This window comes from Salvelinus fontinalis, chromosome 9 (genome assembly GCF_029448725.1).
Source record: "Salvelinus fontinalis isolate EN_2023a chromosome 9, ASM2944872v1, whole genome shotgun sequence".
NCBI classification, from domain to species: Eukaryota; Metazoa; Chordata; class Actinopteri; order Salmoniformes; family Salmonidae; genus Salvelinus; species Salvelinus fontinalis.
In genome coordinates this window covers 34,202,396-34,325,152 of record NC_074673.1, presented here as the reverse complement: position 1 = coordinate 34,325,152, position 122,757 = coordinate 34,202,396, and the positions used below count along the sequence as shown (strand labels likewise).

Sequence of the window (122,757 nt, the reverse complement as noted above, 5' to 3'; positions counted from 1 at the left end):
GGCCTATAAAATCATGATGGTACCTGATTACAAGTGCTTGTTCACACATGCTTTAGAAATAAATAATTGCTCGTCAATATGCCTATTTACGTAGATTTTGATTATTTTAACTGCTATTAGACTGAAAGACTAGGCCCCAGTTCCCTGTCAGTTGTTCTTGCTGAAGCCCTCATTAACTGGTTTGAATACCAGGTGTCCAGGAAACAGTAACCAGATTTATTAGTTTTCGGCCTTGGTGTCCGACTTAGAATTAATTCCAAACGGACAGCAGATCTGATAAAAACAAATATGCAGACATTTTATTTTGATAAAACCAATAGTGTCAAACAAAGCTGCATTATATTTCTGTAAAATTCAGAAATAGATCTAAAAGCAGCATTTGACAGTCCCATAGTCATCACCATTCCACAATTCAAAGTCAACAGTAAGCCTACAGGCAAGTTGTAATGTAACTGGGCACCTAGAAAACATTGGTACATCAATATTTTGCCAGCGTTAAATTATATTTTACAAAAACAACCTGGTAATCACCTTTATAGGTTGGGGTAACTTTATGGTCTGATATTTAAGGGTTATTGTACAAGTCACAATGCAGGACAGTATTCTTATAAACTTACTTAGAGCTTCAGCACATCCCAGAGTGAAATTCCACCCCTTGAACAGTTGGGAAGCAAAGGGCTATGCGCCTCCCAGTGTCATGGTGAATAAATGCCGCCATCTAGTGTCTATTAGAGCGCAATTGGTTATATATTTTCTTATTTAATATGTTTGTTCAATAACCTTCAACTTTTTGTGGAACCTTACAAAATGTATCAGCTTGTAAACAATATATACTCTTCTTTGTGTTGCAAATGAATGCGTAACATCTAGTGTTTTCTTCATTCCGGCCTGCTATGACCTGCTGGTTAATGTTTGCAGGATCCAGCTAGAGGCAATGTAAGTGGGATTAAACTGCAGCGCTCGTTCAGTACTGACAACAAATATAAAAGCATTGGATTGGTGTAGGCATGGGCTAGAGCTAGAGGGAGTTTCCATATACCAGTAATTTCCTTTCAAATATATATTCTTTTACTCCTGAATTAATTTAGGCTTGCCATAAAAGGGGTTAAATACTTATTGACTCAAGACATTTCAGCTTTTCATTTTTAATGAATTTATAAAAATGTCTAAAAACACAATTCCACTTCGACATTATGGGGTATTGTGTGTAGGCAATTGGTAAAAGAAAATCTCAATTTAATCCATTTTAAATTCAGGCTGTAACACAACAAATCGTGGAAAAAGTCAAGAGGTGTGAATACTTTCTGAAGGCACTGTAACTGTGTGCTAACACTGCATTACCCCTTGCTTATGTAGCACATGGGGATGCGTGAAACTTAGTCCTCAGCCTGAAGTGTCCCCACTTGTGCCGGCGAATAGCTAGCTGTTCGGGTGGTGCCGACTGGTAAATAAATTCAGGAGGACGGTCACGTGTGCTAGCAAGGCAGAGGTCCTAAGTTCGCGCCAGGTATGGGCCGAATCGGAAAGAAGCTGTACTCGCTAAGCAAGCAGCGCAACATCCTTCACAGTGGTGCCGTGTCCCGATCTACATTTGCGCTCAACGCTGGGATCACTGTTAAGTATGTTTGAGGGGTGAATGTGTGAAACTTACTCCTCAGCCTGAAGTGTCCCCACTGATGTCCTTTACACTTACACCTGTCAAAACATCTCAGATCTCCACAAGTGCATAGGGTGTAGAGTTTAGTTCTAGGGGTCGATTTGGGATTGGGATGAGCAATCAAAATTGTAAGAGGCGAAATGAGAGGGTCCATGCCTATCAAAATCTGTCGACTTGGTAATACAGCGATAAGCAGACCGCGTTCCTTCCTGCCTTTGTTAGGGAGGAGACAAGACAATCTTGTCAATATATACAGTATCTCTGGCCATGCTCTGGGCAAACAGGAAACAACCATACCTCTGGACTGTGTCACTTCCTGTCTGTGGTGGCACCTCAAACAAAAAGAAAAGAGTTCATAAATCAACTAGAGCCCAATTCCATTTCTCCCCTTCCCCAAAGTGTTAACTTCTGCACAGTGTACTCCACTTCAATCATTTCTAATTATTTAAAGCATTTGATTGTTCGAAGTATAGGCTAGCTAGGGACTTTCCACCATAAAACCAATACTTTATTTTTTTATGCACTAGGGGGGGCGTGAGAGTGTACTCGGAGAGAAGGGGGAGAAACAGAATTGGGCTCCCCCTTCTAGACAAGCCAATGAGATCTCTTGGTTATTTACAATTGGTTCCACCTGTGACAATAATCTGGCATTGCGCATGGTGATCAAAGGCTTGTGTGCGGCTGCTCGGCCATGGAATCCCATTTCTTGTACTGACGTTGCTTCCAGAGGCAGATTGGAACTCGGTAGTGAGTGTTGCAACCAAGGACAGACGAGCTTGTGTGGCCTACCACTTCGAGGCTGCGTCATTGTTGTTTCTAGATGTTTCCACTTCAAAATAACAGCACTTACAGTTGACCGGGGCAGCTCTAGCAGTGCAGACATTTGATGAACTGTCTTGTTGGAAAGGTGGCATACTATGACAGTGGCACATTGAAAGTCACTGAGAGCTTCAAAACTTGCACTCCTATAGATATTAAATAATTGGATGAAACTTGCCAGCCAACCAGAAAAGCAAGGAGAAGCAATTCAGGCATTCTTGAAAGTCAGTACAATCCTTGTCCTGGAAACTAACATTATTTTTTATAGTTTAAAAAAATGTACTTTGCAGTCGGCGTTTAGAATTCTTCTATGAAATAATGACGATCCGCAAACCATCATTAAAGGTGCATGTCGCCATCTACTGTGCTGGAGTGTGTGGTCAATCACAGTTTACAACATTTCTAAATCCTCCTACCTAACTCAGTACTTCTGAGAAAATAAAAAAGAGCCCTACTAACTTCTAATAGACCCTCCCCAATCCCCGAAATCCCTTCCAAACTACCCCAACCCCGTCCAACCTCAATGACCCTACACTTCAATTCCCTCTCTTCAACATACTTACAACAATATAACGACACATGCTCCATCGTTTCATCGACCATACAATCCAGACAAACCAATCACATGCTTGCCAACCAGATGTAATGACGAGTTCAATGTACAATGTCCTAAGCACAATCGAGAAAACACCACCTCTTCCTTCCTAATCTGACCTTTGAATCTTAGTCCACACACCTTTCTTTGCAGGGCATATAAATGTTGACCCTTGTGCTCAGAGTCCCATCTCTTCTGCCACACATCTATAAAAACATTTGGCCTCACCTCTACACAGTGGAACATTCATATCAATATGTAGTTTCAAAGCGCTTTTGGGTAACTGGTCTATAATTTCATTCCCTTCCACACCCAATCTCACTACTACACCCATTCTCTCAATTCTCCATAAAATAGTAGGTCAGTCCTATTAGATTTACCAGAAGATAAACTATTCAATAAAGACAGAGAATCTGATCATAATTTAATTCTAACAGGTTGTACGTCCAACCAGACACTGGAAGGCAACTATTATCGCCAATAGTTAAACTGAGTATACTGACAGTTAATCTGTTAGTCTTCTACATATCTGCACATCAAATTTAGGAATGCAAACACCTGCTCCTATGCACCCACAATCTGGGTCCTTGGATTCATCTGTGAAAAGCGTTTTTTAAAAAGCATGTAATTGTCAACCAGTTTCCCTATATCACTGACTTCTGACCAATCTTTCATTTTCTCTACCAAGGTTAGATCAACAACAGAATATGGGAGTACCATGGAAGAACATCCCTCCATCACCACAGAAGGGCAAACCTCTAACTCCCTCAAACCACTCTCATCAGCAAGCTTTCCAACTATCCAACCAAAACCACTGCCTTGTCTACTAGTATATTCCCTACTGTCATCTAGAACAGTAGCAGTAGGATGCTCAACCTCACAGCTTTTCAACCGAATGACTTTTTTTGTTGCCGTTTATCCAAAGGCATCTCACCTGCCTCCACTAGTAAGGCACATACATATCCTTAAAGCTATATACTGGATTCTGTCCAGCTTCTGAAGCCAAGTCTTCGCCGTAGTTCCATAAACTATACACCTGTAATCAATTGTTGTCCTGATCAGAGCTCTATAAATATCCATCAACGATTGTCTGTCAGCACCACATTCATAAGATTCACAACCTTCTGACACTTTGTTTCAACATTTATGACATGATCTTTCCATGTATATTGCTCATTGAACCATAGACCCAAATATTTGAACTTAGAAACCCTCCCCACAGCCTGTCCATACAGAAACAACAATATATTATCAGTAACTTTCTTCTTCGAGAAGAGCATACAAGACTTCGCCACTGACAATTTAAAATCCCAGTCAATCGACCATCTTTCAACATCCACTATAGCTTGTTGAAAAGATTTGATCACGAGAAACATTCCTTCCCCTCTTCCAAATAGCTCCATTATCAGCATACAGGGAAGCCCCAATACACTTAACTACATTCAAAAACACATAGTTAATTATAATGTTGAACAAATTGGACTGATAGCACTGCCTTGTGGAATACCATTATCAACTCCATAGGCATCATAAAATGGATCCTATTTGAACTCGAAAAGAGTGATTAAATAAGGACAAAACCCAGTTATATAATCTCCCACCAAAACCAAGTCTTTCCATTTTAATCAGTAGGCCTTCTCTCCACATAGTGTCATAAGCCTTTTCAATGTCAAAAAGTCAGAAGCCATAACTTCTTTCATGACCAGAGTTTTTTCAACTTCATTGCTCACCTTTACTAATGCATCCAAAGTAGATCTGCCTTTATGGAATCCACTTTGACATCGACTCAATAAACCTCTAAGTTCAAGGAAATATGACAACCTATTGAATATCATATTTTCCATCAGTTTACACAAGTTAGTGGTCAGTGCTATTGGTCTATAACTATCAGCACATGAAGGGTCTTTACCAGGCTTTACAAAAGGTAATATTACTGCACATTTCCTACCAGAAGGTATAACCCCCTCACTCCAAATCTTATTAAATAATACCAGGAGAACATGTATGACCTCATCAGGTAGATGCTTAAACATTACATAGCACAACTGATCATGACCTGGGGCTGTATATCCACAGCCTATTACGGCTGAACGCATTTCATGTATGGTAAAATCAGCATCCAAAGAAGAGTCAACAGTATCCCTTTTCTTACACACATTAACATGAGCATTTAAAATCTCACACCTGCGTTGCTAATATACAGTAGCAGTCAAAAGTTTGGACACACTCATTCAAGGGTTTTTCTTTATTTTTTACTATTTTCTACATTGTAGAATAATAGTGAAGGCATCAACACTATGAAATAACACGTATGGAATCATGTAGTAACCAACAAAGTGTTAAGCAAATGAAAATATATTTTATTTTTGAGATTCTTCAAAGTAGCCACCCTTTGCCTTGATGACAACTTTGCACACTCTTGGCATTCTCTCAAGCAGCTTCATGAAGTAGTCACCTGGAATAGATTTCAATTAACAGGTGTGCCTTGTTAATTTGTGGAATTTCTTTTTCTTAATGCGTTTGAGCCACTTATTTGTGTTGTGGCAAGGTAGAGAAGATAGCCCTATTTGGTAAAAGACCAAGTCCATATTATGTCAAGAACAGCTCAAATAAGCAAAGAGAAATGAAAGTCCATCATTACTTTAAGACATGAAGGTCAGTCAATCCGGAAAATGTCAAGAACTTTGAAGGTTTCTTCAAGTGCAGTCGCAAAAACCATCAAGCGCTATGATGAAACTGGCTCTCATGAGGACCGCCACAGGAAAGGAAGACCCAGAGTTACCTCTGCTGCAGAGGATAAGTTCATTAGAGTTACCAGCCTCATAAATTGCAGCCCAATTAAATGCTTCACAAAGTTCAAGTAACAGACACATCAACATCAACTGTTCAGAGGACACTGCGTGAATCAGGCCTTCATGGTCAAACTTCTGCAAAGAAACCACTACTAAATGACACCAATAAGAAAAAGAGACTTGCTTGGGCCAAGAAACATGAACAATGGACATTAAACCAGTGGAAATCTGTCCTTAGGTCTGATGAGTCCAAATGTTAGATTTTTTGTTCCAACCACTGGGTCTTTGTAAGACGCAGAGTAGGTGAATGGATGATCTCCGCATGTGTGGTTCCCACCGTGAAGCATGGAGGAGGAGGTGTGATGGTGTGGGGGTGCTTTGCTGGTGACACTGTCAGTGATTTATTTAGAATTCAAGGCACACTTAAACAGCATGGCTACCACAGCATTCTGCAGCAATACGCCATCCCATCCGGTTTGTGCTTAGTGGGACTATCATTTGTTTTCAACAGGACAATGACCCAACACACCTCCAGGCTGTGTAAGTGATATTTGACCAAGAAGCAGAGTGATGGAGTGCTGCATCAGATGACCTTGCCTCCACAATCACAGACCTCAACCCAATAGAGATGGTTTGGGATGAGTTGGAGCGCAGAGTGAAGGAAAAGCAGCCAACAAGTGCTGAGCATATGTGGGAACTCCTTCAAGACTGATGGAAAAGCATTCCAGGTGAAGCTGCTTGAGAGAATGCCAAGAGTGTGCAAAGCTGTCATCAAGGTAAAGGGTGAATACTTTGAAGAATCTCAAATATAAAATATATTATTCTACAATGTAGAAAATAGTAAAAATAAAGAAAAACCCTTGAATAAGCAGGTATGTCGAAACTTTTGACTGGTACTGTACTTCATCCAAAGTAACCCCATGATGTACCCTAGCAAATGTCTTCCCCAACAAGTCAGCTTTTTCTTATATCAGTTACAACCATTTTTCGACCCACAACCAAAACTGGAATTCGAGCGGACTTGCTTCTTCAACATAGACCATACATCCCCCAGCTCAGTACCCCTGCCTATTGTAGAGCCGAACTGTCTCCATGCATTTCTCTTGACAGACTTAATGACTCTACGTACTAAAGCTCTCTTTCTTTGGAAATCAACCAGATCCTCATGAGTCATATTCCTACGCAACACTCTGTAAGCCCTATTACTTTCTCAAATAGCCGCAGCGCACTCTTCAGTCCACCCACTTTACTCACTGGTACATATAAATTCGCAGCACTCAAAATCAGAGGTCACAGAGGCAGCACATACATCACCCAGCCTCTCAAAAGACAACTGTCCAACAGACTTTAAGCAATGATCACCAAACTTTTCCCAGTCTGCTTTATGAAAGCCCCAACTTCTGAATGGTACTCTACCTGGAATAGTAACATCACAGTTCACGAAATCGGGAAATGATCAACTCCAACAGTTGAATCATTGATTACATTCCATTCACACATACAGTGTAAGTAGGAAGTTTACATACACCTTAGCCAAATACATTTAAACTCAGTTTCACAATTCCTGACATTTAATCCTAGTAAAAATTCCCTGTCTTAGGTCAGTTAGGATCACCATGTTATTTTAAGAATGTGAAATGTCAGAATAATAGTAGAGAGAATTATTTATTTCAGCTTTTATTTCTTTCATCACATTCCCAGTGGGTCAGAAGTTTACATACACTCAATTAGTATTTGGTAGTATTGCCTTTAAATTGTTTAACTTGGGTCTGTCACACCCTGGCCTTAGTTATCTTTGTTTTCATTATTATTTTAGTTAGGTCAGGGTGTGACATGGGGAAGTTTGTGTGTTTTTTGTATTGTCTAGGGTGTTGTATGTTTTAGGGGGTTTAGTAGAGGAGATGGTTTAGTGTTCAGTGTAGGTGTCTAGGAAAGTCTATGGTTGCCTGAATTGGGTCTCAATTAGAGACAGCTGGTTATTGTTGTCTCTGATTGGGAGCCATATTTAAGGCAACCATAGGCTTTAGCTTTTTGTGTCTGTGTTTATGTGTAGTGGTTGTGTCAGCACTATCTAGATTTATAGCTTCACGGTCGTTTGTTGTTTCATTTTTCTTCTAAAAAATAAATAAAAGAGAAGATGTATTTTCAACACGCTGCGCCTTGGTCCTCTCTCAGTCCCGTTGACGATCGTGACAGGGTCAAACATTTCAGGTAGCCTTCCATAAGCTTCCCACAATAAGTTGGGTGAATGTTGGCCCATTCCTTCTGACAGAGCTGGTGTAACTGAGTCAGGTTTGTAGGCCTCCTTGCTCACATACACTTTTCAGTTCTGCCCACAAATTTTCTATAGGATTGAGGTCAGGGCTCATGATGCCATCTATTTTTTGAAGTGCACCAGTCCCTCCTGCAGCAAAGCACCCCCACAACATGATGCTGCCACGCCCGTGCTTCACGGTTGGAATGGTGTTCTTTGGCTTACAAGCCTCCCCCTTTATCCTCCAAACATAACGACGGTCATTATGGCCAAACAGTTCTATTTTTGTTTCATCAGACCAGAGGATTTTTCTCCAAAAAGTACAATCTTTGTCCCCGTGTGCAGTTGCAAACAGTAGTCTGGCTTTTTAATGGCGGTTTTGGAGCAGTTGCTTCTTCCTTGCTGAGCGGCCTTTCAGGTTATGTCAATATAGGACTCGTTTTACTGTGGATATCGATACTTTTGTACCTGTTTCCTCCAGCAACTTCACAAGCTCCTTTGCTGTTGTTCTGGGATTGATTTGCACTTTTCGCACCAAAGTACGTTCATCTCTAGGAGACAGAACACGTCTCCTTCCTGAGCGGTATGACGGCTGTGTGGTCCCATGGTGTTTATACTTAAGTACTATTTTTTGTACAGATGAACGTGGTACCTTCAGGCGTTTGGAAATTGCTCCCAAGGATGAACCAGACTTGTGGAGGTCTACAAATTTTTTCTGAGGTCTTGGCTTATTTCTTTTGATTTCCCATGATGTCAAGCAAAGAGGCAATGAGTTTGAAGGTAGGCCTTGAAATACATCCACAGGTACACCTCCAATTGACTCAAATGATGTCAATTAGCCTATCAGAAGCTTCTAAAGCCATGACATCATTTTCTGGAATTTTCCAAGCTGTTTAAGGCACAGTCAACTTAGTGTATGTAAACTTCTGACCCACTGGAATTGTGATACAGTGAATTATAAGTGAAATAATCTGTCTGTAAACAATTGTTGGAAAAATGACTTGTGTCATGCACAAAGTAGATGTCCTAAACAACTTGCCAAATCTATAGTTTGTTTACAAGAAATTTGTGGAGTGGTTTAAAAACGAGTTTTAATGACTCCAACCTAAGTGCATGTAAACTTCTGACTTCAACTGTAGACGCAGAGTTAGAAGCCATTGCGAGGTCCAGTCAGGATGTAACCCCTCTAACATCTTTTGTACCACATCCGCCGTGAAGACATACTAACGCTTGTTTCCATCTTATCTCCCACAATATTAACATTAGTATCTGCATGTGTGCTTCCCCATAAACTATTATGTGCATTAAAGTCACCACACCATATCTCTCTAGAGCCCAATTCTCCTGATATTTCATCCAACATCGCTACAGATAGTTGAAGACAAGGGTTGTACAAATTGTGCAACTTAATATCTCTACCTGCACTGTAGATTTCCACCATCACACATTCAGTTATATTATAATATACAACACCTTCTCTTATGAACGTAGCACAACCACCACCTTGTCCGAATTGATCTATCACATCTGACTGAACAATAACCAGAAATAATAAAATCAAGATGTAGTCTAAGCCATGTTTCTAAAACACATGTTAGCAATAAGGCTTCTGGCATTCCAATGAAGGATAAGAAAAACCATAACTCTACTTATCATACTGAGACATTCCATCAGTAGTATTATTAGGAGTCAACATATCAACAATCATGGCGACAGTAACATCTGTTACTCCTAAAAACTGTTGCCGCTTCCACAATAATCTTCAACTTGACAGTTATTCTGTCCACAAACGCTGTCAGGTTGATGTTCCCCTCCACACTTGGCACATTTTTCTTTCCTTTACACAGAGTCGCTACATGTCCCATTCTTTGGCATTTAAAACACCTTAATGGAGCTGGGGTAAACTTTCTAACAGTGAAAGCCAGGAAGCCCATGTGTACTTTCTTAGGTACAATCTTCTCAAACATGATTAATACAGACAGGCTTTCACTTCTCTGACCCTCTTTCTTACTGAACAGCATTTTGGCTTCAACCATTATGCCCACCTCTACATTTTATTTTATATAATCTATGGACATAGAAAGTGAAACCCCAGAAATGGACCCCCCCCAGCATAGCCAATGCTCCAGGGACATGACTTGTGATTTTTTCCCCTATGAGTTTTCATTTTCAGAATCTTCCCTTGCTGAACATGGTCAGCACAAAATTATAAACAGTCTACCATTACCAATAAATCGGGCTAATGTGACTTCCCCTATCTCTTTCTTAACGGCATTGGTTGATCGAATAGGGTGTAAATGAGACCCCGTGGTCGCATCAAACATGATTGCAACTTTCCATTAAGAGACAAAATTTATTTTGTTTTTCACTACCATTACAACCTCTTCACGGTCTCAACACTAGAACTGTCACGTGCTATTCTTTTTTATTTTACTTTTCACAGCAATCCATCCTGGTCCATGACTTTCATCATCCCCAACCATACCATCAGAACTATCATCCATGTCGACCACAGTCCAGCACAGATGTCTCTAAAACCGCCTACCATATAGAACGATGGATTCTATTCCGCTTCCTTGTATGAAGTCGAACCTCACGCGTCCAAGTTTACAGGGGCTTTAAAATTACCCATGACATCACGTGCCCTGCGTATCTTCAAAATGATTCAGTACAATGATTCAGTTTCCATTATTTGTCGCAATAAAGTTAGACAAAATAAAAATCAACCCGTTGAACGAACAAAAATGTTGTCGATATTTAGAAAGTTTCTCCTATATCTGCCGTTTTCATTACACATCGCAAATGTTTTTTTATTGCGACATTGCTTTTGTCGAATAAACCCGGGGTCAATGGACACCTGCCTACTGAGTAGGCTGATACCCCATTTTATGGGTGCACAATCCATAGGTCAGGCTGTACAGTGCATATAAGTAGCCAATGCCCCCAATGCTATTCTGATTTAAAACACATCCACAGTACGATTTTAACTGATGTTTACATTTTGTTTTTCAAATTAACATATAATAGTCTTCTGTTTGATTTCTATAACACTATTCCAACCTTGTTTAGCATTATCTAGTACAATTGTGGCATGATTCCACAATTTTTATCCGTTTGCATCAGTTTCAATGAGGAACTTTTATTTTGAAGGCGAGCCGCCGATTCCACAATTGTTCCTCACGCTAATGTTGTTCACCACACACGTATGAACAGTGGCCTACACACACAGGGCTCTTCCGGCTGTAGATAATCCTCCTCCCTTTTCCCTGCACGCATTCCAAATGAAATCATGAAGGGATTGTAGGCTACTAGGAGCAACGGGCTTTGACAGCAGCTAGGAAAAACTGCGAGCAGCGACCATTCAGGAGATATTAATTCAGGAGATAATTGTTAGGTTATACAGATGGATAGGCTATTTACACCGTTTTAAGGAACCGGTTCGTTTGACGAGTGGATGCGCAATTTTAAACACTTCCTTGAAATGTCACAGAATGTCATCATCGCCAATTTTGAATCGCATATCTTCCTTGGCTTCGTGAAAGAAATTTAGAGAGAAAGAAACGACGATTATTTTCACAAGCAGTTTACTCTTATTCTTTCAAGCAGGATGGTTTCATACAGTTTAATATTCACTTTGGTTATTGCTTCGGCATGGAAAGTTATAGGTGAACCACAAACTGTGCCTTCATCCGCAACGCAGTTAAATTCAACACCAACCCCCCATGGAGGGGATTTGTCAAATAATAGCACAGATCATGCACAGACCGAATCAAGAATTTCTTCAATATTACAATATCTTCCTACTCTTAAAAATATTGTAATTATTATCTGCGTGTTAACAGCTGTTCTCATCACCTGCTTGGTCATCAAAGTGATCAGGTAAGCTGATTTATGATTACACCATACCAATAACTATAGCCAACTGAATTATCCTAATTAAATAATCATTGTGTAATATGCTATACTAATCTTATAAAACAACTAATTTGAGCATTCATAAAGATCCTCCTTATTGATTATGTCATGCAGCATGTAATAGTAAAGTTGGCAAGTGGGGGATGTGTTCTCTCTATTGCAGCAACTATCATATTGTGTCAGTAATTGCTGTTGGGAATATCTAAACGTTAAAATATCTAATATTAAAAACCACTACATTACGCTACATCAGCAATGCCATAATCACTTCCCACACCAGGTGGCCAGTAGGCCTTAACCACAATACACTGCTTTAATCCTGTCCATATGGCAAAGCAGCCATGTCAGGTTCTGCTTGGTTCAAGATGAGAAACTACTGCACACCTCTTGTCTCATTATCACAACCCTTCCCTGGTTTGTCATAGATCTGGAAGGAGAATAAGGAAAACACGAAAGTATGACATAATCACTACACCAGCAGAGCGAGTAGAGATGGCTCCTTTGAATGAGGAGAATGAGGAAGAAGAGGACTCCACCCTCTTTGATGTCAAGTACAGGTAGGTAGGTCTGTTATGGGTCTACTCGTATCAGTTCCAGGCATCCTAGTCCCAACATGACCATGCTATCCAATCCCTGGACAGCAGGGCCTCTGATTTTTGAATAGATTAAAACCTAAACGTCCCTTATCTATCTTCAATGGTTAATACAATTATATTTGAACTTACTCAACCAATTGTCCATGGGGTTGGTTCTTATATAGGCCGGAATTTGAGACAAAATATCCAAAGGAACGTAACAGAGAGGAAGTAGGTCTACAACAGAAAGTCTGTTTAATAATACGTTCCTTTTGATATTTTGTCTCCAATTCTGCCCAGTATAAGAACCCACGCCACGTACATTTATTTCAGGGTAATTGATTAACTCATTAGATTAAAGTTATAGATATGTTTTTGTCCCATCCATGAATGTGAAACTTTCTCAGAGGTAGGTTCTGTTTGTAATGCAAAAAGGATGTGCACATAGGCTCTTCTTCATACCATCTCAGTTTAAAAACATAAGGCCAAAATTAGAGCATACAGAAATGTGTTATATTGGCTTTCTTGTGGAATCTCCAGTACTTTCATTGCCAGTGCTTAAGCGTAATTAAACATTTTACAAGGTTACAATAATTGTTTTCCCTTATATGTTTCATCATTAAAGGTTTTCTGTGCGGAACAGCCACACACATTGCTTTTGCCGTAATTGCACATTTAGAAAATGTTTGAACCTGGGATATTTAGATTTTAGACTGCCTGCTTAATAAATACTAAATTACGATGAACATGAATGTGGGGAACTGTTTGAGCTCAAATGTATCCGTTCAATATCATCCATTTGACATGGTTTGGGAAGTTCTTAATGTTGACTGAACCTATGGTATTACTTCAGGGTAAAGTAATTACTAGCTATAAGCTAAGAAATAACACGCAACAATTGTAATTACATAGTAATAACAAAAATGACATTTCTGTTTCATTGTGATTCAATAAAACAAGAACCACTATGTAATATTTAGTACCAGCTAGCCTAGAACCATGTTACCAAATTCTTTGAAGTACTACAAAGTATCCATTGTTACTAAAATACCAGGGGAAATGGAAACAGTACTGTACAATAAAGTCACATGCTTTCATGTGTTGCAACATTTCAATTGTTAACATTAGGGTTCTCCCTTCCGTCCTTTCAATTGTTCTTTGACACGGTCCCAACTTCCTGTGATGAAGATATGGGCTCCTGTTTACCTGACATTCTATGCTTATAAGTCAAACTCTCCCATACCCAGTTTACAGTAGACTTACAAAAGCAAACAGAGGAGTGGTAAATCAATAGCTAGTATTTATAAACATTGTTGTTCTCCTGTAAGAAGGTTTATTTGAAACCTGGTAGCTTGTGTTGATTGAATAGGAAGCCAGGTCTGTCTGATTCTACACTATTTACAACTTAGAACCATTTCACACCAAACTATAAATGCACATTTCTATGTAGGCTACTGTAATTATGTGTTGTCATTTGTTTTTTAGGTGAATGCCAGCATTAAACAGAGGATGTTGGATTTTAATCCCACCATTTTCTCCAGTGGGAACACAACCCAAGGATATGTGGCCTAATGCAGTCTCCTGATGTTTGGTAACTTCTGTCAAGTTTCCGATCTCACCGATATTTGCAGAAAAGGTTACCTCTGTGGTCTGGTATTCTGATTGTAAACATGCTGTATTTACAATCCTTTTGTACACATCAGACACTTCCAACGCAGAAGGTTACTCTTCAGAGGGATGTTGCCAATAGATTGTGAATTGGGACTAGCTCAGTAAATTTGAATCTTCTTTAAGCTAAAACAAAATACATAGAGAACGTTTGATGGCGTTTGCTGTCTGCAAGGCAATCCTTTTGCCGTCCTGTAATGGTATATTATTCACTGTAAAAATATAAGATACAATCCTCAGAATAATATTTTATATAAATACTTATTTACTCGTCTGGTGCAAATATTATTTTAATTGTCTTATTATTCTGTTATTCCAAATATTACACTAACCACTCAAATGTGCATACACTGTATAGGGTGCACTGGTTTGGGTGCATATTTTTTACTGTATGTGTTTGAGAGTCTCCCATTTTGCTGCTATCTCTAACCTGGGGTTGGATAAGGTTGCTAAGGCATATGTTTGGTCACAATGACAAACAAGTATATTGAAGAACAGGTCATAGAATATACTTTGTAGGATTTTGGAAATACATGTATGTTTCTCAAAGTTGGATTGTAAAATATATCAATGTATATTTGAATATACAAACAGTATCTCATCTTTTTTTTACCATTATTACCTTGCCAGACATGTTCCGAGACCGGGTCATTGGTGTGTTCTAGTGAATGTAATTACACATAACAGGCAAATCCTGGTATTGCTTACACAGGATTATTAAAAATGGTAACCGTAACCCAGGACTTTCGTGGCATGTTCCACATTTACTCAGAACTTGTGGAATTAATTATTTGATTTGTTCTATGCCACAATGATTGGCTTTGCGACGAGACTGATTTGTGATAGATATTTATTTTAAGTGAAGCAATAATCATGGATAACTAACTACTCTTACAAAATGAATGCTTTTAAGCTGTTGATAGAAGAAATAGTGTGAGAAGAGGGGGTTATGACTGTTGTAATATAAATGTATCCAGATTACTTTCAAATGAAATTGGCACCTACCTCTTTCCTGTAATAATTAAGAAAGTTGAAACCCCAAACAACGTCACACCATTTAGATAGTGGCAGTATAATAAACTGACCAATGGACTGGCAAACTTTGTATAAAGTGCATGGTTTTTCTATTTCAAAATAGAAGCAATTGAACAGCCAATGTGTATGTACAGTGCCTTTTAATTGGACCATACATCAGTAAATGGAGTGCTTGCTTTCACATTCAAAAGCTTTACATTAGCCTACCCCTACAATTGAAACACATTGTTGGACAAAAGTTAGCCATCAACTCAGGTATTTCAAGGCACCTGTGACTTGTCTCTCTAAATAGTCTAAAACATGAGGAATATTTTTGATTGAAACAAAAGTACATGTTTAAAGAATCAGTTAATATAAAGAAATAACTCAAACAATCATTCCATCCTTAGATAATGTGGTCTTTAGGTCCTCTGGAAATGTTGTGTAGTAATATAAAAAACGTGTTGAATCCCTAAAGTCACCTTGTCTGTTTAACCAGTTTTGTTATCTGAGAGTACACAGTCAACTAGAGTACATACGGGGGTTCCCAGGAAACTCTAATTCATTCCATTTGAGCTATCTGATAAGTAACACCATTAGGGGAACTTAAAAGGTTCTGTTCAATCTTCCTATGCCACATTGTCAGAGAGCACATTATGATTTGAAGCTGTTAACTTGTATTCCATTTAGATTTGTATTTTTCAGCCTGCAGTTAAAATAAATTACTGTTAAAGATTGACAGTAAGATTCAAGTTTTCCATTGTATACAAATATGAAAAACTTGAGTCCAGTTTGGATTATTATTTTATGTTTCAGTCATCAGAGGATTTTTATTTTGGATATTTTGAGTGTGATTTAGTTAATGCTGTGGTTTTCAATAATGTACAGGTAGTCTTGTTTCTTTGATTGTATTCTTGATATATTTCTTTTAGATGTATTGTTGCTAGAACATTTCCACCTTCCTCATTTCTCTCCTCTGCAATTGATCTCTTCTACAATATCCTCTCTAAAAGGATAATAGTGTGAATGTTTCTGATCTTCAGTGCAGTGTTTGAATGTACAAGTAATTTATTTTGGGGTTTATGTCTCGTAACAATGTTAATTTGAACTTTATTGAGAACTTTTATTTGAAATGAATATTCTGGTTAAGGCAGCTTTTCCTCTTGTAAATGCAATCAAAGCTGTCATACTATATCTAGATCATTGTTAATTACCCTCATCCCAACTAAGCCAAAAAAGCCTAAGTGAGAGAACCATTGTTTAATGTTTCTTTTGAAGAATATAGAAAGCATGTCTAGCTTGGTTTTTCTGTCACAGAAAATGTCATTGTAGAGTTAACTACCCACTGGCTGGCTCCATGTTTTTTCCCCAAATAAAAGTACTCTCCCTCACCATCAACCATCTCCTGTCTTGGTCTTGTTGAATAATTTTACTGAAGTGTGACATTTGCACTTGGTCAGTATTAATTTTTGCTAAGCCCTTGGCTTTTGTAGTTCCATATGAAGTCATGGTTGTATATCAGCAGTACTCTCCAGCCTTCTATTGGGAGCATATCACAATGTTATACACCTTTCTGCAAACTTTCCTCCTTCCTGTAACATACACACAGTTCCTTTGATACTACAGATGTACTTTCTATGCGCTTCCTGTTTCAATCACTGTAAAAGGTAAATGAAATTAGCCTATTTCAATAAAGATTTCATCGTTTTAGTATGGTGTCCTTCCAAAACAAAAAGCACTTTCAGATCCAACACAAGAATTTGCATAAAATACATCTTAACAATATGCTGAGGATATATAGCTCAGACAGGAAAAACCTCAATATAGAATACCAAAGAATAATCATGAACACATTTTGACAGCAGGATATGTAAACATCTCTTCAGAATGTCCCATAAGCTGTGACCCCAAGGCCGTTTCAGGGGTAATTAGTTTAGTGGTATTGGTCACATACTGTTTCTATTTTTGCAAAACACAGACTTTCTTTTATGAAAAGATACGTTCATTACTCCGGAAGGCCCACCGACATCTAAAGTAAGACTACGTCTATTTTTAACTGGAAGTGTAATAAGAGCAACATGTAGTTCTACAGAAGCATCATGTCAAAACAACATTTTTCTACAGACAGATCACGTGTGAGAGCACGAGGCTGCTTATTGGACTTGAGTAAGCCACACTGAATATTTCTAATAGTTCTTGCTCATATATATATTTTATATATTCTCATCCCATTCCTTTACTAGATTGTGTGTATTAGGTTGTGGAATTCTTAGATATTATTTGTTAGATAGTGCTGCACTGTCGGATCTAGAAGCATAAGCATTTTGCTACACTCGCAATAACATAACATCTGCTAACCATGTGTATGTGACCAGTAACATTTGATTTCTAGTAACTTCTACAGTGTCTTCAGAAAGTATTCACACCCCTTGACCTTTTCCACCTTTTTTTGTGTTACAGCCTGAATTTAAAATGTATTACATTTAGATTTGTGTCACTGATCTACATACAAGACCCCATAATGTCAAAGTGAAATTGTTTGAATATTTTTTTTTTTATAAAGCTGAAATGTTGTGTCAATAAGTGTTCAACCCCTTTCTTATGGCAAACCTAAATAACTTCAGGAGTAGAAATGTGCTTAACAAGTCAGATAATAAGTTGCATGGACTTACTCTGTATGCAATAATGGAGTTTAACATCATCTCTGTACCATACACATACAGATAATTGTAAGGTCCCTCAATCGAGTAGTGAATTTCAAGCACAGATTCAATGACAAAGACCAAGGGAGGTTTTCCAATGCCTCACAAAGAAGAGCACGTATTGGTTGATAAAAACAAACATACATTAAATATCCCTTTGACCATGGTGAAGTTATTCATTACACTTTGGATGGTGTATCAATACACCCAGTCACTAAAAAGATACAGGCATCCTTCCTAATTCAGTTGAGGGAGAGGAAGGAAACCACTCAGGGATTTTATCATGAGGCCAATGGTGATTTTAAACCAGGATTGATCAAAAGCATTGTACTCTACAATACTAACCTAAATGACTGAATGAAAAGGAAGCCTGTAGAGAATAAAAATATTCCAAAACATGCATCCTGTTTGTAATAAGACACTAAAGTGAAGAAAAAAATTGCAAGGAAATTAACTTTTGTCCTGAATACAAGGCATTAGGTTTATGGCAAATCCACACTTCATATTTTCAAGCATGGTGGTGGCTGCATCATGTTATGGGTATGCTTGTTATCGGCAAGGACTATGGAGTTTTTAAAAATACAAATAAAATAAATAGAGAAACAGGCAATGTCCTAGAGGAAAACCCAGTTCAGTCTGATTTCCAACAGACACTGGGAGACAAATCCACCTTTCAGCAGGACAGTAACCTAAAACGCAAGGCCAATTATACACTGGAGTTACTTACCAAGACAGCATTACATTTTCCTAAGTGGCCTAGTTATAGTTTTGACTTAAATTGACTTGAAAATCTATGGCAAGACTTGAAAATGGCCATCCAGCAATGATCAACAACCATCTACACAGAGCTTGAAGAAAAATGTATAATGGGCAAATATTGTACAATCCAGGTTTGCAAAGTGCTTAAAAACTTACAGAGAAAAACTTTGCTGCCAAAGGTGATTCTAACATGTATTGACTCAGGAGGTTGAATACTTATCTAATCGAAAGTGTTTTTTTTCCCCATAATATTTTTTTGGTGGGAATTTTGTGTAGATCGTTAACAATTAAACAATTCAATTAATTTTAATCCCCCTTGTCACGATCGTCGTAACTTTGAGGAAGAGTGGACCAAGGCGCAGCGTGAGAGAAATACATCTTCTTTAATGAAGACCAAAAAACACTTAAACGAACAAAAACAACAAACTGACGATCGTGAAGCTATTCAAACAAAGTGCTGACACTAAACACTACACATAGACAATTACCCACAATAGCCTAATGCCTATGGCTGCCTGAAATATGGCTCCCAATCAGAGACAATGAATGACAGCTGTCTCTGATTGAGAACCATTCAGGCAACCATAGACATACCTAGACACCTACACTCAAACACAAACCCATATACTCTACCAAAACCCCCTATACCATACAACCACCCAAGACGAGACAAATACAGACAAACATCCCCCCTGTCACACCCTGACCTAACCAAAATATTACAGAAAACAAAGATAACTAAGGCCAGGGCGTGACACCCCTTTGTAACACAACAAAATGTGGAAAAAGTCAAGGAGTGTGAATACTTTCTGAAGGCACTGTATTAACAGAGGAATGTTCCTGCCATGGAGGCAAAAAAAATCTGTTTCTGGGAGATCACCAGAGTATTGAGCATCTTGCCAAACCTTTGAAACAACTTTTAGAATTAAATAACTTTCTTTAACACAGCTGCCTTGAGCTAGGGGTGCAGATAAGCACATCGACATTCTGCAGACTCCTAAATATTTACACACATTCCATCTCAAACAATTCTATGTCTTGCCTGCGTAACCAAGATGTTCACATTATTTGTTGATAACAAGTCGTCTGCCGACGATATTCCATTGATGGAGATCAGATGAGGCTGGTGGGAGGAGTTATAGGAGGACATGCTTATTGTAATGGCTGGAATGGAATAAATGGAAATTAAAAACACATTAAACATATGGAAACCACATGTTTGACTCTGTTCCATTGATTCCATTCCAGCCATTACAATGAGCATGTCCTCCTCTAGCTCCTCCCACCCTCCTCTAATGGAAATACACTGCCTTCAGAAAGTATTCAGACGCCTTGACTTTTTCCACATTTTGTTAGGTTAAAGTCTTATTCTAAAATTTATGAAATTGTTTTTTTATTATAAATCTACACATGATACCCCATAATGACAAAGCAAAAACAGTTTTTTAGAAATGTTTGCTAATTTATATATATATAAAAAAGGGAAATGTCACATTTACATAAGTATTCAGTCCCTTTTTTTCAGTACTTTGTTGAAGCATCTTTGGAAGCAATTACAGCTTCGAGTCTTCTTGGGTTTGACGCTACAAGCTTGGCACACCTGTATTTGGGGAGTTTCTCCCATTCTTCTCTGCAGATCCACTCAAGCTCTGTCAGGTTGGATGGGGAGCGTTGCTGTACAGCTATTTTCAGGTCTCTTCAGAGATGTTTGATCGGGTTCAAGTCCAGGCTCAGGCTGGGCCACTCAAGGACATTCAGAGACTTGTCCCGAAGCCACTCCTGCATTGTCTTGGCTGTACGCTTAGGGTCATTGTCCTGTTGGAAGGTTGAACCTTCGCCCCAGTCTGAGGTCCTGAGCAGGATTTCATCAAGGATTTTTGATACCACCATGCTTCACTGTAGGGATGGTGCCAGGTTTCCTCCAGATGTGACGCTAGGCATTCAGGCCAAACAATTCAATCTTGGTTTCATCATACCAGAGAATGTTGTTTCTCATGGTCTGAGAGTCTTTAGGTGACTTTTGGCAAACTCCAAGCGGGATGTCATGTGCCTTTTACTGAGGAGTGGCTTCCGTCTGGCCACTCTACCATAAAGGCCTAATTGGTGGAGTGCTGCAGAGATGGTTGTCCTTCTGGAAGTTTATCCCATCTCCACAGAGGAACTCTAGAGCTCTGTCAGAGTGACCATCAGGTTCTTGGTCACCTCCCTGACCAAGGACCTTCTCCCCTGATTGCTCAGTTTGGCCAGGTCGCCAACTCTAGGAAGAGTCTTGGTGGTTAAAAACTTCTTCCATTTAAGAATGATGGAGGCCACTGTGTTCTTGGGGACCTTCCATGCAGCAGAAATGTATTGGTACCCTTACCCAAATCTGTTCCTCTACACAATCCTGTCTCGGAGCTCTATGGACAATTCTTTTGACCTCGTGGCTTGGTTTTTGCTCTGACATGCACTGTCAACAGACAGGTGTGCGCCTTTCCAAATCATGTCCAATCAATGGAATTTACCAAAGGTATACTCCAATCAAGTTGTAGAAACATTTCAAGGATGATCAATGGAAACAGGATGCATCTAAGCTCAATTTCGAGTCTCATAGCCAACGGTCTGAATACTTATGTAAATAAGGTATTTCTGTTTTGTTTTTTATATATTTGCAAAAAATTCTAAATACCTGTTTTTGCTTTGTCATTATGGGGTATTGTGTGTAGATTGCTGAGGATTTTTTTTTCTTAAGACAAATAGTAAAACAACAACAAAACAAGCACAACTTTCTGAATATCTGCACAGCATTAGCCAACATCAACACAAGGTCTTTTAACACACCTATACTTGGAAATGGTCTTAAGAGGCAAATTCCTAAGAAGAAATTGTCAAACCCCCAGGGAACCGTTCAGGAGTTTGCTGTTCAAGAGTTTGCTGTTGGCTGTTCCTGTGTAAACAGTAGTGTGTGACCAGCTGGGTGTGTTCCCTGTCTGACTGTTATCGCTTAAACATTTTGCATTCCAGTTGAGTGCCTCTATTCAATATTACTACAGTGCACCGCCTCAGACTAAGCAGTAGGTAAACTAATAATAGCCAATGTCTGCCCTGGATGACTTGAGTCCCGTGGCTTTAAGAGCTCTGTAGATCATCTGTAGGACCATTTAATAAGCTGTGAAGCTGCTTAAACATCTGTTATTTATTTTGGTTATTATTTTCTATCTTTTCCAACATTGGTGATTTAATCTCAGTGATTGCTGCATGCAGCTATTTCTTAAACACTACATTCAACCTAGGCCTACACACTACATTCAACCTAGGCCTACACTATTAGGCTACTCTTTAAATAATACAATTCCCAATTTAAGGTGAGAGCTAACAAAACATCACATGTAGTTGAACCCATGTTCACTAATAAACTAAATGTGTAAAACTAAATGCACTACTATTCATAGTTTCCTTATGAAGAAGTGCTTCCATCTTGTGGCTCAATCAGTGCTCTGCAGGCTGGTGCTCCTTCCTTGGATCTGTCTGATATGATGTCTCCAACAGTAGTGATGAAGTAGATTTATCATATAATTCAAAGGAATAATTACAAAAATATCAAGACAAACATTATTGATAACTTAGTAGTTAAATTTACAATCACAAAGCCCTTGGAAGTTTTTTATAAATGTTGTAATTATATACATTTTACAAAACACATTCCATGTAAAAATAAAAAGTATTCTTGTTGAAAAAAGCAAATACCAACATAAATGTGTTATTTTTTAACAAATTAAAAAGTGTGTGTTTTAGGTAAAATGTTCACAGGTTACTGTAGAAATGTTAAAAACTCTTCAGTGCTCTCTTGTAGGACAACAATGTGAGCCCAAATAAGATATGCAGTATCCTGCATACTGTCGTTCAACTAAATTCACAGCTACATAAAAATGTCCTAGAGTTTAATACAGATAGTATTTCCTCTGAGATGTCCGTGTCTGACAGACATCAACTGAGCAGGAGGTATTTTCCCAAAAGCGTAAGGGTCATTTTGATGGAGACATACAGTACATTCCTTGCTGTGTTTTTAGATTATGTTCCTACACCACAAGAGCCAGTGTGGAGACGCAGCGCCCCCTGTCTGTGGAGTGAACTCAGGGTCCTGAACTCCAGTGGCATGGTGTGCGGACTAGCATGGGACGTGTACTCGTAGGTCAGAGTGTCATAGTAATGGTACTTCACTGGTTTCCCCTGTGAATCCTGAGGGAAAGGCCAGAAACCGTACAGGTGGATCTCCTCACAGAAGCGAGTGGCCATGGTGTACATCAGTAGACCAGTAGTGGGTCTCTTTATCTGGATGTTGTTGGTCAGCCAATACCTGAAGAATGGAGCAAGATAGTTATATAACCAAGCTAAAGGTATTTTAAGGCACTCAAGAGGTACCTGACATCTGAAAAAAATACCTAAGAGGAAATCTTTGGAATCTTTATTTTAGGATAGAGCTATTTCTCAGTGTTCAATATTTTCCTTTGTATCTGGAAAATAAATCTACAGAACCTATAAAACTAGTGGACACTTGCACACGCCAAGGTCCTATGACAGATAACACATAGCAAGAATACAATTGTGTTGAAGATTATCTGAAGCCCTGATAAAGAGGATGTGTGCATTGAAGCCAATATCCATTAGAAAGCACTGAACCCTCTGCATTCTTAGCACTACAATGGCAGTCCACTCACCCTTGAATAAGCCCGTACAATAAGCACCCTTTCTCTCCCTATGTGGTGTCTTTCACTCAGCTCTCTGGGTGGATGTATGCTGAGGCGCCAGTGGGCTCAAGAAGAGGAACAAAATTGTAATAAGAGAGACAGGTCTTGGGCCTGCAGTCACAATGCAAGCCCCATCTGGTCCTCTCACTCACAGGCCCCCAGCCCAGCATGGCCTACCTGGACTTCAAGATACTCTAAGAGGAGCCCAGTGACCTAGCAGTGGCCTATGACTTGCAGGAGGTCAATGGTGGAACTATCTAGTACTCAGAGAAGCAGAAACCCAGGGGAAAGTATTCAGTTTGGCATTTATCAAGCACCACTGTAGCTAAAAGGTCATAGACATGTACTGCATTTCTAACAGCGTTTTCCCTGCATTTCAAAACATTTATTGCCCTTTCAGAAAAGATTCAAGGCTTTTTGTCAAAATACACTACAAAAAAATAACACTTCTGCTGGCTAGCTGTCCTCCTGCAAATTCAACAGCAGGCAGAGAGGCCAGCAGCAGTAAGTTGGTCACCAATGGCCTGTTGAGTAGTTCTAATACTCTGTTTAGAAATAGCAGGGGACCTGTGAACTGCTGCTTAATTAGTGGCTGCCAGGCCCTGGATTGTGGAGCTTACAGGTGTACAGACTACGAACTTCAGTGTCACAAGAGCACACGCGTTCCCTCCTTGTCTTACCCTCTGACAGCATGGAGAAGGCGCAGTGAGGGGAAGGCGGTGTGCACATCCACCGTGTGCAGCAGGATGAGACGGATGGCCCACTCCACCCTCTCCTCTCCTCCCTTGGCCATGAAGGCTGGGATCCACAGCACGCTGCCGCTGAGGCCCCGGAGCCGCTGCAGGAAGCGCTCCCTCCACTCCTCACTGGCCAGGTCCTGGAAGGCCCGCTGCACCACCGACGGGTTCATGGTCACCAGGTTGGTGCGCCGCCCCACATCCCCAGCATACTCCTCCACTGGCGCCAGATTACATCTGCAAAGATACATTTATCTAAATTATTCTGCTATCACTTAGTCCATTTGATTAGTCTTTCACAAATATTAAGGTCAAACCACAGAACTCATGAATTGGCCCAATCCTACTGTCCTCCATAAACTCCATGAAGATTTGTAAACTCCACATACACTAATTTAGGTAGCTCTGACATTGTTCAACATACACTTGAAGTGACTAAGGCTGACTAAGCACATAATTAGTCACATAATTAGTCAGCCAAGAACAACCCTACACCAAACACAGCTAGCTCAGGGGTGAACTGCAACTGAAAACCCTAATGAATGTATTCCATGTGTCATCCTGCTGTGTGTTGGTATCGTGTCCAAAGAAGGTTACTTGACTGACCTCAGGAAAAGTAATTACTACACTATACCAATGCACCGAGAGATAATGACCCAAGGGGAAATAAAATGTCCTGTATCTATAAAAATAAATAATGTGAGGCTGTGTGAGAGCCAGAGTCGGGTTTAACTGAGCACTGCTGTGAGCAGAGGCATTATCTCCCTACCTGAATACCTCAGCAAATCCCTCATCACTCCCTTCCAGCTAACGGCCCCTACTAAGCTGTCTTTCTCTGCAAACCCATCCTGACCTGTCTTTCCGTTTCCCTGTTGATCTGACACTCCAGCAGCAGGGAGGTTGGGGATTTACTCTTCCACCATAGAGGCATACAGTATGGCTCTGCATATCCAGACGGTAGATCAAGTTACACAAGGAGGATGGGGAAAAACACCTTCCCAAAGTAATGAGGGACTTCAAATATCCCAATCTCATTACAGCAGTACAAATATATCAGCAGAAATCCACTGCCTTGCTACAGTTTTGCAATTGTTGTACAGGAATCAAAAGATACAAGATATACTATGATTCCCATCCCAAAAAATCTGTGAAATATTGATATGGTTTCGCACATTTCCCAATTCCCATTCGTTCAGATGCCTCTCTTCATCAATAATTTATGTCATATGTCAAACTCATTCCACAACTGGGCCGAGTGGCTGTGGGTTTTCGCTCCTCCCTTGTTCTTGATTGATTAATTAAGGTCACTAATTAGTAAGGAACTCCCCTCACCTGGTAGTCTAGGTCTTAATTGAAATGAACAACCAAAAACCAGCAGACACTAGGCCCTCCATGGAATGAGTTTGAAACCCCTGATTTATGTGCTCTACTTTCTAATTACCCATACTCACGATGCAGTGAAGGCATTTTTGCCTGGTCACAGAAAGCTGCTGTGTTGTGCACTGAAGTCCACAAGCGAAGGGAAAAGATGACAGGAGGAGAGGGCGTAGATAGTTGCGAGAAGGAATTATATATACAACGAGCAGTGATCATGCTGTTTTTATGTGGCTGTTATGAAAGTGAACTGTGTTTGCGTGTGATCAGTGGTGTATTCATTCTGCCGATTCTGTTGAAAAGCGCTTCTTAAATGGAAGCAAACTGTATCGGGATAAACATGCCTGAATTTGTCCAATAAAAACTCTAATTTGTAACTGTTGGACTAATGATTACACCCTAGATCAGCTAGATGCAGGCAAGAGTGTGCAAGGCGGTATTGAATGTGTCAAAGTCTGTCACCTTGATTAGTCAAAAATCTCTCGACCTGTGCACCTACATTGTAAACTTGTAAACATTGTAAACTTTTATTCATAGGTTAGGTTGTAGCAACCTCATGATGGGTATAGGGAAAATTGGTCTATCATGTAGTAGACTAAACCTATCGATGTTACATTGAGCTGGGTGAATGGAATTTGAATGACAATCATCCAATATGCTGTAATAGAAATAAAGCCATGCTCATTAAAAAAAAATCATCCTCCCTCATCTCAAACGGCACCGACCGCCACTGTCACAGTGCCTTGCTGTAGTGTGGACACAGTTAGGCAACCTTGGATTTCTTCCCCCTATAACATCTGTAGTTGTATAATTGCTATGCATAGCTGTACTTTCTCTGTTGCTATACTGAAAGACAAAGCAGTTATATAGCAATAAATAACCCACTCACAGAAAGCCGTTTGCTGACACACTAGCACAGAGCAGCATTGACGGATGGTTTCAGACAGACATTCTCCCTTGGTAAATGAGTGTAGCAGTCCTAGGAACAAACGGCAGTGCTTCTCTAAAGCACCTCATTACATTTCGGGTGGATAGCAGTAGCTTTTGAAAATGTCACATTTACCCAGCAGGTATTTCATTGCTGTAAGTACTGCTGCTCATTTCTAAAAGTAGCAGGCATTTCAAAGGTGTGGAGAATATGTTATAGAGCAGTGGCATTGAATCCTCAATGTAAAGTATTTGTGAAATCTAAGGGACTGTGCTTACATAAAAGTTATGAGTATAAAGATGTATAGTGCTTAAATAGAGAGAGCCTCATTACTATCCTGAATATTCCACTGCAAATTCAATGATAAATTAACTCATTCACTTCTATACACAGCAAATTGGCCCGTATTACCTAGTCTTGATTTCTCAGTGTAACATTGCTAGTGTTGATTCAGCTGTAAAATTATGTTAACACTCATTCATGTAAAAGAATCCCAGTGTTGATGTTAATAACCAATCTTCAACCAAAATCACGCCCCAAAATTATCATATTTACCAGAATGCTCTATTGCAGGTAGATTTTAACAATTGTTTGTTTCAAATGTTTCCATGTTTTTGCATGTACATTGATTGATGAATTAATATTATGCGTCTCGAATATAAATAACATACATTTTTCTAAACAAATCCAATCAGTTACTGGGACTTGTTGCACCCGTTACTGAAATGGTTGTTCCAGTTTAGATGCTTTACGTAGTCTCATATTTTAGCCTTCCCAACCCGGCAGTCATTCTAAATGCAGGTTGCGAGTGAATACAAATGAAAAATGTTGGATATCCCCACTCTGGCTGAATTCCAATAGGAATTACACATCACTTTGCAAGCCAACATAATGTTACTTGCAGGCCTGGTGTTGCCTGTGAACCATGATTTTCAGCCCACTGTATTAGGATAAAACTAAGCCCTCAAAATAAGGCCTTATGAAATATGTGTTGTATTGCGTTAAATATTTTAATTTAATGATACCATATTCACTTAGTAGGCCACAGGACCAAAAATGTAAGAATGCAACAACCATGTCTCTGTCACCAGGGGTGCAACTTTCACTGGGGATGGGGGGGACATATCCCGCCCAAATTCTGAAATTTGATTTTTGTCCCCCCCAGTTTTATAATTGGAATGTGATACAAAACGATGCAATGGTGTGCTTTAGGATCATGTGAACACCTCCGTAAAATCGGGTAGGTTGTTTGGAGTGTTTATCCGACTGGATAAAAAAATATATATTTATGTCCCCACCACTTCTAAAACCAAATTTGCACCCCTGTCTGTCACTAACAAATACAGTCATGGGTGGTAACTCTACAATTCACTTGGAAGGCAAAGCTCTGTGGGAAATATGCAAATAAGGCTTTACACTAAGCAGTGTGTTAATTTAACACTGAAAAGTGAGGACCGGTATAGACACTGGACTAGTGTTGAATTTAACACTGGAGAATTTACTGTGTACAAGAAGATAATTTGATTAAATGGAAATAACAACACTATATTGAAACTCACCTGCATCAATTAATTTCATGCAATAGCTGTTATAAAAACCAGGGGTGCAACTTTCACTGGGGATGTAGGTGTCCCCATCACATTTTTAAATGGCATTTTTGTCCCCCACAGTTTTATTATTGGAATGTGATACAACACGAGGCAATGGTGTGCTTTGGGACCATGCGGACGCCTCCGAGCGGTCGGGTAGGCTGTTTGGAGTGTTTATCTGACTGGAAAAAATAAATAATAATATGCGCCCCTGATAAGAACCAAAGAAAATAAAAGTTTATTGGTCGTGTACACAGATTTGCAGATGTTATCGCAGGTCCAGCGAAATGCTTGTGTTTCTAGTTCCAACAGTGCAGTAAAAAAACAATACACACATAATCCAGAAAAAAAAAAACATTATATAGGTTGAGCCATTAGTAGAATACGGTACTGAGAGTGTACAAAACATTAGGAACACCTGCTCTTTCCATGACATAGACTGACCAGGTGAATCCAGGTGAAAACTATGATCCCTTATTGATGTCAACTGTTAAATCCACTTCAATCAGTGTAGATGAAGTGGAAGAGAACGGTTAAATAAGGATTTTTAAGCCTTAAAACAATTAATACATGGATTGTGTTTGTGTGCCATTCAGAGGGTGAATGGGCAAGACAAAAGATGTAAGTGCCTTTAAACGGGGTATGGTAGTAGGTGCCAGGCGTACCAGTCTGAGTGTGTCAAGAACTGCAATTCTGCTGGTGGTTTCATGCTCAACAGTTTCCTGTGTGTATCAAGAATGGTCCACCACCCAAAGGACATCCAGCCAACTTGACACAACTGTGGGAAACATTGGAGTCAACATGGGCCAGCATCCCTGTGGAACGCTTTCAACACCTTGTGTAGTCCATGCCCCGATTAATCAAGGCTGTTCTGAGGGCAAAAGGTTTTGTTTTGTACACTCAGTGTAGATAATGTAGGTATTCCTCTTGTCCAGATGGGATAGGGCAGTGTGCAGTGCAATGGTGATCTGTATGGGCCAATATGGGAATTGTAGTGGGTCTAGGGTGTCTGATAAGGTGGAGGTGATATGGTTCTTAACTAGCCTCTCAAAGCACTTCATCAGATCAGTTCCTTTCCCTGTCTTGTGTACAGGAACAATTGTGAACATCTTGAATCAAGTGGGGACTACAGATTGGGATATGGAGAGTAAACACTCCAGCCAGCTGGTCTGTATATGCTCTGAGGACGCGGCTAGGGATACTGTCTGGGCCGGCAGCCCTGCGAGAGTTAACCTGCTTAAATGACTTACTCACGTCGACTACAGAGAACGAGAGCACATTTTACCTGATAACAAAGTCATAGGAGTCTATCTCTGGCCCACAGCTGCTGTTGAGTAGGATCCCAGAGTTCCCTATGATGGCACAGCGCCTGTGGTGCTGGTTCTTCATGGGGGATGCAGTGGGCAGCAACTGGTATAGGTTTTCTGAGATATTGGTAGTGCTCTGACGATCAAAGATGTAGTGGATGATATCGCCAGGTTTCAATGTGCCCTTCAGAATAGAGATGTCCCTCTCTGGGTCAAAGAACCTCAGGATGTTCTTCCTATAGAAAGAAAAGAAGTTATCCATGAGGGAATACCTAGCATAGAGGAGTGTGAGATCTGATGGAGACCAATGCAGAGGTTGGCCTACCTGATGAGATTGGAGAGGGTCCTGTTGAACGTCCAGTTATCTGTAGAGAGCTTGGTGGTATTATTCAAGTATGAAGGAGAAGCAGGTCTCTTGTCCTCCCCTTCACTGACTAAAGGTTTAGGATTGACCTTCATTGCTACATTTCTACAACAGGACAGAGAGGCATTAATCCTAAATTAAGGGCAACATGACTTTGATACATGTGATATAAGAATTAATGTCATCACTTAAAAAAGCAGTGTGAATGAACAACCATGTCCTGTGTGTAAAGCCATCAAACGTGTAATGAAAGCCTTATAGTCCATTTAATGACATCATTAATGAGACTTATTTTCAAACCCCAGGGAGTGCCCCATGGTGGCGGTGGGGTTATGGTATGGGCAGGCGTAAACTACGGACAATGAACACAATTGGATTTTATCAATGGCAATTTGAATGCACAGAGATACTGTGATAAGATCCTGAGGCCCATTGTCGTGCCACCATCACCTAATAATGCACGGCCCCATGTCGAAAGGATCTGTACACAAGCTGAAAATGTTTCAGTTCTTCCATGGCCTGCATACTCACCAGACATGTCACCCATTGAGCATGTTTGGGATGATCTGGATCGACGTGTACAACAGCGTGTCCCAGTTCCTGCCAATATCGGCAACTTCGCACAGCCATTGAAGAGGAGTGGGACAACATTCCACAGGCCACAATCAACAGCCTGATCAACTCTATGCAAAGGAGATGTGCCATGCTGCATGAGGTAAATGGTGGTAACTCATACCATATACTGCCTGGTTTTCTTATCCACGCCACTACCTTCTTTGAAGGTACACTATATATACAAAAGTATGTGGACACCGCTTTAAATTTGTGGATTTGGCTATTTCAGCCACACCAGTTGCTGACAGGTGTATAAAATCGTGCACACAGTCATGCAATCTTCATAGACAAAGATTGGCAGTAGAATGGGCTTACTGAAGAGCTTAGTGACTTTCAACGTAGCACCGTCATAAGGATACCACCTTTCCAACAAGTCAGTTTGTCAAATTTCTGCTCTTCTAGAGCTGCTCCGGTTAACTGTAAGTGCTGTTATTGTGAAATGGAAACATCTAGGAGCAACAACGGCTCAGCAACGAAGTGGTAGTTCACACAAGCTCACAGAACGGGACAGCCTAGTAATGAAGAGCATAGCGTATGCAACACTCACTACCGAGTTCCAAACAGCCTCTGGAAGCAACGGCATCACAAGTACTGTTTGTCGGGAGCTTCATGAAATGGGTTTCCGCACACAAGCCTGAGATCACTATGCCCAATGCCCAGCGTCGGCGGGAGGAATAATGGTCTGGGGCTGTTTTTCATAGTTCGAGCTAGGCCCCTTAGTTCCAGTGAAGGGAAATCTTAACGCTACAGCATACAATGACATTATAGACAATTCTGTGCTTCCAATTGTGTGGCAACAGTTTGGGGAAGGCCCTTTCCTGTTTCAGCATGTCAATGCCCACGTGCACAAAGCGAGGTCCATGCAGAAATGGTTTGTTGAGATCGGTGTGAAAGAACTTGACTAGCCTGCACAGAGCCCTGACCTCAACCCCATCAAACACCTTTGGGATGAATTGGAACTCCGACTGCGAGCCAGGCCTAATCGCCCAACATCAGTGCTCAACCTCACTAACGCTCTTGTGGCTGAATGGAAGCAAGTCCCCACAGCAATGTTCCAACATCTAGTGGAAAGCCTTCCCAGCAGCAGCAAAGGGGGGACCAACTCCATATTAATGCCCATGAATTTGGAATGAGATGTTCGACGAGCAGGTGTCCACTTACTTTTGTTCGTGTAGTGTATCTATGACCAACAGATGCATATCTGTATTCCCAGTCATGTGAAATACATAGATTAGGGCCTAATGAATTTATTTTAATTGACTAATTGTCACGATCGTGTGGCGGATTGACGGACCAAAATGCAGCAGTTGGAAAATAAGCCATCTTCTTTTATTAACACCACGAAGATGAACACGACACAAAACTCTATACAAACTAACAAAACGACCGTGAAGCTACAAACGTTGTGCACATACATACAGGCTACAAACGTTCTACATAGACAATTACTCACAACCAATGAGAGCCTATGGCTACCCTAAATAAGGCTCCCAATCAGAGACAACCGAAATCAGCTGTCTCTAATTGGGAACTCATTCAGGTAACCATAGACTCTCCTAGATAACTAACCATACATAGACAACGCTAGACATCTACACTCAACACAAACCCATATACTACACCCCATAACCCCTTTACCATATAAACACCCAACACCAACAAAACATAAACATTCCCCATGTCACACCCTGACCTAACTAAAATAATAAAGAAAACAAAGAATACTAAGGCCAGGGCGTGACACTAATTTCCTTATATGAACTGTAACTCAGTAAAATCTTTGAAATTGTTGCATGTTGCATTCATATTTTTGTTCAGTACACATCAGAGATTGTACATCAATTATGTGATTTATTAATTATTTTAATTAGATACACACAATTCTGTAATCCATGCAGCTTTCCCAAATCTCATAGGTCTTACATGTTTCTATGGAAACAAGCAATTTAATGTTTTTTATTCAGGTTCATTCTCTTGCCTTAGGGCAAAACCCAATCATAGGGTAATGAGATTGCTGATATGTTCATGTGTATTAAGTCTGTTAATTATTTTACATGTCTGCAAGCATATGAGCTCTGAAGGGTAGCAAATAAAAAGCTAGAATAACAGAATTGATGAGTATTACAAAATCAGGAGGCAATGGAGGAAGGGTCAGACCAGCCTGACAAACCTGTTTGGCTTGGGAATGAGGCTGTGCAAGTACAATTCTCTGGAACCTCCAAGATTTCTAGACCAAGAAAAAAGTAATTATAGCCACCATCAGAATAATGCACAATATTGTTTGTATGTGTATGTAGTGTATTGTTAAAAGAATTATAATAACTGTACAAAAAATATTATTAGTTAGATGAATGGAATCGTGCAGAACATGAAGTGTGAGGGGCAAGAGCTGGTTTAATCAAATTCCAGGCATATAACTCAAGCTGTCAGAATAAGGTATATGGCTATGCTCTTAATGTGTATTTAGATGAGCAGTAGGCTCATCACGCTGACGTGAACATGAAGGACAAGAGCATGCATCAAAATGCAGTCAGATGGTGACACAGAACAGCCATTACATTGATATAATACTAGAAAATGTGCGCTGAAGGCCATGCTTGTCATTAAAGAGGTATGTAGGCAATGTGTCACATGATCCCTGGTAGGGCGAGATATCTCAATGTCTCAGGTATCTTATGTACCTGAGGGAAAAAAACAGGACATGCCAACTGATCTACCAATCTGACTGTTGCCCAGTCTGGATAAAAACGTGTAGTCGGTCAACATCCCCTACACATCCTGTAAAGATCAACCTGAATGCTATATTAACTGTACTCTATGAGTAGCATGGACTACTGTTCAAGATATACAACATTAGATACATCATCATTGCCTTTTATGACCACAATCTCAACATAATAAAGAAAAGACGATAAAATCTCATCACATATCTGCTTCAAAAACCCAACTCTCACGGGGTGTGTAAAACTATAAAGCTCCAGAAAATCAATTAGAGCAAGCACTCAGTACCATAATACTATTGCTCCACTAATTGGAAGGTGCAAATGGACAGTGAAAATACCAATTAGGTATGTGCAATTGCATCTTGTGTCAGTTATTACAGAGACAAGGAAAATCACTAATATACCAGGCGGCAGACCAGGAGCTAGGAGCATTCAATCTGCTGAAATGAATGTGACAGGCCTAGCTGTGCTATCTGGGGAGCAACACAGCTATTCTATTGTTCTTGGAATGGAGATATGCACTAATATAGGCAAGCTCCTTCATGAAACATTTGTAATTCATTGGTTCTGACCATGTAATTACCATATAAACATAATTATTACTGTGTAATTACCACCATAAGTTTGTTAATAAATACCTGGTCATTTCTGAACCGTAAGACAAAGTACTGCATACCAACTGTTCCAGCTGCTTAACATTTACAGCCTTGAGACTTGTGCTATCATTCTCTCCAGCCCCAGAAGTGTCCAAGGCAGAACTGTTTGCAGCACATGTATCTTCCAAGCTTCAAGAGTTGTATTTGTGTAATAGAGGATTTCTGCTGCAGGGCTCAATTATGTCTGGAGAAAGGCAAACTGTTTCTTCTGTCACCAGTCTGTTGCTCTCTCAGTAACAAATCAAACAGTAATCTCCTATCTGCACAGCCACCCACCAAACAGCCCTCTACCATGACATGACTGGAGCTGGAGTGCAAACAGGATACGCTGAAGTGTGGAACAAAACCACCAAGCGCATGCCATTTGTCACGAAGCCCTGGGGTGTCTCAGCTCAGCCTGATGATGCTATTGATTCAAGGTTTGATGTGGAAAGAAAAATGGGCTTCCAATTATTGGACTGGTTCCTTTTGATACAGTGGTCTGTTCTATTGTGTTAGTATCTCTTCTAAAACAGTGACTATACAGACTGTTTTTATTATGAAAATGCAATAGAATTAGAGCAAAATCCAGTTGACACAGCTGTTAGAGAGTACAGTATTCTTCACTGAAGAGAGCTAACAGTGTAAAGTTACACCTAAAACTATCTGATTACCAGCACATTGTTTCTCCCCCCCAAAAACTCCCCTGGTTTTGTGGAAATTAGTTAATCCATGCACCCCATAAGTTAAGTGGCAAGAGTACACGTATACAAACATGCGCACGCACGCACGCACACACACACACACACACACACACACACACACCTAGGATCTGAAGGTAGTCCTTAAAGATACTATAGCCTACTGTATAATGCATGGAGGATACACTTCACACAAATTGCTCTTTGGAGATACAGGTATTGAGCGTCTGTTGAACAGCTGTCATCAATTGCATTATTACACTGGGATATCACAAACAAAGGAACAGCTAAAGTGAATGGTTCGATTAAAAACCAAAGACTACACTCTTTGAAAAAAGGGTTCCAAAAGGGTTCTTCGGCTGTCCACATAGGAGAACCCTTTTCGATTCCAGGTAGAACCATCTGTAGAAAGGGTTCTACATAGAACACAAGAGTTCTACCTGGAACCAAAAGGTTCTACCTGGAACCAAAAAGATGTAAAGGAATAGGAGTAGAACGTATCAATACATGCACAGGGGCTTGTAACCTTGAAATGCACAAAAATCTACATGCATCCTACTGAAGAAATGTAAGAGGAGCGCTCAACATCTTCTAAAGTTCTAAACTGAATGAGTGAAGATAACGCTGAATCTAGCAATTTTATATGAACATAAGATAATTATATTTATCTGAATAATGCATTTTAACATCTAGATAACACGTGCAACAAAATGCATGAACAACTCGAATCAGAATCCACCGCTATACTTACGCAATTTCTTTCTCGACTTCAGCAATATCAGCAATGATCAAAAATAATACCAGCACTGTTACAATTCCAAACATCAATGTTCGTAATTCTAACTGCATGACTGAGAAGGTTGAAGAACTAATCGAAGCTACACTCAAAAAATCCAAATCGATTGCATATATTATCCTTTTAATCGCTGACATTGATAGATTGTACGCAATTAAACTCAATTATGTCCACCAAAATTCTTCAATGTTCATTTTAAACGAAGACCATTTGTCTACGAACAAATCCCAGGTTCAAGTCCTTTTATAACGTTTTTTCTTTCTCCCTTTTTTCCCAACAGCAGCGGCACTGTTTTCATTCTCACCCCAATTCCCCCAGTCAAACTTTCAAAGCTTGTGCTTGAAACTACAAGGGATTGAGATACGAGCAATATGGAAAAGATTTAAACCTTAAAGGTACAGCACGCCCTATGGCTTTCTACAGTAGGGTAGCCTATATTTGCTCTTGGAGGCTTAGGCTATAGGTTGCTATAATTGGCTGCTATCTATTACCATTGTCTGGGCATCATTGAATTGTGATTGACTATTGTTGTAGAACTAACTGATAACCAGGTTCAAGGGACCACCTGACATTATTAGGCTACCATATGTCATCAAATTAATATTCAGTGTCTATGTTTAACCATTCATCATATAAAGATAATTGTAATAGACACAAAATAATAAAATATGTCATTGCTGTCTTTGTGAGGTTAGGTTTGTTGAGATAACATTTTAAAAAATCTAATTTTGTATCATAAAGATGTTTATTGGGTTCCATTCTGGTGTCATCCTAACATAAATTATCCTTTGTATAGCTGGTTGTCCTGTCTGAGTCTGATTACTGTCCTCGCTCCAATGCAAAACCTTTCCGCTTTCAACTTAATGGTAGTCATGTTGAGTCAGTGAAAATTGTGTTTGTCAGGCGGATGGATGGGTGAGTGATTGAAGACCTAAGGGAGGAATTAAATAGCGCCAGTACTCAGTTAAAAAGCATGTGCATTTACTGTACATTTTATCACTTTACTGGCTCATCGTACTGGTACACTGGGGCTCTTTCAGCACAGCATTCCAATAAATCTGTCTAGTGACATTGGAAATGGATTTCTCAATAAAACCTTTTAAGGATTTTTTTGTTTGGAGTGACATGGGTTGTGTGTGGCAGTGGTACTAAGGTAAATGTATATGATTTTCCTACAACTGTGAATCAAATCAAATCAAAGTCAAATCACATTTTATTTGTCACATGCACTGAATACAACAGGTGTAGAGCTTACTGTGAAATGCTTACTTACAAGCTCTTAACCAACAATGAAGTTCAAGAAAAAGTTAAGAAAAGATTTATTAAATAAACAGAGGTAAAAAAAAAATAAGAATCAAAAGGTAACAATAAAATTACATAACAATAACGAGGCAATGTGCGGGAGTACAGGTTAGTCGAGGTCATTTGTAAAGTGACTATGCATAGATAGTAAACAGACAGTGAGTAGCAGCAGTGTAAAAACAAAGTGGGGGAGTCAATGTAAATACTCCTGGTGGCCATTTGATTAGTCTTATGGCTTGGGGGTAGAAGCTGTTAAGGAGCCTTTTGGTCCTAGACTTGGCGCTCCGGTACCGCTTGCCGTGCTGTAGCAGAGAGAACAGTCTATGACTTGGGTGACTGGAGTTTTTGACAATTATTTGGGCCTTCCCCTGACACCGCCTAGTATATAGCAGTTGCCATACCAGGCGGTGATGCAACCGGTCAGGATGCTCTCCATGGTGGAGATGTAGAACTTTTTTATGATCTGAGGACCCATGCTAAATCTTTTCAGTCTCCTGAGGGGGAATAGGTTTTGTCGTGCCCTCTTCACAACTGTCTTGGTGTGCTTGGACCATGTTAGTTTGTTGGTGATGTGGACACCAAGGAACTTGAAGCTCTCTACCTGCTCCACTTCAGCCCCATCGATGTGAATGGAGGCCTGTTCTGCCCTCCTTTTCCTGTAGTCCACGATCAGCTCCTTTGTCTTACTCAAATTGATGGAGAGGTTGTTGTCCTGGCACCAAACTGCCAGGTCTCTGACCTCCTCCCTATAGGCTGTCTCATTGTTGTCGGTGATCAGGCCTACTACTGTTGTGTCGTCAGCAAACTTAATGAGGGTGTTGGAGTCGTGTTTGGCCACGCAGTAGTGAATGAACAGGGAGTACAGGAGGGGACTAAGCATGCACCCCTGATGGGTCCCAGTGTTGAGGATCAGAGTGGCAGATGTGTTGTTGCCTACCCTACCACCTGGGGGTGGCCCGTCAGGAAGTCCAGGATCCAGTTACAGAGGGAGGTGTTTAGTCCCAGGGTCCTTAGCTTACTGAATCAGATCACATGTGCACATCCCACAAAGTATTTCTAAAAGACAGAAAAAACTTTTCCAAACTATTCTCCCTTTTCAGCATTCTGATATCGGCAGACAGACTGTCAACACTGTACCACCTTGGTTTCTATGTCAGGTTTTGCTTCAAGTCCACCACTTTGAACACAAACTTTTTAAGATAGTCAAACCGGGGGCATCCAAAAATGTTATCTGTTGTCTGTTATGTAGTGGAAATAACAACACTGACCGTGATTTAACGTCAGTCATAAAATAAATTACCCATCTCCATATATTTATATTTCATACTGTCATAAGATTAAGGACAAACAAAATCTATCGACATGTGTAAAATGCACAATCACTCAAGTAGAGCCAAGTAAATGTTTCAATAGCAGTCATTTTGGCAGACTCCCAAACAACACTTTTACTTTTAGAGTGATCGGTTTGTATGTATCAAAAGTGAAGATCAGATATTGGGTAGCAGCTAATGTTTGTAATCAGGGGGGGGGGGGGGGGGGGGGGGGTGAAATACAGGGGAGCCAGGGGGCCTCAGCTCCTTTGAATGAGACATTTGCTCCCCTAAATGCAACAAAAGTCAAACTTTGTGGGGTCTCCAAATAATGCTAATTTAACCATTCGCCTATTTGTTTAATATGCAGTGGAAAATATGTTTTACAGTGGTAAATATGAAAATAACAGCTTCCAAATGAAACGAACACCCCTACCTCTCTGTCAGGGTTTAAACCATTTATTTCTACATGGCTGCACAAACCGTCTCCCTGTCCGCTGCATTTCGGCCTGAGCTCCTTTAAACGCATCTTTTTCCCTTTGTACTTGCCATGTGTCCTTGATAAAAATAGCCTTTATTCCAATGCATTAGATTTATCTGTTGATTTATCATTGTTTGCTTTTGTCAGTCAGCTGTTTAGAGCGCTCATTGCTTTGTTTTTCAAGTGCACATGGGTACTGGTGTTCTTTGCGCCTTCAGTGGTCAGAAAAAGTAGACCATTTATTTAGCTTTATTATTTTTCCATCAATATTTGCTTTCTTTACTGGATCAGCTGATGATGGTCACCAATATCATTAGACAGCTAGCCTAATGTACAGCTAGACACCAATGTGCATCCAATCCATCCAACGTTAATGACAGTAGGCCTATATTTGGCTCTTTCGGATAGAAGCATTCGATTTTGCAATGGCATAGGCTTACAATATTTTGGATTTATGTGCCCTTGAGAACTGTTTTCTTGGCGAAATGTAATTAAATGTTACAGTGCATTTTCTGAGATCTCCAAGATCCAGGAATCATACAGGGTTTAAGTTCAATGTTCTAATTGAATTGTTAAAAGATTAATAATTACAAATAACAATGTCATAAATGTTATTCATGTAAGGAAAGAAAGTTCATGTTTTAAGTCACATGATCTGTGAAGACTCCAAGCATTCAACTCATGAATTATGGAAAAATCATGAACTAAGGTGCAAACGTGTTTTGATTCAAATCGTGTATTATATTGAATGTAAGCTACCTGTTCTGCGTTTGTTCATGTGTGTAAAATTGCCTCTGCTACCGGCAGTGGTGTAGAGCTAGTGGAGGGTAAATGCAACTAAACACAGTTTACCCACCTTTTTCTGAAAAATGCATTGAAAGTATAGCTAGCGTTACTTTTGTTTTACCACAACCGGCAATCAGAGTTTTCCCAGCACCTATTTTTTTACCACTACATCACTGCTTACCGACCAATTTGAAGTTCATGTCATTAGGAAGACTATGGTGTTTTGTAACAGATGTCTATTTCCATTTATCAAATGGTGCAAGTGTACATACATCGCACTGTTTGCATTATTTTGGAGTGGCTGAACATGCAGAGATAGCCTACTTTTTGAAGTGATTTGTTTGACAATCAGATGAAAGCATCATGAGTGGTTGTGTTCATGCCACATTAAAAAGTCATTCACTTTTACCATTAAATTATGTCTTTATTGTTAGACTTGCTGTCTCTTTTAATGTGTTCAAACATGAAAAGATTATTGGAATCACATGGTTCGGGATTTAAAACATAGCAAAAAAGGCTGTCCAGATTAGATATATTTTATGTGTGTTTTTGAACTTGGTGACAAAATATTGCAGGCATTCTCCTTATTCTTCTCATTCTCTATGCTTATTGTGGTAATGTGAATTAGCCAAATAGATAACTTAAGGCATTGTAGCTAAGGACGGTTCATTTCTTTGCCTCCATTGTATTTCACGCATGTCCATCCAATTGTACTCCGGGGAGCAATAGGCATTCATTTCTGTTGCCTTCAGAGCACATCTGATTTCATGAGGTACTTAGTCCCATGGCTGTAAAGCAGACTTGGATTCAAGAATCACTAATAATAAATGGAAGACATTGCCTTAACCACATACTGTAGCCAAAAAACAGAATGAGGAGTTCTTCGCTGCATCTCAACACAGTCAGATATTATTCACAGCAGTGTGGTGTAGTCATGGATGCCAAGGAAAGCCAGGCTTCCCCCAAAAATCTACAATTTATTTTTTTCAAAACATAAAATAATTTATCTTTCTCTCTGTGTTTCATAATTGTTCTTCAATTCACAAGAGGCTGAATGTATCTCACAGGAGAAAGCATCTGAGCGAGTGAAACAGCGCCCCTCTGTCTCACTACGTGTAGGCCATCTATCTGATGGTGTCTGGTCCAAACGAGATTGACATTGTTGCCGCCCGTAGCATTGAAGGCAAGGAAAGCCAGCGAGCATATATCCTCCCTTGACAAAAAAAGTATAAAACTGCCAATCAGCGTTGAGCTAAACTGAGTGAGCTCATCTGTGAATGGTCCTGGCGCACCCAAAAAGTGTCAAGGGAAGCCAGCTTGAATTTGTCGTCACTCCTTATCAAATCCCATCGAGAGCATATGTCATTGACAGAAAAACTTGAATTGTTGCATATCGTTGTATTGTTGTCCTCCGGTGGTTAGCTTAAAGCCAGCTAGCTAAAATTGCCCCTTTCCTAAATTACCACTGGATGGAAATAGGGATTTACTTATTTTTCTGTACTGGCCAATTATTATAACCAGTGGCGATTTTAGCATGTAGATCTTGGTGGGGCCCCCCAAAAATGTGGGTTGCATTCCAGCAAAGCTACAACACAACACTAAACAATGCATTAATTGCACTGAAACGGTGACAAACGGTGCCCACAAACTGTTAGGGACTACATAAAGCTGTCCCAAAAGCAGTCCCAACAGCAGTCCCAACACTGCTACGTCTGGCAGCGAAACATTTAATTCAGCCTCATTTACTACTCTTTAAAAAAAATAGCTGATATGGCTGACTTGCTTAAACAAATGCGGTTTCTACTGACAGTTGAGATGTACATTTTATGGCATAAGGGGATGGCAAGTGGATAAGAGGCGATCCAAAATTTAGATTAAGACATTAATGAGCAAGCTAGGACGGACGATGTCAATATAACTATTTGTTCAACAGCACTTTTGAAATGTACAGCAACAGAATTCAGGACATGGGCTGTTCTTACAGTATTCTATCTGTATACCAAGTAAGAACCATAGGATAATTAAAGGGGGCATATAAGCAGACAATGAAAGTTCTTACAATATTCAATGATTACATTTCTCAAAAACAGGTTATAGGCTACATGTGAACCACCAAGTCAGAACAGTAGGAACAATTAAGAGGTGAAAAATTGACAAAATTATTAGGGTGAGGCACATGGGCTACTAACAGCTTACTACACAACACACACTTAGTATTACTTTCTTAGCTACAGTATACATATCTCCCTGGCATATTATATCCAGCATACAAGACAGTTGTCTTGAACTCACTAAAGTCAGATTTTGCAGTTCCGAGTTAACAGTTGTTTTGAGCGCGACACAAATCATGCTTCATTGACAGCATAGCCAATGTTGAAGGCTTATAATTTTAAACTAGGAAAAGAGACCTTTAAACTTAGACTTGGCACCACACAGCCACCCCACTGATTAGCAGGCTAATGATTGCTTTGCAATGCTTGAGGTTAGCAACTGATTCCTTGAATTTACGATTTCCAAGTTGTTGTGTAATGTTTATGTCCAATGGCCGATGAGCACCGATACGTTTTATCTATAATTTCTCTTCATTATTTCTCTTCATATGACAAGGATTAACATGGATTTGCCAGTAGATTGTCGACTTGATTCATGATGATGATTTTTTTATTTTTTTATTTCACCTTTATTTAACCAGGTAGGCAAATTGAGAACACGTTCTCATTTACAATTGCGACCTGGCCAAGATAAAGCAAAGCAGTTCGACACATACAACAACACATAGTTACACATGGAGTAAAACAAACATACAGTCAATAATACAGTGAAAAATAAGTCTATATACAATATGAGCAAGTGAGGTGAGATAAGGGAGGTGAAGGCAAACAAAATATATATATAAATAAAAAAATATACAAAAAGGCCATGGTGGCGAAGTAAATACAATATAGCAAGTAAAAAATAACACTGGAATGGTTGGTTTGCAGTGGAAGAAGGTGCAAAGTAGAGATAGAAATAATGGGGTGCAAAGGAGCAAAATAAATAAATACAGTAGGTAAATGAATGCTGATGAATGCTAGCTAAGATTTTGAAAGTAAGATGTTGCCATGATCAGTCCAATTGTAACGATCTGAGTGTCGGGAGGTGCGAAGTCAGACGCAGGAACAGCAGAGCTTCAATATGTTGAGTCCTTTAATACTCAACTTGAAAACACAATGTCCAACACGGACATACTGGGTGTCACATACAACGGTCCAACGACACGAATAAACGAACCCAGTCCACAATAATAATATCCACTCCCGAAATCCAAAAGCCACAATGAAACAATCCCGCACAAAGAAGCGTATGGGCTGGCTGACTAATAAAGCCACACTAATTAACAATTAACTGAACACAGGTGATACAAATAAACACATAAGGAGGGGGAGGAAAAAAGAGTCAGTGGCAGCTAGTAGGCCGGTGACGACGACCGCCGAGCGCCACCCGAACGAGAAGGAGAGCCTGCCTCGGTTGAAGTCGTGACACCAATCAAAGCTACTATAGATATATTGTGATTTGATGTCATTTAATCTGTGGCCAATGACCTTGAGCCTTCTCGGATGGGCACTTCTAATGTAACTCTATGGCAGCACCCAAGGGACTAGAATTTTCTAGCTCACCCTTAGACTTGGCGTTGACGTAATGTCCTCATGAGTGACAGAAAACTGAGCCAATCACGGCGCAACGCTCCGTATTTTCTGCTGGCTTGCTCCACCACCACAGAAAGCACTGAGCTAGGTTGAAACACCTGCATTTTGGAGCTGCCTTACTCAAGAAAACAAAAAAGAGACCATGTTTGTATGCAGCATTATTAACTCAATGATATATTTGTTTTTACATTGTTTGCAACCTGATATGTGACACGTATTAATGGCAAAATAACATGGACAACATGTGGGGCTGTGCCCCACCTGCCCTGAATGACGGGTCACCACTGATTATAACAAGATTCTGATCCAGCCATTAATTCATACATTGCTGTGCCCCTGGCCTGAGAGGATGGAAGTTCAATATGTAGCTAGATGTAGAAGGCTAATGTTAACTAGCTAACGTCGCCCATGAATGGAAGTTAGGCTAGCGAGCAAGCATTTTAGCCAAGTAGCATAGAACAACAAAAACTAAAAGCGTGTACTGTATGACATGTTTTGTCAACATGAAAGAGAAGAGGATGGCATTGGCATTTCTCTACAAGTAGGGTGAGTCAACATGTTTTTGTACTTGCACGAACGCGCATGCATACACACACACACACACACACACACACACACACACACACACACACACACACACACACACACACACACACACACACACACACACACACACACACACACACACACACACACACACACACACACACATCAGAACCATGGACAGCCACATCATATTTAGCTTACGTTGACTGGACTAAATTGTTTTTAGTATCTTTTAGTTGTCACTCTATTAGACTAAGCATAGGTGATGATGATGAAATGGTGCTGGAATAGTGGAGGCAGCTCCTGTTTTCTTCGCAACTTGTGGTAACTCGCTGTGGTTCTAAATCAATAGTTGTTAAGTGGTCCGAATATGTCGGAAACATTAACTTGGTTGATCATGCTGTAGGTCATGTACAGTTGAAGTCGGAAGTTTACATACACCTTAGCCAAATACATTTAAACTCAGTTTTTCACAATTCCTGACATTTAATCCTAGTAAAAATTCCCTATCTTAGGTCAGTTAGGATCACCACTTCATTTTAAGAATGGGAAATGTCAGAATAATAGTAGAGAGAATTATTTATTTCAGCTTTTATTTCTTTCATCACATTCCCAGTGGGTCAGAAGTTTACATACACTTAATTAGTATTTGGTAGCATTGCCTTTAAATTGTTTCATTTGGGTCAAACGTTTCGGATAGCCTTCCACAAGCTTCCCACAATAAGGGGTGAATTTTGCCCCATTCCTCCTGACAGAGCTGGTGTAACTGAGTCAGGTTTGTAGGCCTCCTTGCTCGCACATGCTTTTTCAGTTCTGCCCACAAATATTTCATAGGATTGAGGTCAGGGCATTGTGATGGCCACTCCAATACCTTGACTTTGTTGTCCTTAAGTCATTTTGCCACAACTTTGGAAGTATGCTTGGGGTCATTGTCCATTTGGAAGACCCATTTGAGACCAAGCTTTAACTTCCTGACTGATGTCTTGAGATGTTGCTTCAATATGTCCACATTATTTTCCTCCTCATGATGCAATCTATTTTGTGAAGTGCACCAGTCCTTCTTGCAGCAAAGCAGCCCCCCATGCTTCACCCCCATGCTTCACGGTTGGCATGGTGTTCTTCGGCTTGCAAGCAACCCCTTTTTCCTCCAAACATGACGATGGTCATTATGGCCAAACAGTTCTATTTTTGTTTCATCAGACCAGAGGACATTTCTACAAAAAGTACGATCTTTGTCCCCATGTGTATTTGCAAACCGTAGTCTGGCTTTTTTATGTCAGTTTTGGAGCAGTGGCTTCTTCCTTGCTGAGCGGCCTTTCAGGTTATGTCGTTATAGGACTCGTTTTACTGTGGATATAAAAAATGTTGTTACCTGTTTCCTCCAGCATCTTCACAAGGTTTTTTGCTGTTGTTCTGCGATTAATTTGCACTTTTCAGACCAAAAGTAAGTTCATCTCTAGGAGACAGAACGCGTCTCCTTCCTGAGCGGTTTGACGGCTGCGTGGTCCCATGGTGTTTCTACTTGTGTACTATTGTTTGTACAGATTAACGTGGCATTTGGAAAATGCTTCCAAGGATGAACCAGACTTGTGGAGGTCTACAGTTTTTTTTCTGAGGTCTTGGCTGATTTATTTTGATATTCCCATGATGTCAAGCAAAGAGGCAATGAGTTTGAAGGTAGGCCTTGAAATACATCCATAGGTACACCTCCAATTGATGCAAATTATGTTAATTCGTCTTTCAGAAGCTTCTAAAGCCATGACATCATTTTCTGGAATTTCCCAAGCTGTTTAAAGGCACACACTAGTGTATGTAAACTTCAGACCCACTGGAATTGTGATACAGTGAATTATAAGTGAAATAATCTGTCTGTAAACAATTGTTGGAAAAATTATTGTATCATGCACAAAGTAGATGTCCTAACCGACTTGCCAAATCTATCGTTTGTTTACAAGAAATTTGTGGAGTTGTTTAAAAACTAGTTTTAATGACTCCAACCTAAGTGTATGTAAACTTCCGACTTCAACTGTAACTGTCTGTTACTGTTCATGCAATATGCTTTGTGGACTTCACTGGACAGAGGTTGCTATCTGGTTTTGTGATAAAACAAAGGTTTATTCTGCCACTGTGTCTTCTTATTGTCTCGGCCTTTAGGCCTATATATCACAGTCACAAGGCATATGAACTAACAGGTTATAGAGCAAACAATGCAATTACCACAACACATATGTAGTAATATGGCTTTTCTTTATGGGGCTTCCCCAGTGAATTTACCCACACACCGATACAGGTTCAGAGTATATTTTCTGGGCCATATCTCAACTATGCAAACCTCTCTGAATCAATCTGTGACCTCTACAGTAAGACAATGAACATCAACCTGTCGTATATTAATATTCCTTTAAATATGAATGTATGGATTTAAGTGTGTCGCTAACAATGGTAGTTCCATCTTACTTACAGTTTCAAACTGTCATGTTTTGTGATGCTGTGTTTGATTCACAAGGTGATGCATTCATTAGTTTGACAGCACCGGATGGAACGAACAAGCCTTGAGACAGGAGACTTGTCATGCATGGATGTTACTTGCAAAATATATATTTTTTAAACAATGATAATTGCGTTTGTGGGGTTTTGGTGTCCTTAGCATTCTCAGTGTGATACATTTCGAGGAGTGTGTTTGTAACTGAGGTGCCTCTGATGCTGCAACCAATGTCATTGGCATGCATGAGCATCTCTCCTTTGTTGAAGCGTCTCACTGTGGTGTCTGACATGATGATGGCTAAAACCCACAATGGAAGACAATGTTGGGAGAAATGGCACAATGGCTTTAAAAGACTCCCAGGAAACATTTTACATCAACAATGGGTTGGAATTAGCAAAAATACTCAATTTTTTAGAGCTGCAATCAGTTGCTTTTAGCAGTGAACTCCAAGTTGAGAATATGATGATATTGTTCTTCAAGGTTATGCACTGTGAGTGCACTCCCATACTGTAGCTCTTGACATTTGTCCTGTATGTTCACAAATATTTTGAAGCTCTTACAAATGGTAATTACAGAGTGATGTTTGATTACAAGAACACTTGTCATAGTTACCAACATCATTAATTATTGTCATTATAAGATCAAAATAAATGTTTTAAGATGAATTTATGTGTAGAAAATTTGTGGAAACCAACACTTTGTAATTCTGTAGTCAATGTTAGTATTTGAATAATATCCTAAAGATGAAATGGAATTGGTATTTATTTCTATTTTTTTTTTCATGTGGGTTATGTTGGTGGTTTGCAATCATAAAGACCTGGCACTGCTTTAATAGGCTACACCTGAGGGATAGACTGTTGGATGTATATTATGTACATCTGCTACATTACGAAGTTGTTAGTTTGATTTATAAAATAAATGCTATGTACTTTAACAAACTAAAGGTGCAGGTCTCTGGAGAAATCAGTTTGCGCGACGAATCCCCAAATGAATTATGTGCAGTGTGATACAATAGCCAGCCGGCTGATGGATCACCACATGAAACAAAGCATAACAGATGCAGTGTAAACACGCACACACACACACACGCACACGCACACACACACACATACTGTACAGATAAACAAAGCACAATTATTTGCCTTGTTTGATTTTGCAGCATCTTGAGACTGGCATTCAATAATTGCATACTCAAATGGTTGGTGATTTATCACAGATTTCTTATGCTTTCCCTCTCTGTTTCCTTTCTTTCTCCTCTTAGAATAAAATGTTTATTGCAGTGCTAGTGCTGTCAACTATGTATGCATTTTTATATGTATCTTTATATCGCAACTCTCTGTTGCACAAACTGTCACTCTCAAACTGTCACACTCGCACAAACTGTCACTCTCAAACTGTCACACTCGCACAAACTGTCACACTCATCCCTATCAACGACAAACAAGACCAGACCCAGAAAAAAATTGGGTTGCGGTCAGACTGCAATACACAGATAAGTATTGAACACAACACTGTTACTGCTAAATCTGTGCCAGCATTGGTTTCAGACATTTGTCACTGGTTTTAAACACATGCAAATGTGCTTTGGGATAAGATAGCGCGTCGCCTTGTAAGAATCGACAGCAGGGAATGTGTCTTTTGTCCTGCTGACAGATATCTTGCTTTTTCCCTTGGATGTAAACCATTGGCTTTGTACCACAGTAAACAACTGCATGCAATCAAGGATGTAATCAAGGATTACAATGGACATCCAACGCTGTGAACATCCAACACTCTGGAATAATATGGTCTCTGAGAAATTGACTATAAACAGAAAGCAACATCAAACACATCCCGTAATGTTGCAATCTTTAAAATGTTCTATAACTTCCTTGGTTGTTCTTTTTATGATCAAGGGCTGTAAAAGCATAACTATCAACATGCACACCGTGAAATTGTGAGCCCATTTTGTAGCACAATGTTTTTTTACTTGAATTAAGAGATAGAGGTAGAACACTGCACACGCAGGAAGGATGGAAAGCCTTAGAGGGATGTAAAGACTGTTTCTCTTGTTTCCTCCAGCCAGTGGCGGATAGGACAGGTGAGTGGGCTGATAGTTCCTGTCTGTGTCTGTGCTACTGTATTGCCAAGCACTCGGAAGGCTGGAGTAGTGATGATTAGCTCTAGGCCTCCTCTTAAAACGCTGCCTTGCACTTTTTTCCCCTCCACCAGTGTTAACTCAATTCATCTGGTATGGCTTAAAAGAAAATTTAAGCCATATCAATATGGCTGTGTTAAGACAGGCAGCCCAATTCAGATTTTTTTTCACTAATTGGTCTTCTGACCAATCAAACCATCTCTGAAAGAGATCTGATGTGAAGATATCTGATGTGATTGGTCAAAAGACCAATTAGTGGGAAAAATATCTGAATTGGACTGCCTGTCTAAATGCAGCCTAACCCTAATCTACCAAGCAGACCAGATAAATGCACTGCACGGTTGTCCGTTCACATTTTCAAAAGATACTCAGCAAGTACAAAGCACCAACATATGCTCTGGGAAAGCTATTTTAAACACTAAAACATTTAGGGTAATAATGGTGCTGTTGAGCATTATGAATCATGTGTGTCTATACGATGAGCTCTTTTACAGCATCTGGATAAATCAGCACAGGTAGCTAATAGTGATATCAAATTCTGACTGAAACCGATATCAAGTATTGCTCAATAATTTTAGGACCTGGACATCAGTATACGTATAGAGGACTGATTGAGTGCTTTAGACACATTAAATACAGGTAATGTATTTACCTGCCTACACGTACATTTCTTGTCAGTACATCACTGGGGCCACGCTTCCTGCCATCTAGGACCTCTATACCAGACAGTGTGAGAGGAAGGCCCTAAAAATTGTCAAAGACTCCAGCCACCTTAGTTATAGACTGTTCTCTCTATCGCACGGCAAGCGGTACCAGAGAGCCAAGTATATGTCCAAGAGGCTTCTAAACAGCTTCTATCCCCAAGGCATAAGACTCCTGAACACCTAATCAAATGGCTACCCAGTGTCACGCTCGTTTAGAGATGGATTGGACCAAGGTGCAGCGTGGTAGGAGTACATTTTAATTTATTAAATGAACACCGAAAAACAACAAAATACAAAACGAACGTAAAGTTCTGCAGGCTACACACCAACTATGCAAAATCAAGATCCCACAAACTAAAGGTGGAAAAAAGGCTGCCTCTGATTGGGAACCATACCCGGCCAACAAAGAAATAGAAAAACTAGAATGCCCACCCAAATCACACCCTGACCTAACCAAATAGAGAAATAAAAAGGCTCTCCTAAGGTCAGGGCGTGACAACCAGACTATTTGCATTGTCCCCCCCTCTCTTTTATACCACTGCTACTCTCCGTTGTTATCATCTATGCATAGTCACTTTAATAACTCTACCTACATGTACATATTACCTCAACTAACCGGTGCCCCAACACATGGACTCTGTACCGGTACCCCCCCTGTATATAGTCTCGCTATTGTTATTTTACTGCTGCTCTTAATTACTTGTTACTTTTATTTCTTAATCTTATCCATATTTTTTTTTAAAGTGCATTGTTGGTTAGAGGCTCGTAAGTAAGCGTTTCACTGTTGTAGTCGGCACATGTGACTAATAACATTTGATTTGATATTTTCCCTGTAAAGAAATACAGTGAAAATGACACCATGTCTGGATTATTTTCAAAAAAATAATTTTATTTCCAGAGTAAAATAAATTATATTTTGCCATACAAAAAAGTGTAAGAAAAGGGACAATGCTAAAACCTTTGCTGTAGAGAAACTGTAAAATAAGTTAGGTGTGCCATCAGGCCTTGAGGGTCTTCAAAAAAATATGTCAAGGGATAACAAAATAAGAATGCCTATTACCTTGTTGTAGGATTATCAGCCATTGCATATAAATTACTCCCAGTACCTTTTGTGTGACTTCACATGCAGATTCTGCATGCTCTGAGGTAACAAGCAGTTCTGCTCTGCCCTACGCAAAGCACTGGTGTAGTTGGCTTTGAACTTTGTTTCTTATTCCTCTCTTGTTATGACATTGGCTCCCATTTTATGTGTGATGCATATCACAACTAAACATTTTTTAAATAATTAAATCTCAAATTTCTATATTATCATCTCAGTTTAGTTAATTCTAATACAACATTCTGAACCTCACATATACAGTACAAATATATAAACTTGAATCTCCATTGTTTAGCTTGAAGAGATGTCTTTCTGTGTGTGTTATAATGACATGTTGATTTTCCAATCTTTGCTTTTCTACTATGGCGCAAAAGCCCCCCTCAAAACATAAATAATACTTCTTATCTGGATAATCCCTCATATTAAGACATATTAGGGTTAAATAAACTAAGCAAATAAAACATGTAAATAGAAAAGAAAAGAAACGTTTACAACATTCAGAAAGGACTCTGCAAAAAGACAGATTTATCTCTTTCACAATGATAGAAATGTATATGAATAATATAACATTTGAACCCATAGAAAGACAAACTCAATTCTATGTTTATAGTCGTAAACAGTGTCTGTGTTCCAGTAAGAGTACTGTTTTTGTACAGTGTATGCTGACATTAACACCATTTCAGCTACTACCACTGAACTTCATTCTGATACTGAATGCATACAGCAACGTTAGACCATCGTCCTATAGAAGCGCTCTACTTTCTCCACTATATAGTACATGAGAAAGCTCTCTGTTTGTTTCATCAAAATAAAACGTATATTACGCAACACAGAATGACACATCTCTTTATTTATATATTCTTGGCAACGTGGAGAAACGTCCTATCATTTATACTTATGTCTTGGTTCCATGGTGGAAGGGAACGAAATGTAACACATAGTGAAACTGACCAAACATGTCCTGTCATTTTCTGTGACTGGATCCATGTTATACTCGAGCGGGTAGAAGTATGGCGCCTATAACAGTAGCATAATATTGACCATCTAATCACCTAGGAGCAGGACAGAGCCAGACAGTAGTTGTCTTCTACTAACAATCACAACAGAGTTCACTGGTACTGAACTATACCCTTGCTGATAACACCTCTACAAACAAAATGGCCTCTATCAAAAGTTACCAAGGAGAAGAGAGCAGCAACAGTCTTCCAGGGCCTGTATAGGACTTCAGATAGAAAACATTCTAATGTTTAATTAAAAAAAATATAAAGGAGGATGATCGTCATTTATGATCTTATTTAATAATGAATGTAGCAGATAGTCCTTTGGATGGTTCAGAAACTATAAAACCGACTCCATGTTTTCGCACAACTCATGGTCCTCTAGGTTGTATATAAACGTTGTCCTGTTTGGGTTCTGACTCCCATCCTTCATGTTGTCCATTGTGAGACTGGAGGGGAACAGTTCGGTTGGTGTCGTATAGCCCTCATGATTTTTGATGTATTTCTTATAGTTTCTGCGTAAACAGTACCAGGTAGTGGTGTACAGAATGAAGGCGGTGATCTTAAGACCAATGGCCAGGCTCACATACAGATGTCTGTAGGCGATATTGTCGTACAGCAGGCAGGCTCCCTTATCCCCACACTCTGTACTCCAGAAAAGGCAAGTTGAGTCAATCCCAGCACCAAAGATCAGAGGAGGGGGGATGAATCCTACAAAACAGGTGAGGAGAGGAATACATCAGCAGCACAAGCTTTTCATCTCTACAACTGGAGAAATCAATACTTGAGCCTTAACATTACACCAGTACTGGTCAACAAACTGTAGCATCTGAAACCCCAGTATGTTTGATTTATAAACAAGGTAATGTAACAGTGCAACCTGACTTGTTCAGATGTAAGTGTAATGGTACTATAACTTACCAAGTAGTCGCAGCAAGAGAAACAAAACTCCAAGAGCATATGATTTCAGCTCAGGGCTCACAGTCCTAGGGAAGAGAAGGAGAAACAGTATTTGTTACACACAGGAAAGAGAAAGATATCTAAGTAAAGTAAACCCTCTCTACATTTTGACTGGGTTCTATTGGGCTTGTTATGGCATGGTGTTAAGGTGAATTCCAGTGGTGTTACCTAATGAGGATGATGACGGAGGGTGTCTGAGCCATGGAGCCGATCATACAGCAGGCACAGATGACACAGAGGAAGGTGAGGAAGGCCTCCTGGCAGCCTGGACTGGGACACTTCCCTGGGACAGCTGTGGCCATCTCACTGTCACTGGATATACACGTACACCCTGTCAAATTCTGAAGACAAGAGAATAGGTATTTCAGCATTAGTATTACTTTGTGACAAGCCAAATGAACACAGATACAACGCGGCATTCTCACATCTCTTCCATCTCTCTATATGTAGGTTGTTGGGGAAATGTAAAATTACGAATGGTGGCGACTCTGCTTGTGCAGTGATAATAACAATCCAGAGATTTCATATGTAGAAAGGTCACTGCTCTGACTACACACAGTAACACAGAGAAAATACCTATGATTCATAAAAGTGAGAGGAGTGTGATAAAGAACATTCATCCACAGCTTGCTTCGGTTCACAGCATGTGGCGAAGCATCTAAATACAGAGTAACTTGTAACGATGAATACCATCTAGATGTAGGATCTCTAGATGCAACATTGCCATTGAAAAGCTATGGATTTGTCACAGTTTGATGTGCATGAAGGCCATGATGGAAGTCACTTTGGTTTAATTAAGGGTAACATAACATCAAATCAAATCAAATGTTATTTGTCACATACACATGGTTAGCAGATGTTAATGCGAGTGTAGCGAAATGCTTGTGCTTCTAGTTCCGACAATGCAGTAATAACCAACAAGTAATCTAACCTAACAATTCCACAACTACTACCTTATACACACAAGTGTAAAGGGATAAAGAATATGTACATAAAGATATATGAATGAGTGATGGTACAGAACGGCATAGGCAAGATGCAGTAGATGGTATAGTGTACAGTCTATACATATGAGATGAGTAATGTAGGGTATGTAAACATAAAGTGGCATAGTTTAAAGTGGCTAGTGATACATGTATTACATAAAGATGGCAAGATGCAGTAGATGATATAGAGTACAGTATATACATATACATATGAGATGAGTAATGTAGGGTATGTAAACATTATATTAAGTGGCATTGTTTAAAGTGGCTAGTGATACATTTTTACATAATTTCCATCAATTCCCATTATTAAAGTGGCTGGAGTTGAGTCAGTATGTTGGCAGCGGCCACTAAATGTTAGTGGTGGCTGTTTAACAGTCTGATGGCCTTGAGATAGAAGCTGTTTTTCAGTCTCTTGGTCCCTCCTTTGATGCACCTGTACTGACCTCGCCTTCTGGATGATAGCGGGGTGAACAGGCAGTGGCTCGGGTGGTTGTTGTCCTTGATGATCTTTATGGCCTTCCTGTGACATCGGGTGGTGTAGGTGTCCTGGAGGGCAGGTAGTTTGCCCCCGGTGATGCGTTGTGCAGACCTCACTACCCTCTGGAGAGCCTTACGGTTGTGGGCGGAGCAGTTGCCGTACCAGGCGGTGATACAGCCCGACAGGATGCTCTCGATTGTGCATCTGTAGAAGTTTGTGAGTGCTTTTGGTGACAAGCTGAATTTCTTCAGCCTCCTGAGGTTGAAGAGGCGCTGTTGCGCCTTCTTCACAACGCTGTCTGTGTGGGTGGACCAATTCAGTTTGTCCGTGATGTGTACACCGAGGAACTTAAAACTTTCCACCTTCTCCACTACTGTCCCGTCGATGTGGATAGGGGGGTGCTCCCTCTGCTGTTTCCTGAAGTCCACAATCATCTCCTTTGTTTTGTTGACGTTGAGTGTGAGGTTATTTTCCTGACACCACCCTCCGAGGGCCCTCACCTCCTCCCTGTAGGCCGTCTCGTCGTTGTTGGTAATCCAGCCTACCACTGTAGTGTCGTCCGCAAACTTGATGATTGAGTTGGAGGCGTGCATGGCCACGCAGTCGTGGGTGAACATGGAGTACAGGAGAGGGCTGAGAACACACCCTTGTGGGGCCCCAGTGTTGAGGATCAGCGGGGTGGAGATGTTGTTACCTACCCTCACCACCTGGGGTCGGCCCGTCAGGAAGTCCAGGACCCAGCTGCACAGGGCGGGGTCGAGACCCAGGGTCTCGAGCTTGATGACGAGTTTGGAGGGTACTATGGTGTTAAATGCTGAGCTGTGGTCGATGAACAGCATTCTCACATATCACATCCTCTTGTCCAGATGTGCAGTGTGGTTGCGATTGCGTCGTCTGTGGACCTATTGGGTCGGTAAGCAAATTGGAGTGGGTCTAGGGTGTCAGGTAGGGTGGAGGTGATATGGTCCTTGACTAGTCTCTCAAAGCACTTCATGATGACGGAAGTGAGTGCTACGGGGCGGTAGTCGTTTAGCTCAGTTACCTTAGCTTTCTTGGGAACAGGAACAATGGTGGCCCTCTTGAAGCATTTGGGAACAGCAGACTGGGATAAGGATTGATTGAATATGTCCTTAAACACACCAGCCAGCTGGTCTGCGCATGCTCTGAGGACGCGGCTGGGAATGCCGTCTGGGCCTGCAGCCTTGCGAGGGTTAACACGTTTAAATGTTTTACTCACCTCGGCTGCAGTGAAGGAGAGCCCGCTAGTTTTGGTAGCGGGCCGTGTCAGTGGCACTGTATTGTCCTCAAAGCGAGCAAAAAAGTTACTTAGTCTGTCTGGGAGCAAGACATCCTGGTCCGCGACGGGGCTGGTTTTCTTTTTGTAATCCGTGATTGACTGTAGACCCTGCCACATACCTCTTGTGTCTGAGCTGTTGAATTGCGACTCTACTTTGTCTCTATACTGGGACTTAGCTTGTTTGATTGCCTTGCGGAGGGAATAGCTACACTGTTTGTATTCGGTCATGTTTCAAGTCACCTTGCCCTGGTTAAAAGAGGTGGTTTGCGCTTTCAGTTTCACGCGAATGCTGCCATCAATCCACGGTTTCTGGTTTGGGAATGTTTTAATCGTTGCTGTGGGTACGACATCGTCAATGCACTTTCTAATGAACTCGCTCACCAAATCAGCATATTTGTCAATGTTGTTGTTGGACGCAATGCGGAACATATCCCAATCCACGTGATCGAAGCAGTCTTGAAGCCTGAAATCAGATTGGTCGGACCAGCGTTGAACAGACCTGAGCGCAGGAGCTTGCTGTTTTAGTTTCTGTTTGTAGGCTGGAAGCAACAAAATGGAGTCGTGGTCAGCTTTTCCGAAAGGAGGGCGGGGGAGGGCCTTATATGCGTCGCGGAAGTTAGTATAACAATAAGCCAAGGTTTTACCAGCCCTGGTAGCACAATCGATATGCTGATAGAATTTAGGGAGTTTTGTTTTCAGATTAGCCTTGTTAAAATCCCCAGCTACGATGAATGCAGCCTCAGGGTGTGTGGTTTCCAGTTTACAAAGAGTCAGATAAAGTTCGTTCAGGGCCATCGATGTGTCTGCTTGGGGGGGAATATATATATATAAGAGAATTCCCTTGGTAGATAATGCGGTCGACATTTGATTGTGAGGAATTCTAAATCTGGTGAACAGAATGACTTGAGTTCCTGTATGTTGTTATGATCACACCACGTCTCGTTGATCATAAGGCATACACCCCCGCCCCTCTTCTTACCAGAAAGATGTTTGTTTCTGTCGGCGCGATGCGTGAAGAAACCAGCTGGCTGCACCGACTCCGTTAGCGTCTCTCGAGTGAGCCATGTTTCCGTGAAGCAGAGAACGTTACAATCCCTGATGTCTCTCTGGAATGTTACCCGTGCTCGGATTTCATCAACCTTATTGTCAAGAGACTGGACATTGGCGAGTAGTATGCTAGGGAGTGGAGCGCGATGTGCCCGTCTCCGAAGCCTGACCAGGAGACCGCCTCGTTTGCCCCTTTTACGGCGATGTTGTTTAGGGTCACCGGCTGGGATCAGATCCATTGTATTGGGTGGAAGGTAAAACCCAGGATCCGCTTCGGGAGAGTCATATTCCTGGTTGTAACGATGGTGAGTTGACGTTGCTCTTATATTCAATAGTTCCTCCCGACTGTATGTAATGAAACCTAAGATTACCTGGGGTACCAATGTAAGGAATAACACATAAAAGAACAAAATACTGCATAGTTTCCTAGGAACGCGAAGCGAGGCGGCCATCTCGGTCAGCGCCGGAAGACATCAGGGTATCTGTATGGTACATGGGAGCATTGGAGACAACATATTGTACTGGTCCACCATTGCTCATAAGACAGAACATTGTGTCCTTTCCAGGGATTCTATTTCTATGATGGCTGCTCTGTTCTTTAACGATCTAGCATTTGGGCTGTGGTGAATGCCTCTATCTATCACAGGACATAATGGGAGATGCCTGTGCTTACTGTTGTAGTGCAGCCTGCAAAGCAGGAGGACAGGTAGGTGACTCCGTTGGAGCCGCACACTGGGCTGACTGAGGAGGTGTAGCAGTTACAGTTACTCATGCAGGGGACCTCTGGTTTCTCGCCCACCCGCAGTGTCCTGGAGAGAGAGGGAGAGAAAGAAAGAGAAGGGAGAGAGATACAAACAGCTGTTCAGACTATACTGTGTACATATAGGAATGCTATTATGTCCCTAAATAAACAAGTTAAACAGTGCAAAGCACATTTCCAGTTGGTGAGTGTAGGGTAAGTTGAGCCAAATGGGAAGTTGAGCCATCTCTGTTTCTAGGAAATCATAGACAAATGAATCATTTGACCAAATATTTAGAAAGGGGTCATAATTTCTTGGAGTTTGTGAAGGGAGAAACCACAAGGACAAATTGGTAAGCAAGTTAAGTCTAAAAAACAGATTTTCACAAAGTCAAATAGATTTTTTGTGTTAGATTGTTCTATAAATCAGTTGGGGTCTCTATAAGCTTCAATATGAGGTCCTAACCCTAGCATGAAAGTGCATCCTTGTAGCTGTGTTGTCTAATATAGTCAAAATGTTTGCCTTTGGGTAAATTGAGCCAATGGCCATGGGCTAATTTGAGCCAATGGTTGAGCAGATGGCAAGTTGAGCAAATTGAAGTGTTTTCTTCCCAGGCGTAATGCAAGGCATTATGAAATTAGTAGCAAAATGAATAGGAAATATAGTCAAGATGTTGACAAGGTTATAAATAATGATTTTTAATTGAAATAATAATTTGTGTCCTTCAAACTTTGCTTTCATCAAATAATCCTCCATTTGCAGCAATTACAGCCCTGCAGACCTTTGGCATTCTAGTTGTCAACTTTTGAGGTAATCTGAAGAGATTTCACTCCATGCTTCCTGAAGCACCTCCCACAAGTTGGATTGGCTTGATGGGCACTTCTTATGTACCATACGGTCTAGCTGCTCACACAACAACTCAATAGGGTTGAGATCCGGTGACTGTGTTAGCTGGCCACTCAATTATAGACAGAATACCAGCTGACAGCTTCTTCCCTAAATAGTTCTTGCATAGTTTGGAGCTGTGCTCTGGGACATTGTCCTGTTTTAGGAGGAAATTGACTCCAATTAAGCACTGTCTACAGGGTATGGCATGGCGTTGCACAATGGAGTGATAACCTTCCTTCTTCAAGACCCCTTTTACCCCGTACAAATCTTCCACTTTACCACCACCAAAGCACCCACAGACCATCACATAGCTTCCACCATGCTTGACACATGGCGTCAGGTACTACTCCAGCATCTTAAAAATGTTTCTGCGTCACACGAATGTTCTTCTTTGTGATCCGAACACAATGCATAGTCCGGGTAGCCATTTGATTAGCTGTTCAGTAGTCTTATGGCTTGTGGGTATAAGCTGTTTAGAAGCATCTTGGTCCTAGACTTGGCGCTCCGGTACTGCTTGCCATGCGGTAGCAGAGAGAACAGTCTATGACTTGGGTGGCTGGAGTCTGATAATTTTTCAGTCCTCATTTTCCTGTAGTCAACAATTATCTCCTTTGTCTTGATTACGTTGAGGGATAGGTTGTTATTCTGGCACCACCCAGCTAGGTCTCTGACCTCCTCCCTATAGGCTGTCTCATCGTTGTCAGTGATCAGGCCTACCACTGTTGTGTCGTCTGCAAACTTAATGATGCTGTTGGAGTCGTGCCTGGCCATGCAGACGTGGGTGAATAGGGAGTACAGAAGGGGACTGAGCATGCACCCCTGAGGGGCTCCAGTGTTGAGGATCAGCGTGGCAGATGTGTTGTTTCCTACCCCTACCATCTGGGGGGGACCGTCAGGAAGTCCAGGATCCAGTTGCAGAGGGAAGTGTTTAGTCCCAGGATCCTTAGCTTAGTGATGAGCTATGAGGGCAATATGGTGTTGAACGCTGAGCTGTAGTCAATGAATAGCATTCTCACGTAGGTGTTCCTTTTGTCCAGGTGGGAAAGGGCAGTGTGGAGTGCAATAGAGATTGCATCATCTGTTGTTCTGTTTAAGCGGGAATGCAAATTGGAGTGGGTCTAGGGTTTCTGGGATAATGGTGTTAATGTGAGCCATGACCAGCCTTTCAAAGCACTTCATGGTTACGGATGTGAGTATTACGGGTCTGTAGTCATTTAGGCAGGTTACCTTAGTGTTCTTGGGCACAGGGACTATGGTGGTCTGCTTGAAACATGTTGGCATTACAGACTCAATCAGGGACATGTTGAAAATGTCAGTGAAGACACCTGCCAGTTGGTCAGCACATGCCCGAAGCACACGTCTTGGTAATATGTCTGGCCCAGCGGCCTTGTAAATGTTGGCCTGGTTAAAGGTCTTACTCACGCCGGCTACGGAGAGCGTGAACACACAGTTGTCCAGAACAGCTGATGCTTTCATGCATGCCTCAGTGTTGCTTGCCTCGAAGCGAGCATAGAAGTGATTTAGCTCGTCTGGTAGGCTCGTGTCACTGGGCAGCTCGCGACTGTGCTTCCCTTTGTAGTCTGTAATAGTTTGCAGGCCCTGCCACATCCGATGAGAGTTGGAGCCGGTGTAGTACGATTCAATCTTAGTCCTGTATTGGCACTTTGCCTGTTTGATGGTTCGTCTGAGGGCATAGCGGGATTTCTTATAAGCGTCCGGGTTAGAGTCCCGCTCCTTGAAAGCGGCAGCTCTAGCCTTTAGCTCAGTGTGGATGTTGCCTGTAATCCATGGTTTCTGGTTGGGGTATGTACGTACAGTCACTGTGGGGACGACGTCATCGATGCACTTATTGATGAAGCCAAGGACTGATGTGGTGTACTCCTCAATGCCATCGGAGGAATCACAGAACATATTCCAGTCTGTGCTAGCAAAACAGTCCTGTTGTTTAGCATCTGAGTCATCTGACCACTTCTTTATTGACTGAGTTACTGGTGCTTCCTGCTTTAGTTTTTGCTTGTAAGCAGGAATCAGGAGGATGGAATTATGGTCAGATGAGGGGGCGAGGGTTGCTGATAATGGGTCTCTGTACGCCTATGTAGATATTTAATTTGAAAAAAATCTGTAGTTTCCAGCTACAATAGTCATTTACAACATTAACAATATCTACACTGTTTTTATGATCAATTTGATGTTATTTTAAAATGGACAAAACATTTGCTTATCTTTCAAAAACAAGGACATTTCTAAGTAACCACAAACTTATGAACGGTAGTGTATGTAGATATCTTTGTTAGAAAGAATACTATATTTTCCTTGACAGAATGATGCTGAATAGCTCAACTTACCCCACTTTCCCCTACAAGCTATTATCCTGTAATTGTTATTTAAAAAATTTAAATAAAAAATCGGTGAAAACAGATTTAGTAAAACGTATATTCTGACAAATGTTTCCATAGTCAGAGTGTAGCTTTGTTCCCACTTTCATCAAACACCCTGCCCCCAACAGGAGCACTGCTATTACATATGCTAAACCAGTGTATGTACAGGCTGTTCTTACTCGTTGCCATAGGCGACGGTCACCCCAGCGACAGGCCCTGTGTCACAGCCAAGGAAGAGGAAGGAGACGTAGCAGGCGGTGGAGATCAGGTTGACCAGCATGGCCATGCGAATGGCCCCCAGGGCTGAGAGGTTCAGCTTCTTGACCAGAAGCCCCCCCAGGAATATCCCCAGACAAGCACAGGGGATGGCCGTCATACCTGGAGAGAGTTAATACCACCAGGTTAAGCTAATCTCCTTCTCATATACTGCACTGATGCTTCTCATTGTACTGCTCTCTGTCTACTGTGTGGCACCAGGGGGTCTGGGGCTGTATGTATGTGTGTGTATGTGAGAGAGAATGTGTGTGTGTGTCGTGCATGTGCATGCCACTCACCTAGTAGTTGATTGGCTGAAGAGGTTGTGAGGTTAAACTGCTGCTCCAGGTACTTCCCCAGGAAGGCAGCGAAGCCAGCCACTACACCAATCTCCATACAGGCAGCCAGCGTGATGCAGGTATACACTGGGTTGGACAGGAGGTGCTTGGTCACTTTAGGGATCACTGAAAAGAGAAGATCCTTAATATCAAAGCATCACATGGACACAGACATCTCTCTCTTGCTATAAATAAAAATCTGCCAGTTACACTAAACTGGTGTAAGGTTAATATAAAAATCTGAAAACATTTTGTAATTTGTATGTAGAATGTATTTTATTCTTTCCTCATAACTAGTAAAAAGCTACATAATTTCAGTAGAAGAAGAGGATTTAATTCCCTTGCTTTCTTTTCTCATAACAGACAACATATATCGTACACTACCCCAGATGACTTACCAGACAAAACAGTCCAGACTTTACAAAACAGAATCTGGAACTGTGTTTTTCAAATCGCAGTTTTGAGAATAAACATTTTCATAAAATAAAATAATCCTACAGCAATGGGAAATGTGAATTATTATGTGGATTATAATTTATTTTAAAAAGTTGTGAGGGTAGATACATTTTTCGTTAGGGCAAATCAAGTCTGACATTTTTAAGTGGAAATTACTAACCTTAGAAGCCTTTAAAAACCTTGAATATACTACAAGTTTGCATAAAATTCGCAGCAAAAAAAGTGATCAAATGAAGATCCTACATTTGCACCTACAATTGAAGTCGGAAGTTTACATACACCCTAGCCAAATACGGCACAATCTCCGTGGCGGAGATCTTTGAGGGCCATACTCGGCCTTGTCTCAGGATGGTAAGTTGGTGGTTGAAGATATCCCTCAAGTGGTGTGGGGGCTGTGCTTTGGCAAAGTGGGTGGGGTTATGTCCTGCCTGTTTGCACCTGTCCGGGGGTATCGTCGGACGGGGCCACAGTGTCTCCCAACCCCTCCTGTCTCAGCCTCCAGTATTTATGCTGCAGTTTATGTGTCGGGGGGCTAGGGTCAGTCTGTTATATCTGAAGTATTTATCCTGTCTTATCCGGTGTCCTGTGCGAATTTAAGTATGCTCTCTCTAATTCTCTCTTTCTCTCTGAACCCTAGGACCATGCCTCAGGACTACCTGGCCTGATGACTCCTTGCTGTCCCCAGTCCACCTGGCCGTGCTGCTGCTCCAGTTTCAACTGTTCTGCCTGCGGCTATGGAACCCTGACCTGTTCACCGGACGTGCTACCTTGTCCCAGACCTGCTGTTTTCAACTCTCTACAGACAGCAGGTGTGGTAGAGACACTCTGAATGATCGGCTATGAAAGCCAACTGACATTTACTCCTGAGGTGCTGACCTGTTGCACCCTCGGCAACCACTGTGATTATCATTATTTGACCCGGCTGGTCATCTTTGAACATTTGAACATCTTGGCCATGTTCTGTTATAATCTCCACCCGGCACAGCCAGAAGAGGACTGGCCACCCCTCATAGCCTGGTTCCTCTCTAGGTTTCTTCCTAGGTTTTGGCCTTTCTAGGGAGTTTTTCCTAGTCAACGTGCTTCTACAACTGCATTGCTTGCTGTTTGGGGTTTTAGGCTGGATTTCTGTACAGCACTTTATTTATTTATTTAACCTTTATTTAACCAGGTAGGCAAGTTGAGAACAAGTTCTCATTTACAATTGTGACCTGGCCAAGATAAAGCAAAGCAGTTCGACACATACAACAACACAGAGTTACACATGGAGTAAAACAAACATACAGTCAATAATACAGTAGAAAAAATAAGTCTATACAATGTGAGCAAATGAGGTGAGATAAGGGAGGTAAAGAAAAAAGAAAAGGCCATGGTGGCGAAGTAAATACAATATAGCAAGTAAAACACTGGATTGGTAGATTTGCAGTGGAAGAATGTGTAAAGTAAAGATAGAAATAATGGGGTGCAAAGGAGCAAAATAAATAAATACAGTGCGGGGAGAGGTAGTTGTTTGTGTTAAATTATAGATGGGCTATGTACAGGTGCAGCAATATGTGAGCTGCTCTGACAGCTGGTGCTTAAAGCTAGTGAGGGAGATAGGTGTTTCCAGTTTCAGAGATTTTTGTAGTTCGTTCCAATCATTGGCAGCAGAGAACTGGAAAGAGAGGCAGCCAAAGGAGGAATTGGTTTTGGCGGTGACCAGAGAGATATACCTGCTGGAGCGCATGCTACAGGTGGGTGCTGCTATGGTGACCAGCGAGCTGAGATAAGGGGGGACTTTACCTAGCAGGGTCTTGTAGATGACCTGGAGCCAGTGGGTTTGGCGACGAGCATGAAGCGAGGGCCAGCCAACGAGAGCGTACAGGTCGCAGTGGTGGGTAGTATATGGGGCTTTGGTGACAAAACGGATGGCACTGTGATAGACTGCATCCAATTTATTGAGTAGGGTATTGGAGGCTATTTTGTAAATGACATCGCCGAAGTCGAGGATCGGTAGGATGGTCAGTTTTACAAGGGTATGTTTGGCAGCATGAGTGAAGGATGCTTTGTTGCGAAATAGGAAGCCAATTCTAGATTTAACTTTGGATTGGAGATGTTTGATGTGAGTCTGGAAGGAGAGTTTACAGTCTAACCAGACACCTAGGTATTTGTAGTTGTCCCCATATTCTACGTTAGAACCGTCCAGAGTAGTGATGTTGGACGGGCAGGTAGCGATCGGTTGAAGAGCATGCATTTAGTTTTACTTGTTTATAAGAGCAATTGGAGGCCACGGAAGGAGAGTTGTATGGCAATGAAGCTCGCCTGGAGGGTTGTTAACACAGTTAACACAGCCTCCCGGGTGGCGCAGTGGTCTAGGGCACTGCATCGCAGTGCTAGCTGCGCTAGCTGCGCCACCAGAGTCTCTGGGTTCGCGCCCAGGTTGGGCTGGGTTCGCGCCCAGGCTCTGTCGCAGCCGGCCGCAACCGGGAGGTCCGTGGGGCGACGCACAATTGGCATAGCGTCGTCCGGGTTAGGGAGGGTTTGGCCGGTAGGGATATCCTTGTCTCAGTATGTAAAATGTAATAAAATGTATGCACTCTACTGTAAGTCGCTCTGGATAAGAGCGTCCGCTAAATGACCGAAATGTAAATGTATAATCTCCACCCGGCACAGCCAGAAGAGGACTGGCCACCCCTCATAGCCTGGTTCCTCTAGGTTTCTTCCTAGATTTTGGCCTTTCTAGGGAGTTTTCCCTAGCCACTGTGCTTTTACACCTGCATTGTTTGGGGTTTTAGGCTAGGTTTCTGTACAGCACTTTGTGACATCAGCTGATGTAAGGGCTTTATAAATAAATTTGATTTGAAATACATTTCAACGCAGTTTTTCTACTTAGTTTATTAATACTTCTGATCCACTGGAATTGTGATACAGTCTGTAAACAATTGTTGGAAAAATTACTTGTGTCATGCACAAGGTAGATGTCCTAACCGACTTTCCAAAACTATAGTTTGTTAACAAGAAATTTGTGGAGTGGTTGAAAAATGAGCTTTAATGACTCCAACCTAAGTGTATGTAAACTTCCGACTTCAACTGTACCTACCTCAATTACCTCATAGCCCTACAAATCAACTCGGTACTGGTAACCAGTGTATATGGACAATTTGTCCTTTTCAACATTTTTCTCTCTGCATTGTTGGGAAGGGCCCGTAAGTAAGCATGTCACTGTTAGAATGGAATTAAGAAATATATAAATATTAGGATGAGCAATGTCGGAATGGCATTGACTAAAATACAGTAGAATACAGCATATACAAATGAAATGAGTAAAGCAGTATGTAAACATTATTAAAGTGACCAGTGATTCCATTTCTATGTACATAGGGCAGCAGCCTCTAAGGTGCAGTGTTGAGTAACCGGGTGGCAGCCGGCTAGTGATGGCTATTTAACAGTCTGACAGCCTTGAGATAGAAGCTGTTTTTCAGTCTCTCAGTCCCAGCTTTGATGCACCTGTACTGACCTCACCTTCTGGATGATAGCGGGATGAACAGGCCGTGGCTCGGGTGGTTGTTGTCCTTGATGATCTTTTTGGCCTTCCTGTGACATTGGGTGCTGTAAGTGTCCTGGAGCGCAGGTAGAATGCTCCAGGTGATGCGTTGGGAATACCGCATCACCCTCTGGAGAGCCCTGCGGTTGCGGGCGGTGCAGTTGCCGTACCAGGAGGTGATACAGCCTGACAGGATGCTTTCAATTGTGCATCTGTAAAAGTTTGTGAGGGTCTTAGGGACCAAGCCAAATTTCTTCAGCCTCCTGAGGTTGAAGAGGCGCTGTTGTGCCTTCTTCACCACACTGTCTGTGTGGGTGGACCATTTCAAATTGTCAGTGATGTGTACTCCAAGGAACTTGAAGCACTTCACCTTCTCCACTGCGGTCCCGTCGATGTGGATAGAGGCGTGCTCCCTCTGCTGTCTCCTGAAGTCCACGATCAGCTCCTTTATTTTGTTGACGTTGAGGGAGAGGTTATTTTCCTGGCACCACTCCGCTAGGGCACTCACCTCCTCCATGTAGGCTGTCTCGTCATTGTTGGTAATCAGGTCTACAACTGTTGTGTCATCTGCAAACTTGACGCGGCCCATCAGGAAGTCCAGGACCCAGTTGCACAGGACAGGGTTCAGACCCAGGGCCCTGAGATTGATGATACGCTTGGAGGGTACTATGGTGTTGAAGGCTCAGCTATAGTCAATGAACAGCATTCTTACATAGGTATTGCTCTTATCCAGATGGCATAGGGCAGTGTACAGTGCGATGGCGATTGCATCATTTGTGGATCTATTGGGGCGGTAAGCAAATTGAAGTGGGTCTAGGGTAACAGGTAAGGTGGAGGTTATATGATCCTTAACTAGCCTCTTAAAGCATTTCATGATGACAGAAGTTAGTGCTACGGGGCAATAGTCATTTCTTTGGTACAGAAACAATGGTGGACGTCTTGAAGCAAGTGGGGACAGCAGACTGGGATAGGGAGAGATTGAATATGTCCGTAAACACTCCAGCCAGCTGGTCTGCGGATGCTCTGAGGACGCGGCTAGGGATGACGTCTGGGCCGCAGACTTGCAAGGGTTAACACGCTTAAACATCTTACTCACGTCGGCCACAGAGAGCTAGAGCCCACAGTCCTTGAATGCTGCCATCTATCCACTGTTTCTAGTTTGGGTAGGTGTTAATAGTCACAGTGGGAACAACATCCCCTATACACTTCATGATGAACTCAGTCACTGTGTCCGTGTATACGTCAGTGTTATTCTCAGAGAATACCCAGAACATATCCCAGTCCGCATGGTCAAAACAATCTTGAAGAATGGATTCCGATTGGTCAGACCAACGTTGAATAGACCTTAGCATGGGTACTTCCTGTTTGAGTTTCTGCCTATAGGAAGGGACGAGCAGGATGGAGTCGTGATCTGATTTGCCGAAGGGAGGGTGGGGGCAGGCCTTGTAGCCATCCCGGAAGGGGGAGTCACAATGGTCGAGAGTTTTTGATGCGCGAGTACTTCAGACAATGTTTTGATAGAACTTCAGTAATGTTTTCCTCAAATTTGCTTTGTTAAAATCCTCAGCAACAATAAATGCGGCCTCAGGATATGTGGTTTCCAGTTTGCACTAAGTTCAGTGTAGTTCCTTGAGGGCCGTCGTGGTATTGGCTTGAGGGGGAATATACTCTTGGGAGGTAATACGGTCAGCATTTGATTTTGAGGTACTCTAACAAATCATGGTGGGATACAGATGGAGAACAAGTGATGTGCTACACTATATACAATACATAACAAGTGTTAATTTAACTGAACAAATACTAAATGCAATATAAAGGGACAGAAAAAAAATTCCCCCCTCACCTCTGAGCTGCTGAAAGCAGGTGGGGCCGTTGACAGGCTCATGGTTATTGTGTACGACCCCGTTGCTTGACTTGGGCATCTCATTATAGTCCAGGGGCAGAGAGGTAGAGGGGAGCATGGCCTGCTCACTCTCCCCTCCACCGTCCCTGTCCTTCTCTCGGTCTGACAGGGTTTGGGGGAAGCCAAACATGAAGAGGGATGAGAAGAAGAGCAAGGCACCACACAGGAGGAAGCCCCCCCACCAGGCTCCGATCCACCGAGGGTCATCAGAAGTGATGTCCAGCTTACCTGTGCAGACAGAACACTTTTATCAGACTAAATATTGAGAGGAAAACATTGGCCTCTTGACTTATATTTAACTACTGAGGAATTCCAATGTTAGATTCTAGAGGGAGAGTGTTAATTTAACAATTAGATTATAGGCTCAGAATTCAATCATAATACTATAATGTTAATAAACCAAATTAACATTATTTTGGCTTACCTTGAATAACAAAGTACTTAGCTCTAATTATGTGTTGCTAGGTTAATGGACTTCTTAATTGCTTTTCCATAGAACAGTGTTGGGATTGATGTGAGGTTGTATTTCCCAGTAACTCACTGGTGTCGATGAAGAGGAAGTCCACATAGAACTTGGTGCAGAGGGACCCCAGGAGGAAACCACAGGCAGGCCCAAACACCAAAGTAGAGAAGACGATCCCTGGAATGACATAGAGACAAGTAGAGAGATAAGGCTTTATAGTAGTACAGTAGACAACACGTTAACCATCTCATGGATGAAATGTAACAATTCTAAACTCAACCACAAGGTGGTGAACCATGTTCACTAATCCATGGCTTTTTCCAGAGGGCAGTATGGGGCAAGCTTTATAATGCAGAGGGCCGTAACCAAGGGACTATTTCATTGTAAGGACAAATCTTGTAAAAAAAAGAAAGAAAAGCACAACCATGAAAATCTTTCAAACATGTTACTGAAGCAGAGAAAAAATGTTGTGGTATATTTCTCAAACATGTTACTGAAGCAGAGCAAAAATGTTGTGGTATATTTCTCAAACATGTTACTGAAGCAGAGCAAAAATGTTGTGGTATATTTCTCAAACATGTTACTGAAGCAGAGCAAAAATGTTGTGGTATATTTCTCAAACATGTTACTGAAGCAGAGCAAAAATGTTGTGGTATATTTCTCAAACATGTTACTGAAGCAGAGCAAAAATGTTGTGGTATATTTCTCAAACATGTTACTGAAGCAGAGCAAAAATGTTGTGGTATATTTCTCAAACATGTTACTGAAGCAGAGCAAAAATGTTGTGGTATATTTCTCAAACATGTTACTGAAGCAGAGCAAAAATGTTGTGGTATATTTCTCAAAAATGTCACTGAAGCAGAGCAAATATGTTGTGGTATATTTCTCAAACATGGGATTTTTAAAAGCATGGGATTTCTTAAAAATGTGTAAAAATATCATTAAATGTACAAAATCAAATGAATGCTATGTAAATAATTACGCCCCCAAAAATGCGCCAGAGTCAAGGAAACTGTATTGAACTGCACTTAAACATGTGTATCACCTCTGATCCCAACCAGACAGATTTTGACAATCATCAACCCACTGATGCCATACAATAATGAGAGAAATTATTGTTGCTCATACAGTACATATCGAAGAAAAAAAAATACTTGGTATAAAAGAGACCTACTATAAAACAGTCAAAATCTACAAACTGCCCAGCTCTAATAGTGTGGCCAGCTGGAGCAGGACTGTGGGACCACACATCCTCATTAAAGTGTTATCTGTCAGAGAGTGGGTGAGAGCCTGGCACACGGAGTCAGACAGACAGAGGTGGACAAAGAGCCAGCGCTCATGAGGACCTGGGAGGCTTTATTTGGTCACCTAATCTCCTTTTATCTTTCGACACATTGTCTCCTTTAATGTAAACTGATTCATCGAAAGTGGAAACATAACATCACATTTGAATGTGTTAGTGAGCCAGGCATTGAATATTATGGATAACGTGTGTTAAAGCAGTAAGCAGCTCATGGACCAACTGACACTCCCCAGAGCCTCTGGCTGAAGCTCAGGCCAGTCAGGTCTTGTGCTGTGGAGGCTCAGAGCCCATGGCCATGTTATTACTGAAATAAAATTACACTTAGCGTAACACTGAGCTTTGGCAGGTACTGTTTGAAACGCCTGATGGGCAGACAGACAATGGGAGGGGGTTCGACAGGCAGCACTTCACCCAACACAAGTTCATTCACAGCCAAAAAAAACACAGATACTGTAAATGTCAGAAGATAGAAGTGTGTCTCTTTTTCATCAGGCCTGCACAAGATAAAGTATGTTTGCCTTTTCCCACTAGTGCATGGTAGTCAGATTATGCATTATGGGTGCATTATGGGTTTAAACCCTAAAATAGTAATGTTTTAATCCAGCAATGAGTTTACTGGAATTACACTTTACTTTAAAATGTGCGAACAAAGGACAAACAAAATGATTACGAAACAGTGCTATTTCGGTTGAATCTATTCAGTTGTGCAACTGAATAGGTATCCCACTTCCCTTTCTAGAGTGCAGAGAACACTTAAGCAGAGGTGTGATATTACGCCCTGGTTGACTAATTGTGATGATTTAGAGATACACAAAAGCGGTAGCACTCCTTGCTATCCCAGCTCCCTTTGCAGTTGTGCCCCATTAAAGCGAGGGGTGGAGAGAGGAAGGGAAGGGAGCAGGAGCACCACTGAGTGGAGCACCCGCCTGACATTTGCCGTGCTGGCTCCGGGTCAGCCCGAGCACCGATGGGAATCCAGCTCCAGTCAGCATGACAGATGTTATGCATATGCCTCGAGCAGCCAATTAATGAGCATGTATGGAAAAAATGAGTCAGTTTCACCATTCACTAAATTACACTGGCTTAGATCAAAGCTGTATATACTAGGGATGTACCGATATGTCATTTTTGGCCGATAACGATATTTTCCTTGCCAAAAAAAACAACACCGATAACCGATATTTAACATTTTAGCAGCGTTTTAAGCATTCGAGTACAGTTAAATAGTTGAAACACACACACACGCGCGCGCACACACACACACACACTGACCACAAAGTAATTTTTTGGGCATTTACGTATGTCCCCATTACCAGTAAAACATAATCAAAACCTCATTCTTTCACTTACTTGCTGTGCTGTTTCGTTGTTCATTTGTTCAGTCTCAGCAGGATTTCATCATATATCAAGCAGTGAAGTTTCAGCTCTGTCTGTCTGTGGCCTCTCTTCCTCGGTGTGCACTGTCACTATGCCCGTTTCCATCTTGTCCAGCTGTCTGTAACATTTCACATAAACCCTGTTTCTTGTCTGCATCGAAGTAGCGGTCCTTGTACCTAGCGTCGCCATGGTGGCGACACAGTAGAGGCTCAGAGAGAACGCCACCGAATCGCTTGTTCACAGCCTCTAGTAGAGTACTTTTCCACGTTAACCCGACGGTCTGTGTTGGCATTTTTGTTGAGCAGGTGTTTCAACGCCATGACAGGGTATCACGTCTGCTGCAGACAGTTGAGCTTATTTCTCCAGTCAGTTGTTCGAATGGAGCTAGGAGTGTTCATGTTTCCAAGTTTCAAACATGTTCTCAAATGCCATTGAAATGTCAGCAGCGGCATGAGAACCAGCACATTCTTGAGCATGCAATACGACTTTCCTCAGTAGGAAATCCTCGTGGACCCACTGTGCTGTCAGAATCATAATGCTCATGGGGCTGACATCGCTGGTACAAATGTCAGTCGTGAAGCTAATAGCAGTGACGCCCATATCAAGTAGCTCATGGATGCTGTGTTACTCCGGTAGGGCAGCATCTGAAAAATAGAGCACTTGGTAGTGTGTACCGGTGCTCGACCAGTCGGCAAAGGCCAACATCATCCATGACAGAGAACGGTTGATTGTCAAGGGCAATGAATTGCATTATCTTGGCATTAATGGATTTCATCTTTGAGTTGTCTCTCTGAAATGTTCTTACTCTTTCAAATGACTGCTCGACTTGTTGACTGCTCAATCCACACAGCAGGCATTGTGGGCTAGGTTAGGAATGCTGTGTTGCATGTGTAGCGCTATATTTTTCGTGGTGTCATTACGTCATCTATCTAAGTTAGATAGGTATGCACGTCAGTTTTGACATCGGTTTTGCACATCAGCATTAAAATAGACATCGGGCCAATGACGATGTTGGTATTTTTAGCTAATATAGGCCGATTCCAATATGCTTACCGATATATCGTGCATCCCTAGTATATACATGTACATCACTGTGAATACTGACAATGAGACCCTGCTTCCTGAACATACCACCATACCACCCAAACCTAAGTAGGGAATTAACATGCACATTCAAACACATCAGTTTTAGTGTTTTTTGTATTCCATAGGCTATATGTTTCACATTACTGGCTTGTAAGGTTTTTCTCTCAGTTAATGACTGTTTCTCCTAGGCAAGGCACAGCAATAAAGTACTGCACATTGTTCCTGTCATAACACAGGACAAATCAGGTCACTTTGTCTGGATAAAGAGAGGGAAGTCTGGAGTGTTTGCTTAGGGTTGTCAAGCTGGGAACAAAACATATTGCTTCTTCCTGAGACCTAGGAAAAACCCTGGTTGTCTGGGAGGTTGGCAGTAAGGCCAGCATGGCCTGTTGGTTGAAGGCAAATAAGAGACACAGCTACAGTGAGCTCCAAAAGTATTGGGACAGTGACACATTTTTTGTTGTTTTGGCTCTGTACTCCAGCACTTTGAATTAGAAATGATATAATGTATTTGGGGTTAAAGTGCAGACTGTCAGCTTTAATTTGCGGGTATTTATCTATATCGGGTAAACCGTTTAGAAATTACAGCACGTATAGATGATTTCAACGTGATGCCCGAAAAATGATAATATCGGTCCCATGACTTGAATAGGATTTGTGCCACAAAATGTTAGCATGTGGAAACAGTGCCAGGGAAACTAAACCAAAGCATGGATTGCCATCATAGTCCATAGACTGCTTACAGGGTAAGGAAACCAATATGGCATTTTGTAATTCGGGTGAACTATCCCTTTACATAATAACGAGTTACTTTTGCAATATGATTTCCTTTTTTCTTTGTTGGCACAAATTAAAATCACTCCCCCTATCCTACATTCGGCATTGTTCGCGCTCTTCCTGTTTCTGCATGAACGTTGCAGCATGTAGCTGGCATGGCAGCTGGTAGCTAGATAGCTAGCAAGATGGCAGAGACAATAGCCTTTATCGTGGAAGTATTCACATTACTTTAAATTGGTAGAAGAAAAGGACAGATGTTACCCTTCAAATCTTGACTGATGCTACTTGCAGGATTCACACGCAAACACAGGATCATCGGGTTCAGGCGATTGACCCATTTATTGTCTGGTAATAAAGCAAACAACGTAGCTAGGTGATCAAATTAGGCTCAGTTGATAAGAAATTACATTTCTCCAGCTCTGTCTTCACAATAAAAGGAAGGGGCACTACAATTACACAATGTGATCGTATAGTTTTACATAGAACTCTCTGGCCAGTTCGTATGTGTGTAAAACAGTAGCCTCTTGTCCTTGTATTTGAGCTCTCCCTTTACTGCCAAGTTGGTTTTATATTATTTATTTTAAGTATTGTAAAGGAGATATGGCGTCTGTCTTTATAGCCCAGAGTTATTGATTAGGCAATGGACGGTAGGATATGCAAGCCATTCAAAGATAGTCAATTGGGCATAAGAATGAATGACCAACACGTGCAAGGCCTCTTCAGAGGGTTTTCTGTTTTTGGTAACTCAAAAGTAATGTAACTAGTTACTTTTCATAGTAAGTAACGGTGTAACACAACAAGTTACTTTTAAAAGTACCGTTCCCCAACACTGCTCTAGGATCAATCACTTTGTCTGTAGTCTTGAACCAGATTCCAGTAGTCTGTCATCTATTTCTCCAACCAGCTGTAACAACAATTGTTGATCTCTGACTGTGATTGAATAGCCTATAAGTCAATTCCAGTGAAACAGTAACGTATGCACTGAATGATCACTCTTAGCTTCACCATGGTGTCCTACAGTAAGTCATTCCTGACAGACAAATAAAATACTACATGGAACAAAACTATTCCCAAAATAGTACATAGAGTTGTAAAAATGTAATAAAAGCAGGAGAGAGAAAGCAAAGGGAGCAGATTATGCCAATAAAGTTGTCATGCATGCTGACAGCGTTTTCAGGAGAAACTCCAGCACAGTTTCCATCTGTGTATACACTAAATGGCCTGTTGTGCATCAAATTAGTGCTGTGCAGTCACTGTTTCAAGCCTTTCCTTAGAAACAGAGTGTTGTTTCCAAATAGCAACAACGCCACCATTGTTCTCACCACAGGAAACATCAAAGACAAACTCAGTTAGTGATATCACCTTTCAGAGGCTTGCCGGTTAAGGCGTCAGCATGCTTCAGTGCCGAACGAGTGTGCTCGCATACTCCCTTAAAAGCAGCAATAGTACTGTTTGTCCATTTTGAGACACAGTAGACAGTATATGCTTCCTCAAAATAGTCAGAATTAATCTAAGATAACGCCAGAAATCTGTCGTTCATTTTGACGTTTTTGCCGAAGAGATCGTAGTCGCGCAATTTTACATCTAACTAAGATGTTTGGTGCAGTATTTTTCAATGAAAACGAGTCATCTCTCCTTGAATGACAACAAGGAATTTATTGAAGAATCGCTGTGTTCCCGAACAGCCGGAAAAAAACATCACCGAAGTCCAAAACAAACAAAAACGTCACAGAATGACATCATAATATATGCACAAACTCTGTCCAACTGTTTTGGCTGGGAAGCATGCTGACGCCTTTAAAGTAAGTCCATAATCACTCACGTACAGGCTCAAAGTTTAAACCAAACTCTGTTTTCAGAAACACTATCTCCTTGGTAATCACACTCAACTATCCTACATCTGTTGCACAAGACATGTCATAAACCTAATATATTTCAACATTCAATCTTTTTGAAGGACCATGCGTTCTGTGCATCTGATAGTGAGAAAATGAGAGGCATATGATTTTATTTTTATTTCCCCCTTTTTTCTCCCCAATTTCGTGGTATCCAATTGGTAGTAGTTACAGTCTTGTCTCATCGCTGCAACTCCCGTACGGACTCGGGAGCGGCGAAGGTCGAGAGCCATGCGTCCTCCGAAACACAACCCAACCATTCTTGACACAATGTCCATCCAACCCGGAAGCCAGCCGCACCAATGTGTCAGAGGAAACACCGTACACCTGGCAACCGTGTCAGCGTGCACATCCCACCACAGGAGTCGCTAGTGAGCGATGAGACAAGGATATCCCGGCTGGCCAAACCCTCCCTAACCCAGGCGACGCTGGGCGCCTCCCCATGTGTCTCCCGGTCGCGGCCGGCTGCGACAGAGCCTGGACTTGAACCCAGAATCTCTAGTGGCACAGCTAGCACTGCGATGCAGTGCCTTAGACCACTGTGCCACTCGGGAGGCCTGGGGGGCATATGATTTTGCTGTCATCCTGCAGGTTTAAGTGTTCCAGATGAGGAAAATAATGCTGAGACTTAACATTCCATAGCAGTGAACGCAAGACATTGTTAGTGATATGAACCTGGGACAGAAGCTACCCAGCCCTGCCTGAGTCACAACAAACACAGAGCTGCAGGACTTCTACAGTGCTTCTAGCCATTCCCCCCTCATTTTGTCTTATCTGGAAGACATGACATGGCCAGCAAATAGGTCTAAGAGATGTTTTATTTTTAGAGCTGTCAAAAGAAAAGCTCACTCTAAGGACAAGCAAGAACACCCCATGTTTCTCTCTCCAGGCAGGCAGGTGCACCACATGAGCCTATCCCTCCCCTACTGAGGACAAACAGGCAGGCCCCACCTACTCCCCACTCTCTCTCTCATCCTCATCTCAGGACAGTAGGTACAAAAGCAAGTGATCATCTCCCCAGTTCCTGACATCAAGCGGATAGGCCCCCTTTCACCTTTTCCATTTCGCTCTCACTCCCTCCCTCTCACACTTTTCTGAGGAGCTCAGGTTAATACACTCTGTGGGATAATGAATGTGGTGTGGCCGTATGTGAGAGGTTATTTTGCATGGTTCATTTATGAGATTTCCCTCTAGGCCACCACTGACAGGCTTGGTTGCATTTAGCATGGCCTCTGGTTATTCCCCAACCATCTTGTGGATGAATCAGTTCAAATGTTTTCAAACCTCAAGTCTTTCCACTGATCTCAGCACAACTGGAACTGAGCATTGCTAGATGACAGTGATAGCAAGCCTTTTACTCTGTATGGGGAGGTTCCAGTACAAGCAAATGAGAATGAAAATAAGACATGCCTTAAACAAAAAACGACTTTCATTCATTTCAAGTTCTATGAAAACAGTTAAGACAAAACTGCTATATTATACTATGCAAGAGAAATAATGGACATTTTCATTTGATGAAATAAATCTTCATCTTAATTAAGGCCATAACCTGAGCCAAATGGTCTTGTTGGTAATCGTCCAAAATATTTCCCTTAATTGCCTCTGAAATCCCATTTTCTTCCAACAGTCCTGTTATAGAACAAGTACAAAACAAACTAATTTGTTCCTGTTGTACTTTGCTCGAGCATTTAAGTATCCCGTGAATTATACTCTCTGTAGAGCATGTCAGACGTAATTCAATAAAACCGCTGGGCTCTAGTCTTTCTGTCTTCCACTAATTTGCTTAGAGAGCAACAGAACCAGGCTGCACTTCCTGCTGTCTATAAATCACATCCGTTAGTGATATTACTTAACCCAGTGGTCCATCCCACTGACCGACAGCACAGAATGTTAGTCTCTATGCTCTGTTGTAATAAATGCTGCATCTATGAACATAAAACAGGGGAAGGTTTGCATATCCCAAGATAATACCTAGTACTGGGTACTTCCAACGAACACAGATTCAGAAGTTCTAGATATCTGCTGAGGAGGGCTTTTCTTTCAAAGAGGTAGGTTTAATAGAGATGCAATAGAAGTGGCAATGTCATGTCAACATTGTAACCCTGATCTAAAGGCAGGAGAGGCCTTTTCCTCCACTAATGTGTGTATTGAGTCAAGCAAAGTTATATTTTACAGGCACCTGCAGTTTATAGAGCTCCCTCTAATGGACCTTCCTAACACAATACAGACATTAAACCAGAATGCAGGCCATAAAAGACAGTGACCAGCCTTGCACTGTTCCTGGCACCATCTCTCCAGAGCCTAATGAAACCTCTTGAGAAAATGGTTTCAAAGCTATTCAACCCATCAAACACATAAGCCTACATACAAGCACTCCATATCACAGGTGTAATGCTACAATGTATGGCCCAATAGCATGTTCTGTGCACGGGACAGTATGCACACTATGCTATTGGCATATGCAATGAAATACAAAGTGACAGAGTTGTGTAACCATCCAAAATATATTAACCATGTATATTCTAAACAAAGACTATTGGTCATTATTACCAGCAGCATACCACCCTGCATACCACTGCCGGCTTGCTTCTGAAGCTAAGCAGGGTTGGTCCTGGTCAGTCCCTGGATGGGAGACCAGATGCTGCTGGAAGTGGTGTTGGAGGGCCAGTAGGAGGCACTCTTTCCTCTGGTCTAAAAAATATCCCAATGCCCCAGGGCAGTGATTGGGGACACTGCCCTGTGTAGGGTGCCGTCTTTCGGATGGGACGTTAAACGGGTGTCCTGACTCTCTGAGGTCATTAAAGATCCCATGGCACTTATTGTAAGAGTAGGGGTGTTAACCCCGGTGTCCTGGCTAAATTCCCAATCTGGCCTTCAAACCATCATGGCCACCTAATCATCCCCAGCTTACAATTGGCTCATTTCTCCCTTGTAACTATTCCCCAGGTCGTTGATGCAAATGAGAACGTGCTCTCAGTCAACATAACGAAAAAATAAATAAAAAATTACAAGTTGCAGGAAAAGACAAGGAAGTGTGAACACAATAATGGCTGCTGAACCTCAGCCTGTATAGCATATGTCTTAACCCTCAGTTCATTTTCTTGCTTTTCTCTCTGTGCAGAGGGATTCTTTGTTCCCCTACATTAATCCTGCTCAAGTTTACTAAGCATCTAGGAGAGTAATCCTCCAGAGCCCAGTGAGAGTATAAGGACACAGTGCAACGTGGGAGGCCAAACAACTGCCTGCCCACCCCAGGCCATTTTCACAGAGGGCCAGATTGAGAGGCAGAGACCATCCTTAAACTAGTGCCAACTGCTAGGGTTTCAGAGTCTCAGACCTTTTTGGGATACGCTACACTCTGACTGGGTGTCACAAAAAACAACATCACAATGTACAGGACAGGAAGGGTAGTAGGACATTAATACAATGTAACGGGTGTCGTCGTCGGATGAAGAGGATTCGGACCAAAGCACAGCGTGGTAAGTGTTCATTACTTTTGATTTAAACTGAACACTAAACAAAAATAACAAAGTGAATAACCGAAACCGAAACAGTCCTGTCAGGTGCAAAACACTAAACAGAAAACAACTACCTAAAAAACACAGGTGGGAAAATGCTACCTAAGTATGGTTCCCAATCAGAGACAACGATAGACAGCTGTCCCTGATTGAGAACCACACCCGGCCAAAACAAAGAAATATAAAACATAGAAAAATTAACATAGAATGCCCACCCAAATCACACGCTGACCAAACCAAAATAGAGACATAAAAAGCTCTAAGGTCAGGGCGTGACAGTACCCCGCCCCTAAGGTGCGGACTCCGGCCGCAAAACCTGAATCTACAAGGGAAGGTCTGGGTGGGCATTTCTCCGCAGTGGCGGCTCTGGTGCGGGACGTAGACCCCGCTCCACCTCTGGCTTGGCCCACTTTGGTGGCGCCTCTAGTGTGGGGAGCCTTACCGCCGACCCTGGACTGGGGACCCTCGTAGCGGGCTCCGGACTGGAGGGCGTCGCTGGAGGCTCCGGACTGGAGGGCGTCGTTGGAGGCCGTCTCTGGAGGCTTCGGGCTGGAGGCCGTCTCTGGAGGCCGTCTCTGGAGGCTCCGGGCTGGGCGCAGGCACAGGACTCACCAGGCTGGGGAGACACACAGGATACCTGGCTCTGGGAGCAGGCACAGGACTCACCAGGCTGGGGAGACATACAGGAGGCCTCTTCCTTGGTCGAGGCACCGGATACACTGGGCCGTGGAGGCGCACTGGCGGTCTCGAGCGCAGAGCTGGCCCCACCCGTTCTGGCTGGATGCCCACTTACACCCGGCAAATGCGGGACGCTGGCACCGAGCACACCGGCCTGTGAATGCTCGGCCGAGACACAGTGCGCATCACCCCATGTGACAAGTCACATGCTCGCCACGGTAAGCATGGGGAGTTGGCTCAGGTCTCCAACCTGACTCTGCCACTGTTGTAACTTTAATGGGTTACAGAGTTAATGTTTAAGTTAATTCATCGAGCTCTATCTAAAGATATTTGTCATTGTATTAGAATTTGTGTGTTGGAGATTGAGAAAACTACATACATATTTTGTACTGGTTAGTATTGAATTAGGCTTTTGACTGCAAGTTCCAGAATGCCTTGCGACAGGAAGTAGAGAGAGAACGCGCTAGTTAAGTGCAATTGACAAGTGATTATCGTGACCTTTTCCGCTAGCAACTCATTATTCATTGTTCTGTAGAATCTTAAGTTTGTAAATGTAACGTGAACAAGTATTATTGCTAAAAGAAGCTTTCATATCAAACCCGACGTCCCGAGTCATTACTTTGAAGATAGTTAATCTAAAAGCCACACTCCCCGTGTGTTTTTTTTTTTTGGGGGGGGGGGGCTGCCTCTCGGGCTTCCTTGCCAGCCGTGTTCCCTCATAACATTGCCGCTCCGTTTTAGCTGCTGCCTTCGCCTTCCTTTCTGCTTCTACCTGCTTCCAGGGCAGGCGATCCTTCCCGTCCAGGATCTCCTCCCACGTCCAGGATCCCTTGCCATTTAAAATGTCCTCCCATGTCCAGTCCTCCTTCTTACCACGCTGCTTGGTCCATTGGTGATGGGTAGTTCTGTAACAGTCATCGTTGCATGAAGAAGTGGACCAAAGCGCAAAACGACAACGAACAGTTCTGTCAGGTGCAAAACACTAAACAGAAAACAACTACCCACAAAACACAGGTGGGAAAATGCTACCTAAGTATGGTTCCCAATCAAAGACAACGATAGACAGCTGTCCCTGATTGCGAACCATACCTGGCCAAAACAAAGAAATACAAAACATTGAAAAATTAACATAGAATTCCCACCCAAATCACACCCTGACCAAACCAAAATAGACACATAAAAAGCTCTCTAAGGTCAGGGCGTGACATACAACTGCAGGCCTGGACACAAAACAAACGTTAGTTTACTGTAACATTGTTTGTGTTAGGCTTTGGCGGCATACAGTATATACCAAATAACCACGGGATGGTTTTTCAATACTGTTAAAACCATACAAAATATTTATTTGAATGTTTTCAATACATTTTAATATTTGTAGGTACTTTTTAAGTAAATACCTGCAGTCAATTTGTGCAATACGTTAATAAGAGATAAAGCAGATCACGTTCTTCATTTCACCTGACAAATAATTTTACACTATGAAGCTTACCATAGTTCCCCAGAACAGTTGAGCCAGTCACATGTTTGTTTGTAAATAGCACAATGAGAGAAAGCAGGAGCAGGTGAGTCCAGCTGTGCATTGCAGGGGTTTTATATTAAAAGTCAACTCTGTTTTCTTCACTCAATAGTGTTCAGGGTTTCACAGAATAGACATTAGTGGAACACAATCGGCAGAAAATAGCCTCATTTTCATCAGATGACAACAGAAGTGACGCTATTTGGCTGGCAGCCAAACAAGTAAGAGCTTACAATGAAAAAGCAAGGTATTTTTTGCAAAAACGATGCGTGGCCATCATATTTCTAATGTGTATCATAGAAAGAGTGCAGCCAGCTACATTTCCTGATGTTTTGCATTAACCTTGCATTTAATCTAGCATTTTACTGGAGAAAAGTAATCTGGCTACAACTAGAAAAGTACCAGAGAAAAGTAGCTACACATCAGTCAGATCGCTGTCTAGTGATAGAATGCCTGTTTGTGAATTCTCATCTGAGAAGGGAATTGCAACTGAAGCACAAAATGAGTCTGATGCCGAGCAGAAATGTCAAAAATAAGCATTTTACATCAGCGTTTACAAAACGCAGCAAGATATTTCTTATGCATTTTATCATTTTTTCCCGTGTAAAAAAACGCTGAATTCTGTGTTATCGCGACCCCGAAGTTTAACTTGCTAGTTATATAAGTGGCTGAATTAATAAGGTGACGGGGCATCATATTGTGTTAGCTTTCTGCCGTGTTTGTGAAGTCAAAGCCATTTGGATGAGTTATTTGTACAGCTGTCAATATCTTAATTTCCTTTCGTTTTTTCTCCCTTTGTTCTCGGCTGGTCTTCTCCTCGCCCCTCCGATCAGAGCATGAAGGCCTATTGCCCTAGGGACTCAGGACTCCATACAAACACCGTGTACACATGCTGCTCCAGAGCCAGTACGGTTCTTCCTTCAGACAAGCACGCATCAAAACTTTGTTCATATGCACAATATCTCTCGTTCACATTCGCTTGTAAATGTCCAAACTCACCAAAAATGACATTCGGTAGCTCCCACCCATATATGTATTATTTTATGAGCTGGATTGCCTGTCTTTGTAATTTGTTTATTTTATGTTGCACTTGTTAGCATTTAGCTAACAGCCTCCATTGATATTCGCTATTACCTGTGCTAACTTTGTTAGCATTCTGTTTTTTTTTTAATGGGTTTTCTTGCGTTGTTTTAGCGCCCCCTTGTGTACTAAGCCGGTAATACCGTATATTCCGGGATGATAGAAGGACGGTATGACAATATGAAAATCTGGATACCGCCCAACCATAGTTTGCATCAGTAATATCACTTTCTATTGACCTTCAGATAAAGCCATGTGTGTTAAGTACAGTGGACCACTGCTGCCTGGAGTGATTAAAGACCAAGACCTTGGGTAGGAATCTGCTTAGACTGGGCCGTGTGCACACTGGTTCAAAACAAACATCAGATAGCCTAAAGAGAATTTAAACACTAACTAACTTAATAATTATTTATTTCAGCTGTTATGTCTTTCATCACATTCCCAGTGGGTCAGAAGTTTACATACACTTAATTAATATTAGGTAGCATTGCCTTTAAATTGTTTAACATGGGTCAAACATTTCGGGTAGCCTTCCACAAGCTTCACACAATAAGTTGGGTGCATTTTGGCCTATTCCTCCTGACAGAGCTGGTGTAACTGAGTCAGGTTTGTAGGCCTCCTTGCTCACACACGCTTTTTCACTTCTGCCCACATATTTTCTATGGGATTGATGTCAGAGCTTTGTGATGGCAACTCCAATACCTTGACTTTGTTGTCCTTAAGCCATTTTGCCACAACTTTGGAATTATGCTTGCGGTCATTGTCCATTTGGAAGACCCATTTGAGACCAAGCTTTAACTTCCTGACTGATGTCTTGAGATGTTGCTTCAATATATCCACATAATTTTCCTACCTCATGATGCCATCTATTTTGTGAAGTGCACCAGTCCCTCCTGCATCAAAGCAACCCCCACATGATGCTGCCACCCCCGTGCTTCACGGTTGGGATGGTGTTCTTCGGCTTGCAAGCATCCCCCTTTTCCCTCCAAACATAACGATGGTCATTATGAACAAACAGTTCTATTTTTGTTTCATCAGACCAGAGGACATTTCTCCAAAAAGTACGATCTTTGTCCTCATGTGCAGTTGCAAACCGTAGTCTGGCTTTTTTTATGGCGGTTTTGTAGCAGTGGCTTCTTCCTTGCTGAGCGGCCTTTCAGGTTATGTCAATATAGGACTCGTTTTTACTGTGGATATAGATACTTTTGTACCTGTTTCCTCCAGCATCTTCACAAGGTCATTTGCTGTTGTTCTGGGATTGATTTGCACTTTTCGCACCAAAGTACGTTCATCTCTAGGAGACAGAATGCATCTCCTTCCTGAGCGGTATGTCAAATGCGTGGTCCCATGGTGTTTATACTTGCGTACTATTGTTTGTACAGATGAACATGGTACCTTCAGGCATTTGCAAATTGCTCCCAAGGATGAACCAGACTTGTGGAGGTCTACAAAAAAAATTCTGAGGTCTTGGCTGATTTCTTTTGATTTACCCATGATGTCAAGCAATGAGGCACTGAGTTTGAAGGTAGGCCTTCATACATCCACAGGTACACCTCCAACTGACTCAAATGATGTCAATTAGCCTATCAGAAGCTTCTAAAGCCATGACATCATTTTCTGGAATTTTCCAAGCTGTTTAAGGCACAGTCAACTTAGTGTATGTAAACTCTGACCCACTGGAATTGTGATACAGTGAATTATAAGTGAAATAATCTGTCTGTAAACAATTGTTGGAAAAATGACTTGTGTCATGCACAAAGTAGATGTCCTAACCGACTTGCCAAAACTATAGTTTGTTAACAAGAAATTTGTGGAGTGGTTTAAAAACGAGTTTTAATGACTCCAACCTAAGTGTATGTAAACTTCCGACTTCCACTGTATATACAGAACAGTGAAATAAACGAGACGACGTGGAGGCGTGTAGGACTATAAATCTAGAAAATGTTCAAACAATATCCTCTCTTTACACTATATCAACCCTGGCCAAAATACCCTCCCTCCTTCCCTTCTTCCTTTCCTCCAGTAAACTACACAGACGATAGGGTCTGCCCGTAAAAAGGCTTTGACGAGTCTTCTAGGGAGGATCCAAAGGAAAAGCCCTAAATGGAGAGAAGGCATTGGGTTGTCAGACTCAGCACTGGCCGTTCTCTGTGTGCCCAGCAGAACAAACTGACAGGGAATAACATTCACACTGAAAGTGTATGAAATGGATTGGATAGTTCTGTGATGCCCCTAAGGAAGGGTCAGCAACTTGTTAACGCTGAGCAACGTGAGGCGACAAAGCTCAATGTCTTCTAGACATGTCACATATAGTCTACACAATGTGCTCCCTGGTCTCGCCCAACAAGTTTCCTCCTCCCTCTCTCTCTACTGAGTTCAATGTGCACTGAAATAGCACCTTATTGTTCTGTCAAGGCAACTTTTGAAGGGTAGTTTAGGATGGGGGGAATTGTAACTGAATACATTACGAGTGTTAACTTTTCTGACAAGGGAAGGCGAAGCAATGGGGAAATGGGCAGTCGGCCAAACTTCTCTATTCAACAACTGCTAAAGTGACAGTATCTCTCCAACAATGCCTTACCTATGAAGTCATATGTAGTTAAGCAAAACATCTCCACCAAGGTTATTCACATTCTGACAAGGGGAAAGAGATATTGAATTATAGTACCTAAAAAGCAAACTATGACTCCTACCTTGAGTTAGAACGCTGTCCAGTGAAGGAATGCCCTTCAGTGAATTCTCTTCTGAGTGAAGTGAACTGAAGCACAAAATTAGCCTGATGCCGAGCAGAAATTACAATAAGAAGCATTTTATAAGAAGTGTTTCAAAATGCAGCAAGATATTTCTTGTGCGTTTTATAAATGTTTTCCAGCAAGTTAAAGTTATGGGTGGCGTTATTCCCCCTTATCTCCGAGCAGGCAGGCTGTTGCCCTAGCAACTTCAGACTCCACACAGACACAGCATGTGTAAACATCCTGCTCCAGAGCGAGTACTGTTTTTCCTTCAGACAAGCATGGGTCAAAACTTTGTTCATTTGCACAATGTCTCTCATTCACATTGTAAATGTCCAAACTCACCAAAAATGACATTCGGTAGCTCCTACCTCTATATGTATTACTTTACGAGCTGGATTGCCTGTGTTTACATTAAGTTTATTTTCGTTTGAGCTTGTTAGCATTTAGAAAACAGCCCCCATGAAAATTCACTATTACTTGTGCTAATTTTGTTAGCATTCCGGGATGATAGTAGGACGGTATGACGACATCAAATCTGGATACCGCCCAACCATAGTTTGCATCAGTAAAATCACTTTCTATTGACCTTCAAATAAAGCCATGTGTGTTAAGAAAAGTAGACCAAAATACCCTTCCTGCCTCCAGTAAAATGCACAGACTGTCCCTTTCCCCATTGTTATTGGATAATTGTCCTCAAACTCTCCATTTCTACCTGGCATATGCTATGTCCTGCTGCAAAAATACAGAGCAACACTGCAGTGCAATAACTTTGCAACATCTTAGGTATAGTCTATTGCCAAGAACGATAAAGCTAGTAACCTAAATGTTTAGGTAAACTTTACTTCCTTCGAACTTGGACCATTAAAGAGATGGGGGGGGTTTTACAGTTGCTTGAGTCTGTTCCATTCACTGGGGATTGGGTCAGCATCAGGCAAACTGAAACATGGGTCTGTTTTCAGAGCACACCACTGTACTAATAGATGCAAATCACACTGACTTTGATTTATTGTCAGAAGGAGTGCATATACCAGTGGTCACCAACTCCCGATTGACTGGTCGATCTTCAAGATATTCCTCGTCGATCACCAAACATTTCTGTAAAAAACCCAATGAAACAGCCTTGCGTCCTTATTTTTTAATTTTTTTCGTGCTGTTGGCAGTAGGTGCATTTGATTCAACAGCTCTAGTGCCGGGAATGCAGTGTTCCCATTTTGAACCTTTTCATGTGTCTGAGGATAGAACTCCGCCTACCCGGCAGGCCCAGAGAGCAAATCAAGTGCACCTCCAGGCCTACCCTTGGCCAATCAGATAGCTCAGATCACAGAGTCTGCACAGTTTCCTCGAGCCATAGACTGTAACAAGAAGCCTTGATTTAAAAACTTTTAAAATCATGAGTAGAGAGAGACTTAACAAATACAGCAAAACTCTGCTGTTTTTATGAGTAAGTTCATGTTTAAGTTGTTATTCAGCACTGTCAACACATTGTTCAACACTTTTATAAGCCATAAAATGCACTACAACCAGCACTGCTGCTGCAATGAATGAGTATAGCAAAGTGTTTCAATAAGCTTGCGTTGTTATTATTACCGGCTTGTCTCTTTTTTATATCAAGTAAAAAAAATGATTATGATAAACACTCAGTAATTATAGTATCAGGCTGTATCAAAGCAAACGTTCAGTCTAATTTTCTACGTAAGATTCCCATATATTACAATATTAGAAGGTTAAAGGGTTAAAAGGGAATAGTAGTAATACGTTAAAAATCACTCATGAGAATATCAGAGGAAAATAAATCTTAGAGTTTATAACAATTCACCCAGAAACCCTTTAAACCTAATCCAGAATTCCTTAGAGAGCAACTTTCACTTCTGACCCTGCATTAATGCCGTTAGGGCATTTCCTCCACACTTCCTCTCTGAGCTGACTTCCTTGACATTGAACACATAAGATATCAAAAAGTCCAAACATCTCTGCATCAGCTTCACATTTCATCATTTACAAGCTGTTGCTCACACCCTGGTTTTATTAGAAGAATGATTTCTATTTTAAATGGTCTTAGCAGCTCCACATTCAATCCTTTCTGAGTTAGTTATTCATTAATAAGAAGAAGGAAGGCGGCGTGATGCCATAACCTCTGGTGTCAAATGGTAACCCCTAGAATAGTGTGATAATATCCATATTTGTTAAGACTTCAAAAAGTCTAAAAGATGACCACATTTGTGCACTTAAGTCAAGCTCTAATGTAACATTTTTAAAGGAAACATAATGTATGTTAACCTGAACTACACAAGTCTACACACTGAGGGAGCAGGCTCACATGGGGAAAAAATCTGATCCTATTTGAACCTTTTACTGAGTCTGATTTAAACCTTTTAGTGAGTCTGATACGAGGTTCAAGCTCAATCAATTCCATTTGGGCGTGCAGTGGAAAAATAAGAATGTGAACTATGATGAAGGCCATTGACAAAAATGTGTCTGAGACTTGCCGGCGCCAGGGCCTATTGTGATGATTCAATCCCAATTTATGACATTGTCCGGATGGCTGGCCATATGTTTGCTATCACAGGAGTCAAACACACCTTATCCGTGGCTTTCTCTGTGGCGGGACGCTCCAATGGAACACTGGGAGTACGGACACCGTCAGAGGTGTGAAGTCAGATGAAGACTTGAATCATCGTAAATAATGTTACTGTGTGAATTAAACTGACATGTTTGGATTGTTTCAAGACTTCATATAGAGCTGAACATTTTGATATGTTGTATTGTACTGTATGTGTTATGGATTTCTGACACAGAGGTGCGCTCCGATCATTTCGATTGAATTGTGATGATTCAATTCGAAAATGCGTGTGATGTTTGTTTTATTGTTTTGGGCCAAGCAAAGTGATGGTAATTAAAAGATGGGAGTTATTGAGATCGAGTTCCGCCGTAGTTAGGATAAAAAGTGTTGAGTTGTTTCATTCAGGCAGTCATTGTAAAACAATCTATAGTGTGTTTTTATACTTTAGACTTATTCAGATATTTTGTATATTTTGACATTGAAGAGTTCTGGTATGTACTATTTGAGAACTGTATTCTTATTGTATATCTGTAATAAATCTGATAACTTTTAAATTGATACGTACGGTAGTCCTCATATTTCTTTGAATTAGTCTTTGATCTAATGGTCTATGAGTAAATGTTATTACACTACACATAGTGCATCTCTGGGCTAAGGTTAACTCAATCAATTAATGCTAGGACATGATTGCAAGGTATTAGTTCTTTGTCTCTTAGACACTTAATAATTGCATAACGGTGAACCTAGACAAGTGTGACTTATAGTACTCCGAGTGGGGACGATAAGACTTGCTATCTTACTATCCATCGGATACGTTTAAAGGCCTATAGCAATATTTACATGATAATGGATTCAGATTGAATATTATATTATGGTCATATTCCTCCTGCACTAATTTATTTATTTAATATATTTATTTTTGTTTAGTCATTTCCCCCCCTTTTTTCTCTCCAATTTAGGGATTACGATCTTGTCTCATCGCTGCAACTCCCCAATGGGATCGGGAGAGGCGAAGGTCGAGTCTTGCGTCCTCCGAAACAATGACCCACAAAGCCGCGCTTCTTAACACCCGCTCACTTAACCCAGAAGCCAGGTGCACCAATGTGTCTGAGGAAACACCATTCAACTGACGACCGCCACAAGGAGTCGCTAGAGCGCGATAAGCCAAGTAAAGCCCCCCCGGACAAACCCTTCCCTAACCCGGACGACGCTGGGCCAATTGTGCGCCACTCCATGGGACTCCTGGTCACACCCCAGGCTGTAGTGACGCCGCAACACTGCAATACAATGCACTGCAATGCAGTGCCTCCTGCACTAATTTCTGTCATCCTCAGTCAGTGTCAATTCTTAATAATCTACACACATTCACGTGCACCTCCCCCATACGCATAGCCACTTCGATCAAGCCAGCAAGGCGAAGTATAGCCAAGTGCTATCTGAACACGCACCACAATATGTTTTGAGTTTGAGCAATTTCATACATAGAATGGAGAGGTGTGCCTAATTGTGTTTGTTTGTGTCCGATTTCGAGGCTTGACACATAAAACAAATGAAATTCCTCCCAAATGAAATGTTCAACTGTAATTGAGGTTTATATCTTGTTAATTAGATTTTTTTATTTTAATGTTTAACATGAATTGCATTATTGAAGTCACGAGTGTGTCACGAAGTTGATGGGTTTTTTGATCCCCTCGCCACTCTATGAAAGTCATCAGCAACACGTGACAATAGAGGGCTATCCGTACAAGTTGGAAGGGGTGAGGGGCTAGTTTGTGATTCACCATGAGACTGTGCTGCCCCTAGTGAGGGAATTCAGCAGCAACACTGTTTGATAGACAATGATTTCTGATTGGGCTCTCTCTGTCTGCTGCAGTTTCGGGAAGTCTCATGGATATATTGGGAGATTCCTTGTTACTCATTAGCCATGCAAGGTTCACCCAAAGGATAGTTATTCTAATTATAACAGGAACAGAGATCCTCATCCTGTTCAAGGACATGGTACTTAAGAGTAGCCACGCTATCTCGCACAGTAACTTAAATGGCTTCTCTGCCTTTCTGTAACCTACTTGACCATTTTACACAAACAACCAACCTGTCTAAGAACAGACTGAGAAAGAGTCATTGAGTAGTTTGGAAAAAAGCAAAGCAGTGAATTTAGCTGTATTATGTAAACAGAGACAGCGCAGACCAAGCAAACAAGACAAATAACGGACAAACTCACAGAGCAAACTTAGGTGAGGTCTATTTTCATTGAGTACACCGTGTAAGAGAGGATTAGGGGATCTGCATCCTGCCCACCAGCCACAAATAACAGCATTATCCTGCCTGGACTATAAATCCTTCAGAGCATGGTGTATCACAATGTCAACATGTTCTTCTGCAGGCATATCCGCTTCAAACAGAGATAAACACAGGTACATAACTGTACATCTTGCTGATGTGTCCGTATATGCCTCCAGACACATACAGTGCATTCGGAAAGTATTGACTTTTCAAAAAATGTCTTACATTACAGCCTTATTCCAAAATTGATTAAATTGTTTCCCCCCCTTATCAATCTACACACAATACCCCATAAAAACAAAATTTTTTTTGCAAATGTAAAAAATAAATAAAATGAAATATACTATTTACTATTTATTTACTATTTAGTATTCAGATCCTTTACTCAGTGCTTTGTTGAAGCACCTTTGGCAGGAATTACAGCCTCGAGTCTTCTTGGGTATGATGCTACAAGCTTGGCACAGCTGTATTTGGGGAGTTTCTCCCATTCTTCTCTGCAGATACTTTCAAGCTCTGTCAGGTTGGATGGGGCGTGTCGCTGAACAGCTGTTTTCAGGTGTCTCCAGAGACATTAGATCTGGTTCAAGTCTGGGCTCTGGCTGGGCCACTCAAGGACATTCAGAGACTAGTCCCAAAACCACTCCTGCGTTGTGTCAGGGGGACTGATAATGTTGTTGCTGACGCACTCTCTCGTGCGCCCTGTTCCTGAATGTCCACGTGACTGACCACTGTTTATTTTTGTGTTTGGTATTGTCCTGTTCTATCGCACCAGTTGGTTCCCTTCTGGTCTCGTTTTCTTCTTTCCTCTTAAAGGTTGCTTCCTGTGCGCAAAAGTTGCTGAGGTCTGGGGAGGGCGAGGTTGGCTGGGGCAAGTGGAAGTGTGAAACCGTAACCTCTCATGGATTTAAAAGGCATGGATGGTTCAACGTGGGATCCAGCCTGGGTTCTCTACTAGGATCCAGGGCAGTATTTTGTTATGTGTGACTGGTATGGTATTCCGGGGTCCTTGTTGGCTGTGTGCTTAGGGCCGTTGTCCTGTTGGAAGGTGAACCTTCACCACAGTCTGAGGTCCTGAGCGCTCTGGAGCAGGTTTTCTTCAAGGATCTCTCTGTACTTTGCTCCGTACATCTTTCCCTCGATCCTGAATAGTCTAACAGTCCCTGCCAGTGAAAAACATCCCCACAGCATGATGCTGCCATCACCATGCTTCACCGTAGGGATGGTGCCAGGTTTCCTCAAAACGTGACGCTAGGCATTCAGGCCAAAGAGTTCAATCTTGGTTTCTTCAGACAAGAGAATCTTGTTTCTCATGGTCTGAGAGTCCTTTGGGTGCCTTTTGGCAAACTCCAAGTGGGCTGTCATATGCCTTTTACTGAGGAGTGGCTTCCGTCAGGCAACTCTACCATAAAGGCCTGATTGGTGGAGTGCTGCAGAGATGGTTGTCCTTCTGAAAGGTACTCCCATCTCCACAGAGGAACTCTGGAGCTCTGTCAGAGTGACCATCAGGTTCTTGTTCACCTCCCTGACCAAGGCCCTTCTCCCCCGATTGCTAAGTTTGGCCGGACGGCCAGCTCTAGGAAGAGTCTTGGTGGTTCCAAACTTCTTCCATTTTAGAATGATGGAGGCCTCTGCGTTCTTGGGGACCTTCAATCCTGCCGAAAAGTTTTTCCCCCCAGATCTGTGCCTCGACACAATCCTGTCTCGAAGCTCTATGGACAATTCCTTCGACCTCATGGCTTGGTTTTTGCTTTGACACGAACTGTCCACTGAGAACCTTATATAGACAGTTGTGTGCCTTTCCAAATCATGTCCTACCAATTGAATGTACCAAAGGTGGACTCCAATCAAGTTGTAGAAACCTCTCAAGGATGATCAATGGAAACAGGATGCATCTGAGCTCACTCGTGACACTAATTTAAAAAAAATACAAAACTGAAATACCATATTTAGAGTAAAATCACTCCAAGCTGCAGTAGGATGAAAACAGCAGTTTATCAAATGGGACACATTAATCTGTTGGAGCTCTGGGATGTTATCATGACAATAAATACTCTTTGGATCGATAAAATGACCCTGTCTCCTGAATTCATTCACAATATGAGTCCATTGCATTAAGATCTGTGATATTAATGTACTTTGTCTGAGGCTCCCTTTAAAGGAGAATAATAAGTATACAGGCCAGAAGGATTATGTAGCACTTCTTAGAAACGGAGGACGGAAAACAGGGTAAGAGAATGTAAGCAAAGGTAAACACTGTCAATTTGAATTTACAGCTGAATTCCGTTGCACAGTGAGTAGCAGGCACCTATTGTCTATATCAAGTCTTTGCTATGATTAGAATTCACCTTAGGGTTAACATTCTAAACGATGACTGTCATTAACACTTAACAATCTTAACTACAGGGATCTTTGTTCCAGTTTGCGAGAAGGCAGAGCTTGACATCAGCAACACGGCCCTGTATAACCAGAGGCCATTTAAGGACAATAGCTTGCAGTCCTAAACCTCCCCTCCCACTTCACTGATGAAACCCAGCTAAGAAATTGGTACCCAGAATGTTTCTGTTTGGTTAGAGATAACCTTCTGTGAGACGCTGTCTTATCATCCATACACCCGGCTGAGGAACGGGAGGGATGACTGGCTCCGGAGCTGAAAATGAGTCACTGAAGTGTCTTCCTGTGTGTTAATCCCTAAACACTGACCTGTATGACAGCTCACTAAATGTCAGGTGCATAACAGCAGAGCTCTGTCTTGTCTTGTGTTTATCTAGTCTACTGCCTGCCTGCACATTAGAGGAGTTATTTCAAACAACACAGATTACCTTATCGATTGGAGTTAAGCGCATCTTTGTAATGTAGTCATCTGGAAGAGTATACATGTACACTAAACCGCATACTGTAGTTCCTAACATGGTATTTAAAAAATGAGTCATACATCCATGTCATCGTCCATGTTTTTAGTGTTAATTAAATATGTGTTTGTCTATGTGTGCGTGCATACTGTATGCGTGTGTGTGTTTTTGTTTTGTTTGCCTACGTACGTGTGAAAAGGTCTATCTTTGTCCACTGCTAAACGCCGTAAGTCACCAGCATTAGTCTACCTGATCCTGACATGTAGTCGGATAATCTGTGGGTCTTAACCTTGTGTCACCACACACCATTCCAGGTAGGACAGAATCCTCATTAGCCTGAATACCTACATTAGGGAGATAAATTAGGAATCTGTGAGTGTTTGATGGAACTGACACTAGTGCAGTACTCAGTACTATGGGACAGCCTGTTCATTATAGGCTACATATCCACTTACTGCCACACAGTATTCTTGATCACAAGGAACTGCAGTACATTTTCTTTAAAACCTGATATTAAGTAACCTTAATGATGGATTCCTCAATGTGAATTTGACCTGATTGGCATTCATCCCTTTAAATCCGAGAGTGGGTGAAGCAGTGGACTACATTCAGCTTGTCATATTTATTCATTAGTCGTCATTGTGCTTGAGAGCCAACATGGCCAGGGGAGGTCCCTGCTGAGAAATTAAAAGAGAGATATGTCTACAGTCTGTGATTTGCAATTATTTCAATAATGCTAAGTTACAGCCCTTTCATAATGGTAATGATAGCCAGGTCAGGGAGGGAGGGAGAGCAGAAGAAAGAGAGCAAAAAAGAGAGAGAGAATGAGAGAGAGAGAGAGAAGGGCACAGTCTAACAGCCATAGCAACCCTGTATTGTAGGGATTAACACCGGTAACCAGGATCCAGGGATTGTCCCGAGACCACTCTTCACATTTCTCAAAATAAATTATGACAAGATCTGGAAAATTACTACATTTTCTCCCAATGTAGCACTAATGCAATTCCACAAAATACACAACATGCGCAGCAGCAGATTGGCATCATTTTTTATGGCACATTATCCAAACAGGCTGTCGCATGGAAACCTTTAGCCTAGCATATTTACATCACACAAAGTCGCCATAGGTTCTTCCTTTTAAAGTTTTGAGCTTAGCCGCGATCGTTTGTGGTAAATTGCGTCATTCTGTCATTGCACCACACGATCACAAGGGGGAGTTAGAATGCTGATCTATCGGTACGAGGAAACAGCCATTGGGCCTAGAAAAAGCGCAGAGAGAGGAAAACACCTTAGTTATGATCAACTGAATTATGAAAATATTGGAATAAAGTAGGCTCATGCAATTGAAGGCATGTATCAAGCTTGAACTGAAACCCCCCAAATCATATCCAACCATTATACTAATTTAAAGCACCTAGATGATCATTTCAGCAGCGTTTGATTGGAACTGTGCCATCGCGCTGCTTTGAGACAGGTGTGGGGAACTCGTCTAGATAAATCAATCAATGTCCATTTTTGTTTTCACTGAATCTCCGTTTTGATATTTGGCGACAATTAGTCTTGGGAAATGTTAGCTAAGTTGAGGTGAGTGCTAACGATCATCTTTATTCTAGTTTGCTCATATATTAGCTGATCAGAACATTTTCCTAGCATGTTTTACAAGTCTGCTTGCTCTTCACTCGTGTAGTAACCTGTCCTACTCCAGATCAAAAGACAGTAACTCGTCCGATAATCAATCAATGTGATTTAGTTTCACTGAATTTCTGTCTCTATATTTGGTTAGTTGATCTCTGGCTGGACAAGTGGAAGTGGCTAATTTATTTGTTTACTCATCTATCACTGATCAGAAACATTTAACATGCAATAATGTAGCCTAAATCAAGTGCATTATGTATCTCCTGACTCATGTAGTAGCCTTATATAGCCTTGTATAGAGCCTAGGCTATTGTATGTAGTTCTGTCTTTGAGCACTTCTTGTCTATTGATGTTCTGTTGCCCCATAGAAGGAGAGGTGGAGCCAGAGCAGGGTAAAGAGATCAGCGACTGCCTGTAGCTGGTAACAGCTCCTTCAGCAGGTGGCTTGGCCCAATTACCAGGCTAGAGACGCCAACAGCAAGGCTCCTCATTCCTCAACAAGGGAAATATAATGAAGCTGCTTGGACAAAAGCATATCTGCCACAAATAATTCTTAATTGTTCTTAATCCTGAGGAAGTGGATAAATTGATGGGGTTTGCCAAATGTGAAGCTTGTTCAATGAAGAGGGAGAGGTTGGCAGTGATCTATAATGTGGAGAGGGTTCGATTTGGAAGTGAAATATGGAAGTGATATCGTAATGTGGTGAGGCAAGAACAGAATATTTTACCATGAGGCGTTATTGAATGAAAAATAGAAAGACCTACAGCTCATCAAGTTTTGTATCAGGTAATCTTTTTTCTTAGAGACATAGTGATTAAACATAGGGTGTTTCTCAATATGCTAACAATTGTGCTCCACACTCTCATGCTCCAAGTTTGTTCCCCGAAGACGTTCTCTTGAGTACGTTCTTGTGAGGACGAGTATGGAGAATGCATAAAAATGTACATTTGAGAAGCACTGCGCCCTCCCGTGCTACTGCATTACCTTTGACCAATACAGACTAAACAAGATAACTACACTGAACAAAGAAATAAACGCAACATGTAAACTGTGGGTCCCATGTTTCATGAGCTTAAATAAAAGATCCCAGAAATGTTCCATATGCACAAAAAGCTTATTTCTCTGAAATGTTTTGCACAAATTAGTTTACATCCCTGTTAGTGAGCATTTCACCTGGCCAGTGTGGTATATCAAGAAGCTGATAAAAACAGCATGATCATTACACAGGCCACTCTAAAATGTGCACACAACACAATGCCACAGATGTCTCAAGCTTTGAGGGAGTGTGCAATTGGCATGATGACTGCAGGAATGTCCAACATGTTGTTGCCAGAAAATTGCATGTTTATTTCTCTACCATAAGCCACCTCCAACGTCATTTTAGATAATTTGGCAGTACGTCCAACTGACGTCAGAACTGCAGACCACGTGTAACCATGCCACCCAGGACCTCCAGTACCAGCTTCTTTACCTGCGGGATCATCTGCGACCAGCCACCCGGACAGCTTGTGAAACTGTGGGTTTGCACAACCAAAGAATTTCTGCACAAACTGTCAGAAATAGTCTCAGGGAAGCTCATCTGCGTGCTCGTCGTCCTCACCAGGGTCTTGACCTGACTACAGTTCGGCGTCGTAAGCGGCTTCAGTGGGCAAATGCTCACATTCGATGGCCACTGGCACGCTGGGGAAGTGTGCTCTTCACGGATGAATCCCGGTTTCAACTGTACCGGGCTGATGACAGAGCGTGTGTGGCGTCATGTGGGCGAGCGGTTTGCTGATGTCAATGTCGTGAACAGAGTGGCCCATGGTGGCAGTGGGGTTATGGTATGGTAAGGCATAAGCTACAGACAATGAACAGAATTGCATTTTATCGATGGCAATTTGAATGCACAGAGATACCGTGACGAGATCCTGAGTCCGCCATCACCTCAAGTTTCAGCATGATAATGCACGGCCCCATGTCGCAAGGATCTGTAGACAATTCCTGGAAGCTGAAAATGTCTCAGTTCTTCCATGGCCTGCATACTCACCAGACATGTCACCCATTGAGTATTTTGTGATGCTCTGGATCGACATGTACGACAGTGTTTTCCAGTTACCGACATTATCCAGCAACTTCACACAGCCATTCAAGAGGAGTGGCACAATATTCCACAGGTCACAATCAACAGCTTGATCAACTTTATGCTTAGAAGATGTGTCGCGTTGATGTGTCGCGCATGAGACAAATGGTGGTCACACCAGATACTGAATGATATTGTGATCCATTCACCTACTTTTTTTAAAGGTGTCTGTGACCAAGAGATGCATATCTGTATTCCCAGTCATGTGAAATCCATAGATTCGGGCCTAATGAATTCATTTCAATTGACTGATTTCCTTATATGAACTGTAACTCAGTAAAATCTCAAAAAAATGTGCATGTTGCATTTATATTTTTGGTCAGTGTACATAATGCAAACATAAGCTTGTAACTTCCTAATTATCAACTAGCTAGCCAGCTAGTTTTAAATGTAAAAAAATACCTATAAGAATGTCGTTATGAAAGGTAGATGGCCAACGTTAGCTACAAATTATTTGTGGGTAGCTAGCTAGCAACCAATTCTTTGTCACTTAGCCTGCGATCACAGCAAACTACAGTGGATATTTTAGGCAGGAAAACATGCCAAAGTTAACACAGGGTGTATTTATTAACGTTTCAAGATAAAATATTGTAGTCTGGCAACATATGAGACGAGAATGTTTTCAATACATTTTGTCGTCATATTACGTCAACAATCCTGTTGTTAAAGCTTGCATCGATCCATGTTTCAAAATATGTACAAACGGTTTATTCACCCGAGAAGTGTCCTTCGTGCTTCGTTTCGTATTCTGTAATTTGAACTCATACACCGACCATTGCGTGCTCCAATGTGCGTGCTCAGAGCACGGTAGTCTGCATATTGAGAAACACAAATAGTAAACTCCTGTGAATTCATTGAAAACCTAGAGAATACAGGATGCCAGCGAGAGGGACCTCCTTACCCTGGCTATTTAATAAAGGTTGATTCAATCTACATCTGATTGTTTGTAATAATCACTTCTTACGCTATTGATCCAAGTCCATTTAATTAGGCAATGTTATCCTGCGCTCCACGTCAGCATTGATACAGGGATAAAGTGCTGAACATGCTACTGGGTAATCCTAGGAGCCCTCAGAGCCACTACTTATAGACCACTCAATCAGTGATGCTGGGGATTTGTGCTAATGCCAGGAGAGGAGAGTGAATCTGCACATTTTGAGCACTAAGCACAAGGTCAACCTAACCTCAGAAAATGAACAGCTACGGTGCATCCAGAAATAGTGTGGATCTTGCATTCTTCTAAAGAGGAAGGGCCAGTTCCTGGGCCTTTATTTATGAACACTTCTCTATGTCACGGTGTTGTGATTGGAGGCTCGCCTCTCAGATCAGCCTGAGCCTTCTGACAGCTGCCTCCTTCCCAGCAGGCATAGGGCCAGAGCCGACGGCCGTGTCAGGGGAAAGGCTGAGCATCTAAATCTAATAGTCAAAACCAGCTAGACAAACAGGCCTTTCCGTGGCAATGGCTTGCTGATGTTGTTGTGTTTATGATCTGCCTCCGCCTACTCTTATTCCCTTGTCCCTCCCCTGACCGGAAAAAAATCCCCTTTTTAATCAGCGTCGACAAGGTCTGACCCAGATTTCCTTGAGAAGGTCGCACGATGCTGGGTGTACTGAGGCCACAGTGATTGGAGATAGAGAGGGAGATGAGGAGGTTATGATGACCACCCTCTGCCTAGTCCAACACACATCCACTCTACCATCCCTAAGCATTCAGACAAATAGATAGGCCAGGCTATACAGTAGCAGGGTTCAGATTGGTACAGGAGGTGCCGGGCTGGGCCGGGCCGGAGAGGGGTGGGGTAATTTGGGGGGGGCAGTGTCTCTGGGTGGGCAGTGGACCAGGCCACTGGCCCTACTCTCTGGTGCTGCAGATGGCGGGCTGTACTGTACGGTGAGTGATATGTTGAGAGGCAGGCCACGGGCGGCAGGCAGCACACTGCTCTGGTGTTACCATGTTAAGGCCTCCCTCTGGGGCTCTGGGCCACGTCTGTTATCCAATGTTCAGCACTTTATCCCTGTATCAATGCTGACGTGGAGCGCAGGATAACTGACCCACTTCATCCAGAGGTCTGACATATTTTGAGGCTTCCAAAATCAACCTTCACGTCCCTCTCTGGTGAGCCCAGCTGGAAGGAGCGGATGCACAATGCTCATCTGGCTAGCCTAGCGCCCGTGAGCCACACTGCAGCATCTAGGCTGGGTAATGTGCTCAAAATTCTTAGAGGTCCACACTCTCCAAAACAGAGCTAAACCAAGGCACATGGGCTGCAGCATGACTGGTCCAGCTCTGCCCTCTGCTCTGATGAAACTACGCTGCCAAAGCACACAAATGGGTCAGTGCTCATGGCTGCAGAGACCCTGTTAACACCAGTGCAGAAACATTCTCTAGTTAGTTAACTGTAACACTTCCTGGTTGACTAGACTCCAACGCAAATGATAGGAGCAGGTGCAAGAACTATGAGGGAAATGACAGTATCTGGCACATAGACAACTCTTTAGCATAATTCTCTAGCATAATTCTCAGGACTGATAAAGGACATGCTCAGCTTTTAGATACATCGCTACAAACATTGGCGATAACGGTGCTGTATTATATTGGCATCAATAAAGATACTGTAAAATACTTGAATAAAGAAACCATATAGCTCTTATCCCTCACCTTTAGCTAAAGTTTCCAAAGAGCACTGAGACATCACTGTTTGGGTGACAAGTTTATGCCCTCATTTGTCATTTATTCATGGCCACTCAGAAAGTATAGCCTTCACACAATGTGGTGTCACATCGGGGTCAACAGGAGAACGCAGGTTCATATAGCGGAAACAGGCCTTACTATTGTAGCTAGCCCAGCCTTAATCACATACAGAATCTGTGTATTAACAAGTACACAGCAATCCTGGGTCCAGATGCCCAAACAGCACACAAAGGAATTTAGTGACACCATATGATATTTAACTAAGAACAGCCAAATCAGACACATAACAACAGCGTTCTGCCATGGACAGCAGTAATGACTGGCTGGTATAACCATAGTGTTGGACAACTGAAGGATAACATGAGGAAGGCCCAAATGGAAGTTGCTACAAACTACATTAGCCTGTTCCTGCTTCACTGATATAGAGTACAGGAGATGACTCACTAGCACTGCATGGCATTTGTTTTGCTACATCAGCAGACAGCATTGATAAATGCTATCATTAAGTTTAAATAACGACAGCAGATTATAAGATCCGCCCACTATAATTTTACTACGACGCTTAATAATGGCTATCACTTATCAATCAGTGTGGTACAGGTTGCCATTTACCAGACTGTGTGCTCTTTTGGGTACAAGGTCTCCCGCATCTAATTGCATTAAACACATTATGTGATTTCTTTCCATGATTAGATTTTCCAATGCATATGTAGCTGTATTTCTCTGCACTCTCCAGACATGCTAGCTTGTTGTTGAGCAGTTAGATCCAATTGACATGGCTCAGTAAGGCCACTGTACTCTGACATGGTGTATAGCTACTATAGCGGTGCCTCTGAAGCATCCAGGGAGTTATGCTGCCAAGCAAGTGATGCCAGGCCTGCTGTCAGGCAAGTGGAGGGACAGGTCCACACACCACAACGATGAAGAGAACTTCTCTGCTGCCTGTTAATGAATCCATGTTGTTGATGGTGTTGCTAGGGCACACTCAGCTTGGAGTTTATCGCAGAGATGGAAAAACACATTTAGAATCTAATCCTTCAAGATGACATTACAGTGCTGAGTTTAAGTAGCTTATAAACACACCTTGAAGCCACTGTTTGGAGTCATAACATTTTTGCAGAATGTTGACGGGTCTCTCGAGGATCAATGTCACTGCAACAACTACAGATGGCTCCGTACAGAACCAAAGCTGAAGTGTCCATCCTACCCTGCCTTTCTAAAGTCTTCGAAAGCCAAGTGAACAAACAGATCACCGACCATTTCGAATCCCACCATACCTTCTCCGCTATGCAATCTAGTTTCCGAGCTGGTCACGGGTGCACCTCAGCCATGCTCAAGGTCCTAAATGATATCATAACCGCCATCGATAAAAGACAGTACTGTGCAGCCGTCTTCATCGACCTGGCCAAGGTTTTCGATTCTGTCATTCACCGTATTCTTATTGGCAGACTCAACAGCCTCGGTTTCTCTGATGACTGCCTCGCCTGGTTCACTCACTACTTCAAAGACAGAGTTCAGTGTGTCAAATCGGAGGGCCTGTTGTCTGGACCTCTGGCAGTCTCTATGGGATGCCACAGGGTTCAATTCTCGGGCTGACTCTCTTCTCTGTAAATATCAATGTTGTTGCTCTTGCTGCGGGTGATTCTTTGATCCACCTCTACTCAGACGACACCATTCTGTATACATCTGGCCCTTCTTTGGACACTTTGTTAACAAACCTCCAAACGAGCTTCAACGCAATACAACACTCCTTCCGTGGCCTCCAACTGCTCTTAAATGCTAGTAAAACTAAATGCTCAAGTCGAGCCACACTAGCCAGAGGAAGCTAGCTGGCTGATTATAACGTTAGCTTTGGACAACAGGGTTAAGTAGCTGGCTAGCTATTTATTTTCATGAACTGAAGTTCAATTTCAATAGGCGAACAACAACTGGCTACCTAGCTAATACTTACTCACAATGACTCCTAAATCATTGCTAAGAATAGTGAAAATGACTGCAGTTTCTACTGGTCATTGTTTTCAGGCTGGTTGTATTTGTGCTAGCTAGGTACCAAGCTAAAGCTAGCTAGCTACCCCAGAATTTGCAGTTGAACAAATAATGCTTTATTACCAACGCGGTATTGTAAACACATCTTCGTGGCCAGTGTTTGCTTGTTTGCAGACTTTTTTGTACAGCTTTGACAGTGCTACTGATAGTAGTGGTGAAGCTTGGTTTGCACGTACAAATTCAGAACACACAACATTCTATAATAGAACTGTGTTATTTGACGTGTCACATTAAAAGCTTATTAAATGCGTCAAATAGTGTTATTTGACGTGTATCTTTTTGACACGCAAAGATCCAAATGGCATTCCATAGTATGTCGTGAAGCTAATAGAAGTGACGCTATTACTAAGGAATTCCGGTAGGGAACAGTAACGTTAGTGTGTACCGGTGCTCGACCAGTCGCGAAAGCCAACATCACCCACGACAGAGAACGGTTGATTGTCAAGGGCAATGAATTCCATTATCTTGGTGTTAATGGATTTTGTCTTTGAGTTGTCTCGCTGAAATGTACTCTTTCAAATGACTGCTCGACTTGACTGTTCGATCCACACAGCAGACATTGTGGGCTAGGTTAGGAATGCTGTGTTGTAGGTGTAGCGCCAAATTTTACGTGGCGTCATTACGTCATGTACCTACGTTATATAGGTACGCACATCAGCTTTGACATCATTTTTTCACATCGCCGTTAAACTAGACATCGGGTTGATACCAATGTTGGCATTTTTAGCTAATATCGTCCGATTCCGATATGTTCACCGATATATCGTGCATGTTAAATAAAACAAAAACCTCTCTTGTCTTCATAATGATCATCATACAGTATGTAAGCATGTCCTTTTTTCTCTTTGGACATGTCTTGAAGTGACTTATCCCAGGACTTTTTGAAGTAAAGTCTTGAGTTTTAATTTCAGAAACTGTAACGTAAGGGGCTACTGTGGGAGTGTCTGCCAGTAAGCACAGGCAAATTGCATTAGGCTGCAAAACTGTTCAGGTAAGAATTGCACATTTGTGGCTTTCCAAAGGGGTGGGCACTTGTCTTGTCTTTGGCCATAATTTAAAAAAAAAAGGACCTTTGTGTGTTCCCCTCAGTAGCTAGTCTGTCATATATAGTTTGGATTGATTTTATGACAGATCCCAGGGTCGGGGTGTGTCTCTCTGTGTGTGTGTGTGTGTGTGTGTGTGTGTGTGTGTGTGTGTGTGTGTGTGTGTGTGTGTGTGTGTGTGTGTGTGTGTGTGTGTGTGTGTGTGTGTGTGTGTGTGTGTGTGTGTGCGCGCGCGCGCAACCTTTGCCTGCACAGCTTTGTGTTGGCCATGGAGAGACTGGAGTACTTTATATGCTGGAACATACAGAGCATTCTTCCCTTCTCCTGCTCTGCTCTGCTGGGACCTCAGACTGTTGCCGTCGGTACATGAAGCCTCAAACGTCAACGTTTAACACCAGAGTGCTGATAAATGGAATTGCATTTAAAAAGGCCACATCTTTGACAGACGCTTCTGTTCAAATCTTCTTTCACTATTCCTATCTTTATCAATGACAATGCAGGAAGCACTCATTTAAAATAGAAAAGATCTAGGCCTGATCAATCTATTATGGCCTCTCCCCACATCTAGGAAAACATTTCTGAAACCTGTGAAGTTAATATGATATTAAATTAGCTGATGCAGAGCAGTAATACCAATTTTCCAATCATCAAACAATGATCTGTTACAGACCCCAGATCCTAGATATACAGCCTTTTACACGGGTGGCAAAAAGCACATCAATAATTGAGCCGATCATGACCACTTCATACATTGACACTGAATAAACAAATGTGATCCTTTCAGTCTGCAGGTCCTCTCATGTTACAGGAGACTACCCAGGCTTGAAAAAGCCTTAAAAGCAGTGAGTTGGATGGGTAGGGTTAAGACCTAATGGTTTTTGGAGGGAGCGTCATTGCTGAACCACTGTATATGTATGTGCTGTATGGTTTTGCAACCTGAGGCCCTGTGGGAAGAGCCATAATTACAACTATACGGTGAAAGAGCAGTGGGAATGGAGGGAGATCCTGTTGACTAACTCTCTAATCATATTTGCTCCCTTCGGCCCAATTGAGTGCCTACGTCTAGACATGGAAAACAAAATAATCTCGTAAAACACAGTGTTTATCCGCAGCACCACTTTTAACATCAAGTCGTGATGGAAGCAATTTCACCCCTACCTAGAATAATCCTTTCAACCCTTAGTATTGCAGTTGAGGAAAAGAATACAATGTTCATCGCTCAACATGATTGGATCCACAAGTTCAACAGTGACAGATCCCAAAACTGAAAGTAAAACCAACTGGATCAGCAGTGGTCAGACTCTAACCTTCAAGCAGGCCTACTTCTCCTGAAAAGTCAGGCAGTTTGAGAACACTCTGTAAGTGCTGCTATATAAAAAAAATGCTAACATCGTTTCAATCTGTTTTTATCTGCCGATTAGTACTATAAGTCCTGCCTGGCAGGGAGAGACAGCCCCAGTCCTTCTGCCCAGGCCAGCCCTGTCTCCGAGTCAGTAGGAGCTGGTTTTCACATGTGGTATGCATGTGCAGTCGGGCTGCTCAGACGCACCTCATGGCTAGCTGGTTGGCATTCCTGCCTCACTCTGTAATTATGGCTTTACTCCTACAGACCACTGCTCTCTCTGCTCCTCTCTTCTCCACAGCCCACTCTCACATTTTCACAGACCTTCCACTGATGTCATACTGCCATTACCTGAACAGTTTATACCCCTGGCTAATTAAAATAATATGCTATGCATGAGGCTATAGGCGGCATCTGCCATCATCTTCAACATCACCATCAACAACAAAAGCTTGTGATGATGAACAATTAGAAATGAACATATCACAGCAGAATATAAATCTGAGCAGAGACTTCTACCAACGGTGTGATAGTAGTAGTATATTAGTCTAATCACCACAGTCTCACCTCACACCCTGTGTCTCACTGCATTATACAATGAACTGCAGATGAATGTTCATGCCTCCTGACACATTGATGTACAGTATGAACCTGGTTGTGTCAGAGTGAGAACACAGAGATACATTTCACAAGCAGTGTTCAAATAGGGCATACGTCTTCATCACCCATCACAAGGATCATATTGTATACTGTAGTTCTGCTCTCTATTTCTGCAGGAGTCCCATTGTCACTCATTGCTCTCTGACTGCCTATAGGCCAACTACCACTTCTTCCTGCTCTGTCAACCGTTTATGCCTTTTAAATGCACCGCACTGATCCATCCATTTTATGGACAGTATGTGAGGCTGTTATTTCAGGTTATCCTTTCAGCAGTAATGCATAGTAGTGAAATATAAAGAGTCAAATCTCCCATAGCGAGCATGTAGTGGAATTATTCAGGCCGGACAGACGAAAAACAGACAGACCCCTTACGGAAAAACCACATGAATTTCACATGAAGTGTTCCAAAAACACTTTTGTACCTGATTTCATGTGAAATTTTACGTGAGATCATGTGAGTTTTCTGTAAGGGACAGACTGACGGCAGACTAGGAGGCTAAAGGGTAATCACTATGCTGACAGTGTCTGTTTTAATCATTAAACATACAGAATCAATTAGGCTACCATAACACCAGCTACTAACCTTCATCATGGGCCTTTGGGATGTATTAAGCTCATATAAAACAACATATTCAACCTCCCCAGGCATGTACAGTACAGTATGTTGGGGTGATTTTTCTTTACTAATGTATCTATGGGTGTGTTTGGCCTGCATTGATCAAAAATAATATATTTCTGTATCTGAAAATATAGAAGCATCTATTTCAGCTTTTTGAGACTGGTTATTACAAGGCAGTGGAAGTCAATGCTGTCATGCTGAATCAGGACTGTCTTGCAAAAGTGTTAGAAAATATATTGCAGAGGAAAAATACTGCTGAACACAACTTAAGTACAACTTTATCTGATTACTGTCACAATGTGTACGTTCCCTGCATATATTGTTTCATGAATAATCATACAATACATTCATAGCCACGGGAGGATGTTGGGGGGGGTGCTGCGAATAGTTTTTTTGGGGAGGACTATAAATGCCCGTGGTACAGACAGCTATATCGGTCCGCTAATACAGGAATAGTAAAGGCCCAGTGCACTTCTTTTGTGGAAAAAAATGTTTCTCCCAAAAATACATAAATATTCAGATTTTTCATGGGGGTGCTACAGCAAATAAATCTTACAGAGATTCAGACAATCTCCTCCATTCATGCTGTTACCAGCACATGACATGCCATCAGAATGGGGATTAGGATGATCAGCTGAGCACATGCTCCCAACTCAATGCCACATTGTTCTCTGATGCTCACCGCTTGTTTTCCTCCAACTCTCCTTGCAGCTTATGAGGAGAACAACACCAAATCTCCCTCTATGCCTGCCAAACTTGAATCAGTCCACTTCCTACTGTACAGTGCTAACAAGGAGCTGCAGTTGTGCCTTACGTCAAAGCTGTTCTGTGCTTGTTTGCTTCTGTCGCTTCTAAACAAAGCAGAGCACATTGTGAAAAATAGCTAGGACTAAGAATGAAAGTTGGGGAGGTACAGTTGAAGTCGGAAGTTTACATACACTTAGGTTGGAGTCATTAAAACTCATTTTTCAACCACTCCACCAATTTCTTATTAACAAACTATAGTTTGGGCAAGTTGGTTAGGACATCTACTTTGTGCATGACACAAGTAATTTTTCCAACAATTGTTTACTGATTATTTCACTTTTAATTCACTGTATCACAATTCCAGTGGGTCAGAAGTTTACATACACTAAGTTGACTGTGCCTTTAAACAGCTTGGAAAATTACAAGAAAAGGATGTCATGGCTTTAGAAGCTTCTGATTGGCTAATTGACATCATTTGAGTCAATTGGAGGTGTACCTGTGGATGTATTTCAAGGCCTACCTTCAAACTCAGTGCCTCTTTGCTTGACATCTTGGGAAAATCAAAAGAAATCAGCCAAGACCTCAGAAAAATTATTTTAAACATGGTTAAAAAGTCTGGTTCCTCCTTGGGAGCAATTTCCAAACGCCTGAAGGTACCACGTTCATCTGTACAAACAATAGTACACAAGTAGAAACAACATGGGACAACGCAGCCATCATACCGCTCAGGAAGGAGACACGTTCTGTCTCCTAGAGATGAATGTACTTTGGTGCGAAAAGTGCAAATCAATCCCAGAACAACAGCAAAGGACCTTGTGAAGATGCTGGAGGAAACAGGTACAAAAGTATCTATATCTACAGTAAAACGAGTCCTATATCGACATAACCTGAAAGCCCATTCAGCAAGGAAGAAGCCACTGCTACAAAACCGCCATAAAAAAGACAGACTACGGTTTGCAACTGCACATGGGGACAAAGATTGGACTTTTTGGAGAAATGTCCTCTGGTCTGATGAAACAAAAATAGAACTGTTTGGCCACAATGACCATCGTTATGTTTGGAGGAAAAAGGGGGATGCTTGCAAGCCGAAGAACACCATCCCAACCGTGAAGCACGGGGGTGGCAGCATCATGTTGTGGGAGTGCTTTGCTGCAGGAGGGTCTGGTGCACTTCACAAAATAGATGGCATCATGAGGTAGGAAAATTATGTGAATATATTGAAGCAACATCTCAAGACATTAGTCAGGAAGTTAAAGCTTGGTCACAAATGGGTCTTCCAAATGGACAATGACCCCAAGCATACTTCCAAAGTTGTGGCAAAATGGCTTAAGGACAACAAAGTCAAGGTATTAGAGTTGTCATCACAAAGCCCTGACCTCAATCCTATAGAGAATTTGTGGGCAGAACTGAAAAGGTGTGTGCGAGCAAGGAGGCCTACAAACCTGACTCAGTTACACCAGCTCTGTCAGAAGGAATGGGCCAAAATTCCCCCAACTTGTTCTGTGAAGCTTGTGGAAGGCTACCCGAAATGTTTGACCCAAGTTAAACAATTTAAAGGCAATGCTACCAAATACTAATTGAGTGTAAGTAAACTTCTGACCCACTGGGAATGTGATGAAAGAAATAAAAGCTGAAATAAATCACTCTACTATCACTCTACTCTACTTCTCTCTACTATTATTCTGACATTTCACATTCTTAAAATAAAGTGGTGATCCTAACTGACCTAAAACAGGGAATTTTTACTAGGATTAAATGTCAGGAATTGTGAAAAACTGAGTTTAAATGTATTTGGCTAAGGTGTATGTAAACTTCCGACATCAAATGTATATGCTGTTGGCCTGATATCAAACAAGACACTGAAGGCCTTTGGTTTGAGTTTGACCGACACATCAGTGTTACACTAACAAATGTCATCCCCATTACTAATGTAGTAAATATATCAGGAAGGACCTTGTCTCCCAATCAGTCATTCTCACATTCTGTGGTGCTGCTTAGATATCAAACAAGGCCATGCATGTAGCAGCTTATTCATCAATCCACGTCGCCTCTATCCCATCAAAGGCTAATGTGCATCCATGGACACCACGTTACGGCCAGCCTTTATCAAACTAGGAAACCTGGCTGCTTTAATCAGGATTTGTGGCTTTATCTAACGATATAACAATGCTCTCTCTCTCATTATCAGCAAAAAATAAAGAAGAAAGAGCACATGTTGCACGGAAATGTCCAATTACCCCTCAACGATATCTCTTTGTAACCTTGACAACGGTAGGACTTTAAAGCGTTGCAATCATAGACATGATTTTTGCTTCATCTCGACTTGTGAGATGACTGTGAATTATCTCTCCAGGTGGTCTCCCTCTGGCAGGAGATTTTAACCAGCAGCCAGCATCTAGCCTAAAGGCTGTGATGTCATGTAACATGCCCTGTGTACGCCCTTCAGTCAATCAGAATAAATATTTAACAAAGTTATGGTGTGTAAACACACAAACACAGCAACACAGTCATGACGAGGGCACGATAACGCCTCTTCCCCCTTGTAAAGATTTTACATGGGCCCTCAGATCCTCAAAACGTTCTACAGCTGCACTATCAAGAGCATTTTGACCTGCTGCATCACCGCTTGGTATGGCAACTACTCGGCATCTGACCATAAGACTCTACAGCGGGCAGTACGCACGTCCCAGTACATCACTGGGGCAAAGTTTCCTGCCATCCAGGACAACTATAGCAGGCGGTGTCAGAGGAAGGCCCTACAGATTGTCAAAGACTCCAGCCACCCAAGTCGTAGACTGTTTTCTCTGCTATCGCACGGCAAATGGTACCAGAGCTTAAAGTCTGGGACTAAAAGGCTTCTGAACAGCTTCTACCCCCAAGCCATAACTGATAAACAGTTAACAGTTGACCCCCTTTTTTTTGCACTGACATTCTTGCACTGACTCTACCCACATACACACTCACACATACTACACTGACACTCCAACACACACATACACACTACATATGCTCACACACACACACACTACATATGCTCACACACACACACACACACACACACACACACACACACACACACACACACACACACACACACACACACACACACACACACACACACACACACAATGCATATTGTCGCCATACACACACTCACAGATAGACACACTTTCAAACGTTGCTGCTACTCTGTTTATTATCTATCCTGATTGCCTGGTCACTTTTACCCCTACCTACATGTACATAATACCTCAATTACCTCAACTACCTCATACCCCTTCACATTGACTCACATCATTATTGTCATTTTATTGTGTTACTCTTTCCTTTTTTGTTATATTATTCTTTTTTTTACTATTTAAGTCTGCAATATTGGAAAAGGGCTCGTAAGTAAGCATTTCATAGTAAATTCCACACCTGTTGTATCTGACGCATGTGACAAATACAATTTAATTTGATTTAATTGTGGTTATACAAGGGGGGCTCATGACACACATATACTGAATGCTCAATGTGCAAGGCAGAACAACATTAGGGTGTTGTCAATACATTGGCCTTTACAATCAGCAGAACAAATACGTCAGAGCCAGACAACCCTTAATTTTGAGAAGTTTGTTGGGATGACTGACCACAGTTTATCTTACCAAACATCAGTGAAATATATTCAAAGATGCAGTAAGGCACTGCAAAGAGACAGTATCCTCAGGGTACATTCGCAAACAATCATCTGCTATTTAAGTTTAGCTCAGAAAGTGCTTGGAATACACTGTTAAACCTTGAAAAGCTAAGTCAGCAGTTGGTCAAATACCTGTGTGAGAGCGCAAGCCAGCTGAGTGGAGACATTTTGTACTTTTATGCTCCTGTTTCCTCCCAGGCACCTGCACTTGACTGTGACTCCAGCACAAATGTAATGGAGATAATAAACCCCTCACAGATCTGCTCACCTGGCAGTCACATGGGCCAGATTGTGCTTGGGGACAAAAGAAAGACTGAGCACAACACAGAGAATACATTCATGCTGTATTGACTCAAAGGCAGGGCTGTGTACACACTGCACCTTCCGGCAGTGATCAGAAGACAAACACAACCACTGTTTGTCCTCCCACCATACAGATGGGCCAATTTGGGTAGTCTTATGAACCCGTTGGCACTGGAACAAATAGATTGTGAAATGCTAGTGTGATAACAATCTCCTTCTCTTGAATAGTATTTCAATATAAAATAGCTATATGGCATTTAGTAGACACTATCCAAAGCAACTTACAGTTATGCATGTATATATGGTCCTGGGAATCAAACCCACTATCCTGGTGTTGCAAGAGCCATGCTCTACCAGCTGAGCTACAGAGGAGCACACTCAATTACAGAAAAAAATTGAATATATTGCAGTGAAATGTCCAATTATCCCTCAAAGATGTCTCTGTCACCTTGACAAAGATCTCATTGTGTCATTGTGATCCTCCATTTCTATTTAACTGTAAGGTTAAACTGTAAAGTTAAATAGAAATGGAGGCTCACAATGACACAATGAGATTCTTCCCTCCTGAACCTTTATTAAATCTCTATGGTCCACCTTTTCTGTTATATTTCCTCATTAAAATGACATGTGTGAAGTGGTCTCAGTGTGTAGTAATTCTGGTGTATAGTGTATTAACATATCCTGTAGTGTAGCAACGTATTCCCATAGTGTATTAATGCATCTAACTAACTTACCTATATACAGAGAGGAGTCTTTCCTCTTCACATGGTCGTCTATGTAGGACACACCCAGGGGCTGAACTGGGGTGGCTCCAATCCCCAGCAGCATCTGGGCCCCAATCAGCAGCAGGTACATCATGTTGGTGTTTGCCTTGTTGGAACACAACTCCTCTATATATTGCCCACCATTCCTGGTACTGTTGGCGCACCCATTCCTGCCCACCTCAGTCCTCCATGTCTGCCCTGGCTTTTTCTCGTATTGGTTGGTTAGAAACTCTGGCAGTGCTGACAGAAGAGCTCCTAGAGCCATGACGATACCCCCACAGCCAATCAACCTTGGCCGGTTTGCTTTGGCCCCGAAGTAGCTGACGAATAGGATAAGAGCTAGATTGCCAATCTCAAAGCTGCTGGCGATCACACCCACATCGGCACTTTGGAGGTTGAATCGTCGCTCCAGGGTGGTCAGGACACTCACCTGAGAAAGCAACAGCAGAGGAAATATGTTGCTCATGAATGGCAATCATAACTAACTTCCCAAAACTGATTAACTTCGTAAATGACAGGGAATTATCATTACGAGGCTAAAATACTACCAGGCGTAAAGCCTAATTGTTTTCACACTAGCTGAGAAGTATGTAATTGAGAGGAAAATGGGGGAAAACACCTAGTTTACAAATAGCAATTAAATAAATTCGGCATGGATCATGGTTACTGTTTTACCACAAGAATCACTTGCAACATTTCATGCAGTTCAATGAATGGCCTTTGGTATACTGAATCACATCTCAGATGGGTGCAGTATTTTACAATTACCATTGAAAACCAAGTAACCAAGACTGTAGGCCTAAACATTGAGAAAAAATAATGTGTCCTAAATTAAGGTTATTTAAGTGACATATCATTTTGGTTATTACAGAACAAACAACTATATATAAGACAAATTACATGTTTCTATAGTAAACATCTCTGAAAGATGTGATTTTCCCAAATGAAATACAAAATAATTACATAAAACTCTAGATATTGGAATTATAAGGATTAACATGCCAATGGGTTTTCAAACTTCAGGTACATGCAAATGAGAAAAAAATTTGATATTGTTTTCACGGTGGAATTTTGAATTAAGTTGCATGCAAGAGGGTTTAGAGAAATATGACATGGCTATGAAAATACCATGTTATTGAGGTTGTGCCCTTGTAAATAATCCCTATCCTTTGGATATACTGACTCACATTGAGACCTCTTTCAGATGTTTCTCATTGTGCTCTGAGTAAAATCATCTCTCTGCCAAGATGGAGCCCTGTTTTTGATTAGCTGGGCACTGCATCAGTTACTCGCATGGCTTTATGGAAAGTGCATCCTCCCCAAACGCTCTCGCTCTCTCTCTGAGTTAATGGTGCAGCATTTAACGCAAGTAAAAGATAAGAGCATAACACTGTCTCTAGATGGAAGTTGGGGCAGCAGGGTATTTTGCCTCCCCTCTGCCATTGTTGGTAAAATACATGGAAGTCAGACATCATGGAATGCATTTAAGTTCATCAGACAGGATCCTAACTAAGTATAACGATCCTAACTACGTCTAATGATAAAATTGATCTCCATCTAATTTAGATTTTTTTCATGTGATTATGTACCCCATCACAGACTTACCAAACCCCATTTGTAACTGCTATGAAGGCAAGTTTTTATAAGACGTAGATGTAGTTAGCTAGCTAGCTTTCACAACCTGGCCAGTTAAAATTCCTACTAGCTAATGTTAGCTAGCTAGCTAGCTTTTTAAACTCTGATTTGCTAGCTAACGTTAGGTAACTAGCATTCGAGGGCTGACTGTTCTCATAAAAGTTTATTGTGCAGTGAAAAAATTAATGAAAGAGCCAGCTTTGGTGGTAATTTGTGCCATGTCTGACTCAGTACTGTTGTCCATGTGCTAGGTAACGGCAACAAGCTCAGACGAGCTAGCTAAACGTGGTGTCAGCATCCAGCTGTGATCAGCTGGTGGTTGCATAGTAATGGCGTCACCAACCCGAAATCTAATCGAGCTGGCATTAGTTGTGAAAATGGTCTGCGATGGTCCCGGTTTCCCCTGAATGGGCTCTAATTTGAGAATTCTATTTGAGCCAGCCCTAATTCTAAGTGCCAGTGGAAATGGGGCTTTGCTCTGTAGGAAGTACAATAGGCTGCCCCTTCTCAAAGGAGTGGATCCTCAGATGTATCAAATTAAATTGGTGAGTATTGTTTTGAGAGTTCATAAAAAATAATGTGGGTTTGCAATGTCTGGGAACCAACTACTGAGCCATATCCCACCTGTCATATTTTCACAACTAATATCAAACTATTTTCGGATGTGTCCCAAAATGTCCTTGAAAGGGCACGGTCCTCTTACATTTAGACAGTGATGTCCAACAGGCTAACATGCTAAACTAAGCTCCTCTTAGGAGCCGTGGGGACAGGAAAATAACAGCTAACTTAGAGAAGGATGCCATTGCCAGTAGGAAAAAATGATCTTCTCTCTGTGACTTTACAAAGTGATTACTTTAAATGGCAGGTGTGACTGAGAAATAACTATACTAATTGTAGTGGAGTGGTGCAGTCTAAGGCACTGCATCTTAGCGCTAGAGGCGTCACTACAGACCCTAGTTCAATACCAGGCTGTATAACAACTGGCTGTAATTGGGAGTCCCATAGGGTGGCGCACAATTGGCCCAGCATCGTCCAAGTTAGGGTTTGGCAGGGGTAGGCCGTCATTGTAAATAAGAATTTGTTCTTAACTGACTCGCCTACTTAAATAAAATAAAAAAAGTTTTTTAAGTGTTATAAATCAATGTGGTGATGTCAGTCATCCTATGTACAAGGCCTATCAGCAGACTCCTGAACCTCCACTTCACCACCACACCACAGCAGAGGAATGGCAGCCAGGCCAAGCAGACCATATCATGTCATCTCTTGCCCAGACTAGACTCGGGCACCAGTGGGCCTGACAGCAGTGAATTTAGAAGAGCACCCGTCCCCCAAATTCCATGTGTTGTATATGCACTCAGCCATCAAAGCATTTTACTAAAATATACTGCATTTCTAGACTCAATAATTTACAAAAATATTTATAGTTAGGTCTATGTTATCTAAAAAGACTGTATACATTGCAGAGAGATGAGTAACTCTAGCTACAGAAAGCTAGTTAAGATTCACCTGGAATCTTGAACTCAAAAGTAAACACAGTTAGTCAGGAAGGTTTGGTGTATTTACTGCAGCATGGTTACAATGCAAACTTGTCTGGCTGTGTTTTCATGGACAATGTGACCGATTAGCCTCAACATTACCTCACCTGTCCAGAATGAGAGGATCCAAGCCCCACACCCCTTTTTAACAAGCGGATGAGTCTTGTGTAAGCACAGTTTATGACATAACTACAGCCCTTTGCTAAATAAAACTGTTGAAGTGCGTCTCAGGTTCCTATGCTGTCTCGACGCCCTTTCAAAAGGGCAATTCAGTGTCTGCCAGAAGCCTTTACAGAACCCTGTCTAATTCCAAAATATTACGTTTTGGCAAGTTGCAAGATTGGAGAGGGCGAGGTAGTAACACCAAACTTTAACTATAGCTTAACCTGAACACATTAAAGTCTCGAAAACTTAGTGTAGAATTAATATAATCAACTACTAATGTTGGGTTTGAAAATCTAATATATGCAGGGGAAATGATAAAGTACATAGACAGTTCAGCCTGTTTTGCCATGCGTAGATGGAGCACGTAACAGCAAACAAATTCACCACTGTCACTCATCACCACAACATTCAACGTGGGCTGAAACCACAGAGTGCTGTTGAATTTCCAAGAACTAAGAACGATAGGTTTACACACCATTTACAGATCATTCTCAAAATGAAACTAGGGAAGCTGAGAGTCATACCACAACCCCATAGTGTTGAGAGTAATTGTCTATGCAGGTATGTGCACTGACTGTTTACCCAGAGACTATGTTGCCTGGGAAAAAGTCCATTGTAAGCTTGGGAAAAAGTCCATTGTAAGCTGCTAACGTAGAGCAAGAGCATAGGCCATGACCCATGACTTCCTGGCTGGCTCCCTGGCTACCAGCACACACTTTAAGTTGCTTCACCCTATCATGTATACAACAATAGCTCAGACACAGGAGGACCTCAAAAAAGGTCATGACAGGGTCATCAGCTTGTCCCTGTAGCTGGTGCCTGGTTTCCAACCCATGCAAATGGAGCAGGTGCCATGTGAAAGAGACTACCTGTGCTGACAGCGATAGAGCATGGCTGAAGGCCTGTCATGCGCTTCTCTCTCAGATCCATAATTTGCTAATCTTTACTCACCAGTATAAAGTGTACCCTTATTAGTTAAATGTGTGTTAACCTTCTTTAGAATAACCTCCTGGAAAGTGTAGTTGAAAACATTTACATAGTCAAAGTGAGACAGGGCTTTAAATGGTAGTTATACTGTAGGTGTAAACATTCTAGCTAAGCTAAGCTATAAGTGCCTATGTATAAAAGCCATCAGTGTCCCCTGCAGCCACTGCTGCAGATGAGACATCTTCCGTTTCAACTACATTCAATTCAATGAGACAAAACTAGACCAATTATCACACAAAGGAATCCTGATAGACCCATTCCTTCCACTGTGACCGGCGAGTCTGTACATAGCAGAGAGACACATCACAGAAAAATGTGTGCAATGTTCCATCCAAGTCAGAGCGAAAAGGTTGGAGACTACTGGTTGTATGCCCAATTTGATGATAACGTTACTTGGTTCACAAGCAAGTAGTGTTAGAAAGTTAGTCCATCTAAATAGATTTTAAAAACATGTTATAACAATATGTTCTAAAAATAGAATAAAATAGATTGAAAAAACTAAGTACAAAGTACTTTGGAAAACATTCCTCTCAATAATTTGGGGTCATTAAACTTCATATCAAAGGCAGGAAGTGGTGAATTCTTGTTAATTGTACATTTGACTCAACAATCCAAGTCCACTCCTTACAGAGGAAATTCTGACTGGATACCAACATGCCTAATCCACATAGGCTACACTGTTCCCATGGTCAGGAGGAGGCTTTTGGTTCAGTGGCACAGAATAGATAACACGTTCCACTCCAAATAAGGTCAAAGCATTTCAGTTTACATCTCTGATTTCCCTGGGAAGTGGCACTAGCCCACCATACCACTTTGTGACTTAAAATACCCTACTATAAAGGAATTCATTCACTCATCCACAATTTGTTGTTTCATTCCATAAGCGAACTGTTGAACATCATCATGAGACAACTGAATTTGAGAAGGGAGTATAGAAAATATTTCTGTGAGGAGGACCTATTAGGACTAAAACGATTTAAACGGTTCAAAAGAGTAGGCCTATAGCATATCAGAAGCATCAGGTGTGAACTTGCGATAAAAGAATTGAATAGGCTTGTCTGCTCTTCTTAAACAAGATAGCATCGCTTTCAAGCCTGGCACTCTGAAAATACAGGCAGGGGCCTATAATTTCACTTATCTAGCTACATTAATAGATTGTGTTATTGCAGCATATTACATGTATATTACAGCTATATGGGCCATTTGCCGCATAAACTAACAAATCACCTGTAAATGGTTGTCCTCTACGGAATCAGTGTTATTTTGGGTACTTGGATTATTTAGGTGCGGCATTAGGAGAACAAACCCTCATTAACAGGTTTGTTTTGACAGAGGGAAAATAGGCTATGTTAGCTGTGGATATATGGACAAGGTTAAACTCCACCAACCAGACGAAAATTAGTTTCGAATTTAATATTGAGTCCACATGTGGGCTAGCCTGGCATGGGCACTGGCTACTGCGTATTTAAAACACCGGTGTATGTCAAGCCTTCTTTAAACCGGCTAAAATGTATCACATTATATCATTGCTTTTGCCCGTTTCATGACAGATAGCCTACTTTGCTTACATGCTCAATACTGGCACGGAGTTATAGCTAAGATAAAATGGCCCAAAGTATTAGAATTCATATGAAACCTGAGTCTGGACAGATGTCCTCATGAGAGACATCACAGACGTAATGACAAAGCTTTAAATGTTTCACTTACCAGGTAGGCTCCAACAGTGCCCTGTGCCAACATCAGGGCACATTCCGATATCAAAAATATCTTGATGTTTGAGAAGCATGATGACTTTTTACGGGTACCCTCTCCAGTGCTCGTGTCCGAGCCCCTCTGTTTTTTCACCTGCATCCTTTGGAGCCGCTACTTTGTATTATAGCGAAAAAAGAAATCCAGAGGGTAACCGGCCCCTGTAGGCTACATTCAGCACGTGTCTGACGCACGGTCTCTGTCTATTTTCTCGGTCAACCTATGCTTTACATCTGACTAACTATTACAGTAAATATTCAGCCATACTCCAAAGGGCTGCCCCTCCGCAAGCTCTAAACATTGCCGCTTCGTCGAATAAGACACATGAACTCCACGACGATTTTCTCATATGCATACGAGAACGAGAGACGCCAGGTTTTCTCTCAAATAGCATTTTTTTCAGAATCTTGACGTTCGTTCCCGAATGTTAAGCATAACAATGCGTAGATTCTAAAAACAATCGATAAGAATCTTGCCACGCTGTCGCTGCTCCACCTTTACTTGGCATGGTCTTTGGTCATGTAGCCTGCTATAGAGTATTTAAGCATGTACTCACTCCCTCCACCACAACTTGTGTAGCCTATGTTCTGACTCTGCGCCTCTTCCAACCACTGACAGCCCTACAGTGGCGCTGTGTAGCATGCACCAAATTCTGGGTTGCAACATGGTCTCAGAGCATTTAGTATTATTCCGTATGTAAATCCGAAACACTTTACATAGTATGCTATGTTACGTTACGTTTCGTATGGTATGTATTAATTTGTGGATGTCCATCACCCATTTTTTATGAAATGTTACGAATTACAATTCGTATTAAGTTATGTTACGAATTGAAAAACGTATGATATGTTACGAATTCTGGCTAAGTGGCTAACGTTAGCTAGCTCGCTAACATTAGCTAGGGTTACATTTAGGAGTTAGGTTAAAGGGTTAAGGTTAGGGTTAAGGGAAGTATTAGCTAAAAGGGTAGTTAGGGTAAGGCAAAGGGTTAGCTAAAAGGGTTAGGGGAAGGGTTAGCTAACATGCTAAGTAGTTGCAAAGTAGCTAAAAAGTAGTAAGTTGTTGGAAAGTTGCTAAAATGCTAAAGTTGTCCTTGATGAGATTCAAACTCACAACATTTGGATTGTTAGACGTTTGCATTATATGCTTACACACCCACCCTGACCAACCACCCTATTTTAATTTTGCCTTAAGGAACCATCTGTCTTATCTAACCATACCAGACATAACATATCATACTAAATGGAGTGGCTTGGATTTACTTACAGACTCTGTCTCTCTCTTACTCCCTCTCTCTCAATTTCAATTTAAGGGGCTTTATTGGCATGGGAAGAATATGTTTACATTGCCAAAGCAAGTGAAATAGATAATAACCAAAAGTGAAATAAACAATAAAAAATTAACAATAAACATCACACTCACAAAAGTTCCAAAAGAAAAAAGACATTTCAAATGTCATATTATGTCTTTATGCAGTGTTGTAATGATGTGGAAATAGTTGAAGTACAAAAGCTAAAATAAACAAACATAAGTTATGTATATATGTTTTTAATTTAACTAGGCAAGTCAGTAAAAAACAAATTCTTATTTATGACAGCGTAGGAACAGTGGTTTAACTGCCTTGTTCAGGGGCAGAACGACATATTTTTACCTTGTCAGCTGGTGGATTCAATCTAGCAACCTCTCTCTCTCTCTCTCTCTCTCTCTCTCTCTCTCTCTCTCTCTCTCTCTCTCTCTCTCTCTCTCTCTCTCTCTCTCTCTCTCTCTCTCTCTCTCTCTCTCTCTCTCTCTCTCTCTCTCTCTCTCTCTCTCTTCTCTCTCTCTCTCTCTCTCTCTCTCTCTCTCTCTCTCTCTCTCTCTCTCTCTCTCTCTCTCTCTCTCTCTCTCTCTCTCTCTCTCTCTCTCTCGATGATTAAGTAAATAGCCCACAACAATTACTGTAACAAATAATTTCAGTATGATATACAGTACCAGTCACAAGTTTAGACACACCGACTCATTTCAGGGGTTTTCTTTATTTTTACTATGTTTTACATTGTAGAACAATTGTGACGACATATAAACTATGAAATAACACATATGGAATCATGTAGTAACCAAAAAAGTGTTAAGAAGGAAATAAATTCCACAAATTAACTTTTAACAAGGCACACCTGTTAATTGAAATGCATTCCAGGTGACTACCTAATGAAGATGGTTGAGAGAATGCCAAGTGTGCAAAGCTGTCATCAAGGCAAATGATGGCAACTTTGAAAGTTTATTCAAGTGCAGTCTCAAAAACCATCAAGCGCTATGATGAAACTGACTCTCATGAGGACCGCCACAGGAAAGGAAGACACAGAGTTACCTCTGCTGCAGAGGATAAGTTCATTAGAGTTCCCAGCCTCAGATTGCAGCCCAAATAAATGCTTCACAGAGTTCAAGTAACAGACACATCTCAACATCAACTGTTCAGAGGAGACGACATGAATCAGGCCTTCATGGTCGAATTGCTGCAAAGAAACCACTACTAAAGGACACCAATGATAAGAAGAGACTTGCTTTGGCCAAGAAATACGAGCAATGGACATTAGACCGGTGGAAATCTGTCCTTTGCTCTGATGATTCCAAATTTGAGATTTTTTGCTCCAAACACCTTGTCTTTGTGAGACGCAGAGTAGGTGAACGGAGGATCTCCGCATGTGTGGTTCCCACTGTGAAGCATGGAGGAGGAGGTGTGGGGGTGCTTTGCTGGTAACGCTGTCGGTGTCACGATCGTCTTGTGGTGAATGAGCGGACCAAGGCGCAGCGGGTGATGAATACATAATGAATTTAATAAAGAAAGGAATAACGATGACGAAGCACACTTTAGAAATGACAAAATAACAAAACGAACTAAACAGACCTGAACATGAAAACTACATGAAACGAAGAACGCACGAACAGGGAAAACGAATGCACGAACGAGACAGTACCGTGTGGTGCAACAAAACACAGACACAGCGACAATCACCCACAAACAAACAGTGAGAACAGCCTACCTTAATATGGTTCTCAATCAGAGGAAACATCAAACACCTGCCTCTAATTGAGAACCATATCAGGCAACACATTAAACCCAACATAGAAACACAACACATAGAATGCCCACCCCAACTCACGCCCTGACCAACTAAACACATACAAAAACAATGGAAAACAGGTCAGGAACGTGACAGTCGGTCATTTATTTAGAATTCAAGGCACACATAACCAGCATGGCTATCACAGCATTCTGCAGCGATACGCCATCCCATCTGGTTTGCGCTTAATGGGACTATCATTTATTTTTCAACAGGCTAATGACCGAAAACACACCTCCAGGCTGTGTAAGGGCTATTTGACCAAGGTGAGTGATAGAGTACTGCATCAGATGACCTGGCTTCAACAATCACCCAAACTCAACCCAATTGAGATGTTTTGGGATGAGTTGGACCGCAGAGTGAAGGAAAAGCAGCCAACAAGTGCTCAGCATGTGTGTGAACTCCTTCAAGAATCAAATCAAATCACATGTATTTATATAGCCCTTCTTACATCAGCTGATATCTCAAAGTGCTGTACAGAAACCCAGCCTAAAACCCCAAACAGCAAGCAATGCAGGTGTAGAAGCACAGTGGCTCGGAAAAACTCCCTAGAAAGGCCAAAACCTAGGAAGAAACCTAGAGAGGAACCAGGCTATGAGGGGTGGCCAGTCCTCTTCTGGCTGTGCCAGGTGGAGATTATAACAGAACATGGCCAAGATATTAAAAATGTTCATAAATGACCAGCATGGTCAAATAATAATAATCACAGTAGTTGTCGAGGGTGCAGCAAGTCAGCACCTCAGGTGTAAATGTCAGTTGGCTTTTCATAGCCGATCATTAAGAGTATCTCTACTGCTCCTGCTGTCTCTAGAGAGTTGAAAACAGCAGGTCTGGGACAGGTAGCACGTCCGGTGAACAGGTCAGGGTTCCATAGCCGCAGGCAGAACAGTTGAAACTGGAGCAGCAGCACAGCCAGGTGGACTGGGGACAGCAAGGAGTCATCAGGCCAGGTAGTCCTGAGGCATGGTCCTAGGGCTCAGGTCCTCTGAGAGAGAATTAGAGAGAGCATACTTAAATTCACACAGGACATCGGATAAGACAGGAGAAGTACTCCAGATATAACAAACTGACCCTAGCCCCCAGACACATAAACTACTGCAGCATAAATACTGGAGGCTGAGACAGGAGGGGTCAGGAGACACTATGGCCCATCCGATGATACCCCCGGACAGGGCCAAACAGGAAGGATATAACCCCACCCACTTTGCCAAAGCACAGCCCCCACACCACTAGAGGGATATCTTCAACGACCAACTTACCATCCTGAGACAAGGCCGAGTATAGCCCACAAAGATCTCCGCCACGGAACAACCCAAGGGGGGCACCAACCCAGACAGGAAGACCACGTCAATGACTCAACCCACTCAAGTGACGCACCCCTCCTAGGGACGGCATGAAAGAGCACCAGTAAGCCAGTGACTCAGCCCCTGTAATAGGGTTAGAGGCAGAGAATCCCAGTGGAGAGAGGGGAACCGGCAGAGACAGCAAGGGCGGTTCGTTGCTCCAGAGCCTTTCTGTTTACCTTCACACTCCTGGGCCAGACTACACTCAATCATATGACCCACTGAAGAGTTGAGTCTTCATTAAAGACTTAAAAGTTGAGACCGAGTCTGCGTCGCTCACATGGGTAGACAGACCATTCCATAAAAATGGAGCTCTACAGGAGAAAGCCCCGCCTCCAGCTGTTTGCTTAGAAATTCTAGGGACAATTAGGAGGCCTGCGTCTTGTGACCGTAGCGTACGTGTAGGTATGTGTGGCAGGACCAATTCGGAAAGATAGGTAGGAGCAAGCCCATGTAATGCGTTGTATGTTAGCAGTAAAACCTTGAAATCAGCCCTTGCCTTAACAGGAAGCCAGTGTAGACTATTTGAAAAGCAAGTCTCGGACCAAAAGGCTCCTTAATTAACAGCTTCTACCCCCAAGCCATAAGACTGCTGAATGACTAAACTAATCAAATGGCCACCCGTACTATTTAAATGGCCACCCGTACTATTTAAATGGCCACCCATACTTTGTTTTTTAACTGCTGCTACTCGCTGTTTATTATCTACGCATAGTCACTTTACAAATTACCTTGACTAACCTGTACCCTCGCACATTGACTCTGTACCGGTACCCAGTGATCGTTATTGTTATGTAATTGTATTGTGTAACTTTTTGATTGATTACATTTTTTTACTTGATTTTATTTAGTAAATATTTTAATAACTCTATTTCTTGAACTGCATTGTTGGTTAAGGGCTTGTAAGTAAGCATTTAACGGTAAGGTTGTATTCGGCGCATGTGACAAATAACATTTAATTTAATTTTATGTGATTCCCAACAATACATGGCGGAACTGCTGGCTTTTTATGAGTAAAAAAAAACAGGCTTATCTGACACTCCAGCAACTCCTAACTTCTACCTTTTCACACTGTTATTATGTGTTATGCCCAAGCCCCCATAGAGTGGACATCTGTTTGTCCACCAGGGAGCCATATAACTCATCTTTCACATGGAGAAAGACAGGTAATAGTCTTCAAAGGAAAAATACATTCTAGATCACTGTTGGTGGTTCTATAAACCTAATGTATGTTAAGGCAAAATAAATCCTTGTCTATAACACACTGCATCTTGTCTATAACACATTACATAGATTCCAAGATGGTGTAGCAGTCGGACGTTTATTTGTCTTGTTTCGTCTGTTTGTCCCGTCCCATGTATATATATTTTTCTTTGTATATATTTCGTATATATTTGGAAATATTTTTTCAATCTCAATTTCCATATATGGACTGAACATACTCTCCTGCAACCCGCCTCACCCAATGTGGTACGGATCTTCTATATTTTACACTTTAGAACCGGAACCCCCATCAGCAGATATCCAGCTAACTAGCTACTAGCTAGTAGTCAGTTAACCACTGCTAGCGGTCATCACTGTTAACTTGGACATCAGCCAGCCTCATCCTGGTCAATTCCTGCCAGTCTGCACAACGCGATATCAACCCAGAGCATATCGGACTGCTTTTTCTCTACCACATCTCCGGATTCTTATCGCAAGCTCTGAACCTTTACACTGGATCATCGCAGCTAGCTAGCTGCTATCCGAGTGGCTACTCCTGGCTAACGTCTCTGTCCTAAAGCAAGAGATCCATCAGCCAATTCTTGGGCGACAATACCTATTTTGCCAATTGGCTAGACCCTTTTAACTGCCTACACGGAGCCCCACCGATCCGTCACGACTGGTCTGCCGACGTAATCGCCCGAGGGGGTTTCAACAGGCTCTTCCATTGCGACGTCCCCCGAAGAACCATCTGCTGGCTTGCTATCCCCGGCCCGCTAGCTGTCTGAATCGTTGTGTCTTCAGCTCGCCTAGCTACTCACTGGACCCTATGATCACTCGGCTACACATGCCTCTCCCTAACGTCAATATGCCTTGTCTATTGCTGTTTTGCTTAGTGATTATTGACTTATTTTACCGTAGAGCATCCAGCCCTGCTCAATAAGCCTTAGCTAGCCCTTTTGTTCCACCCCCCACACATGTGTTGACCTCACTTGGTTTAAAAATGGTGCCTCTAGGAGACAAAACCTCTCTCATCATCACTCAATGCCTAGGTTTACCTCCACTGTATTCACATCCTACCATACCCTTGTCTGTACATTATGCCTTGAATCTATTCTTCCGCGTCCAGAAATCTGCTCCTTTTACTCTCTGTTATGAAAGGCACTAGACAACCAGTTCTATAGGCTTTAACCATACTCTTATCCTACTCCTACTCTGTTCCTCTTGTGATGTGGAGGTTAACCCAGGCCCTGCAGCCCCTAGCTCCAATCTCATTCCCCAGGTGCTCTCATTTGTTGACTTCTGTAACCATAAAAGCCTTGGTTTCATGCATGTTAACATTAGAAGCCTCCTCCCTTAGTTTGTTGTATTCACTGCTTTTGCACACTCTGCCAAACCGGATGTCCTAGCCGTTTCTGAATCCTGGCTTAGGAAGGCCACCAAAAATCCACAAATTTCCATCCCTAACTATAACATTTTCCAACAACATAGTACTGCCAAATGGGGCAGAGTTGCAATCTACTGCAAAGATAACCTGCAGAGTTTTGTCATACTATCCAGGTATGTGCCCAAACAATTGGAGCTTCTTCTTTTAAAAATCCACCTTTCCAGAGACAAGTCTCTCACCGTTGCTGCTTGTTATAGACCCCCTACAGCCCCCAGCTGTGCCGTGGACACCATATGTGAATTGATTGTCCCCCATCTATCTTCAGAGATCGTATTGTTAGCTGACCTAAACTGGGATATGCTTGACACCCCGACCATCCTACAATCTAAGCTAGATGCCCTCAATCTCACACAAATGATCAATGAACCTACCAGGTACAACCCTAAATCTGTAACCATGGGCACCCTCTTAGATATCATCCTGATCAACTTGCCCTCTAAATACACCTCTGCTGTCTTCAAGCAGGATCTCAGCAATCATTGCCTCATTGCCTGTGTGCGTAATGGGTCCGTGGCCAAACGACCACCCCTCATAACTGTCAAACACTCCCTAAAACACTTCAGTGAACAGGCCTTTCTAATTGACCTGGCCCGGGTATCCTGGAAGTATATTGACCTCATCCCGTCAGTAGAGGATGCCTGGTTACTCTTTAAAAGTGCTTTCCTCACCATCTTAAATAAGCATGCTCATTCAAAAAATGTAGAACTAAGAATAGATATAGCCCTTGGTTCACCTCAGACTTGACTGCCCTTGACCAACACAAAAACATCCTGTGGCGTTTTGCTTTAGCATCGAATAGCCCCCGCGGTATGTAACTTTTCTGGGAAGTCGGGAACCAATATACTCAGTCAGGTAGGAAAGCTAAGGCTAGCTTTTTCAAACAGAAATTTGCATTATGTAGCACAAATTTCCAAAAGTTTTGGGACACTGTAAAGTCCGTGGAGAATAAGAGCACCTCCTCCCAGCTGCCCACTGCACTGAGGATAGGAAACATTGTCACCACCGATAAATCTCCAATAATCGAGAATTCCAGTAAGAATTTTTGTAGTCTATCACAGTGCCATCCGTTTTGTCACCAAAGCCCCCTATACTACCCACCACTGCGACCTTTATGCTCTCGTTGGCTGGTCCCCACTACATATTCGTCGCCAAACCCACTGTCTCCAGGTCATCTATAAGTCTTTGCTAGGTAAAGCCCCACCTTATCCCAGCTCACTGATCACCATAGCAACACCCACCCGTAGCACGCGCTCCAGCAGGTATATTTCACTGGTCACCCCCAAAGCCAACACTTCCTTTGGCCACCTTTCCTTACAGTTCTCTGCTGCCAATGACTGGAACGAATTGCAAAAATCACTGAGAGAGGGAGATATAAGACTCCAGCTTAACTTTAGGCATCAGCTGTCAGAGCAGCTTACCGATCACTGTACCTGTACACAGCCAATCTGTAAATAGCACACCCAACTACCTCATCCCCATATTGCTACTTATACTCTTGCTCTTTTGCACCCTAGTATCTCTAATTGCACATCATCATCTGCACATCTATCACTCCAGTGTTAATGCTAAATTGTAATTATTTCATCTCCATGGCCTATTTATTGCCTTACCTCCCTACTCTTCTACATTTGCACATACCGTACATAGATGTTTCTATTGTGTTATTGACTTTACGTTTGTTTATGTGTAGCTCTGTGTTGTTGTTTTTGTCATACTGCTTTTCTTTGTCTTGGCCAGGTCGCAGTTGTAAATGAGAACTTGGTCTCAACTGGCCTACCTGGTTAAATAAAGGT

At 41.7% G+C, this 122,757-nt stretch overlaps 2 protein-coding genes across 2 annotated transcripts; both read right to left on the bottom strand.

Annotated features, from left to right (window-relative positions):
• Positions 1–20,061: 20,061 nt before the first annotated feature.
• Positions 20,062–35,578, bottom strand: LOC129862470 (alpha-2,8-sialyltransferase 8B-like). Its single transcript, XM_055934183.1, has 6 exons — positions 35,202–35,578; positions 32,562–32,618; positions 29,738–29,881; positions 29,391–29,648; positions 24,158–24,451; positions 20,062–23,086 (listed from the first exon to the last, which is right to left on the bottom strand). Exons 1-6 carry the CDS (start codon positions 35,381–35,383, stop codon positions 22,801–22,803), a joined length of 1,221 nt encoding a protein of 406 aa, XP_055790158.1. The 5' UTR covers positions 35,384–35,578; the 3' UTR covers positions 20,062–22,800.
• Positions 35,579–49,551: 13,973 nt separating this feature from the next.
• Positions 49,552–114,501, bottom strand: LOC129862469 (solute carrier organic anion transporter family member 3A1-like). Its single transcript, XM_055934182.1, has 10 exons — positions 113,829–114,501; positions 107,770–108,229; positions 66,571–66,669; positions 65,970–66,257; positions 60,112–60,276; positions 59,737–59,935; positions 56,225–56,360; positions 51,909–52,081; positions 51,702–51,766; positions 49,552–51,491 (listed from the first exon to the last, which is right to left on the bottom strand). The coding sequence occupies exons 1-10, from the start codon at positions 113,970–113,972 to the stop codon at positions 51,121–51,123; spliced, it is 2,100 nt and encodes a 699-aa protein (XP_055790157.1). The 5' UTR covers positions 113,973–114,501; the 3' UTR covers positions 49,552–51,120.
• Between the last annotated feature and the right edge of the window lie 8,256 nt (positions 114,502–122,757).

Excerpts from the sequence above, each read along its gene's own strand:
- LOC129862469 (XM_055934182.1), bottom strand. The coding sequence starts at position 113,972 with ATGCAGGTGAAAAAACAGAGGGGCTCGGACACGAGCACTGGAGAGGGT. Across the intron at positions 66,258-66,570 it reads CTTCCTCTTCATCGACACCA|GTAAGCTGGACATCACTTCT; the intron begins GTGAGTTACTGG and ends CTGTCTGCACAG. Across the intron at positions 51,492-51,701 it reads TCTCTTGCTGCGACTACTTG|GATTCATCCCCCCTCCTCTG; the intron begins GTAAGTTATAGT and ends CCTGTTTTGTAG.
- LOC129862470 (XM_055934183.1), bottom strand. The coding sequence starts at position 35,383 with ATGTCAGCGATTAAAAGGATAATATATGCAATCGATTTGGATTTTTTG. Across the intron at positions 32,619-35,201 it reads GAAGTCGAGAAAGAAATTGC|AAATCTTGGAGGTTCCAGAG; the intron begins GTAAGTATAGCG and ends TTCTTGGTCTAG. Across the intron at positions 23,087-24,157 it reads CTTCTCCATGCTGTCAGAGG|GTATTGGCTGACCAACAACA; the intron begins GTAAGACAAGGA and ends TCCATTCTTCAG.